Raw genomic sequence first — 111,221 nt, forward strand, 5'->3', positions numbered from 1 at the left:
AAGCTTTTCAAGCATGTTAAATAAACAAAATTTCTGAAACGTGTCTGCTTCAAATGTTTGATTTTGTAAAAAAAAAGAATACAAAATAATATCTTTGTTGCATTAGTATGCCAACAATGACTGTTCAAAAATGGGAAAAAGCATTTTTTGCCCCAAGTTTGCATGCCTGTAACTCAAGAAGTATTAAAGATATCTTAATATCTTTTTAAATTTTGGTTCTTAACAACCATTTCTTTTGGTATTATCATTTTTTTTTAAAGGTCCCATATGGTACAATGCCAGAGATATGGAGATCTTAATGCGGCTCATTTTCATTTTCAGTGGCCAAAAACCAAATGTGGGTCACTTTGCATACACAGAAAAGAGAAATACAAAATAATGTTAAAACTACATCCATCCATCCATCATCTTCCGCTTATCCGGGGCCGGGGCCGGGGCCGGGTCGCGGGGGCAACAGTCTTAGCAGAGACGCCCAGACTTCCCTCTCCCTAGTCACTTCCTCCAGCTCTTCCGGGGGAACCCCGAGGCGTTCCCAGGCCAGCCGGGAAACATAATCCCTCCAGGGTGTCCTAGGTCTTCCCCGGGGCCTGCTCCCGGTGGGACGTGCCCAGGACACCTCCCTTGGAAGGCATCCAGGAGGCATCCGAAATAGATGCCCGAGCCACCTCTCGATGTGGAGGAGCAACGGCTCTACTCTGAGCTCCTCCCGAGTGACCGAGCTTCTCACCCCATCTCTAAGGGAGCGCCCAGCCACCCTAGAAAGAGAAAGCTCATTTCGGCCGCCTGTATTCGGGATCTTGTCCTTTCGGTCATGAGCCACAGCTCATGACCATAGGTGAGAGTAGGAACGTAGATCGACCGGTAAATTCGAGAGCTTTGCCTTACAGCTCAGCTCCTTCTTTACCCACGACAGACCGGTACATCAACTGCATTACTGCAGAAGCTGCACCGATCCATCTGTCAATCTCCCGTTCCATCCTTCCCTCACTCGTGAACAAGACCCCAAGATACCTGAACTCCTCCACTTGAGGCAGGAACTCTCCACCAACCTGAAGTGGGCAATCCACCCTTTTCCGACTGAGAACCAAGGCCTTGGACTTGGAGGTGCTGATTCTCATCCCAGCCGCTTCACACTTGGCTGCAAACCGCCCCAGTGCACGCTGAAGGTCCTGATCTGAGGAGGCCAACACGACAACATCATCCGCAAAAAGCAGCGACGAAATCGCATGGTCCCCAAACCGGACTCTCTCCGGCCCTTGGCTGCTCCTAGAAATTCTGTCCATAAAAATTATGAACAGAATCGGTGACAAAGGGCAGCCCTGCCTGAGTCCAACATGCACCGGGAAAAGGTCTGCCTTACTGCCGGCAATGCGAACCAAGCTCTTGCTCCGGTGGTACAGGGACCGAACAGCCCTAAGCAGGGGGTCGCCAACCCCATACTCCCAGAGCACCCTCCACAGGATGCCACGAGGAACACAGTCCAATGCCTTCTCCTAATCCACAAAACACATGTGGACTGGTTGGGCAAACTCCCATGAACCCTCCAGCACCCTGGAAAGGGTATAGAGCTGGTCTAGTGTTCCACGACTAGGACAAAAACCACACTGTTCCTCCTGAATCCGAGGTTCCACTATCGGCCGAATTCTCCTCTCCAGTACCCTGGCATAGACTTTCCCGGGGAGGCTGAGAAGTGTGATCCCCCTGTAGTTGGAACACACTCTCCGGTCCCCCTTCTTGCAAAGACGGACCACCACCCTGGTCTGCCAGTCCGCAGGTACTGTCCCCAACTGCCATGCGATGTTGCAGAGGCATGTCAGCCAAGACAGCCCCAGAACATCCAGAGACTTGAGGTACTCAGGGCGGATCTCATTCACCCCTAGTGCCTTGCCACCGAGGAGATTTTTAACTACCTCGATGACTTCAGCCCGGGTGATGGACGAGTCCACCTCCGAGTCCTCAGCCACTGCTTCCTCAATGGAAGACATGTCGGTGGGATTGAGGAGATCCTCAAAGTATTCCTTCCACCGCCCGACGATATCCCCAGTTGAGGTCAACAGGTGCCCATCTCCACTGTAAACAGTGTTGGTAGGGCACTGTTTCCCCCTCCTGAGGCGTCGAACGGTTTGCCAGAATCTCTTCGAGGCCAACTTTTGAGGAGATTCAACCAATCAGTGGCAAACTTATTGGTGACGTCAAAAGGACGCTAGGTGGCGAGCTAGAAACTTCCCGAATAGTCAGCAAGCCGAGTTAAGAGAAGAACATGCATCACGTTTTCCTGTATCCTTCAAGTTTACCTTCTGTGTGTGCGTTCATGATAAAATGTAAGTCTATTTACTTAAATGTGTTCTTTAGTATAGTTATCTGCCGTGTAACAGCTTTAATTAATGTAAGTTGTCGAATTGTTTCCCTCCTTAGTGGCCTTGGCATTCACGTTGTACTGACTGCCATAAATATAACAGATACAAAGTTGTTTAAGTTACCTACGTTTATTATTTACTCTATATCATCCTTTTGATTACTTAGTGCAATGTTAATACCTCTAATGAGTGTCACATAAATATTATTGGGCATATTTTCCGTAATCCTGCTGATATATGATGATGACTAAAGCTTGAAATATACTCTGCAAGATCAAAGAATTTGTTCGTTTTCTCGAGGTGGCAAGAACAAAGTTTGTTCTGGCCAGGACATTCCATACTTCACGAGAAAAGCAGGTGCCGAACATCTCTGTTTCTCCGCACTAACCCCGCTCACTTTCTGACCAAATTCTGACCAATCACACAATAGTTCTCGGACACCCACAAGAAAAAAGTTCTGCTCAGACGATGTGTCGAGAACGAGCTGCGAGAACTCCCAAACCAGGGCTGAAAATTACGTCATTTTGTTCTCGCAGCCCTGGGAGCGAGAACTTTTTTCTCTGTTCTTGCGGAGTATGTTGCAGCCTTAAGCATTACCTCAGATACACGGAGAATCCGCGATCCTTGTTATATGCGCTTCATGTGCAATCTAGCAGTTAATATAGGTAGTGCAGTCCAAACCATGATAATTGTATTGATTGTAGAATGACATGTATATCACTATTATGTATGTATATTGCAATTATTTATTGTAATATGTTATTCATTTGTTTATTTCAGACCACACTCATACTAGAACAAAGTAAAGTGAATAATCTGAATCCTGTGATGTGTTTTGATTGACACCCTGGGGCGAGCACAATCTCCTGATCAGCTTAGTAGTACGAACACCTTTACACCAACCGATAGTCTCTCCATAGCCTCACCAAACTCCTCCCAGGCCCGATTTTTTGCCTCCACGACTACCCGGGCTGCAGTCCGCTTGGCCTGCCTGTACCTGGCAGCTGCCTCCGGAGTCCCACAAGCCAGCCAGGCCCGATAGGACTCCTTCTTCAGCTTGACGGCATCCCTTACTTCCGGTGTCCACCACCGGGTTCGGGGATTGCCGCCTCGACAGGCACCAGAGACCTTACGGCCACAGCTCCGAGCGGCAATGGAGGTGGAGAACATGGTCCACTCGGACTCAATATCTCCAGACTCCCTCGGGATCCGGTCGAAGCTCCGCCGGAGGTGGTAGTTGAAGATCTCTCTGACAGGGGGCTCGGCCAAACGTTCTTAACAGACCCTCACAGTACGTTTGGGTCTGCCGAGTCTGTCCAGCTTCCTCCCCCGCCATCGGATCCAACTCACCACCAGGGGGTGATCAGTTGACAGCTCCGCCCCTCTCTTCAGCCGAGTGTCCAAGACATATGGCCGAAGGTCTGATGAGATGACCACAAAGTCGATCATCGACCTCCGGTCTAGGGTGTCCTGGTGCAACGTGCACTGATGGACACCCTTATGCTTTAACATGGTGTTCGTTATGGACAAACCATGGCTAGCACAGAAATCCAATAACAGAACACCGCTCGGGTTCAGATCAGGGGGGCTGTTCCTCCCAATCACGCCCCTCCAGGTGTCACTGTCACTGCCCACGTGGGCGTTGAAGTCCCCCAGTAGAACGACGGAGTCTCCAGTTGGAGCACTTTCCAGCACCCCTCCCAGAGACTCCAAGAGGGCCGGGTACTCCGCACTGCCGTTCGGCCCATTGGCACACACGACAGTGAGAGACCTATCCCCGACTCGAAGGCGCAGGGAAGCGACCCTCTCATTCACCGGGGTGAACTCCAACACATGGCGGCTGAGCTGGGGGGCTATAACCAAACCCACTCCAGCTCTCCGCCTCTCACCATGGGCAACTCCAGAGTGGTAGAGAGTCCAGCCTCTCTCAAGAAGTGTGGTTCCAGAGCCCAAGCTGTGCGTGGAGGTGAGCCTGACTATCTTTAGTCGGTACCTCTCGACCTCCCGCACAAGCTCAGGCTCCTTCTCCGCCAACGAGGTGACATTCCACGTCCCTAAAGCCAGATTCCGTGTCCAGAGATCGGGTCGTCGGGGGCCTCGCCTTCGACTGTCGCCCGATCCACTATATACCGGCCCCTTACACTCCCTCCTACAAGCGGTGAGCCCACAGGAGGGCGGCCCCATGTCACTCCTTCGGGATGAGCCCGGCCGGGCCGGGCCCCATGGAGGGAGGCCCGGCCCCCAGGCGCTCGCATACAAGCCCCAACCCCGGGCCTGGCTCCAGGGTGGGGCCCCGGTTGCGCCATGCCGGGCGACATCTCGGTCCTTGTTGAAATTGTCATAAAGGGTTTGTGAACTGCAAAAACTAAAAATGTATCTAATTGTTTTTCACAATGGCATAGTGTCACAGTTATGTTCTGTTTTGTTCCATAGACCTCCTGTTCTCATTTGTCACATGATTCTTTTTTTTCTGTTTCCCGCCACTCATCTGTATCCATAGTAACCATCATCATTAGCTAATTCTGTGTCAGCTGTGTCTTGTCAATTATCTTGGTGTTCCCTATTTAGTTCTCCCTTTTCTCCCAGTCAGTGTCTGATTGCCGTTGTGTATAGTCTGTTGTAGTGTGTTGCTACCTGCTTTATTGCTCACCTGAGAACATTCGTCATTAAATTCTCCTTTGATGTTGTATCTGCCTTCGTCTTCGTCTTCCTGCCTGCCTGCAACACCCGTGACAAAAGATCAGACCGCCCGAAGATGGACAATCGGTTAAAAATTATCATCCTGGCTCAGGAGAGCCAAAACCTTTCTTCTTTTATTCCACGTTTTATTTCTGTTGCCATCACCAGTGAGCTTGAGGACGAGATGTTGAACACTCTGTTCAGGATCCGGGCCTCTATTCATCACCCTGTGGACCTCCCAGACACCACGGGCCTAAGCTGGAGAGAGACGGTAATCCAGTGTCTGGAGAGCGTCGCGCCCAGGTCATAGACACACCCGGTCTCCATCAAGAGCCCTGTGAATTCCCCCGTTTTCTCCCAGAGCCCTGTGACGTCCCCAGTCTCTTCCCAAAGCCCGGTGAGAACCCCTTTGTCCGATGAAAGCCTCAAAGAGGGTCAAAGTGAGGCTCCAGCCTGCGACGAAAGTCTAGAGTGGACTTCTTCCGTGCCTCAGAGTCGACTCCCACCTCCTGTCTCCAGTTCAGAGTGGACACCAGCACTGCCAGAGTGTCCTGAACTCCCTCTCCACCCTCCCTCTCCACTCTCCCTCTCCACCCTCCCTCTCCACCCTCCCTCTCCACCCTCCCTCTCCACCCTCCCTCTCCACCCTCCCTCTCCACCCTCCCTCTCCACACCTCATCCCAGTTTGCTGCTGCCTGTCAGACCCGACCCGCCCTCGCCTCTGGACTACACTCCTCTGGCTTTGCCTCGTCCCTTTGTCCCTCTGGCTCCTCTCTCCCACCATCTCCACTTAGTGCCTCTGTCACTCCGGCTCCACCGCAGCCTTCGCGATCCCCGCAGGCGTCTTGGTCACCAGAGCCTGTGGCATCTCCATGGCCGCCGGATCCTCAGCATCGCCCTGGCTCATCGGCATTCCGGCAGCGCCTGGGTCACCTGCTCCACCCCCATCGCTCGGTGCCATGGAGCCGTCCGCCTTACCTCCACCATGGCTCCTCGCTCCATCGGCTCCGCTCGGGTTCCTCCTGTACTGTCTGGCCACCCTTCACCTACTCCTCATCCTCCACCTGAGCCCCCTCCCTCCCTCCCTCCACAGTTGATCCATTTACGGCATGAGGCCGTGCCTTCTGGGGAGGGCCGTAAAGTCACAGTTAATGTTCTGTTCCATGTACTTCCTGTTCTCATTTGTCACGTGATTCTTTGTTCTGTTTCCCATCACTCATCTGTAGGGTTGGGTACCGAAACCCGGTGCTGATATGGTACCGGTACCTATATAACCGGTATGTAACCAGATATAATTAGAAGGCAGATTTTGGTGCATCATTTCGGTGCCACTTAAATTAAAACATGCTCTCGCGCTTTGGCTCGCGCTGAGACAGAGACAGACGCACTCAGCGCTCATCACATATATCACAACCATTCAGTGTTTTCAACCACATCATGTTTATTTTAGGTTTCAGACATTTAAATGCTCATAAGTACAAGCAAAAACTACACCCTGATGTCTATGAAAGTGGCATTAACAATCCGTTCAGTTATAATTTGATTACGTGTTTTATTCATATCAAATACACAGTATATAGTAACTATATAGTTTACTCTAATCTTCTCCCAGTTCACCGGTCACTTAGTTTCATGTATTTTGTGGGACGAGGATGAATTTACGTGATGTAAATCTGATTCTCTGAGACGCAAACTAACATGGCGGCACCCATCGCACATTATAGATCAACTAACACACATCCACTCACATATATTTGAAAATCAGAATATCATATAGTTTGTGACATAGTTAACAAGTTTGTGAATATTTTTAATAAAAAAGAAAAAAATGACACACAGCAGCCGCGATAGCGCTGTATCAGTTTTATTTCATGTAAGAAGCATGACGCGTCGCCATGGAAGGCGATGCAGAGAATATGGTCATATTTCAAAATAAAAGCTGAACCTTGAAGTTGGTTTGTAGCAGACCAAGAATACAGACTTTGCTGTTATTACTGTAACTGTTATTTACTATAATAATAATAATAATAATAATAATAATAATAATTTGTTACATTTATATAGCGCTTTTCTAGGCACTCAAAGCGCTTTACATATAGAATGGGGGGATCTCCTCAACCACCACCAATGTGCAGCATCCACCTGGATGATGCGACGGCAGCCATATTGCGCCAGAACGCCCACCACACACCAGCTGATTGGTGGAGAGGAGACAGAGTGATGAAGCCAATCTGTGTATGGGGATGATTAGGAGGCCCTGATGGAGAGGGGCCAATGGGCAAATTTGGCCAGGATGCCGGGGTTACATGCCGGGATTTTTAATGACCACAGAGAGTCAAGACCTCGGTTTAACGTCTCATCCGAAGGACGGTGCTTTTTACAGTATAGTGTCCCAATCACTATACTGACGTGTTATGACCCCGCGTGAGCACCCCCTGCTGGTCTCACTAACACCTCTACCAGCAGCTACCTGGTTTTCCCAGTTGGTCTCCCATCCAGGTACTAACCAGGCTCAGCCCTGCTTAGCTTCAGTGGGAAACCAGTCTTGGGCTGCAGGGTGATATGGCTGCTGGCGACTGTTAAATTAAGCCTGTTGTAGTTAGGTTAAGTGGTTTTACTGTGAATTTGTGAATTAAAGTAAATTGTGTTTTGTATGTATTTATTTATATTGTATGTATATGTCTTTTTTTGTTTTTGTTTTTTGAATTTAGTATTTTTTTCATGGCATTACATTGTTTAGAGCATAAGAAACAAATGTTATGACAAGTTATGATATGTCCTCTGTAGTTGACACCAGGACTCAGTTGTTTAAAAAATAAAATGACATGAAACTGCATGAATAGGCAAAAACAATTGGATTTATTTTTAATTTACCAATAAATTTTTAGGTTTCAGACCTAAAAGGTTTCAAACTTTGTTTAAAGATGATTCTGAACTATGTTATGAAAGATATAACTAAATGCATTGATATACCATTTTACTTTTTGCAATATGTGGGTAAAATACTTGGATTTTCCCATTTAATACAATGTATCTATACACTGCATCTAATTTGCATATGAATGTGTTCTTGGTGCAACATGTAATGAAAAAGAAGTGTAATAATTGGCAACATTTTCATAATAATGTCTAATATTTCATTGGAATATTGATACGTAATTTCTTTCCCTATTCACTTATGTCTCCAAAATGCCTGATAAACATGATTTTAAGTCATGAACCCCATAACATTTTCCTGAGATGTTGATTTATAACAAACAATTTGAAAATTAATCTGATTTAAATTATAATTAAAAATATTATCATATTTCCATTAGAGTTCTAAACATTAATGTCAGCCATTTTTAAAGACCAAGAAGTTGTTGTCCTGATGAAACCTCCAAACATTTGGTATCTCAAAGCCCCTAATGTGCTCTTTACAGGACATCCAGACTTAAAAACTGTGACATGTATGATGTCAGAGAGAAATTCACTAAAATGTAATGTCCACTACAGTGGACAAAAGTCTATTTGTGGGTCCCAGGAGGTTAAGAATACTTTAAACTTTTAATAAATTGTTCCATTTAAAGAATCAAAAAAAAAATTTCAATAAAAAGCCATTCTTTAATGTCATCCACCGTCGGTTTGAGCTTTTTTTTAAGTATTGGTTCAGGCACCGGTACCGTTTTAAAAGTATCAGTTTGGCACCGGTATCATAAAAAACCAATACAATACCTAACCCTACTCATCTGTATAAGAATCAGAATCAGAAAGAGCTTTATTGCCAAGTGTGCTTGCACACACAAGGAATTTTTCTTGGTGCTGTATCTATAGTAACCATCATCATTACTTCATTCTGTGTCAGCTGTGTCTTGTCAATTATGTCGTTGGTGTTCCCTATTTAATTCTCCCTTTTCTCCCAGTCTGTGTCTGATCTCTGTTGTGTATGGTCCGTTGTAGTGTGTGTTGCTACCTGCTTTATTGCTCACTTGAAAAAGTGTCATCATTAAATTCTCCTTTGATATTGTATCTGCCTGTCTTCGTCTTCCTGACTGCAACACCCGTGACAAATAGAATATACCGATCTGAGTACCATAAATATTCTTTCCAAAGATTGCGTGCATGTCACTCAGTGTATCAAAAGTATTGATATCTCAATATGATTTTAGATACTGGTTCTTAAACTTTAATTTTGAAATCTTAATGTTCAAGGCCCTATATGGTTCAATCCCATCTCAATGTGGCTCCATTTTCAATGGTCAAAAACCAAATGTGGTTCACTTTGCACATAGCTGATACTTATTACATTTAAAGGGGAATGTCTAAAGAATAAATAATGTTGAAAATAGAAATGTATCTTGTTTCCCTCTATCAAAACAATTGTATACAACATGCACTATATTGCCAAAAGTTTTGGGACGTCTGCCTTTACATGCACATATTTATGCATTTTGAATATTTATGCATTTGGCAGACGCTTTTATCCAAAGCGACTTATAGTGCCCTTATTACAGGGGATGGAACCAGCAACCTTCTACGTATCAGTTCCATGGTTTAACCCACTAGACCTAGCCTGGTTTTACCAGACTCTCGTACATTTCATTTGTACATAGAGTCTGGCCACTCTCCATTGACAAGCGTTTACTTCCTTGAAGGCGGGCACTCTGTTGAAGTTTAAAACTATTGGATCTGCCAAGAGTCACTCTGGATCTGCCTAACCAATCACTAACGTTTGGTCGTGACGTATGTCACGCGCCGTTCGCCTTTGATTCTCACATTAACTGTGCACACCACCTCAGTGTCAGTAATAAAATTCGGATTGTTATTTATTCATGGTGGAGAGGAGAGTTTTGTGATCGGAACGCGCTGCTCTCGTTGTGCATATCTCGTGCAATCATAACATGATTGTATGCTGTCAATAAAATGTCATATGCTTGGTATGATAAGAATAAATACTGCCGTGAATAACAGCCCAATTCAAATGTTTACGTGCTTTTCTTCTTTTATTTTTTGAGCAGTGATGAAATATTTTGCTCTTGTAAACACTTGCCAGTATTTAAAGAAATACAAGTCTAGAAATGCAAATTACAGCTCACGCAACCGTACAGTGCTCTGAAAGGGTCTATAAAGGATATAAACAGTGAGTTTTGAAGTGATATATTCTTGAAAACTCAGAGATGTGGATTCGGACAGCAATCACATTACCACACGACCTTGGTGTTTGTCAAAAGCAGTCGATAATTCAGCCTGGGTTTTTCTCGCGGGTGGTGGGAGACGGACGGCTTCAGCAACTCCTTCACCACTAACGGAGTGAGCTGGAAAATACTTTTCCCGGACCACAACATCAGCAGTACAGCAGTGATTGTTCTTGTAATGGGAGTTTGTTTGTTCAGGGAAGAAGGAGGCGGGAACCGGCGAACGTTTAAGAACTTTTAATCAAATAATAAACACAAAATGAAAGTAAAAGCGGCAGCCCCTCACGGACGACTGCCACGCACAAACATAACAAAACGCATCTTAAAATCCAGGCCTGGTCCTCTCTCGTCCTTCACCGGTGTCGCTCGTCCTTATATGCCTCCGTGCTCCCTCATGAGAGGACTCGAGACCGGTGTGTCTCAATTGCGCACACCGATCTCGCTCGCTCGTCCACCTCGCCACACTCCGGTTTTAACTTCTGGACATTCGTCAGCGCTGCCACACACTCGCATCTTTCACCGCCGCCATTACTGAACTACAACTCAAACTAGCGCACGACATCAACGTCATCGCTCTCAGCCACTCCCTCTGTTCGCTGATTGGACCGGTAAAAAATTGTTCGGGGGAAAACCTAAGCATACACCGCAGTCCCAGATGTAGTACTGAAGGAAAATGAAAATTGAGCGGAAGTACGTAGGAGGGCGGAGCCAGGCTACACTAGACCACCATCTCACATGAATTTTAATGACATCCCATTCTTAATCCGTAGGGTTTAATATGGAGTTTGCAGCTATAACAGCTTCAACTCTTCTGGGTAGGCTTTCCACAAAGTTTAGGAGTGTGTTTATGGGAATTTTTACCATTCTTCAGCGTTTGTGAGGTCAGGGACTGATGTTGGACGAGAAGGCCTGGCTCGCAGTCTCCACTCGAATTCATCCCAAAGGTGTTCTATCGGGTTGAGGTAAGGACTGTGCAGGCCAGTCAAGTTCCTCCACACCAAACTCGCTCATCCATGTCATTATGGACCTTACAGTCATGTTGGAACAGGAAGGAGCATCCCCAAAGTTGGGAGCATGAAAATTGTCCAAAATGTCTTGGTATGCTGAAGCATTAAGCATGAAGCCCAACCCAGCCCTACTAAGACACTGTTATTAAGAGACCAAACTCAGGAAACATAACAAAAATACTGTTCGATAGAACTGCTTGTGCTTGGTTTGTTAGCACAGTTATCTGCGTGCTTCCTCTGCGATGAAGTTCCACATTTGCGGCTATCTTTTCTTCAACTCCTCATGATCCATCTCGACGACTGCAGTGCAGGCAGATTGCGTGCGCGCACGGTTGTGATTCTTCTGGGAGGGCACGCACGCGCGTCACGCGGCCACAAATAAACTGATATGGATTTGAAATTATTTTATCAACTTGAAATACAGGCAAGGCATATTTTTGTACAACCCCAAATCAGAAAAAGTTGGGACAGTATGGAAAACGCAAATAAATAAAAAAAGAAGTGATTTCTAAATTTACTGACTTGTATTTCATTGCAGACAATATGAACACAAAATATTTCATGTTTTGTCTGGTCAACTTCATGTCATTTGTAAATATGCATCCTTTCCTGTCATTCAGACCTGCAACACATTTCAAAAAAAGTTGTGACAGGAGCATTTTAGGGCTAGTAATGAGGTAAAATGGTTAAATAATGATGTGATTTGAAACAGGTGATGTCAACAGGTGATTGTAATTATGATTTGGTACAAAACCAGCTTCCAAGAAAGGTCTAATTCTTTAGGAGCAAAGATGGGCCGAGGATCAGTACCTATTTCTCAAATACGTGAGAAAATTATTGAAATGTTTAAAAAAAGTGTTCCTCAAAGAAAGATAGGAAGAGATTTGGATATTTCACATTCAACAGTGCATAACATAATTAAAAGATTCAAGGAATCTGGAGGAATTTCAGTGCGTAAAGGACAAGGGCGCAAGCCTAAGCTGAACAACCGTGATCTCCGATCCCTCAGGTGGCACTGCATCAAGAATCGTCATTCATCTATAAGCGATATCACCACATGGGCTCAAGACTACTTTGGCAAACCTTTGTCAAGTACCACAATACGTAGTTACATCCACAAATGCCAGTTAAAACTGTACTGTGCCAAAAGGAAGCCCTATGTTAACAGTGTCCAGAAGCGCCGTCGACTTCTCTGGGCTCGGAGGCATCTGGGATGGACCATCACACAGTGGAAACGTGTACTGTGGTCAGATGAATCAGTATTTGAGGTATTTTTTGGGAGGAATGGACGCCGTGTGCTCCGGACCAAAGAAGAAAAGGATCATCCAGACTGTTACCAGCAACAAGTCCAAAAGCCAGTGTCTGTCATGGTATGGGGTTGTGTCAGTGCCCTTGGCAAAGGTAACTTGCACTTCTGTGAAGGCACCATTAATGCTGAAAAGTACATAGAGATTTTGGAGCATAATATGCTGCCTTCAAGAAGACATATTTTCCAGGGACATCCATGCATATTTCAACAAGACAATGCAAAACCACACTCTGCACACATTACAAAGTCCTGGCTGCGGAGGAAGAGGGTACGGGTACTTGACTGGCCTGCCTGCAGTCCCTACCTGTCTCCAATAGAGAATGTGTGGCGCATTTTGAAGCGCAAAACCCTAAACCTTGGAGGTCCCTAAACGTCTTTTAAGTGTTGTGAAAAGGAATGGCAACATTACAAAGTGGTAAATGCTTTACTGTCCCAACTTTTTTTGAAATGTGTTGCAGGTCTGAATGACAGGAAAGGATGCATATTTACAAATGACATGAAGTTGACCAGACAAAACATGAAATATTTTGTGTTCATATTGTCTGCAATGAAATACAAGTCAAAGTAAATTTTGAAATCACTTCTTTTTTTTTCTTTTTTTTTTGCGTTTTCCATACTGTCCCAACTTTTTCTGATTTGGGGTTGTAGATGTGTTCCTAAAAATATGCATATATTTTTTAGGAGCACATCTACAATATACATGCATATATTTTTGTACATATATATTCATTTGCACGTGACTGTTTAAAACCCGTGTTTAGACCTGTGTTTCTCCCTTGTCCGACCCGACCCGCACCCGTATCCGACACAGTAGGATGTTTTTCACCCCTTTCAGCAATATCCGCGGGTCACCCGTCGGGTACCCGCACCCGTGCAGGACTCTGCCCCAAACCATCACTGACTGTGGAAACTTTACACTGGACCTCAATCAACGTGGATTGTGTGCCTCTCCTCTCTTTCTTCAGACTCTGGGACTCCTGATTCCCAAAGAAAATGCAAAATGTACTTTCATCAGAGAACAGTCCTTTTTGTCTTTAGTCCAGGCGAGACGCTTCTGACACTGTCTGTTGTTCAAGAGTGGCTTGACACAAGGAATGCGACAGCTGAAACCCATGTCTTGCATACGTCTGTGCGTAGTGGTTCTTGAAGCACTGACTCCAGCTGCAGTCCACTCTTTGTGAATCTCCCCCACATTTTTGAATGGGTTTTGTTTCACAATCCTCTCCAGGGTGCGGTTATTCCTATTGCTTGTACACTTTTTTCTACGACATCTTTTCCTTCCCTTCACCTCTCTATTAATGTGCTTGGACACAGAGCTCTGTGAACAGCCAGCCTCTTTTGCAATGACCTTTTGTGTCTAGCCCTCCTTGTGCAAGGTGTCAGTGGTCGTCTTTTGGACAACTGTCAAGTCAGCAGTCTTCCCCATGATTGTGTAGCCTACAGAACTAGACTGAGAGACCGTTTAAAGGCCTTTGCAGGTGTTTTGAATTAATTAGCTGATTAGAGTGTGGCACCAGGTGTCTTCAATATTGAACCTTTTCACAATATTCTAATTTTCTGAGATACTGAATTTGGGATTTTCCTTAGTTGTCAGTTATTATCATCAAAATTAAAAGAAATAAACATTTGAAATATATCAGTCTGTGTGTAATGAATGAATATAATATACACTCACCTAAAGGATTATTAGGAACACCATGTTCAATTTCTCATTAATGCAATTATCTAATCAACCAATCACATGGCAGTTGCTTCAATGCATTTAGGGGTGTGGTTCTGGTCAAGACAATCCCCTGAACTCCAAACTGAATGTCAGAATGGGAAAGAAAGGTGATTTAAAGAGCACCTATCATGGCATTTAAAATGTTCCAATTATTGTTTTAGAAGTCCCCAACAACAGTTTTGCATGCATGCAATGACAAAAAAGACTTTAGTTTTCTTATAATATGCATTTATTTTTACCTGTTTTGACAGCGATTCTCAAATGATTCCTTTAGTGATTCACTTTTCAAAACCCCGCCTTTACGTGACGCTAATCTGCGGTGATTGGTCCGATGACCCAGTCAGTTGTGATTGGTTTAGTCTGTGCAGATATTTTCGGAAACGGAACGCCCATCAAAGTCTTATAGTGACAGTAATTTGTTAATATGTGTCAGGAGTTATGAATATGAAAACCGCGTCGGTACCGTTTGATTGTAATATGAGCCTCAGCTGATCTCATTCATAAAAAAACTCCTCTATTCTCCTCACGAAGACTCGCGACAAATCAACATCCCTCAGGGCTTTTAGTTCAAAAGTGTGCAGATGAGGAGACATATTGATAGATTCCCATATGTCTGTGTCAAATTTCTAAACAGAGGAGTATTTTTTATTCAATACTTCCTCAAAATGGGCAGTTATAGCCTAATCATGAGCGATTGAGTCTCTTGTTTTCAATTCATACTGGCAGCCGGAGGGCGCTCTGTGCACATGTAGTCCATGTATGGTACAGACAGACGAAGAAGAACCATGTGCCATAATAGAAGTCCATAATAAAAGCTTCCTGAGATCGCGAAACATACATTTGACGACTAATAAACACACAATCGCGACGATGTATGGTTTGTCTTCAAGCCACTTAGTCTTCAAATGCTCATCCTTGGGCAGATGAAAGAAGTTTGCTTTTGAGTCGCACTTCAGAACACAGCGTCTCGTGGCCATGATGTTTTCTAGTTTTCACTGGCGTCTTGGAGCGCAATAAGTGGGCGTATCGTATTCAAATAACTTGACAAGTTGACGTCATCTAGTCAGAGAAAAAGCTTCGGTCTTCTAACGATTCTTAAAAATGACTCCGAGTCGACTCTTACTTTTGAAAGAAAATAACTATATATACGGTGCACTGTCATATTTCAAGCTATCACAGGATGTTTTTGTTCACTTAGATCTATGTTACACACTACATGAAAGGTAAATTTCAAAATTCCATGATAGGTGCTCTTTAAGCAATTTTGAGCGTGGCATGGTTGTTGGTGCATAACGGGCCGGTCTGAGTATTTCACAATCTGCTCAGTTACTGGGATTTTCACGCACAACCATTTCTAGGGTTTACAAAGAATGGTGTGAAAAGGGAAAAACATCCAGTATGCGGCAGTCCTGTGGGCGAAAATGCCTTGTTGATGCTAGAGGTCAGAGGAGAATGGGCCGACTGATTCAAGCTGATAGAAGAGCAACTTTGACTGAAATAACCACTCGTTACAACCGAGGTATGCAGCAAAGCATTTGTGAAGCCACAACACGCACAACCTTGAGGCGGATGGGCTACAACAGCAGAAGACCCCACCGGGTACCACTCATCTCCACTACAAATAGGAAAAAGAGGCTACAATTTGCACAAGCTCACCAAAATTGGACAGTTGAAGACTGGAAAAATGTTGCCTGGTCTGATGAGTCTCGATTTCTGTTGAGACATTCAGATGGTAGAGTCAGAATTTGGCGTAAAAAGGATGAGAACATGGATCCATCATGCCTTGTTACCACTGTGCAGGCTGGTGGTGGTGGTGTAATGGTGTGGGGGATGTTTTCTTGGCACACTTTAGGCCCCTTAGTGCCAATTGGGCATTGTTTAAATGCCACGGCCTACCTGAGCATTGTTTCTGACTATGTCCATCCCTTTATGACCACCATGTACCCATCCTCTGATGGCTACTTCCAGCAGGATAATGCACCATGTCACAAAGCTTGAATCATTTCAAATTGGTTTCTTGAACATGACAATGAGTTCACTGTACTAAAATGGCCCCTACAGTCACCAGATCTCAACCAAATTGAGCATCTTTGGGATGTGGTGGAACGGGAGCTTCTTGCCCTGGATGTGCATCCCACAAATCTCCATCAACTGCAAGATGCTATCCTATCAATATGGGCCAACATTTCTAAAGAATGCTTTCAGCACCTTGTTGAATCAATGCCACGTAGAATTAAGGCAGTTCTGAAGGCGAAAGGGGGTCAAACACAGTATTAGTATGGTGTTCCTAATAATCCTTTAGGTGAGTGTATAGCGTAACATAACTATATTTCATGTCAAATAATGATCTTTTTTTTTTAAAAATGCTAATATTTATGGCACAACTTTTCAATTAGGTTGATGTAATCCCTCTATATTTGATGTCAAATAATGATCTTTAAAAAAAAAAAATGCTAATATTTATGGCATAACTTTTCAATTAGGTTGATGTAATCCCTCTATATTTGTGACAATAGGAATTGACCATGCTTGAGTGAGTCACAAACAGACTTCACCATTCAGCATCCAAAACACAACAATGGTAACATGGATTTTTTTATTTTATGTTTTTATTTTTATTATTAATAAGACCTTTACCATTTTATTTGCTGTCGTTATTGGGGTTATACTGACAAAAGACAAATAATAAAATAAAGCCAAAACTACTCAAATGAAGCAATTAATTTATGCATGCCGCAATGCACTCTGGGAGTACACTTCCTCAGATCACATATAGAATTAAGTTAACAAAACTTAAACGGTTTAGAACAACTTAATGCAATTAAGTAATGGCAACGAGTTTGCACAGTTGAATTAAGTAAACTGAAGAAATTTGTTTTACAGTGTATTCAGAACAGTGGATTACTCAGTAAATATACATCCATGACATTTAATATTTTGTCTTTCTTCATGTATGTATTTCTTTACCCAGACAAAAAATTATCAACCTCAACATTTTTTGCTGGGGACCTCTGGTTGAGTTGACACGGAATGACCCCTTTGATACTCACATTTTAACATAATTTTTCTTAAAATCATGGCTATATAATCAAATAAAGAAGTAAATAAAGTTACTTCAGTCCAGTAAGAGTTCATCTGGAAATATTACTAACAATATAAAAGTTATTCTTAGGTTTGCTTTACAGAATCATTAAAGATTTCACACCCTTAATCGCCCCTCAAGTAGGGTTTACGTTTGAGTCCCTTGGGGTCAGATAGACCCCAAACTTTTACAGAGCGATTGCATAAGGAAATATAATTTTTTTACATGGAAAACTATATATCATTTTTTTTATTTACTTCTCAACTATACATTTATGCTGTGTTTTTGTGGGTATTTGGTAGTTTTTTACCTATTTACTGCACAAATACTTAACTATGTCATAAATTGGCTCATTAAAAATAATTTTTTTATGAAAAAATCACTTGAATGATGATCTTAAATAAATATAAATAGTTTTTGGACATTGCTCTGTGTTAGGGATAGAATACCGCCATCTGTAGGTTTGTGGAAAAACTTTAGGAATTATAGTTAAAGAGAAAGAGAGTGCAATGACCACATTATCCAATAGAGGTCCATAGGGAAGTTATGCAAAAGTTAAGCTGCCTTTCATCTTTCTTTTATTTGCCCTTTTCCCTCTCTTTCTCATGATTGTTCCATGTTGCATTTGTGCTCTAGTATTTGTCCTTCATTTATGTATGGAATTTTTTCAGATTTATGCCAGTTTTGTTGATTTTATTTGCCAGTTTCTATAAAAATGCTCTCTGTTGCAGTCACACACATGTGTGTGTTTGTGTGTGTGTGTGTGTGCGTGTGTGTATGAGACAGAAAGTTCGTTCCACTTTGTGTTTATGCTCTAGGACCAGATCTTGATATAAATGTGGACATTTTCAGATTTATACTGGATTTAGTTGATTTTTTTTTTTACAAACAAAGTGAGAAAAAAAGCATTTTTTACATTTTCCCATTCATTGCCAAAATCCAAAAAAATGCTCCAGACACCTGTGTTTGTGTTTGTGTGTGTGTGCGTGTGAGTGAACATGCTTGTTCCATATTGCATTTGTGCTCTAGTATTAGTACTTCATTTATGTATGAAAATCTTTCAGATTTATGCCAGTTTTGTTGATTTTATTTGCCAGTTTCTATAAAAATGCTCTCTGTTGCAGTCACACACGTGTGTGTTTGTGTGTGTGTGTGTGTGTGTGTGTGTGTGTGTGTGTGTGCGTGTGTGTATGAGACAGAAAGTTCGTTCTACTTTGTGTTTATGCTCTAGGACCAGACCTTGATATAAATGTGGAAATTTTCAGATCTATACTGGATTTAGTAAAAAAAAATTGACAAAAAAAATGAAAAAAATGTATTTTTTACACTTTCCCATTCATTTTCAATGTGGGGTCAATCTGACCCCGAGGGACTTAAACGGTAAATTTTTTTTTACACACCTTTAGAACAACCAAATCAAGCCCAGATTTTTTGTGCATGTTTAGATAGATTATGTAGGAAAAGTCACCGAGTCTCATGGCCCTGAGATGAAGGGAACACTTTTAAAAAATGGAGGAAAAGTCCAGTGGGGTCAGCTGGACCCCAAGGGACGATTAAGGGTTAAAAACATTGTTGTTGATCAAAGTTGAAACTATGACGAAAACGTGTTGTGTTTGGGGTTGCGCCGCCAGATATACAGCAAAAGGTGTAGGATTTTATCGATTTCCTTCAGAAAAAAGTAAATATATCCAGCGGAACCTGTGGGTGAGGAGGTTAATGCGAGTGGATGTCGTCAAAATCATAGCAGAGCATAATTATCTTCAGCTGGGGAAATTCAAGACTAATATTAATGAACTTAAGGTCTCTTTTGAAAATCAAACTCATTGCCAGTCACTGCCTGAACTAATTTATTATACAAGGAAGAGACAGAACTTCTAGTGTCATGTAGGCTACTGATCAAATGTCAATGGAAGAAATAGGAAAAGCAAAATATAATTGTAGGCTGATGGATGGTTGATGCGTGTATCACATTGGTTTCATCATCGCGAGTTATGTTTGAGTGAATGCCTAGTCTACGCTAGTAGTAGCGCTATACAGAGTGCTATCCTTTTCACCGTCAAAAGCTCACGTCTGTGCCATCCGATCCGAGCAACAGAAAACGATCATAGCCTTTTTAGTTAGATAACAGGGAAATAGACCATCTCCCATAGCCTATAACATATTGTAAGTCAAACAGCAACAGTCACTAAAATAACTACTCAATGGTAGGCTGAGGCTCATGTAAAAATTATGGTAGTAGAGTAGCGCTACATCTACTAGACCAAGGTTAGGCATTTCATGTATTGCTATCTCCAGAATAATCAGTCCCTCAATGGACTGTTAATCATGTTAATTATGTCTGAATTTCCACCACATCTGTTTTTGAATCAACTTACCAGTTGAAATGTAGATTAGGCTACTGCCGAGTGCCGATGGTGGGTCTCCCTTCCAAGCAATTTACTAGCGTTGCTATAGGAATGCTTCGGCTTTTATCACCCGGAAGAATGTATATTAGTGTTGTGACGTCACACTGTAAACCCGAATGTTCATGTTAATTAACCCATTTAATCCCACCGGTCACAATAGTGACCGTAAAAAAATGTTTCATTTCTAAGGCTATAAAAATGTTACTGAATGATCTATCAATGCATTTCCAGCAGATATTGAAATTATAAAGGGTCTCAATGAAATATGTGCAGTGTTGCATGTTTACTGTAAATTGTCACATGACCAGAGCTGTTTACTTCCTGTTTGCGTCAAGAGAAGAGGATGGCAGCAAGAAAGCTCCCAAAGAAAAGATTAGTAAAGTATCTTAACATAAGGATGGAACATAGATTTTTGGTACACATCATGTTTAAGGTGTCTAGTATTGATATATGCATTTGCAATTACTCAACTTTGTTTAATGTGGTCATAGAACTCACAAACATGTCACCGGCAACAATAGTGACCGGTGGGATAACCCATTGTATCTACATGCTAATACACATAGGCTAACTGTTCTACCTTACTTTCTGCTGCTATCTAACTTTCTACCTAATTTTACACAGACACACACACAGAAACACACACACACACATACACACACACCACACACACGCACATGGACCCAAGGAAGACTAGCTAGCTAGCTAATTCTGATAGCTAATTCTGCTGCCACCTAACTTCCTACCTACTGCAACTGTCCACCACACACGCACGCACACACACACACACACACACACACACACACACACACACACACACACACACACACACACACACACACACACACACACACACACACACACACACACACACACACACACACACACACAAGACTAGCTAGCTAACTAATTCTACTTAACTTTCCACACACACACACGCAATTACAGGTAGGCACACACACGCACACCACACACACACACACACACGCACACACACACACACGCAATTACAGGTAGGCACACACACGCACACCACACACACGCAATTACAGGTAGGCACACACACGCACACCACACACACACACACACATGCACACACACGGACCCCAGGAAGACTAGCTAGCTAACACGATGCACCGGTTCCAGAGATGTCGCCATTGTGAGAAACGCACTACCTATGCATGTGAGAAATGTAAAGTACCACTGCACATTGAGTGCTTCAAGCTCTACCATGGAGTGTAGAAAAGGAAAAGAGAAAGACAGGAGAATGCAGTCGGACATAGAGTTTACAAGCATGCACACACACGCAATGGTTTTTATACCGTACATACCGTATATTCTATCCCCCTACACTGCCCCTGCCCCTAAACCTACCCATCACACACACACACACACACACACACACACACACACACACACACACACACACACACACACACACACACACACACACACACACTGCCCCTGACCCTAAACCTACCCATCACACACACACACACATGTTGGGTTTCATGTTTTATGGGGACTTTCCATAGGCACAATGGTTTTTATACCGTACATACTGTATATTCTATCCCCCTACACTGCCCCTGCCCCTAAACCTACCCATCACACACACACACACACACACACACACACACACACACACACTGCCCCTGCCCCTAAACCTACCCATCACACACACACACACACACGTTGGGTTTCATGTTTTATGGGGACTTTCCATAGGCGCAATGGTTTTTATACCGTACATACTGTATATACATTTTGTCCCCATTACGTAGGGATTACCAGTCCACACACACACACACACACACACACACACACACACACACACACACACAAACACACTGCACAGGTCAAATAGACCTATTCAGTCTGTCCAATGGTTGATACAACACAGTATCCCACCGGTCACAATTGTGACCGATCATAAAACACACTTTTTCACACACTTTTCCATGAAAATTTAAAAAAATTATGATTGATTGTTTCAAAGGGATACTAATGACACATGATTTGGATATATTTGTGTCTGGGAAAAATTTGGGTTTAAATGGGTTAAATAGATTAAGTAGTGTATACTCAAAGTTTTAGAAAAAGTTCTACTAACTTAATTATTTCAAGTTGGTGTAACATGGTCTTCCTTTTGAGTAATTTCAACTAACATTTTTTTATTAAATGGAACTTTTTTGTGAATAAGTAAACATAACTTAAAAACATAAATTAAGTACAACTTAATATAATTAAGTAATTACATGCTAAGAATGATGAAGTCCTGTTATTTCTGTTGTTTCAAATAGAGATGATTTAAAAATAAACTTAATTTATATAGCACATGCTAAAATACAATAAAATCTCAAAGTGCTTAACCAAATAAGTAAATCATAACAAATAAATTACAACCATAGCCTATTAAAACAATTTAATTGGGGCAAACTGAAATGCGTTAGTGGAAGACAACATTTATTTATTTATAGTATTTTTATTGTCATCAGTTTAATGTAGCCTATAAACTAAACGATTTTTAAAACGTGTACGTAAGTTTTGTTCTCCGGTTTAACACATCACACAATAAGCACTTCTAACTCCTGCGAGACTTACTCACACACATACATCAAGAATCAGCCTATGAATCTCAACAATGGTGACATGATTCATGCCGCAATGCATTCTGGTTGCATCATGCGAAACTCATCCATGGCTCCCATAATGCATTGCGGCATGAAGCGTGTCACCATGGTTGAGATTCATAGGCTGATTCTTGATGTCTGTGTGTGAGTAAATCTCACAGGAGGTCAAAGTACTTAACATACAATCTATTTTATAACTTATTTAGCTTTTCTGATTAAAACCGTGCTGGATATCAATTGCCTCAAAATTTTAAGTTTGAGTCACATGTTTTTAAGTAAACAAACTCAACATATTTGACTACCGTGTACTTAAAGCAATGACAACACAAAGCAATAAAAATTGAGTTTTGTTAACATAAAATGGTGTGGTTGTGTACTTATTTTTTAAAGTTCTGTGAAAACTCAAAACTTTGTTATAATAACTGAAAATAATTGAGTTGCCTTAACAGAAAACTGTAAGTCATATTAACTGCAAATATTCGGGTTGAGCTAAATGAGCACTTTAATTTAACTGTTATCAAAAGGTACAAGTAGCAGGTAATCCAACCTTTTAAGTTCTGGAAAATTGTGACTTAAGTTATCCAACTTAAAAAAATTTGAGGCAATCGATTGCCTCAATTTTTTGAGTTCTGGGAACTTATTCGGGTTTACAGTGTGATTTGTCGTATATAGGGTTAATGTACAGTAGGAAGTATGTTATTAACAATAAGTCCCAAATGTTTGTTTATATGCGTCTAGTTTCGTGCTGAGCTGATTAATGGTTGGGTTGGGAAACAGTTTAAAATACTGCTTGCATCCTTTTACAATAAATCTGTGGGTTAATGTATATACAGAGTTGTGGTTGTGTCCTGTGGTTGACAGCATATGCCTCAAAGCTACGTCGAATTTCTATCAACCTGTTAAGTGCAGCCGCAACCTTATCTGTGTCTGTTAAAATGTCCATGATCGCATATAAACTGCAAGATATGCATGTCAGTGGGAATTTTTGCAGTCTGGAATGCTATAGGCCAACTGATGTGGTTGTATTTTGTTGATGTGTGTTAAAAAGCAATGGTTTCTGTGTTATCAGTGTGTGCTATGAACTGGTAAGCTGGAATCACACACCAGTAACAGAGCAGCCTGCTGGTACACTGAGCCTGCCAATGAGACATGCACATGCCACAATTTTATGGGTCTTCACAGAACATGAGGATCTCCCAGGGTCCTAGAGTCTGAAGCTATGCACAATCTTCTGTTTGTTGCTGGGGAAAAATACATTATTGCTGTGCTTATGATGTAAGTTATAATAACATTGCCTGTAATAACTAGTACTACATTTAAGAAAACTTAATACAATACTTTTGGATAAACTCATTTTAATTATTTCTCCAACTGTCCACACTTTAGCTCTTTTTCTGTGTTTTAACATTTAAGGAGTATTTCTCGACCATCGGCTTCTTTAAAAAGATAATTTGACTCTTATTCTGGATGCCTTTCAATGACTTTTACTAAGCCGATTGTTGAGTTGACTGCATGGTCATGATCTGATATGCTCATCATTTAAGGATTCTTGTTTTGTTGACTATAGTGATACAGTGAAGAACAGTGGAAAAATTAAGCAAAAACAAAAATCAAGTCTCACAAACCAGAAATCAGATAAAATAGTGTGACACCTGCAGCAAGAACACCAGCATAAGAAAAAACATTCAATAACATTTCAATGAAATTATGGTGTGTAACCATAAGAAAACTATAACGATGAAAGCACCGATGTCCCCTTGATCATTCAGATCAAACTCACATTTTGGTATACAGAAACATGAGATAATCATACACTTAAAATAACCTAAACATAAACTAAGCATTGCTGTAGCTTTTGGTTGTGTTTGTTTAAAGCAAATTTACTATATATATAGTAAATTTGGTTTAAACAAACAACCAAAAGCTACAGCAATGCTTAGTTTATCTAACCAAAAAAGGGATATAAACATAAAAAATTTACATTTTACAATTCAAACAACAAGGCTTTTAGCCAACACTAAAAATACAAAATAATGTAACAAAAAAGGATAACAGAACATGTGGATTCTATCTAACATTCAATCTGGTTGCTTAAAATTAGGGGGGAAACGACCATACTATAAATAAATAAAGAATACTGACTATAAATATGATACACTGATGTTGGTCAGGCACATGACGCTTCTAAAAAGGTCAAGTTGACTGTCAACGGTGAATTCTATTGAAAATGATCACCAATATGCGCCACTCGCTTTGGAGGGCAGAACACTTGAAGTGAGTAAACTGAATAGAACAGGGAACTATAGTGACCGTTTGGTAGCCTACACTGTAAAATAATATTTTACAACATTCAAATATTAAAATTCTATAAATAAAACAAAGATGTTTCAGGTTTTCCACTTCAGAATTTCACGTTTAATTCAATTAGAGAAATTGATAGCCAATTTCTGGGTGATTTTTTTCTTCTTCTTTTCAGTGTTGCTCTACGAATACATAGGTTACTGTCAAATTGTTTCGAATTTTACATATTTGCATAACTCCTTTGATTCAAAGGTTAACTTTCAACTCATGTGTTTATGTCTTCGCATGGGGTTTGGTAAGACAAACACATATGAATTCCTGTTAACTTTAAATCTCACCATATCAAATAAAGTGTTCTGTTGCTTTGCTTTCTTTTGTCCGGATAGGTTGCGCCTTGTCGCGGCGCCATTGAAAGGCACAAAAATGCCGGTTTGGAACACGCCGTGAAAGCATAATGTTGATATGTTCGCAATGCTTCGTGGGGCAAGAATATTCCTAACAGTATAATTTCTCTATATATTCAAATATTTGTAAAAATGTTGGAATTTAATCTTGGAGTTGGTTTGTTCAAGACATTGAACACTTTATTGAAGAATGTCCAGCAATATCTGGAGAAAATTAATGGGATAATTAAAATACTTCCGGAATCCAGGTATGGCGATCACGTTTGTTGCAGCGATTTCCCTTTTCTATAGGCTATAGCCGATATTTCTGCTATTTTCAGGGATTCGAAAATAACACTTTTTCTTCATTACGATAAAATTACTCTGATTTATGACTTCTACAGAGGAAGTCATAATTAGCCTAGGTTTTTAAATATTCTGTTCAACTTCGGGGAAAACACATGCACTAGTGATCTTGCCTACACGTTTGAGAGTGCAGGTATAGAATTAAATTTGTAAAGCAGATTTAAAACATTCATTTGATCACATATTTGAATTATATATTATAATTCATTATGAAAACTCCTATTAAAAAAACAGTCTTACATTGTCCAAGTGGTTGCCAATACTGTTAAATTATATAATAGGCTACAGTATAATGAAATAGACTTTCAGCAAGGACATAAAGACAATAAATATTAAATTGCTGTGACAAATGCATGACTGTCCTCCACCGGAGACACCTGCATTTGATTTCTGACCGTTTCGGAAACTGTGGAAAGAGGTTTTAGACTTTTTTGTGAGATATTTGTCTTCTGTTTATTACAGAGAAGGAGAAAGTGCACGGATATAACTGTTACCATATTCACCCAGATCATATCTGATAAGAAATTAATAAATACATTCACGTAGATTTTTACTTTCATTTTTCAAATAGTCCAAAATAGGTTAATTTGGTTGATTCTGGTTTGGTTTATTAAGCAGTGCTGGATGTGTGTTAATGGAATCTACCTGTTTTTAGCCCTGCATTCTTTTGTTGATGATGTTCTTTGAACTTTTAGCAACAGTTATGATAGTATTAAATAATAATACTATACAATGTGATGGAAATGTGGCAGAAATTCCTAATATCATAGAAAGCTCTGCATTTACTAGATCAAAGTGGATTTTTAAACAGTTTTTAAAACAATATACTCTGCTTCCTAAAACTCATTTCGCATACAGTAAAATTATGTAAATCACTGAATTGATGTATGATTCTGCTTTAAAAACCAGAAAACCCAGAAGCCCTGTCCATGCACGCTGTCTCTCATGCCATCTACTGGTCAACAGCACACATGGAATCAGATTCTGCTGTGCAAGCATATTTAAATGATTGACACCATTATCAAAATATATTGTCATTATTATCATACAGTATGTTTGCTGAGACTGGAACACTGATATCTTTGGTTTAATTTGGTTTCTTTTGGTATCTTAGAAATTGTAACAATCAATACAGCACAATCAATGCCTATAGGGCTGGATATTAAGAACTGTTTCTAAATATGAACTCCATAAAAAAAAAACGACTACAACAAGACATTCAGTTCTATTAACGGTTCTTGCACATCAACATTCTTTCACCAACGGAACTAGTAAATACTGTTGCTCCTATGACATCAGACTATAAAAACCTTTTGGTTCTAAACGGGACCTTTACTTTTTTAAAAGTGTTAAAATTATCTTTTAAATAGATAGTTCACAACTTTCTTCTGAGGAATATAAAAGTAGATAATTTGAGAAATGTCTCTGTGTATTTTTATTTTTTGAGCATATAAAGGAAGTCAATCCTAACCTAAACTGTTTGGTTGCCGATGTTCATCAAAATATATTTTGTGTTCCACAGATGAAAGAGTCATACAGGTATGGAAAGACATGAGGGTGAGTATAATTACAGAATTTTTGGGAGCACTATCCTTCTAATGTTTATGTATTGTATAATTTCTTTATTCTTCATTTCACTTCTGTTTTTGATTGTGTACCAATAGCTTGTACTTGGGACTTGTTTTGTGTGCTCCAAATATTGTTGGCTTTGATGACAAATCCTGATGTTCCTGAACGTTGCTTTGGATAAAAAAAGACTGCAACATTGCAAAATAATACAAAGACAATGCAACATATATGTGTTGTCCTCACTGGTGAAGATCTTTATAAATAAATTAATAAATTCAAAACACCAACAAACTAAGTAAATAAACAAATAATCCTGCTATGCTTTCCTAAAACTGTCAAAATAAAAGAGGCAGGATTAAATTGAATTGTGATTGGCCTGCCCATAAAAATCATACACCCTGATAGTAATTAAGCAAGAGGGCGATCTGACTTTTTGCGGTTGAGGAAGAGTCTTAAAAAAGGCTCAGCTCTTGTAAACAGCATCAGAGGGGGCTCATTCAGACCAACCTGCATCATTCACATGCCACTTATTACTCGTTCCCCAACCGTTAAGCGTTCTCTCTGTGTTGTAAAAAAAGGTGTGCACCAGCATGCAGTAAAGAAATCTGCAATAAACCGCCTTCACTGGAACTACACAAGAGCCCGATCTTTAACTCCACTGGCTCTGAGTCCTTCAGCAGCCTCTTGAATGTCATGGGGAATGTGAGATATTTTAACTGGGCTTGAGCTGGTGCACTGGGTACAAAGGGACGATCTTAACCCTTAGGGAGACAAACATGCATCAGATTAGCCTGCAGCTTCTGTTAAAGAACTGCTTATACTATAATTGATGGCTGTACAGGATGATAACATTAGACATCATTTCTGAAAGGAAGATTATATTCATATAATTCACTTCTAATAACTGAACTACTGACCAGGCCTTGAACATCAAATAGACAAATACAGAAAAACAGTGATATAGTAATGGTGAGTGATATGTTTAAAGGGCCCTCCCGTGAGTTAAAGTATCTCTCTGCAAATTTCCATGCACCACCCAGGCGCAACTCACCCGTATTTGGGTGCAAGCGCCCCTTAACCAGGCGCAGACATCAAACGAGGGCTCATAAACAGGCTGGGTTTGTAGAGGCTGCAACCCAAGACATGGCTTTCATCGTTGGTACTATTCGGGGGGAACCCTGGGGGGTCTGGAAGGAGAGGGATGCTGGACACGGGAGTGGTTTTTATAGACAGGTACTGTAACTAGAGAGCACTGCTCCTGCCTGCCTCAGCGTCACCCGCTTTATTTACAGACAGGCAGCTGGCCATAACCAGTGCCTGCCCCTGGGCATCACATCCCGCCACCCTCTGCTCACAACCTCCCTCGTTCACACACTCACTCTCCCTCGGCTTGGAAAAAGCAGGAATAGATGGTGATTTTGACCACCAGACCGATGCAATGTAAATCTGGATAAGCTTGCATCAAATTTGAGGTAATCAGTTACATCAAAAACCTTTAATCAAAAGTTTAAATGAGCAGAACTGTCAGATTTTTATTTTGTACTCATACATATTAATTGCTCTTAACGTGAAATATTTGAGTAAGCTAAAGGCACCCACACACTGCAAGATAATGAGATGATTTTGGGTCCAATTCTCCCCTTCTGGCAATCCTATGTAAAGTCTCAATTATCTTGATGGTTATGCAGATTATTTTAGATTTTCCTGTGGTGTGAGGTGTGTTAAGAGTGACTGAATCTGTTCAGGGCTGCACCGATCTCATGTAAAACGTAAATATCCAACATGTTAAATATTTACGGAAAATCAGAAATCCTGTTGTGTGGGTGGATCTCCAAGGACAAACACGCACAAACTCTATAGATTGTCACGTGGAATGAAACGATACCCAATCAAAAAGCAAGCTGACGGAAAACCGAAGCATAACACGTCATCCAAACCCTTTTCTTTTCAGTGATTTATCTGTAAAAAGCAGTCCAAACACTATTATTGGCATTTATTCTTGCCTCTCGTCTGCCACGTTTACTATAAAGTCTCTTTTGACCACAAGATATATTACGAGATTTCCGGTGTTCACAGTTGGGACTGTGGTTGTTCGTGAATGGGATCTGTAAGTGTGTGATGTTTGGTCACATCGCGGCACTCTACACACTATAGGAATAAAAATGGCAAGTTCTGTCATGAAACTATAGATGGCACAGGCTGATGGGTCCTTAATGCGAACTGATGATATTCACAGCGTTAACTACTTAGCTGATTACTACAAGCTGATTGATTCATGCTAAAAATCTTCAGAGAGCCGTCATGAAAGAACTGTTAAATCTATGATTTTTTAAATTTATCATCATCATGTTTGTGGTCATTTTGAAAATCTTGAAGATAAATCTTAAAATTATCATGTAATTTCAAGTTCTCAACTCTAAAATTTTTAGTTAATACATAAAATACTTACCTAACTAGCTGTTACTTCCTACTTCAGTAAATGCTAACTAGCTAATTGGCAGCACAATACTTTGATTACCATAGTAATTGCTGAATGAGTAAGGCATTGTTTAACATATACCTGTTCTCAAGCTATAAGCTCATACTCCAGTTGTCACCATTATGTTTTTTTTTTCTCACTTTATGCTCACCAATGCTGCATTTATTTGATCAAATATTTTATTATTTTTATTATTATTATTATCACTGTTGAAAATGGTTGTGCTGCTTAATACTTTTGTGGAAACCACGATACATTTTTCAGCATTTATTTGAAATTTAAAAAAAGTTTTAACACTTTATTTTACAGTGTCATTGTTACACATGTTACATGTAGTTAGTTACTGTAGTGATAACTATAAATTACGCATAAGTACATACAACTAACCCTAAACCAATCCAAACCCTAATCCTACCACCCTAGAAAGTACAAGTTAATAAATATCACTCAGTACTTAAATGTGTAATTACAAAGACACCTTAAAATAAAGTGTAACCCAATACAATTATAAATGTCTGTATTTAAATTTTCAATCAATTGAATGCTTCCTTGATGAATAAAAAGTATTAATTTTCTTTCATTAAAAAAAAACTTTGAACGGTAATGTGTTATTATTTTCTTTTATTTTTTTATGCCTTTCTTGGGACCTTAGATGAAAATTAACGGTGCTATAACGGTGTCTTTTCTTAGTGTTTATACTGTCTCTACAAAAATAAACTCACAATAATAATAATAATGAGAATAATAAAACATACACAATTTCACATACATGTTTTTTTAAATAAAGCAGTCACACCTTTTGCGTGGTAATGAATTGTGATTAACCTAAAAAGAGGTTTTGTTGTTGGTTTATTTAGGAGGCAATGCTGTCTCTCATTTTAAAAACTGAGAAATGGAAAGAAGCAAAGCCTTAAACACACTTACAATAATATATTTATAACATCTACTGTACATCTATAAAAAAGGATCGGTTTGATGTTTGTTGATTTTCAGGACCTAAATGGAACATTCTTATCTCTAAAAGAACAGGATGAATAGGCAGATCCTACTTGGCAATCAGCTGAGCAAACATTAGACACATCTAATAACAAAAGCTGGTGCCACTGTAGTTTATTCTTTAACTTGCCTCATCACATTGTAAGCAGACAGCTAGATGGCAATATAGATTCACTCATATTCGCTGGGCAAACATTAAGTAAGTAGATGTAAATGTTATCAGCAGAACAAAACCTCTATTCGTCGGCAAGAGATTTTTTTTGCAGTTGTGTTTTCCAGATGAACAACAACAAAACAATTTGTTTTTGTATAGCCTATTGTCATTCAACTGAAACTATTGGGAAAATTAATTACATAATTTATATGAAGAGAACAAAGCCCATTTTGATCAATCTTGTACAAATTATTAAGTTAATTAGTTCTAAAAGTTCTAATTAATTATATTAAAATGTATTCCCTTGATTCCTATATTATTAGAAAAAAAGTTTTCTATAAACCATATTTATTTATTTATTTACTTATTTATTATAAATATTTTATATTATTTAAATGTTGTATCTCTTTACTTATTTATATTATTCAATGTAAAGGTAATGCAATTAAGACATTAAATGAATGAGATATAGAGGTAGTGATAACTATCAGTGGCCAACATATGAGACTCGTAGTAACACATAGACACCAAAAGGGGCGTATTGAGTAACGAACAAAAAAAATTCAAAACGGTCTCTTGTGTTTTCAAATGGTACATCTGGTCAGCATTGGCCTCAGTGTGCAAATGTGACTGCAAATGACAAGAACTGTAAAGGGAGGAAGATAATAAGAATAAAGAGAAAATTATGTTTTATGAGCAGTATTTAAGTGGACCATCCCAAAAGTGATTATTTCCAAGCAGTATGTTTTTAGTTGAAATACTGCCTTTGAAACTACATCCTGTGGCGCTGGATGAGTTTACTAACAGTACTAGACCAATGATTGTTGATTGTCAGCCAACCTGAAACCACCTCATCATGTCTCCAGGAGAAAGGTGGCCATTTTCTCTTCCTCTTCTTCTTCTGAGTGAGACCTATAAATCAATACACACACGCACCTTCCCTCCTCCCTCCCAGTGCTTTCAATTAATCCAAATGATTTCTACAGGAAATCCGAAGGGCCAATCAATTCACCTGCACATTTCAATACTCTGCCCAATCCGTCCGTGGCTCGCACACGCCTCCATTGCTCTTGTAAAAACATTATTAATTGCTGCTCCAGCGAGCCATCCATCTTCCACGACCTCAGCAAGGGGGCCAAGCAGGCAGTGCACAGCCCAGGAGTGTAATAATACTTTGAATGACTGCTCAGGCTCTTCACATCCCTCTCAGCCCATTAAAAAAACAGCAGCAGCTCCTCGGGAAAGCACTTGCTCACTGCGCTGACAGGGATGAAGCTGATGTCTGTGAGGAAAGGTTTGTGGGGGATGGTTGTGAAAAGAATAGGAGGCATTAGTTCTATTGATTATGTGGCTTTTCTGTATTATTATTGTGCTATCATGGAGTGGCTAAATACTTCCTGAACACAGCAGTTGGGAGGTTTTAAGCTGTTGGATCCCCAACAAACCTGTCACTTGAGTCCAACATTAGATATGCGTTCATGTAAGTGAGTGTAACTGTTCAGATGTCTGTGTGTGCTTGTGTGTGTGTGTGTGTGTGTGTGTGTGTGTGTGTGTGTGTGTGTGTGTGTGTGTGTGCGCGTGTGTGTGTGTGCGTGTGTGTGTGTGCGTGTGAGAGAGAATGTGTAACATCAAAAGGATGGGATGAGCCTTATTTACAAGAAGCTGTAACCTAGTGTCTCCCTCCCCCATCTGTCTCTTTTTCACTCTCCCTCTTGAGCCAAAAATGAGCAGCTGGTCTGTGGACTCAAAAGGTTTTCTTTTTTTAAGGCCAAAAAACAAAACACATAGACACACGCACACGCACACGCACACACACACATCTTTGTGGGGACTCTCCATAGACGTAATGGGGTTTTTTTATACTGTACAAACTGTATATTATATCCCTAAACCCATCACACAAAACTTTCAGCATTTACAAAAAAAAAACTAATTCTGTATGATTTATGAGCTTGTTTCTCATGGGGACCACAATTTAGGTCCCCACGGTGACATGAGTCCCCATGAGTCTGTGTGCATTCAGGTTGAAGTCCCCACTGGGATAGAAAAACATGAACACACACACACACACACACACACACACACACACACACACACACACACACACACACACACACACACACACACACACACACACACACACACTCAGAGCTAGTCATTGTCTGCACTGGTATCCATAAGGAGAGGTACAACAACAGAACTTATATGTACAAATATATTACTAGTACAAGACCTAATGTATCCCACATCTGTATGGAAGTACAACACTTTTATTGTTCCCCCAAGAATATAAAGCCCTCTTCATTTATAATCTGGGAAATTTAAGTGCACTATTTTGATATCGCAAAGTGCAGATACCTGAGATGAAAGAGGCTGGCTCAGTGTACACTATTCTTAATTTAATTGAGAATGCCTTTAAAATTCTAATGTTTGCGTAGATATTTGGTGCCATTGATACAAGATGCAGAATTTAAATTTGAATGCATAAGGAAGTAGAAATTCATGTAATTTTTTTTAGAACAGCACAGACAGATTCCAATTCAACTTCCTGTGGAGATTCAAATTCACACTCATTAAATAAAAAGGTGACCACTTCTAAATGTTGCACAAGCCTGCTATTTGATAACATTATATGGATAGTGATTCAAATGAAATCTGCTCTTTCATTTACTTTTGATATCATTTATGAATATAAGTTATATGTTGCACAATATGCAGGTAAATTAAGTCAGGGAACTTAAATGACTGGTGTTTTTTTTTCATGAAACCTTAGCAAACTTTACATAGACCCTATCCGCTCAGTCCTTTGTCATGCAGCATGTTCGGGTAACAGTAAAAGATTCACGTGACTAGCTGAGACTTGTACTAAAATTAGCCTGTGCATCTCTCCGTCACCAACTACTCTGTCATAATGATCTGCCTCCCATATACTATCTTCAGTATCGACAGTTTGTCCCATGAAGATGATTCATGGACATGATTTTATGTGCTAAGAGCTGGCTCAGTGCAGCAGATGTAGTGATCAACCCTACATACTCACAGGCCGTGTTAAAGAATGGTTTGCACGTAGTATCACATAGAGAACATTGTGAAGGCTGTGCCAATCAATTAGCACACTGCCTCGTTTGTCAAGGTTGAGGCCAGGAAATAAGCCTAGCTGGCCTGTTAAGAGCCTATTGATTTTACACTGCCTATACAGTCAGAGGATACTGGGAATAGCAGTTGTAAGAGCAGAATGTACAGTGTTGAGCGAAGTAGCATTTGCGACCAGTTTTGTGATTTATGTGACAAACAATTGAGTGTAAAAGTACTAAGTAGTGCTGGTCATAGATTAGCACAAAATTGAAACTTGTGAAAATTCTAATAACTGTTATAGCCAATGATAATGGAAAAAATGCTTTTATTTCTATGGTAATTACATTAATAAAGTTTCTTAATAAAACTATTAAGAAGTATTTCTTGTAGTGAAACAGGCTACATTTTGTAAATATTCTAATCTATATAAATATATTTAAATGTATATATTCACAATATAGATCTTTACTATGGAAATATTTGTTTTTATATGAGCCATGCTGTATTTGTTTTGCTCATTTGCAAATAATTCTCAAACGGGTGATTCAGTCTTGCTATTCAGCATGGGAGAAGTTTTATAATTATGTGACAAAGTTAAGTACTCAATAAAAATAAGAATATCCTTTGTATGGTATGCATTTCATGCATGCATGCATGCAGCTCAGTTGCTCTTCTACAAAAGTGTTCAGCAAGAGCCACTTTAGTTCCATATTATGAATTTCTGTCAGGGTGGACTGAAGGGAACCGAACACCTGTTGACCAAGCTGGTACACCTTTTGTTGTACCGGAATGTCCTATTTGTGTCAGCTGTCAGTCATTCATAAACAGATCCACAAGAATGTAGTTGTATGCAAACTCATTAACATGCTGTGTGCATATTATAGTTAATTAGTGAAGCTTTTTGATGAAGATTGATAAAGCAGGGATTGACTACCTTATCCAAGGACAAAATGGTGATATAGGGTCTCTGATCTCAGTAACTCGCCCTTCAGACATAATTTCTGCAATATTTGTGTTCAGCGCCTATTCAAATTCAAGTTTTTTATACCCACATTGTTCTATAAATATGTGTGGAAAACAGTCTATGAAATACCATCCAAAAATGTTCAGACCTCCAAGCTGCTATCCTTTAATTGCTAGGACACATTTATCAATATTTAGGTCACTTTTTTAAAAACTCTTCACACAGTTCTCCTAACCAACTTTCAACTTGGCACAGCAGTTCATTTCACTTTCAAAATGCACTAAATCTTAAAAACGTTTTCTTTTGTAAAATGTATTTACAAAACAAGAATGACGCTCTATAGTATACTGCTTATAATTCACTGCAGCATATGCTACATGTCAATGTTTGCATTCCAGTACAAAATATTTTTTTCCCTTGATGGTAATGAAATTGGAAGACCAACCACTTGTGTCGTTGTTGAGTTCTAATTGCTTTGTATATGATTTATAAGATTCAGAATATATTTAATTATTGTAGAAATGGTGCAAATTTCTCTTATTCAGTTTTGCATTGTAGGTTTTGAACTTTTTACAGTTTTGAAAAGAGCATGTAAACGAAAGATGTCATTGAATGCATTTTATGCCAAGGCAATGATAAACGATCCAGTTTAGCCCACATAGACTGATGTTGAAATCACTGTGTGAAGAGTTTTGAAAAAGTGACCTAAGTAGTCAACAATCATATGCTATTACAGAGGCGCCTCTTACTGGCAGAAGTAGGGAACTGATCAAGGATTCTAGTGCCACTGTTGGTTTCCAGCCTGCTGAACCCCACATTATGGTTAGAGAGAGAGAGAAAAATTTAAAATGTGAAAACATTTGAAAATACTTTAGATGTGCATTCCCTGAAAAAGAAAAAAACGCACACCTTAGAACTATGGAAACCAATTCGAATCAAGCATATAACAGCCTGCATAAATGAGCAATATCACACGAGTAGGAGTGCCATGTGTCTCCCTCAGCTAGACTTGGAGCTCACATCTCCGAACACGTCTAAACAAATGTTCAAATAGGCACTATTTATACACAATCTAAATAAAGATGGTTATTTAGAGGTTCTTTACACTTAACAGTTTAGAACCGTGTTGTCCTGAAGAACCCTTTATATGCTGAAATGGTGCTTTCTTTGTGTTTACGGTTCTTTATTCCCGCCTTTTTGTTATTCAAATCTGTAACTGTCAAAGCCGACTCATTACTGATTTTCTGGAGCTCAACCATTCAATTACACAGACTGTCAACACACTCTCAACAGGTAAATGATTTCCTTCTTAAAATATCTATACATTTTAACTTTCCAATTGTAACTGGTTTCCTACCAATTATGTCTTTTTCTCTTTTTAGTTTAACAGAACATGTAAGTGCGACCAGCTCTGTTCAGTTAAGGATATTGAATTTATGATCCATATTGTTCCTTTTTTTTAACTATCACTTTATGCATGAACATACCCAGTAACAAAAAATATTAAAGCTATCCCATGACTTTATATCACTTTGTCCTTTTAACATTGTAAAAGGCTCACATACTGTCCATTTTGGCTAATGTCGGCCTTCATAAACATAATTGTTTTTACATCAACAAATGGAAGAGATACACTAACTCTAAACTCAATTCAGTCTTCAGAGAGAAACTGCCACTCTGAATACATGATGGACATAAAGACACGGCTTCATTACATCTATATCATGTTCAATGTATATTGTAATATATGATGTATTCAGCTAATAATGTTATTAGAGACCAGACATTTTTGCTACAATGTGCCATGTCAATAAAAAATAAAAATACCTAATTGACACAACATGCTGTTTTGTTGTTGTTTTTTCATGTAAAACCCAAATAGAGGCTACATGATATTTTAAGACCAGTCAGAGAGGAGTAAAAAAAAATTAATAATGTAAAAAATAATATTAATAATACTAATATGAATGAAAATAAACTATTATTAAAAAGGCTATTCTGCTCTCTAAAAACTGGACAAAATCATGAGATTAATCACAAGAGCCTGGGTTGTTTCAACCCATGTTTGGGTCAAATATGGATAAATCCAACCGGTGTTTTGGGTTTTTCCATATTTGACCCAAACATGGGTTGAAACCTCCCAGCATTTTTTAGAGTGTAGTATTTACCAGTACAAAATAACTGGGAAATAACTGTTTGTTTGTTTTTTAGCCGTTTATTTATTTATTTTTATCAATATTACATAATAAGTTACAATATTTTTTTCGTTGAGCAAGTATTTTAGCCTATAGGCAAATTAGTATACAGCACAGATCCTATTCACATAGTGCGATTTATTTATTTTTTTCATTTTTAAAATGTGTATATGTATTGTATTGCTTGTTGATAAAGCACTTGACATATGTGAAGTGTGTAATTACAATCACTATGGATATCATTCTGAATGTGCCCAGTCGCAGATCTCAAACATAACTCCATGCCTGTGCCTCATGCAGTTGCGGCTCTTTGTGAAAACCTCGCCAGCTTTAGCTTGTAAAGTTCTGTAATTTATTCCCCCTGTCATCTGTAAAACTTATCAAATCTACCTCCTGCTGAGAGAGAGTGGCTAGTCTCTTAGAAAGGGTCTGTTTGGAATATTCTATTAGAGTTCTTCTTTCATGAAGAACTTTTATATTTTTTCCTTAACAAAAAATAAATAAATTTGAGAAAAAAATATAATTATATTATATATATATATATATATATATATATATATATATATATATATATATATATATATATATATATATATATATATATATATATATATATATATATATATATATATATATATATATATATATATATATATATTCAATTGTATAGACTCATATTCTCAATTTAAATTCCAACAGGAAAAAAGGTCTACTCATTTACAACATTAAAGGAGTTTCAGTGCAAATTCTATGTGCACAGAAAATGTAGAGTTTTTATAAAATAACCCTTTCTGTTTAAATCCTCAGAGGAAATCCTTTTAGAGTTGTATCTCACACTGTACACCTTTGATGATTTGTGAACTGTATCGAATGTCTTCAAAGTATGCCAAAAATCTGTGGAAGCTTTTGATGAATTATTGTGCAGTGAAACACATATACTTGAGGGATGTGTTCTGCTTCATTTTCTGTTTAATCAATGACACAAGGGCTACTTTGTGACTGGCTATTTTGGTTATTAACATAGGCACATAATGGAAATCAGCTAAATTTGATATAATTTGTCAGCTATAACTAAACCTGAAATGAATGACAGCAGTAAAGCAAAAATAATTTTTTTTATATGCATGAACATCTATGCATTAAAGATTTAGATATCAAATAGGCTAATAAACCGCATATTCATTTTCATCGGCCATTCATTCATCATCATAAATCAGTTCTAAATCATGTTATTGTGTGCCATAAATATGTTTCTGAAGGCAGGTTTCCAAGAAATTCACAATTCAGCCTTTAGAGCTCCGTACAGTGTTTTCATACGGAGATACAGAGACCAGGTGAAAAATGTTAGGAGAATATTTTTTGTTTTCTTTTCCAAATTTGAGATGGGGTTTAAGGGTAGAGAGGAACGATTTTGATTTATCATGCCCATAATCCATAAAAGGTCTTGTTCAGACAGGCAGTTAAAATGATATAGACGCACAGGTAGAGTATAAAGGAAAGTTATATAGAGAAAGGTGAAGTTCACACCAGACAAAGGTATGCAAGTCTCAACCACTAAAAGAAGCTGTCAGATATCACATGAATGGAGAAAGACTCAAGCATGGGGCATGGCCAGGTTATATTTTCTCCAGTGAATTGTACCATAATAGAATACATTCTTGTAACAGGCGTGAATTTGGCAATATAAATTAAATGTATACAAAAATATATATATTATTTAATTTATAATTTGAGTCCTACTAAGTTATTAAGTAGATCTTGACTATATTGCTAAATGCAAATATTGTTGGTATTTTAAAATGTTTTAAAATCGTCACAAGATTAAATACATTTTAAGCATCTCTCTTTCAAAACTTAAATATGATTTTTGGACCCAATGTAGTACTGATATCACAACAACAAAAAATCTGCATAATTGTTCCTACCTGAACAAATGTAACAGCTTCCTTTAGGCCAGTGACAATGTGGATCCTGTGCATGTTCTAGCAGAAACTGCAGAAACACAGACCATAAATAAGCCAATCAAATCAACTTATAATTAATATTTACCTTGATTGACATTTACATTTATGAATACAAAAGAAATAGCAGATTTTATAGATACTACTCGTTATGATAAGACATGTCAGGAGACATACCAAAATGAACATATTCAAAACACAGTTATTGATAAAATAACAGAAATCTGACCAAAAACAAGCTGAATAAACTACAACAACTACAAAAATAAAGTAACTTATGTTTCTGCATGTAAACCACAAAATGTACAAAATATATTAATATCAAAAGTAAATCTGTTTACAAGATAGCATTTGCTAGGGTAATATTTATAAACGAGTTTATATTACATTTCTTTGATTTTATTTGTGATTAAATATTTATGAGGAAATTTCCTCATTAAAAAAGTTCAAATTTTACTCCACAAAAGACCACAGACACAACCATTCCAAAATGATACAACAGCAGGACTGGAGACTATATCACTTTGAAACCAAGTCTGAACACAGCGATTATTATTCCTAATGGGGAAAAGAGAGAAACAGTTTGAACCAACTAGTATCAGCAGGATCAGTACGAATGTAGAGAGAGATGAGGACAGGCATTTTTAATAAGCGTTTTTACACCAGAGGGGGCAGCATCTATAACCACAGCCTCTGTAGGAGTGACTGGAATATTATATTTTAGAGAGAAATTCAGAATAAGTCAACATAAATCCTGCATGGTTAAAAAGATGGCTTACCAAAACTATATCATAACGACACCATTTCTGAAGAAATAAAAACTTAGATTCATAAAAAAATATTCTTGTTATTCCAGATCAAACACCTGTTTGTTAGTAGTTGTGTTTATAGATTAAATTCCAAGAAGAAGCATCTGTTTGTGAAAATTAGATAGTTTGGTAAGTCACCGAGCAAAAGGAACTGAAGACCACCAACCTGTGAAAAGATAAAGTGAGGTAACTTAGGCCTATAATATTCCAGATAGATGTTGTTGTTTAAGAAATGCAGTTAACTTTGAAGGTGTGATTACGGGTGGTAAAATCTAAGAAGTTCAGTCCTCCATTTTCAGTTGAGTTTCTTATGTAATGGGCAAAGTTATCCCTGCCATGCCCTGCTACTTAATCGCATTTCACTCAGGAAAGAAAGTACAGGTCGCCCTCTAGAGATATTCAACAGCTATTGAAAATCAATTCTCCTTCTTCTTCCAGGGTTTATTGCCAAACAACAAACTTGTGCATTACCGCCACCAACTGGTATGGAGAGTGAACCAGAATGTCAACTTTTTTTTTCTTTTTTTTATCCGTAACGTTATCCTCTCACTTAAATGTCTCTAAGATATTGCAACAATACATTATAACACTTATCTTTTGACAATTTAAATTATTAAATCAAAATGTATTTTCCTCTCTCCTCATTTTTGGATCAAATGTCTTCTTTCTCTTTCATATTTCTGACAATACATCACAACATGTTCTACTGTCTCTTCCTGCCTACAGAAATCACATTTCCTGTGTTATGTTTACCTGTTTTGAACAGTGTTACATTTATATGAAATTGAATTGCAGTCACCATGGCAGTCACCCCGTCCTCTAAAATCTAGAAGGCGGGATTTCCACCCAAACCATCCAATAGAAACAGGGGACACGGGATGCGATTCCTGGCTTTCCCGGCGTTCTTCCTTAAATCGTTTAAACCAATCAAAGAGAGGCCGCCTTCTTGGCAACGCACATCATTGGGTATGTTTTATGTATTGGCATACCTCATAGCCAATCAGAGGACGAAAGCGTGACCCTCTGTCCAATCACAAACGAGGACGTAGTTCCGAAGATTATAAATGACAAGGTGACAGTTTCCACGGTGTACTCATTGCCTTTAGCTGCAAGCTTGTCCCTGTAACCCCGGGTCCTTGTGTGCTGGATCTTATAGGTGAGTCATGTTCTCTCTACATTCATCTAAAGACACATAGTGGGGAGATTCGCTTTTAAAAGCTATGAAAATGTGATTAAGTTTCTGATCCGGCTAACATAATTGCGCCTTTCGGCTGCCATTCAGAGAAGCGCGTTGCTAAAGCTCCGCTAGCATCTTGTCAAAGTCATTTCAAATGAATGAATGGGTCAGTCTGCGATCACGTCTGAAGACCTTAACCCGAAGAGCAACTGGTAAATGACGCCAACGTTCATTAGTTTAATTTGTTATTGCATTTAAATGCAACGGACGTTTTATTCTCTTATTGCTCGTGACACTTGCAAAATGTCTGACTCGCGCTGGGCCCGTGTCAGCCTGAAAGCTCGTGCTGCGCCTATGCCTTTTAAAGTGCAAGTTTTAATACTATTATGGCGTTCAATTAAAGTTTGTCTGTTGTCATGTTATAAGGCAGTTTATATACGCTTGTTTCAAGTAAGTACCATTCAAAGCTGTTGGTGACCTTCACTCTCCAGCCCGTCCGCGAGAGAGCTTGTTGCGGCTATATTAAACCCCAAGCCTAGGACTCGAATTAACATTGGAACCAATTATTTGTCGGTTTGTGCTTTATGTATTTTGAGGCAAGAAGCATTATGCTCAGGCTGTTCAAAAGGTGACCTGAATTGAGTGAAGTCAACCAAAGGAACTATGAATATTTATAATTTAGCAAACGTGCATCAAATTTTACTTGGCTGACATAATCACTACGTTACATTTTTACACCCATTATATTAAATGCACTACATTGCAGGGGTTTTTTATGCACTTCGTTGCTGTTGTCACCATGTGAACTGTTTTGACAGGCTCTAGTAACCTCAGATTTAATGGCTGACTCTATCCCTTAAGTCTCTGTATTTTGAGTGGGTAAAAGCTTGTGTTGTTCAGTAGTACATAATGACCTTTATGCTGCCATGTGTTTGACCACTGACCTTAAGTTAAGGGTACGTGCTCTCGGCCTAAGGAAGTTTTGCATCCTCTGCATCCTGTCCCTTATATGTATACAGACCATCTGCCACTTGGTTTGCGTCCTACAGAAATGGAACAATTATTTTATTTTTTATTAATATTCGCTTTCTCTGATCCTGTTTGTGGGGTGTTGGAAATGTACTGATGGCTTGACTTAATTGAAGTCCCTTCAGTTCAGTTGCAAGTGATTTTGTAATATTTTATCACTCAAGTCTGCACAAATCTCTGCATGTTTTTGTTGCCTGTGGTGCTTCTCTATTCTTATGGACTTTAATTTTAGGGAACATGATGCACAGCATTGCATAATCCTATGTTGATGACACTGTTGCTCTTTTCACCTGTCTTTATCTTCTCCACAGGCTTCAAACATGTACGCATGTGCTAAGTTTGTCACCTCACCTGCTGTGGTATGTATTCAAGCTCAAATACGGTCTCATTCCATTGACAGTTTCAGAAAATGACCTTAATGCCATTCTTTTTTTTTTTTTACAGTGTCTTGTATTCTTTTTTCCATAGAAATGATAGTCTATTTATTTTAGTTCAACCATGTTTATAATGCATTTAAATGCTTCTATCAAATTTACACTTATGCTTTTAGCAGACTTGTATCCAAAATAACTTGGAACAGAGGACCAGAAGCAATTCATCACACAGAGCCAACAATATTTATAGGATGTGATGCCCGGGTTATTTGAAAGCTAGAGCAGAGGAAGATTGGAGATTAATTTGAATGAATAAAATTGTACACTGGGTCCTTGCACTCATAAAATATTTGAATCAGAAATATTGTTTCTGTTAAGGTTTGGTAATAGAAAGAATATGCATCATATAGATGTTCATTTAGTTTTCATTCTGAAAGTTTGTTCTCTTTTTCTTCAGGTCCGTGGAGGATCCAGGGTTTTGGCCCGGCCCATTTCAGTCGTGTTCAACAGACCTGAAGCAAGAACTGAACAGGTAAAAAATAGTGACTTCTATGTGAATTCTCTGAAGTACTCCTGCTGTTTCTCTTGCATGTGCTTACATTTTTGGCCTTCCCTTCAGGCAGCTCTGTTGCCAGTCAGCGAAGCAACCCTCCTTAATGTAACCCGGGGCTTCCAGACCAGCGCTGTATCCAGAGATATCGACACAGCGGCCAAGTTTATTGGTGCTGGTGCTGCCACAGTAGGTGTGGCTGGATCCGGAGCTGGAATCGGGACAGTGTTCGGCAGCCTTATTATTGGCTATGCCAGGTAATCAAGCTCTGAAATTAGGCTCTTAAACTTGGTTTATTTGTTATACATGTAGCTTGTGCCTAATCTCTTTCTTCATTTGCAGGAATCCCTCCCTGAAACAGCAGCTCTTTTCCTACGCCATTTTGGGCTTTGCTTTGTCTGAGGCCATGGGTCTGTTCTGTCTGATGGTGGCATTCCTCATCCTGTTTGCCATGTAACGTGGATGTCTTGTCTTCGAAGCAGTTCGATTCCCTTGATCTGGAGATTTGAACTGACACGCAGCTTAGGCCGTGGCATCGCCATTCCAAAAAAAACACAAGAAACTCTCCCCTTTTTATGTTCCCCTGTACCGTTTTTCTCTATCTGAAAGTTATGTAAAGAACTCACTTCACATTAGACCATCTGAATAAATGGTTGAAATCTGTTTGCTGTTGTGTTTTTTTTCCTTTTTTTTTTTCGCTTTACGAGTGTAGAGTGTTTAAGGAAGAGACTAGTCATGTGTTTTTGAAAACTATATTGGTTTGACCTGGCTAACTTGTATTCAAAACCTCCATGCTGTCTCTAATAGGTGGCCCAAAAGGCACTCCATCTATGTTCTATGACTTGTAGAGTTTTGCATTGCACTCTAACAACTATTTAAATATACCCCTTTTAAATTTGTTTCTCCCTTTATGCCCCTATCATTTACTAGCTTACTATGAACCTGCTGATTGTACAATATTGAGACCCATAGGCAAGTATTTAACAATGTGGAGAAATGGGACTTTCTATTGGTGTGCACATTATTGGTAACTGGTTCTTAGTTTGTGGTGCACTTAAAGCCTTAATATCTATTCTCATGTGTTTAATAAAATGGTTCTGATTTGCAGTTGTAATACAAAATTGTGACTAACTTTGCGTATAGACATTTTGATGTTTTTGAAAGAATTGAGGTAGTACAGAAGTAAGTAGGACTAAAGTTCATGTAAGGTGCATTCATTGTTAATCTTGCAAAACATTACATTACACATTCTCTTTCCTTCAGCTCCGCTGACTGCTGGGGGGAAAATAATGGCTTAAAGCAGCCTCTTTTGGGTGGTTTTGAACTTTTTCAGAACCACTGACTGGCCAGTAAACAGGTGGTTTAACTAGGAGGCCAGCAGTTGCTCCCTGCAGAGCCATGGGTGAAATCCAGCTCCCCGTCTCTGGATAAAATTTGGTTGTGATGGGTAGAGCTTGAAGGTCCAGCCACACCTTAACCCTATCATAACTATTCCTCCACCCATTAAAAAAATTAAGCATGGCTTTATTCCAGTAAAAGTGTAGTAACCCGGTTTTACTAGATACTATGGTTAGTATAGCAAAACCATGGTTCATTTGTGGTTACAGCGGTTTAACTATGTTTTTTGTAGTAAAACCAATTTATATTTTCTTAATGGTAAATCTACAGAGGTGGAGCTGGACTAAGTCAAGCTCAATCCATGACGTCCAGAGAGAGGGGTGCGGGACGTCATTTGGCTCTGCAGTGAGCACCACATGGAGAAGTCCGACTTCAGAGCAGGGTTGCCAGATGCCAGCAGGGTTTTCCAGACCAAAAACCGCCAAAAAAAACTTTGGCTTGTTTCTCGTTTAAATACAAATCATTAACAAGCTTTAAAATTACCAATTTATCGACTAGCCTATATAAACCCTAGAAATTAAATTGAGCTTATTTACACATTTAAAAAAATAAGAAGTTATAAATCGTTTATATTATTTTTTATAAAAATAATAAGGTATTAGGAAAATTACCTTGTATCTGCTAATTCTTTTAATCAGTGTTAAAACAAAAAAAAAGAAGAGAAGAAACCGCGTTTCCATATTTCATTTCTGGTTTAAAAAAGGAAAATGGAATGGACGCAAAAGCGTCCTCCTCAGTCTGACCATTATACTATTAAACTATAAGCTTATGTTACGGAAAATAATGCGATCAACTTAGGCGATCATTGAGTCTGTTTATTGTCAATAAAACAAAAGCAGGAACAAAAGCAGCCTAACATGAAAACATTGAGTGGATATATGGACATACAAAATAACCCACTTTAACATTTCAATTATTTCAAATATGAAACATGCATATTCATGAATAACATTAGGCTACATGAAAATCGCGTTGAACATATTATGTAGGCTATAGAACATGTGTCAGTGCGCTCTTTGCAGAAGCAGAACGTTGGCGCATGGCGGGCCATCTCTACACAAAAACATATTTTCATCCGCTAAATATAATAGCAAACTTGAGTTTAACACCTGTGATTTTGAACAATTGGGCCTAATATCATAAAGCTATAGCCTATATTCCACGAACCGATATGAGCTGAAGGTAGTGGAAGCTCGTCTGTCCAAAACCAGCCCAATTTTTATCCAACCGCCCAAACCCATTTTTGCCCGCAAAATAGATTGCGAAACCGCCCAATTGGGCGAGAAACCGCCCAATATGACAACCCTGATTCTGAGTCTGACCGAATATTGACTCTTATGAGTCGGTTCTTTTTTTTGTGAATCAAAAACATGCAGCGTGATCTGCGTGACCATAGACCGACTCCCAAACGAATGACTCTTATCAACCGATTCATTTTTAATGAATCAAAAACATACAAGTACGACCAAAATGTCAGATTACCAGTTCTACGACTCGCTAACTGAACACATTTTGGATTTTGTTATAACCGGACTATGTAATATGAATTGCAATAAATGTACTAAAATAATCTTACATTGAACCAGAATCGTTTAAATTCCTTCCAACTGCCCAGTGGCGGTTCTAGACCACGGTAACTATGGGGGCCAGGCAGGGGCCACTTGTGCTTTTAGGGGGCACACGTTAACATTTATCTTAACCAGTAGATAATTAGGTTCACCTAAAAATTCTATCACCATTTCCTCACCCCCATGTCGTTCCAAATAGGACTTTCTTATGTTGAACACAATATTAACTTATTTATTTTATTAAACTGTTGTATAAGATCAGTAGGCCTGCCTATCGCATTTGCACTCATGCTATTCTGGGTAGAAAAACAGAACTCGTGTAATATTGCACTCGTTACTCATGTTATATTGCTTATACTGTAGTCTATATCATAATGTAAATGTGAGGGCGTTTTCACACTGGCATTTTTGTTAGAATAATTGGTAATGTGAAAGTTGTCATGCGGACCCGGGTGAGCTGAGCTCAGGGGAACTGAATTCGAGACTGCCTGAAGGAGGTGGTCTGAGCTCGGTTGCGCAAATTGCGCTCGAGCTGTGCTGCGATTCATGGGAATGTGAAAGCAATAAGCTAACATACGACTAGCGGGCCAGTGGCGGACCACTGGAGGCAAAGTTGGTGGCCCGCTGGCATTTTGCTCATCGTTTTCCTAGCGGACCACCGGCAGCAGCCACCACTTTTCCGACAGTGCTCCGCTACCGAGCCGCTGGTTTATAATAAATGTTTTCTGGCCACCCACGGACGATCCACTGGTCATATATGATTCACAACTGGGTAATTATAGTTAGATCCAATATAATATTATTTTATGCAATAATGAATCAAAAACAAAGTACACAACTGCTAATAACCATTGTATATGTATTTTTTTGGATAGGCAACACAAATGCGTAGCTAAACAAATGGAAATAAACATAAAATAACTATAAACATTATGATAGCCTATTCAAAATATTTACTTTTGTTAATATATATATATATATATATATATATATATATATATATATATATATATATATATATATATATATATATATATATATATATATATATATATATATAAATAAAAACAGGATACATAAAATTGTATTATATATTATAAGATTAAGACTCGGGTGCGCAAGAAAAGTAACCTGCGCATGCATTTTATCAGATGACGACGTATTTAGTTCAATACAACACATGTGTAAGGGATGATAGTGTTGATTATTTACCTTGGATACGAGCGAGAGGGAGCCTGCGGTGTAGAACGCGCTCTGACGCGGACCACAACAAACGTGCCCAGTGTAAAAACGCTCTGAGACTAAAACTCAAACGGGCATTTCTGCCGCATATCTTAATTATGGACATTCTAACTAAGAAGCACTGACATGGTTTGGTTAACGACATTCTAACTAATACAGGTTTTGGAACAACACGAGGGTGAGTTACATTAGGTGTTTTTATTTTCTTTTTGGGGGAACTAACCCTTTAATTTATTCCCAGATTATTGAAAGTATTTTATTTGGCCATGTACCTGTATCACTCTGTCTGCAGTCTCTACACGTGAAGTAAAATCATTTCAAGTTCATTATTTATTTGAAAAGTAATGTATCTGTAATATGATCATGCATGCTCAATTTATAAAAGTAAAACTAAACCATTTATTTTACATGTTTTGTAGCCTACCTGCTCTGTTAGCAGACTCTTCGCAAAGTTAGCAGGCATAAAAACAAACATCTAATAGCCTACTCTATAAGCAACACTGGACAATTGGATAAATAATATTATTTCTCGCTATATGTGAACAAGACTGAAATTACATTATTTTCTGTATCTTTTCTCGGGTAGGCTATGCCTATCTGTATGCCTAATATCTGCCTGTCATATTCGCACATGAACGGTTCTTTCATTGCGTTGGTCATAATTTATCTATGGCTGCATCTTCCTAATTCGGAATATGATCAAAGATTACATATAATATTAATATAATTTTTATATAGATTAATATATTTTAACTAGCCATCCAGTAAATGAACGAAATGACTGAATGGAATTCAAAGTCGTCAAGTCAGTAAAATTAATCTCCAGTAGCTATCACTGCTGCGTATGGGTGAAGTTACACACAACACAACGTGTATAAAGAGAGCTTTTATCTATAATCAAGTGCGTAGCAACCGCTATAGCCCGCGTTTTACAACTATTTGAGCGAATGCAGACTGAGTGACGAATCATTCATAAACAGACATCACTTGCGCGCCACAGCGCGCAGCCTCCTCATTGCTTCTCTGGTTATTATACGACACAATAAAGTGCTCTTTTCATCACACACCGCCACAGCAAAAACCGCACATTGCAACCAGTTTCAGAAAATTGTTTGGTGCGATGTGATTCCAAATTTACGGGGGCCAGAGGGGGGGCCAAGCTTGTTGACACGGGGGCACCGGCCCCCCTGGCCACCCCCCTAGAACCGCCACTGCAACTGCCATTTAGCTTGAATCCCCACCAGGAGTGCACCGTTAGATGGCACTATTTCCTTCTAAATGAGGAGGAAGTGGAGAGAAATGAAACAACATTGATAAACAGGCCAGGCCGGACGAGGAGGAGATACTACGTTTACGTGCGTTTAGACCTTAAACTCAGTTACTCGTTGATGTGAATGTTAAATGCTCAGCTAATTCGGAAAATACATTAAAATCAGCGCTGTTCTCGACATAGGGTGTTATAGTTGAGGTCGGAAGAGGGGAAAGGAAGAATATGTAGGAGTCATTTCTCTCTTCCTGCCCTCCTCCACTTGCCTCCGAGCGAGGAGAAACAGAAACTGCAGAAGAAACTGATTGATCTGACAGCTGGTCAAACAGTTCGCGGATTCTTAGGTCTCTTCGACGATGGCGGATAGCGTTGGGGAGGAGGCCAACGGCTCGGTGGGGACGGCGCAGGGCCATGGAGCGCAGTTCTCAGCGAGTTTGGGTAATTCTATACCGGGACATTCATCAGCCTCCCCGCCTCCGTCACAGACCGGCCTGTCTGTGGTCGCTCCCGGAATCGCGCATGCCATCACTCCGGCCGTGGAGAGCGGACTCGGTGTGCTGACCCATGCGCTCGACTCCACGCTCCCCGTGACCCTTCCTCCATCCCTGCCGCCCGGTATCGGATCAGGAGTCCCGGCCGGAGCGGGCCTCCTGTCCCAAATTCATGCCACCTCCTGGGATCCCACATTAAGCACCGACTGGGACAACGAGAAGGCGTCTCAGCAGTGTATTCTCCGGATAAAAAGGTAATGTTGAACTATCATATAGGGTCTGTATTTGTTTTGGGAAGTGCAAGACAACTTTTAAAGAAGTTACCCTGCGTGTTATTCCTTCCCATTTGCATATTTCCAATCCAAACATATGGGGAAATGAAGTGTCAGAATGCTGCATGAACTTCCGATTTATATTTAACTGGTATTTGTTGTTTTTAATACAATAATAAATATCAACTATACTACAAAAATATAATTTTTAAATTAATAGTTTATTACAATAATGCAAAGGTGTTGTTATTTTTTATTTTAATCTCATGTATTTTTTTTGCTTGAGAATTAAAGGAACAGTTTACCCTGCCAATTCTGTCATCATTTACTCTCCCTCAAGTTGTTCTAACCCTGTTATGAGTTTCTATGTTCTGCTGAACACAAGAGAAGATGTTTAGAATAATTTTGGTTTCTGGTCCTCATTGACTTCCATAATTTATTCCACCTACTATGGATGTCGATGGGGACCAGCAACTGTTTGGTTACCCATAGTCTTCAAAATATCTTATTTTGTGTTCAACTGAACAAAAAAACTCATAAAGGGTTAGAACTTGAGGGTGAGTAAATTATGACAAATATGTAATTTTTGGGTGTACCATCCCTTTAAGCATACAAAGTTGTGCAATTTATGTTAACAATATCCACTTACTTTACTCACCTGTGAGCATCATTGTTTTCTGATGAATGCAGACATGAATGCAGAATGAATAGACATCCACCAAATTATAGCATTTATCAGTAGAACTGAGAACTTTCAAGTAGTTATTGAATATTGGTAAAAAATTATATATTGCCCAAAGTAATGACCTGTTAATCTCTACTAGCCTGGCATTCAGACACATTTTCCAGCCAAATGTTACAAGTGTGCATTTATAAGTCACAATGTTGACACTAGGGAATTATGACTTGGCACGGCAGTGACTTTGGCCTTGGCATAATTTGATTAGACGTCCCCAGAGGACTAATAATGGAAATGTGGACACAAAAATGAAAGCACTCGGTTACAATGAGTCGGTTATATTTGTGTAGTTTGGCTCAGGCATTCAGTGATCTGATGGTTTTCTTGGCAGGGTGTGTATGTGGCTTCTGCTTCCTCCTCGTGCTTTGACAAAAATGCTGCACACTGCCACTGATATTTCTTCATGTGAGTGATGCCTCTTTGTTTTTAATAATTCGTTGCATATATTTCTTCCATTCAGAGACATCATGTCCATCTACAAAGAGCCTCCTCCGGGTATGTTTGTGGTTCCTGATCCTCATGACATGACCAAGGTAAGCATCAGCAGACTTTTCCCTCACAATTATGGTCATATTTCAGCAAATCACTCTCTCTTCTGTGTTCCCTCCCTCCATCCTTCCTTCTATTGTTATATTCTTACTAAACAACGACGGCTTTGATTGCACGTGCACAGTTAATGCATTAGGTTTCATGAACTAACAATGAACAATACTTTTACAGCATCTATTATTCTAGGTTATTGTTCATTTTTACATTTACACTAGTTTTCAGATGTTTGTTTGTTTTTTAATACTGGATGCATTAAATTGACAATAAATACTGTTTCATTTTTACAAAAAAAGAAATGCTGTTCTTTTTTTACTTTATATTCATCAAAGAATCTTGAAAAAGATGCATGACCGTTTCTGCAAAAACATTTAAGCAGCTGTTTTCAACAGTGATAATAATAATAATAAGAGATGTTTCTTGAAATTCAAATCAGCATGTTAGAATATTTTCAGAAGGATCATGTGACTCCGAAGACAGGAGTAATGATGAGAAAAATTCTGCTTTGCATCACATGAATAAATTTAAAATGTTTAATTATTTAAATAGTAATAATGTTTATAAATATTGCTGTATTTTGATCAAATAAATGAAACATTTTTAAAAAGACTTGCAGACCTCATACTTTTAAACTGTAGTGTAATATGTATAGGCATTGTTGAAGCATTATGTACAAGCATGAATTTACAATAAACAATAGTATATTTATAGTAAATTAATAAATGCTGTAAAAGTATTGTAAAAAATATATATATATATATTGGAAATTGCTGTACTGAATGTACCCTCTTCCTCCTCCTGTCTCCACAGATTCACGCCCTCATCACCGGCCCCTTCGACACACCATATGAGGGTGGCTTCTTTCTCTTCCTGTTTCGCTGTCCCCCTGACTATCCCATCCACCCTCCACGCGTCAAACTAATCACTACAGGGCACAACACCGTTCGTTTCAACCCCAACTTCTACCGCAACGGCAAAGTTTGCCTAAGCATCCTTGGGTAAGAGTAATTTCTTGTTTAGGTTTTGATTAGATTCTCACAGATATTTTACTTGGCCACTTTTAGTTCCAGAGTTAAGACCCGTTCACAGCAAGGACGATAACTATAACAATAACTAAAGTTATTGAGAACTTCGAGAATAGGAAAGTCCACACCACAACTATAACAATAATGACGCTGAAAGTCAATCTAATGATATCGATCCTCTGAGTTATTTATTTCACCTGATAAATGATAAAAACATTAACAGCCAATCAGAATCCACTGGACTTGATAGCGCTGAAGCATTTAAAGCGGTGGACGGCAGTGTGGTGTGGATACTAAATATAGTTATTGTTGGAATCAATTTCAGAGGAATATCTTTCCAGCTGATGAAAAATGATGTATAGTATAAATCGGGCATTTCATCACAATATGATCTGATATTGATTCTCTTGACCAGCTATACGATATTTGCAGATAAACAAAAAAAATTCTGCAATAGGATTACAATTTGGTTAGATTCAAGGGTATGTGGATCTATATTATGTGCCTATTTTACACCAGTTACCCAATTGGGACTACCACAACAAAAACATAATCATATAATGGGGTAAGAAATGAACATGTCCCACATGAGCTCAATAATCTGATGACAGTTTATGAAAGTATTTCAGGCTACAATGTGCAATGTCTAAAATCTAGTGCAAATCCTTATTGGGAAACAACAAAAAATAGGTACTTAAATTTTAGAAAAATAAATATTAAAACAAATAAATTACAAAAATAAAGCTGTTAGGGCTGTCGCTAATGGATATTTTGGTAATCGCATAATAGGTCGATTATTTTGATGATTAATTGAGTAATCAGATTTTTTTTTTGTGGCCATTAAAATGGCTTAAATACTGGCAATAACAATTGGTTTAGATAAAGTATCAAAAGCAAGTATCAACATATGGTTTTATTAAAACAACACTGTTAAACTACATAATGTAATATAAATAATATAAACAATATATACATTTTGTATTATAACACATGCCTGCAGAGGGCACCAACAGCCTGGTGATTGGTGGCGTTATCACATACAGCATGATCAAATCCTTGTTTAATATTGGCCAAACAGCATTTAATTAAAATGTCCACTTAATTTTTAATATTTAGACCACTACTTTATGATAGAAATGCTACAGCCACTGTCATTTTCTTGAACATGTGGAGATCAAAGCATGCAAACTTTAATTTTGAAATCATGATGAACAACAATTTGCTTCTTTAGAAACATACTGATGTATTCTCCTGTGTTGGCCTAGGTTTATAAATTATTTATGTTACAAGTCTGGTGAAATGGCATATCTTGCGTTCCCGGATGAACGTTATAAGCGAACCCAAAATTTAACAACACACGCAGAGACTGAGTTTGTTTTCAGCGTTTAATGCATTAGTACTGATTTGTTTTTTAAAATAAATATATATTATATATAGTGGCAAGAAAAAGTATATGAACCCCTTGCAGAATCTGTGAAAACATTTTTTTATTTAGTACTGTCCTGAATAAAAGATTTTACATAAAAGATTTTTACATATATTCCAAAATAAATGGCTGAATTGATAAAAATGACCCTGTTCAAAAGTTTATGAACCACTGATTCTCAATACTGTATGTTGTTACCTGGATGATCCACGGCTGTTTTCTTGTTTTGTGATGTTGTTCTTGAGTCCCTTGTTTGTCCTGAGCAGTTAAACTGCCCAATGTTCTTCAGAAAAATCCTCCAGGTCCTGCAAATTATTCAGTTTTCCAGCATCTTTTTTTGCTTCAAATTTCAAAATTTGGTTCAAATTTTGCATATTTGAAACCTTTCCAGCAGTGACTGTATGATTTTGAGATCCATCTTTTCACACCGAGAAAAATTGAGGGACTCAAACACAACTATTAAAAAAGGTTCAATCATTCACTAATGCTCCAGAAGGAAACACGATGCTATATATATATAATATACACACACACACACACGGTTAGTCATTTATTCAATATTGATTCATATCAATGTGTTGTTACCCTTAGCAGACGCTAATATAGTTGGCTTTACAGGGAGTGCAGAATTATTAGGCACGTTGATTTTCTGATCATATTTTTTTTCCAGGCACATTTGACCAATTCCAAACCACAGTAATCCTAATAACTACTATTGATTTAGTATTTAATAATGTATAAGTGATATATAATTGTTCATGAAGGCTGGAAATGAAAATCACCTTATATTCAGGTGTGCAGAATTATTAGGCATGTTTTCTTTTACAGATAAATTGAGCCAAAAAAGAGATTTAACTATGAGTGTATTAAATGCCCATGAGAAGGATGCAATACTAATGCAAGACTAGACATTGCAGTTAAGGCATGACCATTGGACAGTGAAATGCTCGTTGGGTCAGCAGGATCTGACAAAAACAGGTGGTGAAGAAAAGACACCTGTTAACTGCAAAAGAATTAAGGTGAAGAATTAAGGGTGAAACCATCAGGAACCCTTTAGTCTCCAGCGCCACCATTTTCCAAAGCTGCAACCTACCTGGAGTCTCCAGAAGTGCAAGGTGTCAGGTTCTCAGAGACTTCAGTTAGGTAAAGAATCCTAAAAAATGACCCCCACTAGATAAGAATCACAAGCTGAAGTGTTGTAAAATACATGAAGAAGGTTTTTTTATAGGCTTTATGGACAGATAGGTTGAGAGTGACTCTTGAAGGACCAGCACCACATCCTCTAGTACCACTGTTTGAAGAATTCATCTTCCAGAATCTGGCAGTACATTTTGGGAGTTCATTTTTAGTCCATCTCTGCAAAACGGACTTCAGGATGGACTAAAATGAACTCCCAAAACGTACTGCCAGATTCTGGAAGATGAATTCTTCAAACAGTGGTACTAGAGGATGTGGTGCTGGTCCTTCAAGAGTCATTCTCAACCTATAAAACCTATAAAGCCTATAAAAAAGCAGGCTTCATGTATTTTACAACACTTCAGCTTGTGATTCTTATCTAGTGGGGGTCATTTTTTAGGATTCTTTACCTAACTGAAGTCTCTGAGATCCTGACACCTTGCACTTCTGGAGACTCCAGGTAGGTTGCAGCTTTGGAAAATGGTGGCGCTGGAGACTAAAGGGTTCCTGATGGTTTCACCCTTAATTCTTCACCTTAATTCTTAATTCTTTTGCAGTTAACAGGTGTCTTTTCTTCACCACCTGTTTTTGTCAGATCCTGCTGACCCAACGAGCATTTCACTGTCCAATGGTCATGCCTTAACTGCAATGTCTAGTATTGCATTAGTATTGCATCCTTCTCATTGGCATTTAAAACTTTTGACTTTTCAGTCTGAGTTAAATCTCTTTTTTGGCTCAATTTATCTGTAAAAGAAAACATGCCTAATAATTCTGCACACCTGAATATAAGGTGATTTTCATTTCCAGCCTTCATGAACAATTATATATCACTTATACATTATTAAATACTAAATCAATAGTAGTTATTAGGATTACTGTGGTTTGGAATTGGTCAAATGTGCCTGGAAAAAAAATATGATCAGAAAATCAACGTGCCTAATAATTCTGCACTCCCTGTATAGTAAGTGTTCTTGATATGAGCGGGCTTTTACTCAGATCCTAGCTGTTTCTTTCTACAGCACTTGGACTGGCCCAGCATGGAGTCCCGCCCAGAGCATCTCCTCTGTTCTCATATCTATACAGTCCTTAATGACAGAGAACCCTTACCACAATGAGCCAGGCTTTGAGCAGGTACTACTACTCCCACATTCTTGGTTTAGAAGGTCCCTGTGGGGTCTTCCTGTAAGTTGTGTTTGGTTCACAGTGAATGCTATAGTTTATTCATCTGTTTGCTAGGAAAGACACCCAGGTGACAGCAAAAACTACAACGAGTGTATCCGCCACGAGACCATGAGAGTTGCTGTGTGCGATATGCTAGAGGGTAAAGTGCCGTGTCCCGAGGCCTTGTGGTGAGTGATGATCCCTCAGCCATTTTCATAATCATGGGCCTTTTTAAAAGGCTTGTAGGCCGTACTGAACTATTAATAATAGTATTGCCATTTAATAAATGGTTTAAGTTTTCTTAGGAAATTATATTACACATCAAAAACAAAAATGTTTTAATAAGCAATTATTTTACAGTTGTTTAAAACAATATTTTAAACTTGTATTGTTTTTTTATTGCTCTTTTTATAACTTTTGCTATGAAAATATCCAAGGAAGCTTGCATGGTGTTAAAAACTATTTATTTTGTGATTTTTATTTTATTTTTATTTTTTTGTAAGTAAAGCATTTTGAATTACCATTGTGTTTGAAATTTGCTATAGATATAAATTTGCCTTGCCTATTAAACACCCTTTTAAGAGCATTGTTTTTCTGTTCCTAGGAGCGTGATGGAGAAATCCTTCCTGGAATACTATGATTTCTATGAGGGGGTCTGCAAAGAACGTCTGCATCTCCAAGGGCAGAACATGCAGGTAAAAACTGTTTGCAAATGTGCTTTGCTACATTTTTACGTTATGCTTGGTGATTTTGTCATTTCGATTGTCATCATAACATTAGAAATACAACCTTGTGCCAACGTTTAGCATTGTGATATTACAAATGTCCCTGTTAGCTGTGAGCCATTCATGTCAGCATTTACAGAAGACCAGCAAGAACAAAGAATCTGACGTACTACCACACCTTCTAGTAAAGAGTACTTGAGGTTAGCTGAATCGCTGAGTACAGCCTCCAATCACCTACAGCCGTTTCTGTGGGATTTCCAGAGTTGTTATTGTCCTCAAGTCCCGCTATGAATCAGTATTCAGGCATTTTGTAGTCGTCTCACGCATGGTTAAGGGAACTGTTGTTCAGACTGTGGTTGAATTGTATCATCTTTGTTTGATTTGTGTTCACTTTTTCTATAGTGCTATGATTTTGTCATTACATAAATGAACTATAGTGCAGGACTTTATTTTTAAACAAATTATATCTGATGTCTGAATAATTTTTGGTTTGACATGTATATATTATTTGACATGTATAATAATTAGTTGTTGGGGTAACAGTTTAGGACCCAGGACCAGTAGTGAAAAATGAAGACCAAGAGTCAGGAGTTAGATTAATTAAAGAAAAATGTACTGAAGAATAGTTTGCAGTTTCATCAGCAGAAGCCAGCTTCAAGTCTCTCAAGGAGTTCGTTGGACGCGCTCCCTCTAACAGTCTCCCCGCCTCCACCTATCGTACATACAACTTCTGAACAGTTATACTGTTTTCAAGGTCTAACCACGTCATTATTGTCATGTGGAATGATTCTGATTGGCTCAGAGAAGATGGACAGTCTTGGTAAATTTCCACACATTGTCAGTTAATCAGATTTCACGTGTACAGATATCACTTGTTGACGCTTTCACCCCAGAATTAGGCACGTCATGACCTTCCAGATTCTGGAGCAGGCGCCAGCTTGTCCAAAACAACAAGCCCCTCATCTTTTAGGATGCCCACAATCCACCTCCAATACTGATCTGTAACACCGAATACTGCGCACATACACAGATACAGTCTTTCCAAGTTTGGAGTTGGTGAGATCTGGGGCCTCATTTATAAAACTTTGCGTAGGATTTGCGTCAGAAGTGGCGTGTGGATGAAACATAGGATGTGCGTACGCACAGAAATATTCGGATTTATAAAGCCGTGCGCACGCACATCCTACGCAGTTTTCCCTTAATAAATCACAATCAATTCTAAATGTAGCGCAGCTTTTGCGGCTTCATGTCACGCCCATAGTTGCCCATAAATAGTCCGTGAAACGAAATCATGGCAAATACAGAGAGGAAATCAAAAAAACTTAACTTCACTCAATGTGAAGTAGAAGTTATCGTTGGCGAGGTGGAAAAGAGGAGAAAAATATTTTTTGGAGGGCACAGTGTGGGCATTACTAATGCCAAAAAGGCACTTGAGTGACAAAAGGTTGCAGACGCGTAAATGCTGTAGCCTCACAACCTCGGACCGTGGCCGAAAAAAAAAGAAATGGTCGGACATCAAAGTCGAGGCAAAAAAGCGTCTAGCGCTCCATCGCCAGCGTGTGTCTGCCACGGGTGGGGAGAGGGGACACCGGAGCTGACCCCTCTTGATGAGAGACTGGCGGCAATTATTGGGGAATCCCTATTAATCCCTATCCCTATTATCTACGTGGAAATGGGAAATAGTTCAGTGCAAATGTAATTTCTTGCAGCTCTCTGAATGGTTGAGACAAACATCATATGTTATTTTATCGACAAACTAAAGGCATTTGCATGAATACCATGATTCCGTAGCTGATGAAGAATTTTTTACTATGAAAACAACTTTCCCCAGTGGACAATTAATACATCTATTTATCTGTATATCTCCCTAATTATCTATCTATCTGTCTATCTAATTGCATCTATATCTGCTCCGCCAGACGGACACATTGATGAGAATATCAGTTTTGTACATTATTTCGTTCTGTTTACCATATTATTTATGAGGATGAATTGCATAACATGCCAATATTGTTGTAGAACATATCACTTTTTTTTTTTTTTTTTGCATTTCTGTTGTAATTTTCGTTTGCTTTTGTTTGTTTTACACTGCAGATCGATCAAACGGGTGTTCGTGTAGGCTGTTAATTGTAATACTTGCTTTGTGAAGTCCTCAAGTTATTTATGAGGCAGTATTGCCATTTCTTTTACACAATGGGCAGTTTCACACACTTTCACGTGTTTCTTCCATCTGCCGACGGTGTCGCCATTTCTCATTTCACCCGTTTTTGTGCGTACGCCTGGGTCAGAGCTTGCGTGAAGGACCGCACATTTTAACGTCAAGTTTGCTTTTTATAAATACCAATTATTGCATAGAGAGTGGCGTACGCCGCCTTTTGTGCGTACGCAACGTTTATAAATGAGGCCCCTGGTCCCAACCAGAGAAAGTTTTCCAAAACATATTGATAACATGTGCTTTTCTCTCAGGGAGAGATACAGACAATAGCACAGACCATATTCATCTTTATTCTTTAGAGTTTCAGTAAAAGGAAATATAAAATTAAATTAAATTAAATAAAGAAATAACATGAAAGACAAATCCATATTTCATCTCTGGAAGCTGGGCTAAATGAGCAATCACTGTTACTGCATTCCTGTCGAGTTGGAGGTGTGTGATGCCTCTAAAATCCAAACACACGACGACATGCTGAAATCAAGTTTTTTAGTGAAACATCACACACAACCAGGACAGATCCTCAGTCACCACTATATATATAGGACCAACTATAGAGGACCAAATACAAACTTTAGAAATTATAAAGGAAGAAACAATCATGGGTCCTATTGATATAAGCAAACTCGTAACTGGAAAGTATCATTAAAATCATGATTATATAGGAGGATGAATATTGATTGAGGCTTTGATTATAAATTTTAGTAGGATATATACAATTATATTGAAGCGGTAGTGGATTTCAGAATCCATCTTTCATAGTGTTGTCAATGTCAACTCGATTAATCGCATCCAAAATAAGTTTGTGTTTGCATAATGTGTTTGTACTGAGTATAAGTATTATTCATATATAAAAACACACACATGCATGTATATATTTAAGATTTTTTTTTTATATTTATATATAAAATATTTATATAATATAAATATATATACAGTGTATATACATTTATATTACTATATTTCTTAAATGTAATATTTCATAAAAATAATACTTATACACAGTATAAACACATATGTAAACACAAACTTTTATTTTGGATGCGATTAATCGAGTTGACAGCACTAATATATATCCAGTCTCCAGTGTCACAAGATTCTTCAGAAATCATTCTAATATGATAATTTGATTCTCAAGAAACTTTTATTATTATTATTATCACCATGCTTAATATTTTTGTGTAAACCATGATTTTTTTTTTTAGGATTCTTTGAATAGAAAGTAAAAAAAATTTTTTAAAAAACATTTATTTGAACTAGAAAATATTTGTAAAATGTCTTTACTGTCACTTTTGATCACTTTAATTCATTCTTGATAAATAAAAGTATTCATTTATTTACCAAAAATAAGAGTATTGACCCCAAACTTTTGAATTATAGTATGTATATAGTTTTACATAAATCATTTGGTTAAAAATCAAGTCACTGTTTTGTCTTAGCAAAAACCTTTTTTTGCTGTATTACAACTTTACAGTTTGTACCTTAGTATAGATTAATTAATATCCTAATCGTTTTGATCATTTTTTTCCCCCCGTCGATTGTATGCATTTCTTGCAGGATCCTTTTGGGGAGAAGAGAGGTCGTTTTGACTACCAGGGTCTATTGACTCGCCTCAGAGCCATCCAGAGGCGATTGCGGGAAAAGTGCCCGCCAGAGGACAACGACGGCGACTCTGACTCGGACACCAGCTCGTCCGGCACCGATCCAGACAGTCAGGGCAGCTCACAGCCTTAGATTGCCCTCTATGGGTGCAAAGCGAGAAAGGTTAGATAATTTCCCTTTACCTGCAGCTCCGGACTCCTCAAGCGAGCACAGATGCAAGAAAAACCTGGAGAATCTGCTCTCGGGGAACAGAGTTTGTCTCTTCTGATTGGTTAATATTTTTGCTCTTGCTCTTTGTGTGCTGGCCAATGACTGCCTTTTGTTTTGCTGTTTATTTTTTCCCTGATGGAGAAGAGGTTCAGGCAGGAGGGGGAATGAGGGCCTTTCATATAGATGTATGTGTGCGTGTGTACATTTGTAAGTGAGAGAGATGTATACGCTGGCTCCTCAGCAGGTCAACACAGCCTTTTGAGTCCATATTTCTCTGTCTCTTGCTGCATCCATTGTAGAGCTAAACCGGAAAAAAAAGAAGGCATATGAAGTCAAATAATTCATAATGATAATAAAATAACTCTTAAAACAAACCGGTTTACTTGCAAATGCACACATTTCTTTTTGTTCCACTGTTTCCTTATAGTCTAATCAAATGTTTGTTTTTCACTATTGAGATAATTTTAAAAAATGAATATGGTCATAAATTGAGATACAAATTCATAATGAATTGAAAACCATACTATAAGAACAAGAGAAACGGATGCAACTTTAAAGAAATGTACATATAATTATATAGAGAAGTTTTATTTTAATGTTCTTAAAATGCTATTGAACTGGTGAAAGTATCGGCAGCCTGCCAAGCACTAGTGGGAAAGGTTGCCTTTTGAGTGTCAGTTTCGTTTGGTGAACTTAAGTCTGTCTCCTAATTGTGAAGCTGTTGAGTGTCAAAAGAGACATCTGCTCTGTAATTGTTCTGGGAATAATCCTGAATTTTCAACAAGACAGAAACATACTTTTTGTTGTAATTTCACTCACAATGGTTAGACAGCAGTTCCACACCAGCCTCTGCTCAAAGTGTCCCTCGATACTGTTACAAATGTCCTTCTCTTTACCGGGGATACTGTGGTCACTGGCGTCCTCATATGCAACAGGATGAAGCTGCCTAGTACAGATTTGGAGAAGAGGAATGGGATAATATTGAACCATTTTTGACACCACGGTTCTATCTATGCTCAGATTAGTTTTCATGAGTGCAACAATCTATTGAAATCCATCCCTTTAAATATATATATGTAGTTTCCCACCGCATGCTAAACAACCAAACTGGCAGCCTTTACTATTCTGTATACATGTACATTAATAATGCATTTTATCCATGGAAAAGCAGATTACACTTAGATCCCCCACCCCCACAAAAAAAATTACTCCTTTAGCAAAGTTTTACTTTCTCAGATGGGCCCAAGTAAAGTTCTGAGGTTTTTGCATGTGCTATCATTTTGATGCAGTTGATTTCTCTTAAGTGAGAGAGAATATATTCTGGTCTAGGCCATCATATTTTTGATAAGACAGCACTGTTAGGTTGCTTGATTAGGTTTTTTGACTTTAAGTCTATGTGTCTCTTCTAGAACGCCCTGCAACAGGAAACAGTTCCTTAACTGTGAGTTTGACTTTGTGATGTACTAATGCTTTTCCCTTGTTAGCGAAAATGAGAATGAATTATGTAAATAATTAATGTATCAATTGCAACTATAAGGAAAAAATATATATAAAACTGATTCTGATTACATGCCTCTCTTTGATTGCATTTGTTTCTTTGATGTTCTATTTTAAGTGTAGTGTTACATGACAGAGGGAGTGTATATTATATTTCACACATGATATTTCATTTTTAATTCTCTTAATTTCACATTATTTTTCAGAGGTTTTTTTAATGCCCCTAGTTAAATTTGTAACAGCTTCTTAAGTTGTATTACATTCTATGTTTAAACTGATCCACTGGGACTGTAGTAATTTTAAACTAAAAACTGCCCACTTTGTAATTATAGTACATTTAAATCGCTATGAATTTAACATTAAATAAAATTAGATTCACTACCATTCAAAAGTTTGGGGTCACTAAAAAAATTATGTATCACGGTTTCCACAAAAATATTAAGCAACATTGCTGTTTTCAACATTGAAAATAATGAGAAATGTTTTGAGCAGCAAATCATCACATTAGAATGATTTCGGAAGGATCATGTGACACTGAATACTGGAGTAATGATGCTGAAAATTCAGCTTTGACGTCACAATAATAAAATGCATTTCAAAATATATTAAAATAGAAAATGGTTAATTGTAATAATATTTAATATGTTTTAATGTATTTCTGGTTAAATAGATGCAGCCTTGGTGAGCACAATATTTATTTATTTATTTAATCTTAAATGGCCCAAACTTTTGAAAGGTATTGTATAGAAGTGATGCTTAATATAACAGTAATATAATCCTGAGTTTATCTGTTTAGTGCACATCAGATCAACAAAAAAATTTCAGGGCACAAAAATATTCCTCGTGTTATTTTAAAATCTCACTGATACGCAATTAATTAAATATATATATACATTTAACCCTTAAATGAGCACTTTTGATAATGTTAGTCCAATCGCTGTCTGTATAATTGTATGTCTTAGGTCCACTGGTGAAGAATTGTCATTAGGGGGCAGTGGTGCGTAGTTTTATCACCACAGAGCATGAGCCAACTGTCTCGTTTTGAAAAACCTGTTGGTGATGTGTGAAAGATTGGGATTAAACTGCCAAAATTCTGAACTCATGATGTTTGGCTAAATTGTTAGGTGTGCTTTTATAGAGGCAACTTTATATGAATCCTGAAGTTAATTCAAAAAGTTATATCTCTGTTTGTAAACCTTATAGAATATATATATGCAATGGTAATGTAGTGCAGTAAAATATTGTTTCAAAAATAATTGAGAAAGACTGTTGTGGTTTTAAATGTCTGCATGCTGTTTTTATATCCTCTGCCTTATACACAAGAGAAGACATTAAACACTTGACTATAAGAGCAGCCTCAGATTAGACAAATTGTATGACATTATTGAAATTGTCTTGGAGGCAATGTTCAGCTCTTAAACATCTTAATGTAACTTAATGTAACATCTGCTATAGGCATAGCCTACTTAGAAACTCTTAAAAATAACAGTGACCACACAATTACTAACAAATTCACTGGTAAGCACCACAGAACATGGTATGAAATTTGTCACAGATACACTTTTTAATTTACTTAACCTATCCTTTTTAAATAATTTTCTGTACCTCCCTAGGTTAAATCTCTTCTAGTCTGAGAAACTGTGAAAGCGCATAATTTCCTCAAGCATGAATCTTGAAAGTTTGAATGCACATAACTGAACACATTTTTTGTGTAGTAAATGTGATATAGAAAATCATTAAAGAATATAGCTCTTCTTTTGAAGAACTACCATAATTGGTTTCAATTACTACTCAAGCATATCTTTTGCTAAATATTTGTGATTATTAGTTCTCAAAATATCTTTGTAAACAGAAACACGTTGTCTGTACAAGATTCGCTTGTCAGACAACATGGATGAATTCCTGCGGGTTTAAATTCGTTTCCCTTCAAAAGTACAGCCACATATATGTTTTCGTAATGACGTCACTCATATTAGCTAATTCTATATGATATCTTTCACTTATAGGCTACATCATAATTGTATATGTATCATCTGTGTTTTTGCCACATTGCTGCCTCATGAACTTGTGCAGGATTCCCCCCATCACAAACATTATGACAACATTCGAACTCCAGGGGAGGGGCAATGAAAGGTAACGTTTCATGACGTCACTTACTCGGTCCTGTGTAGTTTTTTAAGCAATCAGAAATTCTAGTCAAACTAATCAATAGGCTACAACAACAAAACCATGCAATGCACCAACACAAAAGTTAAACTGACAACAAAAGTCCTCGCGATGGGCGGAAAATCACGCTTTTATGACACAGCTAAATAACAAACAGTTCCGTTTAAAAAGGAAGTTATCAGAGGAAGTCATGAAGTTAGATATTGGGGGTGTCTTTATGGTTTTTATGCTTCGTATATTAAAATAATTAGGGCATTTAATTGTTTGTGCGATAAGAATTGTGTTATCTAGCTAACCACATTTTTTTTATTGCTCTCAAAACGACCTAACGTGAACAGTTTGAGTTTCACACTTTAGTCATTCATGAAAATGATTTACTTTCTAAGAACAATTAGCTACCCACTTTAGAACATCAGATTCTATTTATCTTTAGTCTTTCGTTATAGCAAACTGTTTATTGAATTCGTAAAATTATTATAAAGAGGTAAACGTCTTGATTGTTGTAACAGATCCTCCAAAACATTTGGATAACTCGTTAAATACGCAGAACACAATTAAACAATTTAATTGGTATTGTTTACGGTCTTGGTTAAAATAATCCCGTGTAACTTTTATTTAACTCACAAAGTATAATTAAGTGTGCCATATTAATCTCTTTATTTGGTCTTATATTTGTTTTCTTTAAACATGTGCTTCGAGTAAATAACACACTTAGCAATGGTGAAAAGATTCAGAATCTAATCTGTAGCATTGCTGGGAAATTATATAAGAATTAATCACACAACAGTAACACAATATTTCGTTTTATTTCGGTAGTGCAGTTATTGTTCTGTTTTCTCGCGTTGAAAGTCTCGTTACAGAACCTTTTTAAATCGCAATGTCTTTTGTCAATTAGCATTTGTACACATGACCAAATAAATAAAATCAATAGGCTACAGCCTACACAAACGTTGAGCATCGGTTTTGTGTAACTCTGGTGCAACACAACTGTCGTATCCAAATTACATATTATGAATGAAATGTCTGGTAAACAACACAGTTTTTTATATTGCATGTGACATCAGTCTGGCAAAAGTTTGCAAGTTAACGAAATTCATTATGATTCGTAACCAAAGACGTATACAATAGCCTTTTTATCAGCCGTTTGGGATTTGCTCCCATAAAGTAGCTGAAGAAAATGGCACTGTTTTCGCTGGAATTCTGATTACATTAATTGTCTCATGATAAATTAATTAAGTTAATGGAGCTGCATGTAGTAGATCTAAATAACTGCAAGGAATACATGATAATGAGTGCTTTAAATTAATTTATAGTGAGCAAATGTATAGTGAGACTGAGTCTCTGTGAGATTGCATTATCTCAAAATGCCCACTTGGTGGAAGCAGCCACGTGCAAGTCATTGCTCTAGTGGGCATGATATAGGCTACTTCAAAACTGTGAAAAGCTATCGGTCTCTTCACAGTTTTGGGTGTTTAACATAGCCTAACTTAGTTTTTTTTTTGAAGATTTGAATCGGTCGATACGCCAGCTATCGCATTAGACATATGAGAGCAAACCAAAGCTTGTTTTGCAACGCTCGCTCGCTTTCTCCTCTCTCGCGCGCGCGCTACGCGTAAACCAGTCTCATTTGACATGTATTAAAGGGACAAAATTGCTCATTGTGTTCATATGCTCAGTACGGTATAATTTCTTCAAATTTGTGGAGAAAAACATACTTTGATAAACGTGAACTGAAACATAGGCTATGTTATACGGACAAGGGAAATTCAACAAATGGTGTTGAGGAGCCTATAATTGTTCATAGTATTTGTACGCGCAGGGGTGTGTTATGTACGTCACCAGCTTAGAGACGAAACACTGTTCTGATTGGACACACCTCCCTCTCCATTTTGTGGGAAATCGCATATTAGCTTCAAGTTGCTGATCATTAAAATAGTTTAGTTTTTTTGTCGTTGCAAAACGGATATCGAATATTTAATGTATTATCTTCGAGAAGTCATACGCAATAGAGGAACTGATGATATGAATCAGTCAGGTACTTCAACAGCAGCGTGTGCATTGAGCCTGATGATCCTTCCCTTTCTTTCTTTCTTTCTTTCTTTTTTTTCTTTCTTTCTTTCTTTCTTTCTTTCTTTATGATTGCAAGTCAAATTCACTCTGCTTTTAAATCTGTTAACAAAACTATTTATCAAACAAACTTTGCATGATTAAAGCTTGCAGTGGTATTTTTAATTGTGCTACATTTTTATTTTTAAAAGTGCTTGTATTGTGCATGTTAATTGCATATTTAATTTTTCTTGTATGTTGTGCTATAAATTACTTTGTTAGTTCTTCCTATAGGCTTCAAATATGTTGTTGCACTCTTAACTTGTACACAATGCAGTTGTAAGAGAAATATATATCTTATTTGATCAATCTTTAGTGACTTATTTTATTGTGAGATTAGATTATACTTAAACTTATATTAAATTAAAATAAACTCAACTTTATTGGGAGGGGCTGATTGTAGGCTATCAAAGATACTTAGTTTTTAACATTAAAATTGCATGTAAAAATGAAACTGCTTGTAATGTAAATTAATTGTATTTATTTGAACACAGCTTTTTCAATCAAACATATTGAAACTTTTTAAGGATGGATAGCCTATGTTTTGCTTACTTTGTTATCTAGTTTAGATGGGCTAGAAATGGGAAAATTTTTAGATATGTCTTTTTACATATTTTAGAAATAAAAGTGAAGACCGTTTTAAACATATATTTCTAAATTCACAATGTATAGATATGAAACAAAACTGTTTCAGGAGTTGGAAACAACACCTAAACATACTGCTGGGGATTTCTTCATTGTGCCTTACTGCTTAGATTAATAAGACTGGATTTAAAGGGTTTTTACAAATCCAGATTATATTGTGTTATTGCCAAGACAGCAGAGAGGGTCTCACATCATTTGAGTGGCATCATGAAAAATGACAGAGAACTGCCAATCATTCTCAGCTTACTCCAAGAGGGCAGAAATTACATCACTCTTATTAAATGTTTAAATAGTCCAATCTGTTTTCTAACAAGTTCTTAAAATATAAAAAAGTATTTGTATCATTCCAAAGTTTTCAAAGAGAAAACCAAAATTAAGACTTTGTATCAAACCTTTTTTTAAAGACTTTGAATCAGATTTGATGCTGTTTTTTATTTTTGTGCTGTCATGGCTGCTTAAACTAAGACTGATATCAACATGTTTTAATTATTTTTGTAACATTTTTGTTCATATTTGTACAGCATGCATGAATTTTAACTAAAATGTCATATTTAAAAGGAATAAAATGAATGCTTAATTTAAGTATTAATTAAATATCACACATTGATAAATATTTATCTACTTGTGTTTTTTTGTTTTGTTGTTTCTATCCATTTAGGCTACAATTTACAAATGCCATGACAACTATAAAATGATTTATGTTAAGCAACTATAGCTATATTTCTTCCATCAATTTATTACTACATTTAATCCATTTCATAATTGATAAAAAGTCTGATAAGTTAAAGATCTATTAGTGTTTTCTTCCATGAGGAGAACTCCATAGATGCAAGCATGGATTACAAAAGAAGCAAGCTAGTAGTTTTCAGGGAAACCATGCATGAAGCAATGAAGTCTTAACTTCTTACACTGTTAGACCTTCTGCAAAAGTCTTCAGGTGATCATGCGAGTTGGACAAATATTAGAAATCTGCCCTTCCTGTGATAGAAAAAAAGTACTTTTGGTTGTATAAAAAACTTTTAGACTAAATAAAATGAAGGTCAATTACATGCAAAAATGTGTTTCTGTCCCTAAACTGCATTTTCACAATGACAAGGTCTTGCATTGGTTAGTTATTATGAAACATTTTTTACATTTTTTCTTTCTGTAAAAGGCTTACATTTCCACTGATAACATAAATCATAATGAACTGTCTAGGATTTTCAGCTACAGTCTTAATTTCCATGTTTAAGACTGATATTGCCTCTGGTCTCTATGCAAATGTTGCTTTCCAAATATGAACTGTTTGAAAATGTCCTAACTTGCCTTACAAAGGCATGTAAGCCAATCAGACAGCTATGGAGTAATATGTAGACAAATACTAAAGAATTTTTTCTTGCATTGAGCTTTATTTATCTGTGTATATAATTTCTGTACTTTCTCCTAAAAGTAACAAAGTTACTGAAATCAGTTAAATTACAAGTAAATGGTAAATAAACATATTCAAACTATTCCTATAGTCATTCTTGCTTCTTTTCAGAACTTCAATCCCACCATGCTTTGTTGTTCCTCAGAGCAAGAACCAGAGCCTTTTTATGAGCAACATGATGCAAGTGAAAACAAAGTACTTGATCATAACATATCTAAAACAGCCGTAATAAATACAATTATTTTGTACAATAAACAGCTTTTTGTGAAGAATATCAAGGGACAGTTTTCATGTATGCACCATCAAACTCTAAAGTACTTGTTGTCCTGGATGAGCTCCATGCCTGTGGTCCCCCTCACCCAGAAAAGAGATGCCCTACCCCCACAACAGCCATTCCTCACCCCCCTCACAGTGTGTGGTCAGGTCACAATCTCAAATCTCAGAGTCCCCTTTAAACTCACAGGGGGTTGTATTGACATGCCAATTCCTTCGCATGACCACAAAATGCCCCCTTTGCAACAGTTTCTTCACAGAGTGTAACTAGACTGTGAAAAGAAATTCATATGCAATGCCATATATGACAACTCTCTTGTCTGTAGTATTGCTCAGCTATTGTTTCATATAATAGAATATGGCCTACACATGGATTTGACCTAGTAACTTTAAAGCTGACTCTGTACAACCACAAAAATTACAGCTTCTAGCTGAGTTTAGACAGTGGCCATCAATACATTGAACCCTTTAGTTAGTAGTTCTACCTTGCATGTCGGATGGTGTTGCAACAGAGACATCCGCATGTCGGTGATGTGCAGCTGAATGCATGGTCTGATGGCCAAAATTCACATCCGTCTGATAGACTGAAATGTGGCCCTGAGTCACGACAAAGCGTGTACGTTTATTAATTGTTGTGAATGTACGTATAAAAATAGGGAGTATAATAAGCTGGAACAATGTGCACGACGCTCCCTTTATAGGGTATATATGGCAGGAAACCTTGCGCGAGAGAACCTCGAGATGCGTGCGCGCATCAGAGCATAGGCTAGCCTACTTTATATTTATCCAGACATTTAAAAAAACGGCGATTAATCACTACAGGCGTGTTACACAGTTCAGATATGCATACAACTACGCCCTTTTCCCTCAACTCGTCGTAATCATCATTGCGCCCAAGTTTCTGAATGACTACGCCATTAGTGATTTAAACATGTGCGAAGCTCGGGGAACAGAAGAAATGGGTTTAAGCGGAATCTGCTCCTTACATCCTTTGGCATGTTGGTCAAAATACTCTGCATTGTGCAGCAGTTCTGGACCATTGTAGAGTGCCAGCGATACGTGAATCATCCCTCATTCTTAATGGAAGGGAAGCCATTTTCTCACAGTGAGCCGGTACTGCCGCCACGTGTACAATTTCAGAGACACGTAACAAAAGTAACCGCTTGAAATTCACATCTGATTTGTGTTTAACTCATTTCAATGGGGATTTGAGGCCGGATTTTTCAGACCTGAGTATATAGCTGAAAAAAAAAGCCTCGCAATGAAACATCATACACAGGGTGTACAGACAATAGGCAATGCAACAGTTGCTCACTTCCTGTTGGTAGGCGGTATCCTCGACACTAGGCCCTGCTGTCTCAACACCCCCCATTTTGAATTAGTTGTTGGACCTTCTCATGTCTCGGTTTGGCACAACATGGAGGTGGGCACGAGAACTTTCGAGATCTCCGTGGAAATGTGTCTCTCTAGTTTCGGAGCTGACCTGTTTAAGTAAAACTGGATTCTGCGTTACCCGCACGGCCAAGTTCCCAGGAGCCGAATTAAAAAGGATACAGTGTTTCAATAAAACCATGCATTGAATATGTGTGTTACTGCTTAGTATTTACTCCACCTCAAAAATGTTTGCCATAAACTTTGGTTGTAAAACTACTCTAAGTAAATATTTTGCTTCACCGCCCTGGTCGTGACCCATAGCTAACAATGTCATGTACATAAAGACTATTGGTTTTAGTATTGGAAATACGTGTTTCATGATCAACTTCTGTCACTTGCGTAAGACTACACACTAACGAGTATGAAAAGGGTAGCCTAACTACCAGAGGCAGCCGAGCAACATCACATAGGGGTTTTATTTGCACATATATTCTCACAAAATGTAAAATTACACTAAGTGGCCTTTTGTCTTGTAAATTGAGTCTCAGTGGAATCCGAAAAAAACATGTGGATGTTGAAACAAAACGTTAAAATAACGTAAAGCACATGAGTACAACTGGAGCAGGTGTGGGCTAGGTATGAATGTGTGCATGTCTGTATGCAATGCATGCAGAGCATATACGGTGCAATGTACAGAGAATGTGCCTGTCTTTCCAAGCACAGCCAGCTTGAGAGAGAGGGAGCGCGCACGCACGAGAGAGCGGAGGACCGGCCCCTTCTCTAGCTACTCTGAGACCACGTGGTTTCTTCTTTGCAAACAAAAAAAATTAGTAAATTCGACTCGGTTTAGAGGCGGTGCCATCGCCAAGCGGTAGGATCTGTGTGACAGTGCAGGGTACAGCTTTAGGTTGAGGGGCAGCGAGAGGAAAGAAATTCCGATCCCGCTATATACTCGTACCACTATTCCATCGTAACAAACATCAGCTTAATTCAAACTGTTATTTCTACAACGCGCTGGGAATTTGCGAAGGTTGCTACAGTGAAGAATATTTACCACTCGCCTGCAGGACTTAATCAGACTACAACGTTACTGTTAGTCGAACTTTCCCCTTTTTTATTTTGGATTGTCTTGCAGTTTGATTTTTTTCCTCCACGTTTTTAATTCCAACCGGTTGACCTTTACATGTATTCCTAATCTGTGGGTGTCTTAGTCCTTTTTCAAAATTAAGAGCGTTTTGACGGAAAGTTTTATTTTCATTTCTATTTTTTTGGGGGAGCGTTACAGTTTTTCACGATGAACAAGCTATACATTGGAAATCTCAATGAAAACGTGACCGCAGAAGACTTGGTTAAAACCTTTGAAGATAACAAGATCCCATACTCTGGACAGTTTCTCATGAAAACTGGCTATGCGTTTGTTGATTGCCCGGACGACCAATGGGCAATGAAAGCGATTGAAACATTTTCTGGTGAGTAAATTGATTTTAATGGGCCTTTCACCGGTTTGCTCTTTCGCCGTTTTTCTTTAATGACTAAAGCGTTTTGGTTGTTTATCATTCAAATTCTACTGTTAGACTATACTAACGATTTTGATATTATTGTGAAAGTGAATCAATGCTTCTACCTTTTTGGCCATTTAAGTTCGGGCAATGTAAGGCTCTATAATGCAAAGGTGCCTGAGATAGTGAACTTTTTAAGTGCAGAGACACTGAAAGCATTCATGCACACATCAACCACGACTTACTTTCTTTGCTCTGACAGGATTAAAACGTGCTTCGTGTACTACTTTGATAAACAACTGTACATTTAGCGTCATTGTGATTGCAAGCTGTAGGACGTAGTTCTCCTAAATTCAGTCTTTAGGTTTAGTTCAACCTACCCGGCACAGCTATAGAATCAGGTTTTACCCCTCCCCCTTTTGGCTAATAGACCAGTGGAGCTAAAATGAAACATGTTTTGTGAAGCCCCTATTGAGTTAACAGGCACAATACTGAGGGTTACCTTCGAGTCTTTAATATATCCGACCATATAGCATTCTTTCATGCTGCCTTCAACCATGCAATTTCACTGCATCTGTCCTACTGACCACAAAATATGTCTCTCCTTGGTTCTCCACATATGTAGCATGTGACGTGTGCTCTATATAGCACGAAGGTCGCCATGCTGATAAGGATCCAGTTAAAACTATCAACCACGTGAAGTCACGGTCAAGATTAATTCATCTTCAGCTGTTCTTTTCATCGCTATATACCCCTTAGGTCTTAACTTGACCAAAAATAAACTACACATATGGATTCTGTCATACAGTTAACGCAAATAGTTCGTGTAGCCCGAGCAGTGAACCTTGAAAGCGTCCTAAGAATTCTGTCATTTAACTAGTGCCAACAAAACATATTTGTTTAATTACTTTTTAACAACACACAGGCCTACCCTTTGCAACCCCCACACCTCGAAAGCTCGTTTAGGCCCTTCGCAAAGCAAGTTATACAGAAGAAAAAAAACATAGTTTCTCTTAACACGGGAAAGTAGCTATATACAATCTTGGGCACACATTTAATCTGTAAATGAAATGTAATTTTTAAAGTTGACGTTGATCGAAGGCCATTTAAGTAAGATGGTGGCATCATTTGTTAGTTGGTGTTACAAATTGCAAAAAAAAAAAATAATGTGTTTCCTTTTTCCAGGTAAAGTGGAACTTCACGGCAAACGAATTGAGGTCGAACATTCTGTCCCTAAAAAGCAGAGGTATTTGCTTTCTCGTGAATCATTCAACAATTGTTTGCGTACTGTATGTAAGCTGAATGTATGTCGTGGCGGTGGCAAAACTGCAACTATGGCACCAGGATCTCGCTGTGTGTTTAAATTGTGGATCTGTTTGGTTGAAACAGTTAAGTTGTTGTTACTTTTTAGGAGTCTAGCTCTCTATATAGGAATATTCTTTGTTTCTCTTCACGTGATGGATGTTATAGTGCTTGGATGTTCAAGTGTGGCATATGCTCTTAGCTTTATACCACGTGCAATGTTACTACAGCGCTATATAGCACTCGTCTCCTACGTTAGGTATGCGTGTATATTTGTCAAACATTTAACATCGCTGGTTTCCGTGTCATTTCAATCACTTGTTCCCTGTTGATAAGGCTTTGGCCTACTGCAAGGCCTAGGCCTCGGTGCTTGATTCGTTTAAACGGTTCATGCTACACATAGTTTTCTAGCCCGCTGTGGTTTAAAATTACTTTGGAACTCCATCGTTATTAGTACTTTTGTACGGATATTTAAAGGATAGACTTAGTAGGGAACGCCGCTTCAGGTCAGTGCAGGAGAAACAAAGCGTATGTTTCGTAAACAGTACCGTTTTAAAGAATTGTTTAATAAATGATCATTTCTCCGCGTTTCTGCCAATGGTTATGAGTAAATCTGAATACCAGAGCATAACTTCTGTTGTTTGGGGGGAAAAATATAGTCAGAAATGTATTTGTGCTCTGGGAGCTTGCATGGGGCGCAAGGACTCACTGTTTATGTGGAACAAAAAGGTCTTCGTCCCCACCCAACTCAGCTCCCCTTCTTACCTCTTTACACCCCAAACGCATTTTTCTTTATCGTCCAAACTACACCTGTTATAACCTATCTGGCGTATAATTCGAGGTATAGTGTTTTAAAATCACGTGAAGACAATAATTTGTGCTAAATAATATAAACAATTTGCAGTTAATGTTTAATTCGTTGTCTCATGTATGTTTGGATAATTTTGTACAGTTTATACATTTTCGTTGTTTTGATGGGCCGCTTTTTGAACAGTTGAACCAGCGCTTTGTTTGTGTTCCCCTGGTTTACGCATCTTAGCTATAAATCAGGCGTGTTGTGAGAGAACGTATGCTTTGCATATTACACTATGTATAGCTATTTTTTGTATTTGTGATGCAGACGCATAATGTGTCTCCAAGCGTATATGCTGATAAAGTGGGCTTTAAAAAAATATATTATTAATTATTGTGCAACGGATATAGGCTATGTTTTAAATATTGCCTACCCTAATGGCATACGTTGTGATTAGTGTTGGGAGGCCAACGTTACACTGATAGTATGACACGTGGTCGCCATTAGAGTAACCAACGTCAGCAATTGAGAAAATGGCGTACAATGTAACCCTCTGTCGAAGGCTCCGTTTGAAAGCACTGGGGTATTCATATGAATGGGTGTAAACGCATATATACGTTTTCATGTGTTAGCGCCATGTAAAACAGTTTACTAAATGGGCTGATGGAATTGCTAGGTGGTATATTTTAGTTAAAACACGTTTTACTCATAAACTCGCATATTTTGCCATTTACGTTTATTGAGGGACTTTTTTCTCCCTGTGTGCGTGTGATAATTTTAGAATTCGTATAGTCTGCTCTGGTGAGACGCTGTGTGGTTCTTTTGATTTTTGAAAATTCCAAGTAACCAGAACACACACGCACACAAAACAACCAGAGTTGTGGAAAATGAATTAGAAATGTTAATTAGAGTGGAACTGTTTCTCGTCGCCATTTTGATAAAGGTCTTTGTGGGACTGGCCTCTGAGGTGCGGGACTTTAAAAAGCAATGCACACCCCCAATTCAGCATGTATGTCTCTTTGACCCTTTGTTATGGTGTATGCTAAGCTTATGTGCTGGTGAAATTTTTACCCTGACCAAATTGTTTTTCTTTTTTTGTTTTGCTTTGCTTGCACATTTGTGCATTCACACGTTTTCAACTTCTATACGTTTCATTTGTTGGTTTAGATAAGTGTGAATGCATGATAAGTAACAAGATTTGGGGAGGGGTGAGGGTCAGAGCAGCTCCTTGCCTATTGTGCACACCCCCTTTGCATTTGGTAACATGGGGTCTGTCTTATGTAAGTGCTCATACATAAAATTAGAAATGTATTTTGTTGAAGAGATCTTATTGTTGCAAATAAACAAATAATACTTGTCAAAACATCATTGCCACCAATAGCTGGCAATAAGAGCATTTTTATATGGTTGTTTAAAGTAAGATGCAGGCACGGTAGTTGTTGGTAAAACTGAAGTTAAATGTGAGCAAAGAATACAGTGAAGAAGACCATTGAGGGTGTAGTGAGTAAGCCATAATGTTTTGTGCATAGAGCTGTGTGGGCGGCTCCATGTCTCACGCCTTGAGTTTCTCCCTGCTTTATGTAATGTTGCATTGGTGTGACGGGGCCATTTGCAATGGCTTGATGGGCCACTTTTGAAGTTCTTAGGCAGGAGAGATTTAGAGACAAGGGGAAGAGCCACACCTTCATGACAATACCGGCCTGGTGTTAAAAGTGTAACAATTGCCCTTCCCCCTTCTTCCAAATGCAACTCTGCATGCTCCCTTCTCCTTGTAAGCACCTATATATCAAGATCCAGCAACGTGGGTTTTGCTGCCTTTAAAAAATTGACAAATTTTGGCAATGGCAAATTCTTTGTGTGCTAAACAATGCAGAGAAGTATGGTGCAGTTTCATAAATCGTTGACATAGATCTGTATTTTAAATATACTAATAACTGAAAAAGTGATTTTATTTTTTCCAAAATGGCAGTATGAAACGATGTAGCTGCTCTTCTGATTTTATGTGTGCATTCGTGAGTAGTAGGGAAAAGAATTGCGTTTTCACTGACGTGAAGCTTGTAGAACTGGAACTTAGGTTTATTGATAAATAGTGATGGGAAAGACCTGTTGAAGTGTATATGTAGCATTGGTAGGTTCTCCCTTTTGCAAGGTTTTGTCTCATGATATTCTGTATTTTAATCATTCAGTAAAACAGATTTTTCTTGTATCTAAGCTTGAGAATCACGTTTACCATGGCCCATGTTTGCTGTCACACCTACTTTGATTAAATTAGTACAAAATATCTTTTTAAAGAACAAAAAATGGATTGTTTGCTGTCTTGCAGTTAGGTAGTGCTGTAAATAGCCTGTTTTATGTGGTTGTTTTTTCTTTAAATAATAAGTAATGCTCCCAGTATCTAACAAATGCTTTGGTTGATTTAACTAGAGGAAAAAAACTGCAGGCTTACAGGAGGGTATATTCTCTGAAATAGTAGCAGTTTTGTAAAAGAAACTCCTAAATAAGGATTTTTGCATTTAAAGAAGCCACGTCTCACTACACCTTTGCAAAGTGGATTCAGCGAGAAAGGGGGGGGAAAGAAAGCTTCGGATTAGAATCGAATCAAAGCGTTTCGCTGGGTAAATAAACGAGCGTGTTGCAATTGCATGCTCAGGCAGTCTGAAGCCACACTTGCCTGCTCTGTCTTCTCTTTCCCTCACTCGTTCTCTCACTGGCTCCCTCCCTCCTTTTCTCTCTGTCCTTTTCTCTCCATCTCCGCTTGTGATCGTAGTACTACAGAAGGCAGGGGGAGGGGTTTTTACGGAGAAGGAGGTGCGACCAATCGGGGGCCAGGAACACCTGTGTGCAGTTTCTCAGAAGCTGTTGACGGTGCTGCACGCGAGGCAACCTCGTTCTCATTCTTCCTTGCTCTCTCTCCCAGCAGCGTGCTTGCTTGCGTGCTGTTTTTTCCCCTTTTCTTTTCCTGGCTTGCACTTATGCTCTGTCTGTCTCTTTCTTTTGCTCTTTCCCTCCCTTTGTCCCTCTGTATTGCATGTGCTGTCTTTCTTTCTGTTGCAAGACATGCATTTTTGATCGATTCCCACATTTGCAGGGCTGCAGAACGTGCAGGCATGTCAGTTTGGTCATATGACGTCCTACTCGCAGGGCTTGCCTGAGCAGGAAGAGGGAGGAGAGGAGGAAAGAAGAGAGGAGATAAGAGGAGAAGAGGGGGTGGGGATTGAGGAGGGAATGCACAGCAGCACTTCCTTGTGGGCTTCCCTTTTTCTGCCGTTACAGAGAGTGATTCTTCTCTCAAAACGGCTGATGTTTTGAACAGAGAAAAGAAAAATGGGAGAGAATGAGGGACAAAGGAAAAAACGCTCATGGCACGTAGACATACTAAAAATGTGAAGGTTAAGTGTGTGTTGTGCCTTTAAGAGCACCCCTCCCATTTTAACCCCTTACCACTTCTCTCCCCCTTTCTCAGTTTTGAACCATCTGTGCTGTGTTATTTGAAAAGGATCGAAGTCCCTTTACCTCAGCTTTGGACTATTCATTCAGTAGCACAAGCACGCCCAAGGGCTTTTAGTCAGAAATTAGATAATTTTGTGTAAAGGGGTTAAAATAGGCAATTAAATTGAGTGTTTGTATTGAGAGATTTCTCCCAATAAGCATTTTTTGATAAGTGTAGTGCCTGTGTTGAGTAAGGATTTGGATAAATTGAGTTGGTAAGAGCTGGTTCTTGTTTACTTGAAGGTCAAGGAACTAGTAATGGAGCATAAGAAAATGTTCTCCCTTACTGTCCATTTGACAACATTTGTGACTCAGACTTCAGAAACCCTGTCTCAGAGATGCATGTATTAACCGCAGAGTCTTGCTGTCACAAGGCAGCGTGAACAGGTGGATGGGACTTGGCTTGAAGTTCAAATCATTGGTTGGCGCCATTTTGCAGCATGGCTGCCCAAGTTGCTGTGGGGTGGGTTTCAGGGTCATGCCTGATTCATATTATGTAGTTTTTTTACAGAATTTTTAAAATGTAATTAATTATTTTATATTTGGAACAGAATTTGGGCATTTACATATTTATTTAAATGGTAAACGTTGAATAAGTTTGACTTCAATAGGAGCAAATAAAAGTAGTTCACTTTGTGTTTGAACTGTTGACATTTCTCCAAAAAATTTACTATTTGTGCTTCTTGGATATGCTTGATGTTCTGGATAAGAATTACTTGTCAAATTACTTTTAAAACGCAACCTTTTTTGTTTGACTTGTTTTTAATTTTTAGTTAGCATTGTGGGTATTTCTACAGAACGGTGCAGTGTGGCATTAAAGAGCAGTCTAGATATGCATGTGGCTCTGTATTTTTGTTTTTGGTGCGTGTGTGGGAGAGATGTGAGACTAGGGGTGTTTCCCAAAGGGAAAAAAACTTCATGGTGGTTTAGCCCTCTGAAGTATGGGCCCCCTGTTCGCCTCAACCCCCCCTCAAATGACTCTTTATTTCTCTGTTGAACTGGCTGTTACGAAGGCGTCGCCATCATAAACACTGGTGAAGCGGGGGTGCCCCTTGAACCTAAAATTCTTTACATTTTTCCAACTACACCCCCCCACCCCCGCCCCCAAACGGACCAATGAACGTGCATTGACTGCCTTGGTTCATAGTATATGATGTTGACAGAATGTTGACACAAGCGACATGAACTTATTAATATTCATTCAAGTTCTCATTGCATATTTAAATTAATGCTCTGCTTGTTTAAGAGCGAAATAAATGAAGTGTGTTCCAAATTGGTTTTGTTGCACTGTAAACAATGAAGCTATTTTGCACATTGTTCTTCTGCAGGATGTGTGTTAAAATGCTGCTGGCTTAAATTCCTGCGCTATTTGTGCTCCTGATCCTGCTTTGGTGAAACAAACTCATGCACAAGCATGCACAGCAATTCAAATTATTGTTTTTCTGCATATTATTACGACAATATTTTTATATTTAACCTGTCTATATGTTTAAATGATTAGTGTGAAAACTTAAATGAAATTAAGATACTGGCTAGCTAGTTGTTGGTTTTCCACTCACTTTGTGTGCTTTTAAAATGTTAGTTTAACAGCACATTCAAGAATTGTCTTCATATCTCTTTAAAATGACATCTCTCTCCTTATTGACTGATTCATGTGCTTTTTTGCTATTATATTGAGACATCACCCAGAAAAATATTTTTTTTTTCTTAGTATTTCTTTTCCTGTTACTGTCATACATTTATAGTAGCATTTAATATATGTAAGCTGGTCACCATTGAAAACTTATCTTGTGACATTTCTATGTGGCTTCTAATGATTTCTTAAGATGTTATCTTCCAGCACTAGACAAAAACAACAACTTTCTATCATGCATGCTCCTAATATTAGCGTTACTTTTAATTGTTAAAAATTAAATTGTTTAAATAATTGTTTTTTGTACCTATAAATAATTATAAACTAAATTAATATCCTTTAAGGTTCCAATTGTTTTTGTACAATGCAATGTAATGGCAACAAAAAATTATTTAAAAGCCCTTTCTCTCTCCATTTCATTAATAATTTAAAATGAGAAAAATCCCAGAAAATTAAAAAATGAGGAGATGAGTCAAGTCCTACAGAATCACATTACTTCTGTATTAATCATCACAAGAGAGCACATATTAAAACTGGGAAAATGTAGCTTATTTTCTCTTTAGTGACCATCTTCCCTCTGTCTTTGCACATATAAATAATGTATGTGTTTACATAATGAATGTATGCCATGTATATAATGTATGTTCTAAAGAGCTGTGTGCCAGTAAAACTATATTAATTTGATGCTGACCTGCCATTGCTGGCTGTTCACACCTGATGAACCGGACATTCTGTAATCTGAATTCTACTCTTGATAATTTGCTATTTAGTAATGCATGTTATTAATATTATTGTGAATGAGTCATCCATGCTTGTTTCATGTTTTCATAATTTTAACAACTGGACTTTCCAGTGAAATGACACCATTCTCTCTGGTGATGGATGCTGAACTTCTCCAATCATGTGGTATGCTTGAACCCTGTAGTTTGGAGTGCAACCCCACATCTCAAAATCCAATCAACATCCCCGTCCAAGGTTTTTTTTTTTTTTTTTTTGCGATGAAACCATTACACTCATATGTACATCACAATGTGTAAGAAAAGATCTATCGCTACTTAAATGTTTGTTTGCTTTTAAACGAAATTAGCCAAAACTCTAGTTTTTGATGTTAATAGTTATTTTCACAGTCCATATTGTTCAATCGAATGGTTACTGTCTGTGCAGTTATTAGTGAGGTCCATATGGAAGTGCTATTGTATAGCTAGCAGTCAAATGTTAATCTAAATGAACAGAAGTTTGCATATTTTTCATTTTGCTGTTTGCTGTTCACCCTTTTCCCTTCCATGAGGCCATAGAAATCATTCAACACTGTTCTTCTCTTCTCTTTTTTAATGCTATTTTCTCTCTTTCTCTCTATATCCCTCTTCCTCCCCCTCCCTTTCTTCCTCCACATTGCAATTCCCTCCTTAGTCCAAATCACTTAAAATGGAGCCTCTAGATCACATGGCCTCATAACAGGCATGTGCTGGTATGGTCATGCTATCCCCCCCTTTACACACGCATGCATTTTAAAAGCGGAGAGAGGGGGAGGGGCTGCCAATACCCCCTCAGACCTACATGGAGTCATACCTTACCCTTAATACAGAAACATGCAATGAAGAGTGTATTCTTCTCAGGTGGAGAATATAATATTTGTGTGTGTGTGTGTGTGTGTGTGTGTGTGTGTATGTGACTAATATTTTCAGATAAGCTGGCTGATAGTGCTTCTCATTTGGACATTGATGTGATAGTATTCAGAGCAACCTTTCAGTGGACTTTATGAAAATTGATAACTCAACGCAGTGAAACTGATAATTTTAGTGCAATCAAGCTATCCATTTAGACATAATAAATAGGGTGTTGTGAAATAGAGCTGATCAGGAATTGATTTCAAATTTAAAGAAAATCTCTTGCAAAAAAAATGGTGTTTGCTTTGTTGTGTTTTGTAGATTTGATGGTATGTATGCCATGCTATCTGTACAGATAGTAAAAAAAAAATTGCTGTTCTTTTTTTTCTAGATTTATCTAATACTGTTTAATATATTAGTATAGTGTTTAGGAAATAATTTGTGGTCAAATGTGGAATTTGTTACTTTTTGTTAGCTTATCATTTGGGCTTGTTTTCTTATGGCAACTCTGTTTTGATTCCCCCCAGTATTTAAATTTTTTTTGTTTTGTTTTTTTCAACAAAAAAAGTCTTAAATAAATGGCAATTTCTAATGATTGATGATTTAGTAAATGGAAGAAGGGAGAGAGGAAAGCTAGTGAAGACACAGGTAAGAGGATAATGTTATAGTTGCACCAGAGGTTTACTTAAAGAGTTAGGTGAATTTTAAAAAGTCAGAGGCTGACATCATTCTTTACATTTTTTTTTAACAAAAGAAGAAACTGGCTTTGAAATAAATACTTTGTTTTAATTCACATTTGCTAATTTTCTTGAAATGGTGAAGGAAGCCAATGTGTTTCATAGTTGTGAATTTTTTTTTTTATATATTTAAATATATATATATATATACACACTCTAAAATCTATATGGCACAAAAAATGGTTCTTGGCTCGTAATCATAGGGGAACCTTTTTTAAGTGCTATATGGCACCAATTTTGGTTCTTCAGAGGTTCTTTGACTAAGGTGCTATATAGCACATCTGAAGAACCACTGAAGCACCAAAATTGGTGATTATATAGCACTAAAAAAGGTTCCCCTATGATTATGAGCCAAGAACCATTTTTGGTGCCATATAGAACATTATATAACTACTAGTAGTAGTTATATGTTACTACTGTGTAAAGGTCCTGAAAAAAAATAAGTGTCAGAGAAAATGGGATTTATAATTCTCAGATTTATGTATTTAAACTGCATTAATAAAATAAACTTTAAGACAACATTTCAGAGTCCTTCATTTCTTTTTTATTAAACTTGGTTTATTGCTATTTAATTTTACTTAAGTTTAATTATTTGTTTGTTTTAATTTAACAAATCTGTGAAATTAATTTAAATTAAAAGCAAAACTGTTGCTACAATGCATTGCAGTACAAAGTTTGAAGTGCATTCTTGTATTGTTTATAACTTGTCTGCTTGTTTATTATGAGCAATACATATTTTGTGAATTAAAATATTTAATTTGTTGGACAATTTTAGATTTATTATAAATTAGAACATTCTGATAATGCTAAGTTATGCTATGTTTATAATTCAGAGACTTTGAAATTAACTTAAATTTGCAAACAGTATCACTATAAACAGAACAAACAAACCCTTCATTATTACGAAGATGACGTGGGAAATGTTTTTTTTTTTTGCATGCGAAGATTCAGTTTTAGCCCCCCAAAAAGTTATTGTTTTATATGAAATTTTCGTTCATTTTTATAATAGATTATCAAATGTGGATCAAGAAAAACTTCTAGAGATGTGACAACACATGTTGATGCGTGTTTGACTGACTTGACGAAATAAATGACTAAATATGTAAACGATGCTTTATGCGGGTCGAAAATGAGTAAGGCCTTGGAAAATATAGGCTATAGAATGGATATAAGATAATAGGCTATCACCCTTTTCCATAATCATGGCATTTTCATTCACATTTGCAATATTTAAGATGTGTAGACTTTGTTTCTCCAGTGAGTTAAATTGTGACTTTTCCAAAGAATGTGTAATATAGCCTATGGCCGGTCACTAGGCTACTTCGATTATGAAATAATAAATAGTTTACAGTCGTAGCCTAGATAAAAAAAAACATTCATGATCATTTCATATTATAACGAAATCGTTTATTTAAAATTATTGCCATGCATGTTATTGCGCGTTTTATGACCAGAACACTATTCATTTGCGAATCTTTATAGTAGAGCACGGTAAATCCATAGGCTCATTTAATAACAAGCTGTGTTCTTAAAGAGGACAGCACTGGAAGCAATGCCAATCGTGACAAAATCGTTATTAAACCGTGCTGAGTCAGGTGCACTGCATTGTGACACTTATAGCGTGGATGTTCGGTTCTGTAAGAGACAGTTTCTGTTCCGTTACACACACCCCATTTCCTCGTCAACGTGCAGCTCTGCTCTCCTCTTCTCGACCCACCCCCTCCGTTCCTCCGGGGTGGGCGGTACAGTGACTGTGCGCACCGCCTCTTTCACGACGCTGTAGTACTCTCGAGTAGCCCGGTGACTTTATGAATGAAGGCAGGTCTCCCCCTCACTGCCTGCGAGAAGCTGAAGCCACAGCGCGGCGTGCGTAAAGGGGAGTGATCCAGAAGCGCGAGCGTTTGCTTCTGCTGCACTGCAGGCAGGCAAACCCTCACATTCGATATCATTATTTCGACATGGCCAACATAAATGCGCTGGTTAATGCCGTTTAACGCGGAATACAGTACAGTTATTGTTGCATGAGCAAGTAGCTATAATGTAATTCATATGCACGTTGATCTCTCACTGCATTTACATAACAGCGCGCACTACAACGGTACATTATAGTTTCAAATGGGAGGATGGCATGATTTCATCAAATACAATAGCAACTTTACAGCTAGCCTTTTTATGGTTCTAGGTCATTCGTAGAACTATTTGCAATAACATGCTTGCGACACACCACATTTTGCTCTGTGCTGACATGGATGCGTATCCGGCTCCTATATGTTACCTATAGTTTTCTAGCACATTCTGCGCCTGCCCATGTGACTGAGATTCATTGTGGTAATTGGGCGTTGTCAGTGGAAAGATGGCTGAACGTACACATGGTCGAGATGTATCCAGGCCCACGTTACTCTCAACTAGAATTTCCGGCTGGTTTTGTAGCCTGGTGTGATAAGAGAATCAAATTAGCCTATGTGTGTTGCTTCATTTCAACATCCTGACACAGCCTATACCTGTGCGCATTTGGGTTTATGTATTAGAAATAGAGTAGTTAAATCTGCTTAACCATACAACAAAAGACCTTGTCTTGTTAAAAGGCGGGTACGTTTTAGTGTAGGCTATTATTACGTGCTTCGTGATTTGTGTTCATTATAGAGATAAATATTTTGTCATGACTTCTAATTTTTGTCTTGCTTGAGCAGTTTAAAAAAAAATGTATTGAAGCCATATCTGGTTAAAAAAATGTTTGCCTGTTGGGTATGATTTTTTTTTTAAACACGCTCTTGCAAAATAGGCTACGTGACCAATAACCATAGGCCTATATCAACTAAAATAAACCGCTGTTACCCTTGATAGTGTTGTTTTCGTAAAGTCGTAGTTGTCTTGTAGCCTAAAACATTTTTGAAAATGTTACCACTTTAGAATGTAAATCACATATTGTATAATTAAATATGAAAATAAGAGCCATTTAAATATAGACTGAGAGAACTGCTTTATAAACTTTAGAACTGCTTTTTTAAGTTTAATTTTCCGCCACTGCGCGCAAGTGCCGGTAAATGAAACAGCATGATAGCCTACATAGAAACGTACACAATCAGTTAACACATGTGATTATGTGATTAAAATTAAATATGTGCATTTTCTAAAAGCAGCTCAAATGTGACTTTGAGGCTGAACAAGCGTGTTTTGAAGTGCTATAGACTACCTGCCATTTCATGTCTTCCTGTAGCCTACACTCTCATGAAATGGCGAACATGAGACAAAGAGAGGGAGGCATAATTTAATACAGATTTTTAGGTAAACAATATTTGACACTGTAATGCCAGGCAAATTTATTTCGTTAATTATCTTACGAAATCGTTTAAGGTACAGAAGTCCTTCGGACATTTATTTACCTGTTGTGATGTTTGCATCGTTAGTTCAGCGTCATCTTAATTTATTCTTATAGTGTGATTGTTCTTTAAAAAATAACTTTCTGTGTGAATCTAATAATAATACAGATGTAGGCCTATGCCTATTTGCTCATAATGAGCTCAATGCATGTCTCTTCATTCAGTTTAGTCAGTTGTACTGTCCCGTGTTCTACTCCTGAATCACAAAATGGAGGCGCACAAACGCTTCCATCTTCTCCACGCTGAGTAGGGGACAGCAGAGCAAAGCGTGAACTTTGACCAAACTAAGGGCATATTGCCTTTGTAAACTAAATGGATCCCGGAGTTATTACTCTCTACAGTTGTTTCTCACATAGGCTACCACCCACCGAACCAACCCCAACATGGGGGGAAATGCCTTTACATTTGCATATGCATTTTTAAAAGGACGCAAACACGCTTGCTTGGGCGGCTTTTGAACAGCCTAGATATGCTACGCTGTTTACGTAAATATCGTAAGTTGAGTAACGGATTAGTTGCAACAATTGTGTTCGTGTGTTCAACTAATAAAACATTTAGACGATGCCTTCTGTTATTGCTGTTGATTTATGATTCAGACAACGCCCCCTTTTCATCAAGCATCTTTACTTGCCTGAGGGCCCTTTCTGTGCTATTTATATAGCCTAGCCTATATATATTTTATATATATATTTTTTAATATTTCCAAGTTTGTCAATTTCAAAAGTTACATTTTTGCTGTTTTATGTCCTATAATCCCTTTCCCCCTTTTAAAATAGCTGCCATACCTCTGCATAATCTGCAGCCTCTTTGAAAAGTTCAATTGTTTGCTAGTAACCCCATTCCCTTGCCCTGCCCTATGGCTCTTTTTAAAGTCCTGACCAAAGCTTTCCCCATCCACATTGAGGTCAAAGGTTGAGATGCAAGGTTGAGAACTACTTGCAGACAAAACTCTTTGTCGATGAGATGAAATCTCTCTCTGTCTCTCTCTCTCTCTCCCTTCCCCATGGCTTCTTGTCTCACTCAAATGGCCAGAGAGAGAGAGAGAGAGAGAGAGAGAGAGAGAGAGAGAGAGAGAGAGAGAGAGAGAGAGAGAGAGGATGACTGATGAGAGGGAGGGGTGTTTCACATGATAATGTGCAGGAAAGGACCTCAGGTTCTCTTCGCTTCACCCCCACCGACTGCCGTTTCAGAGGCATTGCATTCCTCAGCTGAGCATGTCGCTCCCAGCATACTTTGACATGCTTTAAAATTATTTCTTACTTGCATGGGTCTAACAGGATAGATTTTAGTATAGGGAAACCACTCTGCTGTCTACTGCACATTTTTGTTTTAAATTCTAAATACATTTTCAAATCATTTCAAATTACTTTCATAAATTTATTTGCCTAATCATTTGGAACTTTGTATATTTTTTTAATCATTGTTCAACAGTTTGGTATGTCAAGATAATTTGCACAAAAATAATGTGAAGATGGTATTGTAAATCATTTATTTTTAGCCGATTTGAACTTAGTAGAACATGTCCCATAAACTGAATCTTCTGCTTAATTTCATTATAGAGGCCTTTAAGCTTTAGACCAAACTTTGTTTAAGTATTATACTGTTCATGTGTCATCACATTTAGTTTCTCTCTCTCTCTTTTTAATCAATGTGTGACTGCACCAGTGTTGCCACAGTTACTTGGAAAAAGTAACTTAGTTACTTTTAAAATCAAGTAATCTGTAAAGTAACTAAGTTAGCAACACCCCTGCCGCCTCAACATAAAAATGAAAACCGTTTTTGCCAACACTTTATTGGAAATGCATTTTTAACAGTAACGTCAATGTATCTCCTGAAATTGTATCTCCAAAAAAATCTTTTGACTAATTTTATCAAATCTAAACATGTTAATGAAAAGGTACAAATTACATTGTGTTCTTATTAAATACATTTATGAAAAACAATTAATATTTAATTTTTTATTTATATATGAATGTAAATAATTAGATGGGCCTACACAAATAATATAAAATTACAAGATTTATAGTTTATTGTAAACGTAATGTGCAGCTCTGTAAAGGAACAACAACGTGAGAACAATATATTTTTTAATAATCTTTAAGTGCACAAAACTATGAAAATATATGAAACGCTTCAAAACAGAGCGGCAACAAAGCGCTTATGCGCATCCCGGGTGCAGAATGATGCGCTTAAAGCAACATGGAATCAGAGCGCGAGTGCACATTGAAAAGTTCACGGCATAAAGAGAAGATGAGCGTTGAGCGCACAAATCCTAGTCTACTCTGTATATCGGTCCAAACGTTCACTGATTATTTGTTTCTTCACAGTTTTAAATTCCGGTTATTGTGAGTGTGATGCTAATTAATAGTCCTTTTGTGTTGTCACCCGGGTAGCGAGCACACATCTTTCAGAAACCGCTAGATAAACTCCAGGAAGATAAATTATTTTATCTTCATATCAAGTATTATAACGGGAATATATCATCTTGGAGTGAGCTGCAACCGAGCGCGACGCGCAGTTTGAATGCCTCACGCCCGTTTCACACATACTCCGTCTGCAGTGCGTATGCGGTGCGTGTTGCGGTGTGTGTGCGGTGCAGGAGCAGCACGTGCTGTTGTGCTTTCATATATGCTGCGTTTGCAGCACGCAACTGATCCGCGGTTGTATACCACAGCATTTATTCTTTATTTTTTATTTCAAATCCAAAAGTTGTTACTGAACATTGTCAGAATTGCAATTCTCTTTGTTTACACTTTCATAGATGTCACGTTTTAACGTAGTTGTAGGCTGCTTTTAAACGTTTTATTCAATTAATTATTTATATTTATAGCCTATAGATTTAGCTCACACAAGTGTCAAAACATTTAAATATAACTTATAGCCTATAAACATTTTAAATTAGAAACGTACAATAGGCTATATACAAAAACTGCCGACTTTCGTCTTTTCTTTCGTTTTTAAACCCTTTTAAAAGCAGGTCATAAAGACCTTTGTTTTTCCCCCTCCAGGAACGTATGTACTCTCAATTATTAACATTATTTTTTTTTAACCTAAATGCCAGGTAAGGTGTCGTTTCCTTGCTTTAACCGAGAAAAAAGAACATGTGTTGACTTTGAAACAGAGTATATTTTAAATTATATGCATCTGTGGTAAAATTACTAGATTTTCGCGTCAGAACATGTTTATTTTAAAGCGAACAATGTCCTGTCACTTTAATTCCGCAGTGCAGCACAGCAAAAAATAGACTCGGTACGGAAACGATCGCCGGACTGCTGCAGACGCAACGCACCTGGAACGGACTGACGGACAGCATCCGCGTGCAGTGTGAAAGCTGTAATCCGTTAACATGGGTACGGAAAAAAATACGCACCGCATACGCACTGCAAACGGAGTATGTGTGAAACGGGCGTAACGGAGAATGATTGACAGCTACAGCGGAGGAAAGGCATTCAGCTATGGAATGGCTTTAGATGACTTTGTAGGCTACTAGCAAATCATAATATTCTAATAATGATTGCTGAAGGATAATGTGACAATATATATTTCTGATGATTATTTAATTATCACGACATGCCTAATCTGGGCAAGTGACTGCCTGTCTTGAGTTTTGTCGACAGACGGAGGCGGCAAGAAATTTGGCCGCCTCGTAATTCTCTATGCAGGAAAAACCCTGCTGAGACTCAACAAGAAAGCAAAAATATATATATTTTTACTAAGGAAAATGACAAAAATAGTAACTCACAGTGACTTGGATAAGTTACTTTAATCTGATTACTGGTTTGGAAATAGTAACGCGTTAGATTAGAGTAACGCGTTACTAAGTAACGCATTACTGGCATCACTGGACTGCGCCTTTAGAGTAATACAGTCTGGTATATGTGGAGAATGACAATCTTGTGATGAAAACAGTTCCTTTTTGTTGTCTTGCTTTTTCCTCCATTGCTTGAATTCTATTTGTATAATCCTGATTAATTGTATGTATCTAATAGCGAAACATTTGGCTGCTCTCTTACATCATTGTAACTGTTTGTGTTTGTCAAAAATACACTTTTTACAGTCACTGGTCACTTTTTCATGGACTATGAAATATTTATGTATGTGTACTGTATATATGTATGTCTGTATATATAATGTCTGTGTGTGTGTGTGTGTATATATATATATATATATATATATATATATATATATATATATATATATATATATATATATATATATATATATATATATATATATATATATATATATATATATATATATAATGTGTGTATGTAAACGTACTTATTAAGCTCACCAAAATCTACATTGAGACATTTTTGTGCTCAGGGTATTGGTTTCAGTAATGTTATGTTAAAATAAAACAAAAGCATTTAAATTAAGATAAACATCATTAAATGCAAAAAGTCTGGCTTTGCTTAATGGGTGCATGTTTGTACCCTTTAAGCACACCCATGTTGCCATTAAGCTCACATCATGTTTTTTTGGGGGAAAATTCTTGTTTATTTTAAACAACATTTTTAAAGAATAATTTTATAAAGATTAACTTGAAGTGACAACCATGAGTTAATACTCACTTAAAAATGTTGGGTTAAAAATAACCCAACAAGTAACCCAACTGTGGGTTGGTATAGCACCTTCCCAACTGTGGGTTATTTTAACCCAATGCATTGGGTTAAAAAACAGTTGGGTTAAAAGTAACCCAACAGTTGAGTTAACTTTTTATTTTTATTCATGTCATTATTTTAATAAATAAAATACACATTTTCAAATACAGATTGTTTATTTGTAAGAAACAATACATACATTTTAAAATATACATTTTAAATGTCAAACTGAATATTGGGGAGTCTAGCATTTAATGTAAATATACATAAATGTGTACATATTAAATTCAAAATACACAGCACAAATACATTTAAAACAACACAAAAGTGTACAGAAATATTACATTCAAAACCTATACAACAGAATACACAAATTCATAATATTAAATCCTTCCAGAAATAAACTACTTTATTAAAAAAATGCACTGTACACTGCATTGATGTGTTGTAAACATACCTTAAGTAGCAAAACTAATACAAATGATGATGATCAAAGTTCTTAATGAGGCAGCAATGTGTTGAAGGAACTCCTCTGGATATATTCAAGTTTGCATGCTGCAAAAACTCCCAAATGGGGGCAGAGGTCTTTGGATAGTTTGTCATAGATGTATAAAGAAATCTGAAACATACATCCAGTGCTTGAAATAAGGTCTTCTGTTCAACTGCCTCCACACTGAAAATGAAAAAACCTGCGAGTTCTCTTTGTCCCCAAGAATTGTTCTGTGGATCCTGGCTTGTCTCACTGTTCAGCTAATGCACCACGTTAGTTCCAACCTTAAAAGAATAAATAAAGTTCAGTTGGCATGCAGTGACAACATCAGCAGTGTTACATTACATAAAAGTTACAATGAAGTAGTGCTGTACTGAATTAAAAAATTGTCACTATAATTAGTCATTACACCTGCTGTTAAAAAGATAGTTTACACAAAAATAAAAATTCTGTCATAATTTACTCACCCTCATGCTTTTTCAAACCCGTAAGACTTCTGTTCATCTTCGGAACACAGAAAGGCAGTAAAGACATTAAAGTAATCCATTTAACTCCAGTAGTTCAACCTCAATTTTATGAAGTGACGTGAGTATATTCTATCCCTTAACCATAATTTACCACTTTATTTACAAAATATTAATCTCAATGCATGTTCACGAGAGCACCTTGACGCATGTGTTTTGTGTTGATGAGAGAGCAGATGTTGTGTGATGTTTTTTTGTTGTTGCACAAAGCACTCGTGTTGCTTCATAAAATTGAGGCTAAACCACTTGAGTCACATGGATTACTTTAATGATGTCTGTTCTGGGCCTTGAAAGTGGTAGTTGCATAGGCCGTCAATGGAGGAACAGAAAGCTCACAGAACTTAATTTGTGTTCCGAAGAACAACGAAAGTCTTACAGTTTTGGAACGACATGAGGGTAATTAATGGGATAGGGTCATTTTCATTTTTGGGTGAACTATGATTTACTCACCCTTAAGTCATCCTAGGTGTATATGGCATTCTTCAGACGAACACAATCAGTTATATTAAAAAATGTCCTGGCTCTTCCAAGCTTTATAATGGCAGTGAATGACAAAATGTGAATGCAAAAAAGTGCATCCATCCATTATAAAAGTGATCCACACGGCTCCCGGGGTTAATAAGAACCCAATGAAGTGAATCAATGGGTTTGTGTAAGACAAATATATTATATTTAACACGTTATAAAGTAAAATGTCTAGCTTCCAGTGGACCGCCTTCCGTATTCAACTTCCGAAAAAAACGTAACAGGCGTGACGATGACTTTGGGCGTAGAACAAGCGTTTTGAACTGCGAGAGGCGTTACACTTTCTTTGTAAGTTGAATACGAAAGGCTGTCTGCCGGAAGTTAGTTATTTTAGTCTACAAATTTTAAAATATAGATATTTTTCTATTAAAAAACACCTAGGATGACTTGAGAGTGAGTAAATTATGGGATAATTATTTGGGTGAACTAACCCACAAGCAGAATCACTAAAGGACAGAATAAATGGATGCATATGAGCCACAGAGCGGTGCACTTTATCAAAGCTAATTTGATATGTCATTTAAGCTTCTCTTCATTTCAGCATATGTTGGACACACCATTGTTTCCACTTGTGAGGTATGGCGATGATGGCAGGAAGGGTTTTAAAGGGAATTTCTCCATGATCACCTTTTGAAAGAGTTTACAGAAAAAGAAAAAAAAGTTTTCACCTATACCACATGTATGGACCTAATTTCATAATCACTTAGACGCAACCAAAACAATTTTTCCAAAATAAGACAGGCCTTCCTTATAATGAACATCATTAAACTCACCATTCCAGGATAATCGTGAAGTCTGGGATGTTCTCTACTCATATCTTCAATAGTTTTTGTTCCAGATGATCAGATCCATGCACAGATTGTTGAGGTGTTGTACGTCTCAATGAACTCCTCGACTTGGCAGTGAGGGCTTCTTAAGTTCTTTTGCCATTAAATCAGTCAGTCATCAGACAACTCATACTCTATTGAAATGAAAACATACCGTATGAAAAAGAGGGAAGACAGCTGAAAAAATAAACAAACAAAAATACATAAGTAATAAACAGGTTGTTTCCCAAACAGCCTGGTTCTGTAGTAGCCCCAGCACTGCACATTTGGCCTATCTAATCGTATTCAACTTACCAGCTTGTTAGTAGAGAGACTCCAAAACCGGAAATGTGTGTCAGATAAGGGATACGTCCAAATTGTGTACTATTGGGGATCCTCCAGGACTAGAGTCAAGAACCACTGTCATCAAGCAGCGTAAACCTTTCATCCACTCCTTCCTCTGCATTAGAATGAAGCAGGAAAAAAGAAACATTTTCAGAAAAGAAGACTAGTCTTTAAAAATAATTGTATACAACTTCCCAATTCAATAGCTTACTCACCTTTAATTAAATGGCAGAGGTGCATTTGATGTAGTCTTTGCCTCACAAATGAATCCATTATGTCTAAAACACATTTAGTACAACACATTTAAAATAAAGGCAAAAACTGTAATAGCTATGTAAGAAAAAATACTATAATTGGATGCTTTAACTACTCTTGTAATACATTTAATAGTAACATGCATGACTATATGCATATGACGACATTCATTATGAATATACAACACATTTCTGCCAAAATACCAGTTGCAGTTTGCGTTACTACAGTAAAACTAGGTAATTTGTGGGTTGGAAAACATTCTAACTGTCGTGAAGTAGCCTAATTGTTCATTGGTGTTGGGGAATATCTGCACTCATTCATCTCACAGCAGATATTTCGGCGAATTCAAACGCGTCTCCCTGGATCTCACAGCGCTGTTGTGCTGTCGAGTGACCGGGTCTGAGCTCGCGCGCACCGGCCGAGCTGATAATGCTCCGCGGGGCATTATATAGCGATTTCAGACTAGGCCTAACGTTACTTACTTTATCACCATAGTAAGTTTCTAAACAGTTTCGCTAGAATAATGTTTTAATTACTTTATTGCTGCCAGGCGCTAACTGGGATAGCTAGGGTTTATTTGCTATCGAGAGCATTAAAACTGATGAGCATTAAAAGTGAACTTTAATAAATATAAAATAAAATTCAGTTTTATACTATATTCAACGTTTCAGTACACAATACATAATGTTATAAAAGTTGTATACATAAAAAACGATAGGACTTACCTTTCAAATCATAATCAGGCTGCAGCAGCTTCTTCTGTTGACTGTCACTGGGCATTTCGCCGTTAAAATTTGAACCATCGCTGCTGAAACCGTAACCCAATGGCCGGGTTATTACTAAAAATAACCCAACGATGTTAAAATGACCCAACATTTTTGTAAAATAACCCAACATATTGACCCAATATGTGTAACCCAACGGTTGGGTTAAAAAAATAACCCAACGTTTTTTACTGTGTAGTTAAAGTCTGTTTATGAAGTATTTACATGGAAGTTTAATGTGGATGAGTTTAAAGGGAGCACACTGAGTTTTATTGGAACAGTTGACCTTTTTTTAATTAATAAATATTATTAAATTAAATTTAAAAGGACAATTTTGCTAAATAAATAATCTAGGTAATGTATTGAGTTCATACATATTTTAATATGAACAGCTATTATTGAAAATATCTATGAAATGTATTTATTTATTCTTCTGATATCACACTGAAGCTGTGATCTTTTTTTTATTTATCGTAGTGCACTCTTTAAGCTCACCTTACAATAATATGAAGTCTTTAAAAATGACAGCAGTGTAAAACCACAGAACATCAATAAACTGTAAATTTATAATATAATGGATTTTAAAGTACAAGCCAGTAATGCCTGTGCAGTAATATGTTAGTGTAGCACACAATCGTATACAGCTAGTAAGCTAACAGTGTTCCGTTGCACCCGCGCTATATGTTGCTAAAATGATCTAACTAATTATTTCCCACATCCAGGTTCCAGGTTATAATAGGCAAAAGTCGAAACATTAAACTCTTAATTTTGCTGTAAGAAGTTGTACGTATTGAAAATAAAGGCTTAAACATCTAAAAACAAAAACAAATGCACATTTAAGGGGCTACTCTTTTGGGGAAAGTTTTCAGACAGCTTTCAAAATGGCCACCAGACAGTGTGAACACATGAATACCCATACCTCAGTGTGCAATGGACTGATTAGCTTAAAATTACAGGAGGTATATAGTAACTAAGACATCAAGTATGGTGATAATTATTTTTTTCTTTTTATAATCTGAGCTCAAAGATAGTAGTGTGCTTAATGGGTACTTGAGCTTAGGTACGTTTACCCTATATATGTGTGTGTATATCATATATTTAACATATATTCTGATTTACTCTTACTGCTCAGTTGCAGTCTAAAATTTGTCTTATCAATTTAACACAATGCCAACATCCTCTTCTCTCCTGTTAAATTTGAATGATTTGAATGGCAACAGATACTTTTCTATTCTTAGTAAATGTATCACCAAATTGTAGTGTTGACATTGTTTTCAGAGTGTATCTATTTGCATTTATTTATTTAAGAATTTATCTATTTATAATGTGATGCATTTGTAGTTGAATACATTAATACACTTCCCCCTACAGTTGTTCATGATGTTCAGTTGCTTTTACTGGCTTCATATTCTGATTGTAATTTCCTGATTTAAAAAAACAAAACTTTTAGGGGACATTTTTTATTCTTTTTGAGTAGTTATTTAATTGAGGAGAGGATATTTTTTTTAATACATTTTCACAAAAACGCTCAAGTCTCAAGTTTTGATGGCTTAAGACAGACTGTGTCCACCACTGCCTTGCTATTGGCCATCACCAATGTTCAATGGCAAGAGGCACCTTTTGGAGGCGGGAGATTTATTTTTATTGCTTTCATTGTTATACGACTGTATTGCTGGGGCCGGCAGTAAGCAATATATCGCCCCCCTCACTCTCTTTTTCTGGTATGTTAGGGGTTGCATCAGCATGTGTTGATTGCTAAGCTTGGGGAGTGACCTTTCACCTCTCGGAGGAATAGGGCAAGGGAAAAAAAGCATTGCGGCGAGGGGGTTGGAAGGCCTATCAGGTAATGCAGAGCAGAAAGCTCCACAGGGAGGAGTGTAGAAAGGGGGAATGAGAAACAGAGTGAGAAGAAAGCAGGAAAAAGGGGGGATGGGATGTCTGTTATTTCTGGTAAAGTTGTCTCACCATCACTGCTACTCTCTACACCACTTTGATTTATGACTTAACCCTTGCTGTTCCATTCAGCGCCTTGAAACACCGCATCTGGTCCCCCCGGGCAAGAGGGTATCTCCAATGGTGTCTTGTACCTATAGCTCTGCAGCCAACAAACTGAACTCTGATCCTTGTCCTTAACTTGGTTAGGAGGATGTTTTCATTGACTTGAGGAACCTCCTCGTCCATCTAGACCTTAAGCAGCTAACAACGTCCCTCCGTGGACTCGTTGTTACGCAAAGAGCGGGAAAGGGAGGTGTGTGAAACTTAGGAACCGCCCCTTCCCCTCCTACACTTACCCGCCATTTTCAGTGTTGGCTGCAGAGGCCTTGCTCTACGAGGCTCCTCTGGCAGTTTACTGACTGAAGTTCTGTTTCATGTCGTATCTCTGTAAAACCACAGTGTGCCATGTTTAAAAGAAGGTTTAGCATTGTATAATTTCAGTTTTGGCTGTACATATTTTTATTTTATTTGACATGCAATTTCATTATCTTAATGGCTGACTTCAGCACAATAGTATATTATTTTGTACTGTCCGGAGAATGCAGGTTAGATTTTTAAATGTAACATTAGTACAATACAATTATGTAATGTAAAATTAGATTTGCTTATTGAAAGAAAAAAAGACTTGCTTTTAGCTGAAAAAGAAACATTTTGTGCTGATTTTAATAATTTTTTCAATTTTTAAAGCAAATTTTTTTTTGCAAAATGTAAAACATTGTTGTACTAAGTACAATCCCTGCTTCTTTTCTTAGATGATTTATGTTGAAGAAATATATTTTGTTTCTTTTTAATATTATTTGAATATAGAAAGAGTATATAAAAAATACATTTTATCATAGATTTTATAATTTTTGTTTGAAAATGATTAAAACATTTGACCCTCTGAAATGCTTTTACTCTATTCAAAATTTAAGAATATATACAATTCAGTGTAGCGAGACCTTGTTTTTTGACAGTCTTTTGTTGATATTTTGCTATTTGAATATGTGGACAATTTAGCAGGTAAGTTAAGTTGATTTACTGGTTAACAATGTACATTTTTTTCCCCCCAGGTGTGTTGCAAAGCTCCAAAAAACTTGGCTAGAAGACTTTTTAGTTTAACTGGCATTATATTTCGTAAACATATAATTTAGGTATCAATAATCAGCTGCTTTGTGTGTGTGGTAAATGAATGAATGATGGAACGATGGAGGAGGGGTTAAGGATGTAAGGGATTGTAAATGTCTGTGTGTCTCTCTCTCTCTCTCTCTCTCTCTCTCTCTCTCTCTCTCTCTCTCTCTGTGTGCTTTTTTCCCCTGTTTTTTTCATCAACTTCATGTCTGATTGGCTGAGGTGGAAATGGCTGAATGCAAGACAGGAAGTTGCTCAATGAGGGTTTTGACTTCAATAGGGTGATTTTTGACTTCCTGTGTGCTTGGTTTCCTGTTGGTCCTCTCACACGTTAGGCCTCGAATTGGTTAATTAATTACTGTTAGATCACTACATTAAATGTCAATTATGAAATATTGAAATGGAGACATTGGCTTAAATGTGCACCTTTGCAAACTACAAATCACATTAATCTTATGTTTTTGTCTCTATTGTTATCTCCGAAATTGTTAGTTTCAAAAAATTGTAGTTTCCTGTATTTAGTCCAAACTCTCTTGCATATCTTCAATGATTTCTTCATTTCTCCCAGCTCCTTCCTCCAACTAGTGTTTAAAAAAATTCCCACACACAGTTGACAGAAAAGGATTCCCAGTGTCTAAAGATTAAGATGATTGCACGGTAAAGCTTGTAGGGCAGACACAATTCAGTTTTTTAATACAATGTATCCGTTGAGACTGAATGGAGTGCAATGTTTTGGGAAGCACGTTTATTATCTTCGACAACTTACATTTGTCTTCCAGATTTGTGTCTTTTCTTCTTTTTTGACAGGCCTACGCTCATCAAAAGTGGTTTGGTGGATTTTAGCTCTTTTATACAGACCCAGGTTTGCACCTGTGCAGTGCTGACGGTGTAGGAGTCTGCCTGTGTGTTTAATGTCAGTGTGACACATTTGTTTTCTGCGCTGTGGTGTTGTTTGTTTAAAATGTTGAGTATTGTGACTGTGAGTGTGTTTTGTATTATGTGCACAGGAGGAGCAGATTTGCTTATCACTTGATAATTTGTATAATTCTTTAAAAAAAACATTTCGATACCACTGTAAAATATATTATACATGTTGTTGATTATCCCATAAGACAAACTATATATAAATATATATATATGTGTCTCTATCTGATGAAGCGAGTCCTGCTGACTTCCTCCAAGCCAGCTGAGACTGGCCCATCATGCATCTGGATATGCTGGAGGTCTTGCTAATGTTTAGCAAAGAGAGTGGTGGAGGTGCACCTGCTTTATATGTGTTTATGGTTTTACTTGGCTATAGTTATCTAAAAAAATCTGCATCTAGGCAAAAGTTAAAAAATAAAATGTGCATTTATTGATGAGAAAATTACACTAAACTTTAATATTTTTTAAATGAGTAATGATGGAATCACATTTATTAAATGTAAATTATATAGCCTATATTTAACAAAATATACAGCTGTAATATATATATATATATATATATATATATATATATATATATATATATATATATATATATATATATATATATATATATATATATTCATAAATATGATCAAATCAAAAATTATTTTTAATATTATTTGCTTAATATTTTTATGGAAACTGTTCAATTCAATTCAATTCAAATTTATTTGTATAGCGCTTTTCACAATACACATTGTTTCAAAGCAGCTTCACAGAAAGTGCATTTCATAAATGTACATTGAAAAATGTTAGAAAAGAGAATGTTAAAGAAAAAATGTTAGGATAAGTTAATCAATCATGTATTATTTTAGGCCATAACAACGCTGGCGTTGAGTCGTCTCTTCACAGGCGTCGATGTGATGCATTTTTTCATGATTCTTTGAATAGAACGTTCAAGAGTATCTTTTATTTTAAATAAATCTTTTGTAACATCATACATTTCTTTACTATCACTTTTTATCAATTTAATGCATCCTTGGTGAATAAAATTAATTAATTAATTGATTTCTTAAACTAAAATAAAAATATCTTAATGATCCCAAATATGGTATGGCCTCATTTAGATAGGGAATTAAGCGTGTTTGTGTGTTTAAGCTTGCGTGGTGTGGAGGAACTGAATGTGCTTAACTGTGTCAAGACGTATAGGTCTTTCCACTTAATGTTTTTTTTATTTTATTTTTTTTATCATGTGATGCTGTGTGTGGAACGGATAGAGTTTTGCTAGATGCTCCAGCCAGTATGAATTTCAGATCTTTTTTTACTAAAAGACCAAACAATTGTAGATTATTTTATATGATTATTATAATAATATATAATTATTTATTGATTAAACGCACTGCTATACATCATTGCAAACTCCTGCTATAGAATCTTATCTCAGGAAAAGCCAGGAACTCACCTCACCTTAAAAGATGTCCAAATGAGGTGCGTATGTACCAAAAACTCCAATTATGGAAACACTTCAAAAAAGGCTGCACTTTAACAATAAAGGGAAACCACCAATTGCAAGAGAAAACCACTGCTTTAATAAAAAAGTGGCAAACGTTTTGGTCACATGACTGACATGTTTGCCACTTGTTTTTGTTTTTTTCATTCAATTGGAAAAAATCGTATCAAGTCTTATCTCAAGCCATATAGTCATATCTATACTTTTTCTTTCATGTTTATAAATTCAAGATATGAGTAAACTTCAGTAATGCACTGCTGATGCTCTCCTATAGGACAATACCACATACCAACCCTCACCCGTCCCTAACACACACACACACACACACACACACACACACACCCTCCCCTAATGCTATTCGCTTGCCTATTGGGCCCTCACCTTTGACCTTTGTAGGGGGTGAATCTCTCCTTTTTTTTCTTTTCAATCTTTTCTTTTCTGTTCTTGTTATTTGGTCTTTTTATACGCATTTCTATCATCTTTGTATAGTGCTGTGTGATTGAACTTTCTAAGTTTCAATGTGTGTTGAGATTCCCATTTTAACTAAAGCCAAATCTAAATATAGATTTTATTTGCCCTGCCATAAAATACAGAGAGCTTCCATGCAACTCTTTCTGGAGAATTTGAGCATGTTAACAGATTTGTGGTTAGTATCCCATCATCCACTGCTCCGTGGCTGGACGTAAGGCCTGCTGCACTACAGGTCAATTCAGAAATGCAAAGTTTAAGCATGTTTTCGTCTCTAAACAATAGAAAAGGAGTTTGAAAGGGGGTGTCAGTCCTCTTCGCCTCTTTCATGTGGCTGTGATTTCCATGCCGTTGACCAATCAGAGTGGTCAGAGACTTGGTGGGATGTGACATGATGGGTTTAAATGGATTCAAAGGTGCCAAACAAGAGGGATGTTTTTCAGCGGTGGGGGTGGGGATGAAAAACTGTTGCGGGTGAGTGTGGGTGGGATGCGGAAGCGTCAGGTGGGGGATGGGTTCGGGAACTAGTTGATTGATCAGTGGGAGAGCGAACAGATTGGTGGTGTTTGTGTGGCCTTTGCCTTTTGTTAACATTTGGTGTACCTGTGTGTGCTTTCTGCTCTTAATTTACTTGAAACTCACTGTAAGATATGTTGCTTTCATTCTGAACAGTGAATTATCTTTGAAATCAACAAAAGAAGAAAGTACATACTCTTATATCTTAAGCAAATGCTTCAAGGCCTCCAAAATCTGCATGGCCATTTTCAAAATTGGACAATACACGATTTAATTGGGTTTCGTTTGGCTTGGCCACGCTCGCATTGCTGATATGTGTGGTGTGAAACACCCTTGCAGGATTCTTTCCCCCCTGATTGGCTGTTTTGGCCACCATTTGCATGAAGGGAGGTAGAAAGTGAGCTAACGCCGCCATTTTCTCTGCTGGTCAACCGGTGGGCGTCAACCTCGCAGAGTTCAGAGGTCTTTAGGGTTTCTGGTCTCAGTCACCAGAGCAGAGTTTCAGGCCCCTCCCAAATGACCCCTGGCACCCATATCCCTCCTTCACCCTAAACACATGCATTGCATCAGAGGTTTGCTGCTACGCCCCCTAGAGGTTCCAGAGTGCTGCAGCTATGTGTAGGTTATCTGGATGACCGTCTGCTCTTAACCGTGCCATTGTTATGGTGATGGAGCAATGCCATGCTGCAGTTCTCAAAAGGACTTTAGTTGATTCACTTTTTTTTTTTTAAATGTTTATAAATAACTGCATCTTTATATTGATCGCATTGCTTTGACATTGCTTTAGTTACTTGCACTTCTTTCTTTTTCTCTCTCTCTTTCTCAACCAATGATTTTGGAAGCTTCCGGGGCAGCTGGCATTAAACTACATCAGTGTCTAGTTTCAATATACCCATTCAGTCTCTTCTCTCTCTCGTTCTCTCTCTCCTCTGCCCATTCCGCCTCATTTCCACAAATGTCGAGCAGGACAGATGCTCCCAAGCATCTTCACAATGTTTAATCTACCTAACTATAAATAATATAAGATTCCAGATCACTTTGAGAGATTTTCATTGACCTCGTATGTTCTGCCCTGGATTTTGAAATGATACACAGTGTCAATTCAGGAAAATAAATTGCCATTCTTGAAATATGAAAATTTATAAACACAATTAACTTGCATGTGTACTACACACCATGTCACAGTTTTAAACTGATCCACAACAAATATTTATATTTTCAGATTTATAGTGCACCAAAGTGACTTGTAGTGCTGCTTGGTTTAATTTAAAAATGCTATATATATGCATAATATATATGGTTGCATGTAAATGCATACATACCTTTTCTTTAATGACCACATTTTAAAATTCTGAATTAAAATTATTATTATTATTTTTTTGCTATCTGGTGCAATTTTCCAAAAAATTATATTTATGAATGAATATTATTAAGATGTGTTCTCTCACGTTCAAGGTGCAGAAATGTATATTACTTTTTACATCACAAGAGTTTTCCTTTTAAATTGCTTTAAACGTTTTTAAAATGCATATTAATCCAATAAGAGTGTTTTAAACTAGACCCCCCCCCCCCCCCCCCCCTTTATTCGGTTGATGCATCTAAAGTTGATCTTTACCTTTAAAGGAAAAATATGATTTTCAAGCACATAATTTGCAGTGTTAAAAAATATAAACTTGACTTATAATTGCTCACTCTTATGGCATGTGAAAGGATGAAAGTATTAATGTCAGAGCTAAAATTAAGTACCGTTTATGATGGAACTTACTGTTCAGATGAATTTATTCCTGTTCTGACTTTGACTTTCACCTTTCCATGCTTCTCTTGCCACATCATTTAGATGTAGACAAGACCGGTAGGTTTCTAAACACTAGCCGCCAGCTTAAATCAGAATTTGGATGATGTTGAATCACCAGATGTCATTGGTGTAATTAGTTATGTGATTGTGGGTGTAAACTTGAGAGCAGTTTTTGTTGAAAATGTCTGTGGCTGCAACCACTCCTGTCAATTTGTATTGGATGTATTGATGGCACTTAATTCATCAAGCAAAGTTTGTAAGGGTAACCTTTTCTAAATCTCGTTCTCTTTATTTCTCCCTCTACAGGACCAGAAAACTCCAGATCAGAAACATTCCACCACACCTACAGTGGGAGGTGAGTCTGGGTGTGTCCATGTCTGCTCTGACAGTAAGACCTTTTCAGTTTTTTTCTTAATCGACACAATGATGCTCTTCACCCAAGTGTTCTGCCGAAGTGCCAGGGTGTTTCTTAAGGATGTTTTTCCAGACATAGATTAAAGTCTAATCCTAGAATAAATTATTGTGTGCTTCCTTGATAATTCTTCTCCATTTGTAGTTTTAGACAGCATCTTAAGTTTGACCTAAAAACAGCATGCACAAAGTAAATGTCAAGTCGTTTCTGCAACACTCACGTCACCAAACAGAAATTGCAAAATTTTATTTTGCATTGGTCAGACAAACAGATAATCTCACCGCAAACCAATGCTGCTGCTGTTTTGTGCTGATCGGGATGCTCAAACAAATCTATGAAAACCAATCTGATGCCAACAGGATTTAAAAGGTGAAAAGCTTCCGTTTGACAGAGGTTTTTACAGAGTAACTAAAAAGTTCCCAGAGTTTTGTGGAAAATTAAGCTTCAAATGGCTTAATTGTACCTGTCTCTGCACATTCCATTGGAATATGAGAAAGTATTTTAAGATTATTATTTTTTTTTTTACATTTACTCGAGAAGGGAAATGACTTGATGTTCAGTTTTGTTTTCTGAGAAAATGTAAAAATATCAAACTAAGTGAGTTTATGCTTAAAACAAAAAAATCGCTTCCTCTGCACATTCTGTTGGTATACGAGAAAGTATTCAATATCAAAAAAAATGTTCAGCCTCTTCCAAAAAGAAAAACAGCCTTTTTAAAATGTAAATGTTCTAATATGTACATAGACAAAACTGCATCTTATAATCAGTTCTGTGCAGTTCTGTCACTTCGGCACAAATTTCTGCAACACATTGATTTATTCTGACTTTGAATAGCAGAGTTTGAACTTTCCCTACATGTTCTGGCACGGGCAGTGCCCTGTCTTGGTTTAAACTCAGAGTTTTATCCATGTCATTCAGGTTAGGTGATCTGTGTGTGATTATGAGATTACACCATCAACATACAGTGTATATGTGTGGGTGTGGCACAGTGCGTGCTTTCTCCGATGGTTGTTGTACTGCCTGCCTGACTGTTGTTCTTGCGGGGCGGGGTCTTTCTTGGCACGTATCCAGCAGGCCCCACTTCTGCCAGCCACTTGTGCCAATGTCAGCCACTAGGAGGCGAAACCCTGGTGGCGATCTGATGCCAACTGGGTTTGTTGTAGTTAAGTTTGACAGATGTAAAGTTCTGTTATTATCATGCGCAAAATCACATGTCTGATCATTTGAGTTTTGGGATGAGACAAGTTTTAATATGAGGTTGAGAATTTTGGGGGTCCTGATGAATGAAAACCCGTTTTAAATTACAGATAGCTTGTCCTTTTGGCTACACTCTTAAAAATAAAGTCTCCAAAAGGGGGTTTTCACAGAGATACTGTAGAAACCAATTTTGGTTCCCCAAAGAAACTGTCAATAAACAGTTCTTGAAAGAACCATTTTTTTTCTTAATGTGAAGAACATTTGAATAATTTAAGGAACTTTTTCCACTGTTCTTCATGGAACCTTAGATGTCAATTAAAAGCCTTTGTTTTTTAGACAGTAGCTTCATTAATCAAACTAACTATACACTGGTACTTAGAAAAGGCGGCTGCTTTAAGGAATTTGAGTCTCTATTTCTTGTGTGAAACCAATCAGTTGGAGCCTTCCTGAAAACCATTATAAAGATCTTTTTTTTTTTTTATCAGGATACATTAACTTGAGAAGGAAAATTACTTAAGATATTCAGTTTTGTTTCCTGAAAAATGTGCACAAACATAATCCTGTTTTCCCTTTGAATTATGTTATTTTATCTCATTGACAGATATTTTTTTTGTTTCAAGCATAAACTCACTTAACATCTGAGGTCTTGTTTTCTTAAAACAAATACCACATTTAAGTCATTTTGCTTGCAAAATAAATGTTTTGTTTTAAAAAATATTTAAATATTTTTCTGGAAAACAAGACAAAAATACAAAGTAAGGAAATCATTATTTGCAATGCATAAGCTTTTCCTTTCCTTGCATTCATTTCGTTCTTTTTTTTTATCCATTGTAGGTTCTTGATGGTCTGCTTGCCCAGTATGGAACTGTTGAGAACTGTGAACAAGGTAAATTAATACCTTGAGTGTTATTTGTTTTGAATTATGGACATTGAAGGGAATACTTATGAAATAATACAACCATTTGTGTAACTGTGACATCACACTTGGACATGTTGCCAATTCTTTTACAGGATCACTAAGTAATTTACACTTTCTCTCTCTGTTCTTTTTTTTCCCATAGTGAACACAGAAAGTGAGACTGCAGTTGTAAACGTCACATATGGGACACGGGAGCAGGCTAGACAGTGAGTGTACTTTGCCCTGCAACCTTAATTTAAAGCTGAAGTGTGTAGATTTTCCACTAGTGTCACTAAATGGAATGGAGTTTTGTCAAATAGATTTCCCCGTCTGCCATTGGTCGGCCAAACAGATCTCCCCTCCCCAAACTCACGGTCTAGATTCTCAATGTTTTAAAAGCACCACGGTTTATAAAAAAGCTACTCTTTATAAAATAAAATAAAAAGACTGTCTGTGGATTTTAGGATGGGAGAAAAAAATACAAATTTCAGCTTTATAAATGACTTATCTTTGAGTAATATCAAAATAAAACACCACAAGGCACACGCCTTCTCATTGTGTTATTTTTTTCTTGTCTGAGGCTGACACCTACTGGTGATTCAGCTGCTTTGCAAGCTTTTTTCTGCTTGGCTAAATATGAGATGTGTCAGCCTGGATTCTTTATCAGATTAAATTGTAATGTTTCTTAATAACCTTTTAGGCAAATCACTTCTGTTGAACTGTGAAATTATCCATATGATTTCATCTTTGTGCATTTAATCCGTTTGCATTCATCCACAACACAGTGACATTCTCTCCCAAGAGACTGTCAGTTACTATAAACCCTGCATTCATGCATATTATTCATGCATTTCGTCCCAAAGAGCTATTCAGAAACTCAACGGTTACCAATTTGAGAACAATGCCCTGCGTGTGTCATACATCCCCGACGAGAACTCTGAGGTCGACTCGCAACGCGGCCCAGACAACGGCCGTCGTCCCGGATATGGTCCACGAAACTCCCGCCAGATGTCGCCTGGTTCAGGAATCCCCTCCAAACATCAGCATGCTGATATCCCTCTCAGGCTGCTGGTGCCCACGCAATACGTGGGTGCCATCATTGGCAAGGAGGGAGCCACCATCCGTAACATCACCAAGCAGACTCAGAGCAAGTGAGTGATTGACTGTGATTTTATGGTAAACATTATGGAAATTGAACAGACTGTAATTTCATTTATAGTTCACCCTCATGCCGATTTTGCTTGTGCCTTTTGTACATTTTATTCACTGTTCATTGCATAACATTTACAACACCTCCCTCCCTTCTCCTCTGATCTCTTAGGATTGATGTGCATCGTAAAGAAAACGCAGGTGCCGCCGAAAAGCCCATAAGTATCCATTCTACCCCAGAGGGCTGTTCAGCTGCCTGCCGCATGATCCTTGAAATCATGAACCAGGAGGCCAAGGACACTAAAACGTGAGTGATAATGACAAGTTTACAAAGTCTAGAACGGTGATCTTGTTTCTGTTTTAAACATAATTTTTGATCAATTGATTAAAACTCATAGTAAAGATTTATACTTATTTTGAAATTCCTATTCATCAAAGAACCCTGAAAAATAGTGTCACAGTTTCCACAAATATTAAGCAGCACAACTTTCTTATTCAACATTGATAATAAGAAATCTTTCTTGAGCATCAAATCATCATATCAGAATGATTTCTGAAGGATTTTGTGACACTGAAGACTGGAGTAATGATGCTGAAAATTCAGCTTTGACATGACGGGAATAAATGTAATTTTAAAATGTAATATTTTACCTTATTACTGTTTTTTTCTTGGTGAACATAGAGACTTTCAAAACCATTTAAAAAATCTTACAGACTCTAATCTTGCAATTTAGTTTTCATTTAAACCTACAGTTTTTTGTATTGTCCGTGCTGGTTCATGTCTGCTCTCAGATCTTTCTTAACAATCTTTATTCATTTCCGGTAGTGCTGATGAAGTGCCTCTGAAGGTTCTTGCTCACAACAACTTTGTTGGCCGTTTGATTGGCAAAGAGGGACGCAACCTGAAGAAAGTGGAACAAGACACTGATACCAAGATCACGATTTCACCGTAAGCAATGACAGGACACGATGACAATTTTTTGAAGGAACCCATCAGTGGCCTAATTTTATACTGAGCCTCCTTAACACGATTGCTATCGTTTATTTGCTGAATCTCTCTCACTTCAGACTGCAGGATCTGACCCTTTATAACCCAGAGAGGACCATTACAGTGAAGGGCTCGATTGAAGCGTGCTGCCTGGCGGAACAGGAGATCATGAAAAAAGTGCGAGAGGCATATGACAATGACATCGCTGCCATGAATGTGAGTTTGAGTAAGATCAAAAAATTAGTATTTCCTTGTAAGTGTAACTTACTTGGCCAATAAACATGAATTTTTAAGCCTAATCTGAATCTACATTCCCGTTTCATCCAGCAACAGACTCACCTGATCCCTGGACTAAACCTGGGAGCCATTGGCCTCTTCCCGCCGTCCTCTGCCATGCCGCCTCCTTCCCTCGGAAACTCTGTGCCTGGTCCTCCCTATGGCCCTATTGGTGTATGACCAATTTTCTCACTATTCATTACTTTAAAAAATCATAGATACTGGTGTCACATAACTAGGCTTCTGTGGCATCTTTATCTTATTATGGTCTGTTAACACAGTTTTTTTCGGGGTGTTTACCTTATGTTGCGGTGTGATAGTAATTTGCTTTGTGTCTCCCTACAGGCCTCTGAACAGGAGACGGTCCACGTGTACATCCCAGCCCAAGCCGTGGGAGCCCTTATTGGCAAGAAGGGACAGCATATCAAGCAGCTAAGCCGTTTTGCTGGAGCATCTATTAAGGTAACCTTTATGAAAATGCAGTGTGGTTAAACACTTCGGGTTCCCATGTTTCCAGAAAAATTCTGTTTGCTTGAACCCTCCTAATGCATTAAAAAGCTGTAAATACACCTTTTGCATTCCAGGGTCTATTTGGGCCCAGTGGAACATAAGCTTATAAAACAGCCATAACTCCATATTTTTCTACTAAAATAGATCCATATCTGTATTGTATCTAATAAGTAACTTCTCATTGAGTGAATGCACAAAAGTTTTGAATGTTACCTTGTTTTTACCATGCTATTACTTAATTTACCCCCTTTTTATTATTTAAAAAAATTATAAAAAATACATATTTTTAAATGTATCTATATTTATGAGAAATGTTATTAGGATATATAATTAGATGAAATTTACAAGAACAAAATTATTGGAACATGATTTATATGTTTTCAGTTTTCATTTTTGGTCTATTTTAGCCTATACAGTTTTGCTCTACATACACATTTAAGACAATAATTTGTTTTTGTCAATTTATTTTAATTTCAAATGTATTGTTTGTGCATGAGCGAGCATGTTTATAAACAAAATGCAGCCACAGTGGGAAAGTGGAAAAAAATTGATGTGTGAGTGTAGTAGGAAAGGCTAAATGTATTTTACTGAAGTAATTGGAGTCAAATCTAACTAATAGATGAAAAAAATATTTAATGTGCAAAGTCTGTTACATACTTTGGTTAAAATTCCTCAATGTTTGTGTAAAACAACACTCAAAAAAAAAAGAAGCTCTGATCACTGCAACCCGTTTCGGTTTCTCTTTAAATGATAATGAGCTACTGCTCACCCCACCCATCTCTTCCGTGGGGCGCGTAGACACATGAAGTGCTGCCCTGGTGGACAGTGTACAACTGGCTGAGGGGGAAATATGCTAATATGGGACAATCCGTCAGTGGTCGTGGGCGGAGCATGAGCAATATGTAATGAGCATGAGCAATCAGAAAATTACAGCGGCTTGATTATTAAGAGTGTTTAGGCTTTTTAAAGATTTTGTGTCCACACACTGCAAAGACACATTTATATGCAAACACCATATAAAAGTGAATTTTGCATTCGATGACCCCTTTAATTAAGATGTACCACTTCTGGGTCAAAATGGACCTTAATGCAATAGGAGAATGAGATTGTTCACCCAAATATGAAAATTCATCTATTAATACTCACCCTCATGTAGTTTCAAACCTGTTGCGATCTTTTCTGTTTGTGAATGAATGTCTTTTTTTATTTGAATGAATCATTATTTTTACTTGGAGCTGCCATTTGAATGTATTTTAAAATGCAATTTATTCCTGTAATGCAAAGCTGAGTCTTCAGCATCGTTACTCCAGTCTTCAGAGTCACGTGGTCCTTCAGAAATTATTCTGATTTGATGATTTGATGCTTAAGAAACATTTATTATTATTATCAATGTTGAAAACAGTTGTGTGGCTTAATATTTTTGTGGAGACCATGATACGTATTGTTTTTTTCATGATTCTTTGAATAGAAATGTAAAAAAGAACACCATTTATTTGAAACAAATGTTTTGTAACATAAATACCTCTACATAAAAATCTCTACAGTTTCTTTGATCATTGCTTATTCATCCTTGTGGAATATTATGAAAGTTTTTTTTTTTTTTTTTAATATCCATGTGTTACACGGATTAAACTAAATCTTACAGTTTAAAAAATTAAGGTGAGTAAATGATGGTGTACTCACCTTAATGTTTCTTTTTTGGGTGACATTGCACCCACAGGTCATTTCAGATCAAATATTGTGTTAATATGTCATCTAAAATATTAAGGTTTATGTTCCCTTTTCATGAAGGACATGGTTGTGTCAAGCTAACTTGAACATCTCAAATGCATTTTTCCTTAGATTGCACCAGCAGAGGCTCCAGACTCGAAAATGCGAATGGTCATTGTGACAGGACCTCCTGAGGCCCAATTCAAGGTTTGCATGAATGCATGGTTTGCAAAGTAATTTCAGAAAATATTTGAAAGGAATTTGTTGTCAGGAAGACCCTCAGTAGATACACAAGCCATTTAACAAGCCCTATGTGTTTAGGCTCAAGGCAGAATATATGGTAAGCTGAAGGAGGAGAACTTCTTTGGCCCTAAAGAGGAGGTGAAGTTGGAGACACACATCAAAGTAGCAGCTGCAGCAGCAGGAAGGGTCATCGGAAAGGGTGGGAAAACCGTAAGTCATGCTTCATTAACATATTGCTGATAGATGTTGAAACAAGTTTTTTTGCTTAATACTTTTTGTGGAAATCTTATGAAGAATATAATAGAAAAGAAAGTTCAAAAGAACAGGATTTATTTGCTAAATACAAATTCAAATATTAACAACATAAAAGTCTTCACTGTCAGTTTTGATCAATTTAATGCATCCCTGCTGAATACATTTGAATGTATTTAAAACATTGTGTATATATATATATATATATATATATATATATATATATATATATATATATATATATATATATATATATATATATATATATATATATATATATATATATATATATATATATATATATATATATATATATATATATATATATATACACACATACATATATACATATACATTATATTATACAATATTAACAACATAAAAGTCTTCACTGTCAGTTTTGATCAATTTAATGCATCCCTGCTGAATACATTTGAATGTATTTAAAACATTGTATGTATATATATATATATATATATATATATATATATATATATATATATATATATATATATATACACATACATATATACACATACATATATACACATACATATATACACATACATATATACACATACATATATACACATACATATATACACATACATATATATGAGAACTTTTAATAAAAAAAAATGTGCTGATCAAACATAGCCTGGCTCCACCCTCCTACGTACTTGCGCTCAATTTTAATTTTCCTTCAGTACTCAGTCTGGGACTGCGGTATATTCTTAGGTTTTTTCCGAACAAATTTTTACCGGTCCAATCAGCGAACAGAGGGAGTGGCTGAGAACCATGATGTTGATGTTGTGCGCTAGTTTGAGTTGTAGTTCAGTAACCGTGGCGGAGAAAAGATGCGAGCGAAGCCATTCATTCCGTTATGGCACTGCAGCCGAATATCTAGAAGTTAAAGCCGGAGCAAGAACAATCTTTGCTGAGTTTTGTTGGTGGCCATGATGTTGTGGCCCTCCTCCCCACAGGGTTCGGGAAAAGTTTGATTTTCCAGCTCGCTCTGTTAGTGGTGAAGGAGTTGGCTGAAGCGCTATTCGGACAGTAATTGTTTCTTGTGGGGTCGGAAGGTATTGTCATCATTTACAGTGGTGATTTTATTGCCGTCCGTCTCCCACCACCCGCGTAAAAATCCCCGGCCAAATTACCTACTGCTTTTGACAAACACCAAGGTCGTGTGGTAATTTAATTGCTTTCCTGAGTTTTCAAGAATATATAACTTCAAAATTCACTGTTTATATCCTTTTAACCGTATGGTTGCGCTTCGCTGTAATTTGGATGCATTTCTAGACAAGTGTTTACAAGAGCAATATATTTCATCACCGCTCAAAAAATAAAAAGAAGAAAAGCATGTAAACATTTGAATTGGGCCGTTATTTACGGCAGCATTTATTCTTATCATACCAAGCATATGATTTTTTATTTACAGTAAACAATAATGTTACGGACTACGTGGGCAGCGCGTTCCCGATCACAAAACTCTCCCCTCCACCGTGAATAAATCACAATCCGAATGCACAAGTTTTAGGTTTTATCACTGAGGTGTTTTTACGGACTTCCATGTGAGAAACAAAGGCGAATGGCGCATGACATGCGTCACGACCAAACGTTAGCGATTGGTTATGGCAGATCCTGAGTGGCTCTGGGTAGATCCAATAGTTTTAAACTTCAACAGAGTACCCACCTTCAAGGAAGTAAAAGCTTGTCAATGGAGAGGGGCCAGACTCCCTGTACAAATGAAATGTACAAGAGTCTGGTAAGACCAGGCTAGATCAAACCTATCCCACAGATTCCATTGATCCTCTGTGCTTAAATGACCCATTGTAGGTGAATGAGCTGCAGAACCTCACCGCTGCTGAAGTAGTGGTTCCCCGAGAGCAAACCCCTGATGAACAAGACCAGGTCATCGTCAAAATCATCGGCCACTTTTACGCAAGTCAGGTGAGTTGCTTATCTTTCTGTATTCCCTGCACAAATGTACTTCACTTAGTTAGAAGTGGGCACCCAAAGAGCTTGGTTGACATTTCATTTGGCTAGAATGTTAATGGTAATATTAAATGTTTACATGTAAACATGGCACAGCAGACAATGCTAAAATGCAGTTTTTTTATTTGTTTCCTCTCTAGTTGGCACAGAGGAAGATCAGGGACATTTTGACACAAGTCAAGCAGCAGCAGAAAGGAGGTATGGGAGGCCAGCAGGGGCCCCATCCGCAGGGCGTGACTGAGCTGGGGCCCCCGCAAGGACTGGCACAAGAACCCAGGAGGAAGTGAGAGGCCGGGCCGCTACCCAGTCAGACGGACAGACATATGGGAGGACAAACAAGCGGACTGACTGAGAGAGAGAGAGAGTGACACACAGACCCAGTGGTAGACAGGGAGAAATGAGCAGCAAACTGAGAGGGAATTAAAAAGAGAACAAAAAAGACAAAAAAAAAAGACATGCCTGAGAAAGAGGACACAAGTTTAGTGAAAATGAACAAGAAAAAAAAGTGATTTTTCTAGAAGAGAGAAGAGAGATAACTAGAAAACAGAGACCAGATGCCAGGCCAGGTGGAGTGACTGAGGATGGCGAGGAGGTCCGTCAGAGCGGAGCGCCCTCTGGTGAGAGCTTTTTATACATAGCCGCTTATTAGGATTAGGGCATAATGAAGGTCCCGCAAGTGTGTATTCCTAAAGGATTTCAGCTTCATTGGACCCTCAGCCATCAGCAGTCACTTCAGAACTTTAACTGTTTTTTTTTTAAAGATAGAGATATATGTATAGAAATGTTTATTCAGAGGTATTATTAATGAAATGCAGTGAGGTAGAGATTGGAAAGAGAGAGAGCAGAGAATCTGTCTCAATTTATTAGTGGGCGTGGTCACCAATCAGGTGACTTCTCCCTACCGATCAGAGATGAGGGGAGGGGCCAAAGTTGTTAACACTGCTCTTGAAGTCCCCCACTCTAAACTGTGGGAGTGACGAAATGAAAAAAAGATTTTAAAAATGAGGTTGTAAATATAATCTTCATGACTTTGAGTTGAGAAGCTGCACGTTTAACCGCCTGCAATCGCGTACCTGGTTTGAGATGGTTGCGCCATTTTTCAGTGGCTTCCTTTTCAGGCTACGTGCCGTTTGGCCGGCGGGACGTGCGGCGAGAGTTCAGTAAGCGTGTGGGCTAAAGGTGACCTCTGCAGTTGTATTGCAGTGGCTCAGCTTTGACGTGCGGATGCCCAACAATCCCGCCCTAAATCACGCCG

The 111,221-nt window shown here is 37.7% G+C and overlaps 3 protein-coding genes across 4 annotated transcripts; all 3 read left to right on the plus strand.

Annotated features, from left to right (window-relative positions):
* Positions 1 to 40,668: 40,668 nt before the first annotated feature.
* atp5mc1 (ATP synthase membrane subunit c locus 1) lies at positions 40,669 to 43,414 on the plus strand. The gene is made up of 5 exons (XM_079827784.1): positions 40,669 to 40,777; positions 42,139 to 42,186; positions 42,659 to 42,733; positions 42,821 to 43,008; positions 43,094 to 43,414. Exons 2-5 carry the CDS (start codon positions 42,148 to 42,150, stop codon positions 43,206 to 43,208), a joined length of 417 nt encoding a protein of 138 aa, XP_079683910.1. The 5' UTR covers positions 40,669 to 40,777; positions 42,139 to 42,147; the 3' UTR covers positions 43,209 to 43,414.
* Positions 43,415 to 48,241: 4,827 nt separating this feature from the next.
* On the plus strand, positions 48,242 to 61,385 carry ube2z (ubiquitin-conjugating enzyme E2Z). Its single transcript, XM_079831650.1, has 7 exons — positions 48,242 to 48,971; positions 50,189 to 50,261; positions 51,085 to 51,272; positions 54,921 to 55,032; positions 55,138 to 55,250; positions 55,667 to 55,757; positions 59,557 to 61,385. The coding sequence occupies exons 1-7, from the start codon at positions 48,583 to 48,585 to the stop codon at positions 59,731 to 59,733; spliced, it is 1,143 nt and encodes a 380-aa protein (XP_079687776.1). The 5' UTR covers positions 48,242 to 48,582; the 3' UTR covers positions 59,734 to 61,385.
* Positions 61,386 to 70,095: 8,710 nt separating this feature from the next.
* igf2bp1 (insulin-like growth factor 2 mRNA binding protein 1) lies at positions 70,096 to 110,950 on the plus strand. Of its 2 annotated transcripts, none has more exons than XM_079821233.1 (15): positions 70,096 to 70,749; positions 71,965 to 72,025; positions 100,640 to 100,688; positions 102,777 to 102,828; positions 103,004 to 103,067; positions 103,704 to 103,991; positions 104,162 to 104,296; positions 104,816 to 104,938; positions 105,058 to 105,193; positions 105,311 to 105,427; positions 105,599 to 105,715; positions 107,606 to 107,680; positions 107,795 to 107,926; positions 109,808 to 109,921; positions 110,107 to 110,950. In XM_079821233.1, the coding sequence occupies exons 1-15, from the start codon at positions 70,575 to 70,577 to the stop codon at positions 110,251 to 110,253; spliced, it is 1,785 nt and encodes a 594-aa protein (XP_079677359.1). In that variant the 5' UTR covers positions 70,096 to 70,574; the 3' UTR covers positions 110,254 to 110,950. The 2 variants fall into 2 exon arrangements, with proteins under 2 accessions (XP_079677359.1, XP_079677358.1); XM_079821232.1 differs by having other exon boundaries at positions 70,124 to 70,749; positions 105,305 to 105,427; positions 110,107 to 110,945.
* The last annotated feature ends 271 nt before the right edge of the window (positions 110,951 to 111,221 follow it).

The sequence above is a fragment of the Gobio gobio genome (assembly GCF_949357685.1).
Source record: "Gobio gobio genome assembly, chromosome: 1".
Classification (NCBI taxonomy): Eukaryota; Metazoa; Chordata; class Actinopteri; order Cypriniformes; family Gobionidae; genus Gobio; species Gobio gobio.

What these genes read in the sequence shown, in the direction of transcription:
- atp5mc1 (XM_079827784.1), top strand. Translation starts at nt 42,148, where the DNA reads ATGTACGCATGTGCTAAGTTTGTCACCTCACCTGCTGTG. An exon ending in CTGAAGCAAGAACTGAACAG is followed by an intron (nt 42,734 to 42,820) that starts GTAAAAAATAGT and finishes CCTTCCCTTCAG; the next exon opens with GCAGCTCTGTTGCCAGTCAG. An exon ending in CTTATTATTGGCTATGCCAG is followed by an intron (nt 43,009 to 43,093) that starts GTAATCAAGCTC and finishes CTTCATTTGCAG; the next exon opens with GAATCCCTCCCTGAAACAGC.
- ube2z (XM_079831650.1), top strand. Translation starts at nt 48,583, where the DNA reads ATGGCGGATAGCGTTGGGGAGGAGGCCAACGGCTCGGTGGGGACGGCG. An exon ending in ATGAGCCAGGCTTTGAGCAG is followed by an intron (nt 55,033 to 55,137) that starts GTACTACTACTC and finishes TCTGTTTGCTAG; the next exon opens with GAAAGACACCCAGGTGACAG. An exon ending in TCCAAGGGCAGAACATGCAG is followed by an intron (nt 55,758 to 59,556) that starts GTAAAAACTGTT and finishes CATTTCTTGCAG; the next exon opens with GATCCTTTTGGGGAGAAGAG.
- igf2bp1 (XM_079821232.1), top strand. Translation starts at nt 70,575, where the DNA reads ATGAACAAGCTATACATTGGAAATCTCAATGAAAACGTGACCGCAGAA. An exon ending in ACCAAGATCACGATTTCACC is followed by an intron (nt 104,939 to 105,057) that starts GTAAGCAATGAC and finishes CTCTCACTTCAG; the next exon opens with ACTGCAGGATCTGACCCTTT. An exon ending in TCGGAAAGGGTGGGAAAACC is followed by an intron (nt 107,927 to 109,807) that starts GTAAGTCATGCT and finishes GACCCATTGTAG; the next exon opens with GTGAATGAGCTGCAGAACCT.